At 21.1% G+C, this 144179-nt stretch overlaps 25 protein-coding genes across 25 annotated transcripts; 4 read left to right on the forward strand and 21 right to left on the reverse strand. All coding sequences in view use genetic code 6, as the record gives it.

Moving 5' to 3' along the window:
- Positions 1-5754: 5754 nt before the first annotated feature.
- On the reverse strand, positions 5755-7602 carry TTHERM_00246910 (hypothetical protein; the record flags this gene model as incomplete). Its single annotated transcript, XM_001023820.2, has 4 exons — positions 5755-5862; positions 5976-6039; positions 6328-7146; positions 7427-7602. 4 exons carry the CDS (start codon positions 7600-7602, stop codon positions 5755-5757), a joined length of 1167 nt encoding a protein of 388 aa, XP_001023820.2.
- A 1699-nt stretch (positions 7603-9301) lies between these two features.
- On the reverse strand, positions 9302-12749 carry TTHERM_00246920 (hypothetical protein; the record flags this gene model as incomplete). The annotated part of the gene is made up of 2 exons (XM_001023821.2): positions 9302-12196; positions 12264-12749. The coding sequence occupies 2 exons, from the start codon at positions 12747-12749 to the stop codon at positions 9302-9304; spliced, it is 3381 nt and encodes a 1126-aa protein (XP_001023821.2).
- Positions 12750-14955: 2206 nt separating this feature from the next.
- Positions 14956-16975, reverse strand: TTHERM_00246930 (hypothetical protein; the record flags this gene model as incomplete). Its single annotated transcript, XM_001023822.2, has 4 exons — positions 14956-15734; positions 15796-16696; positions 16799-16866; positions 16927-16975. The coding sequence occupies 4 exons, from the start codon at positions 16973-16975 to the stop codon at positions 14956-14958; spliced, it is 1797 nt and encodes a 598-aa protein (XP_001023822.2).
- Positions 16976-20608: 3633 nt separating this feature from the next.
- On the reverse strand, positions 20609-21307 carry TTHERM_000246949 (transmembrane protein, putative; the record flags this gene model as incomplete). The annotated part of the gene is made up of 1 exon (XM_012799940.1): positions 20609-21307. One exon carries the CDS (start codon positions 21305-21307, stop codon positions 20609-20611), a length of 699 nt encoding a protein of 232 aa, XP_012655394.1.
- Positions 21308-25270: 3963 nt separating this feature from the next.
- TTHERM_00246950 (transmembrane protein, putative) lies at positions 25271-29220 on the reverse strand (the record flags this gene model as incomplete). The annotated part of the gene is made up of 5 exons (XM_001023824.2): positions 25271-25298; positions 25634-25897; positions 26079-26138; positions 26405-27184; positions 27230-29220. The coding sequence occupies 5 exons, from the start codon at positions 29218-29220 to the stop codon at positions 25271-25273; spliced, it is 3123 nt and encodes a 1040-aa protein (XP_001023824.2).
- Positions 29221-30555: 1335 nt separating this feature from the next.
- TTHERM_00246960 (hypothetical protein) lies at positions 30556-31573 on the reverse strand (the record flags this gene model as incomplete). The annotated part of the gene is made up of 2 exons (XM_001023825.2): positions 30556-30557; positions 30604-31573. Coding segments are annotated over 2 exons (972 nt in total).
- Positions 31574-31806: 233 nt separating this feature from the next.
- Positions 31807-32719, reverse strand: TTHERM_000246969 (tetratricopeptide repeat protein; the record flags this gene model as incomplete). The annotated part of the gene is made up of 2 exons (XM_012799941.1): positions 31807-31836; positions 31886-32719. 2 exons carry the CDS (start codon positions 32717-32719, stop codon positions 31807-31809), a joined length of 864 nt encoding a protein of 287 aa, XP_012655395.1.
- Positions 32720-34898: 2179 nt separating this feature from the next.
- TTHERM_00246970 (kinase domain protein, putative) lies at positions 34899-35684 on the reverse strand (the record flags this gene model as incomplete). Its single annotated transcript, XM_001023826.3, has 1 exon — positions 34899-35684. The coding sequence occupies one exon, from the start codon at positions 35682-35684 to the stop codon at positions 34899-34901; it is 786 nt and encodes a 261-aa protein (XP_001023826.1).
- Positions 35685-36050: 366 nt separating this feature from the next.
- On the reverse strand, positions 36051-48069 carry TTHERM_00246990 (tetratricopeptide repeat protein; the record flags this gene model as incomplete). Its single annotated transcript, XM_001023828.2, has 8 exons — positions 36051-36211; positions 36332-37852; positions 37928-39156; positions 39517-40446; positions 41796-41877; positions 43385-45258; positions 45751-47586; positions 47885-48069. The coding sequence occupies 8 exons, from the start codon at positions 48067-48069 to the stop codon at positions 36051-36053; spliced, it is 7818 nt and encodes a 2605-aa protein (XP_001023828.2).
- A 2903-nt stretch (positions 48070-50972) lies between these two features.
- Positions 50973-54266, reverse strand: TTHERM_00247020 (transmembrane protein, putative; the record flags this gene model as incomplete). The annotated part of the gene is made up of 4 exons (XM_001023831.2): positions 50973-51018; positions 51105-53592; positions 53681-53771; positions 54153-54266. The coding sequence occupies 4 exons, from the start codon at positions 54264-54266 to the stop codon at positions 50973-50975; spliced, it is 2739 nt and encodes a 912-aa protein (XP_001023831.2).
- Positions 54267-56889: 2623 nt separating this feature from the next.
- On the reverse strand, positions 56890-58336 carry TTHERM_00247030 (tetratricopeptide repeat protein; the record flags this gene model as incomplete). The annotated part of the gene is made up of 2 exons (XM_001023832.2): positions 56890-56921; positions 57013-58336. 2 exons carry the CDS (start codon positions 58334-58336, stop codon positions 56890-56892), a joined length of 1356 nt encoding a protein of 451 aa, XP_001023832.2.
- A 448-nt stretch (positions 58337-58784) lies between these two features.
- On the reverse strand, positions 58785-59748 carry TTHERM_000247039 (hypothetical protein; the record flags this gene model as incomplete). Its single annotated transcript, XM_012799942.1, has 3 exons — positions 58785-58813; positions 59056-59429; positions 59717-59748. The coding sequence occupies 3 exons, from the start codon at positions 59746-59748 to the stop codon at positions 58785-58787; spliced, it is 435 nt and encodes a 144-aa protein (XP_012655396.1).
- A 1805-nt stretch (positions 59749-61553) lies between these two features.
- Positions 61554-62327, forward strand: TTHERM_00247040 (DDE family endonuclease; the record flags this gene model as incomplete). Its single annotated transcript, XM_001023833.2, has 1 exon — positions 61554-62327. One exon carries the CDS (start codon positions 61554-61556, stop codon positions 62325-62327), a length of 774 nt encoding a protein of 257 aa, XP_001023833.2.
- A 2268-nt stretch (positions 62328-64595) lies between these two features.
- Positions 64596-67839, reverse strand: TTHERM_00247050 (tetratricopeptide repeat protein; the record flags this gene model as incomplete). The annotated part of the gene is made up of 3 exons (XM_001023834.2): positions 64596-64641; positions 64728-67397; positions 67763-67839. 3 exons carry the CDS (start codon positions 67837-67839, stop codon positions 64596-64598), a joined length of 2793 nt encoding a protein of 930 aa, XP_001023834.2.
- Positions 67840-69187: 1348 nt separating this feature from the next.
- TTHERM_000247059 (hypothetical protein) lies at positions 69188-69602 on the reverse strand (the record flags this gene model as incomplete). The annotated part of the gene is made up of 2 exons (XM_012799943.1): positions 69188-69368; positions 69430-69602. The coding sequence occupies 2 exons, from the start codon at positions 69600-69602 to the stop codon at positions 69188-69190; spliced, it is 354 nt and encodes a 117-aa protein (XP_012655397.1).
- A 3472-nt stretch (positions 69603-73074) lies between these two features.
- TTHERM_00247060 (tetratricopeptide repeat protein) lies at positions 73075-74967 on the reverse strand (the record flags this gene model as incomplete). Its single annotated transcript, XM_001023835.2, has 3 exons — positions 73075-73154; positions 73205-74172; positions 74642-74967. The coding sequence occupies 3 exons, from the start codon at positions 74965-74967 to the stop codon at positions 73075-73077; spliced, it is 1374 nt and encodes a 457-aa protein (XP_001023835.2).
- A 625-nt stretch (positions 74968-75592) lies between these two features.
- TTHERM_00247080 (transmembrane protein, putative) lies at positions 75593-95040 on the reverse strand (the record flags this gene model as incomplete). Its single annotated transcript, XM_001023837.3, has 8 exons — positions 75593-80309; positions 82801-83290; positions 83714-87178; positions 89091-89234; positions 89478-91636; positions 91686-91726; positions 91831-94270; positions 94892-95040. 8 exons carry the CDS (start codon positions 95038-95040, stop codon positions 75593-75595), a joined length of 13605 nt encoding a protein of 4534 aa, XP_001023837.3.
- Positions 95041-97228: 2188 nt separating this feature from the next.
- TTHERM_00247100 (nin one-binding Zn-ribbon-like protein) lies at positions 97229-99359 on the reverse strand (the record flags this gene model as incomplete). The annotated part of the gene is made up of 5 exons (XM_001023839.3): positions 97229-97498; positions 97598-97837; positions 98154-98628; positions 98790-99214; positions 99303-99359. The coding sequence occupies 5 exons, from the start codon at positions 99357-99359 to the stop codon at positions 97229-97231; spliced, it is 1467 nt and encodes a 488-aa protein (XP_001023839.1).
- A 1409-nt stretch (positions 99360-100768) lies between these two features.
- TTHERM_00247110 (hypothetical protein) lies at positions 100769-102789 on the forward strand (the record flags this gene model as incomplete). The annotated part of the gene is made up of 3 exons (XM_001023840.3): positions 100769-100991; positions 101049-101629; positions 101809-102789. 3 exons carry the CDS (start codon positions 100769-100771, stop codon positions 102787-102789), a joined length of 1785 nt encoding a protein of 594 aa, XP_001023840.1.
- A 652-nt stretch (positions 102790-103441) lies between these two features.
- TTHERM_00247120 (transmembrane protein, putative) lies at positions 103442-109209 on the reverse strand (the record flags this gene model as incomplete). The annotated part of the gene is made up of 7 exons (XM_001023841.2): positions 103442-103813; positions 103997-104451; positions 104559-105048; positions 105139-105226; positions 105454-107840; positions 108466-108822; positions 108871-109209. 7 exons carry the CDS (start codon positions 109207-109209, stop codon positions 103442-103444), a joined length of 4488 nt encoding a protein of 1495 aa, XP_001023841.2.
- Positions 109210-110718: 1509 nt separating this feature from the next.
- On the forward strand, positions 110719-111216 carry TTHERM_00247130 (hypothetical protein; the record flags this gene model as incomplete). The annotated part of the gene is made up of 1 exon (XM_001023842.2): positions 110719-111216. The coding sequence occupies one exon, from the start codon at positions 110719-110721 to the stop codon at positions 111214-111216; it is 498 nt and encodes a 165-aa protein (XP_001023842.2).
- Positions 111217-114740: 3524 nt separating this feature from the next.
- TTHERM_00247140 (transmembrane protein, putative) lies at positions 114741-123917 on the forward strand (the record flags this gene model as incomplete). Its single annotated transcript, XM_001023843.2, has 4 exons — positions 114741-117996; positions 118061-123445; positions 123506-123613; positions 123664-123917. The coding sequence occupies 4 exons, from the start codon at positions 114741-114743 to the stop codon at positions 123915-123917; spliced, it is 9003 nt and encodes a 3000-aa protein (XP_001023843.2).
- Positions 123918-124760: 843 nt separating this feature from the next.
- Positions 124761-130049, reverse strand: TTHERM_00247160 (transmembrane protein, putative; the record flags this gene model as incomplete). The annotated part of the gene is made up of 9 exons (XM_001023845.2): positions 129630-130049; positions 128731-129187; positions 128382-128681; positions 127850-128255; positions 126615-127797; positions 126268-126358; positions 125704-126202; positions 125189-125640; positions 124761-125129 (listed from the first exon to the last, which is right to left on the reverse strand). Exons 1-9 carry the CDS (start codon positions 130004-130006, stop codon positions 124761-124763), a joined length of 4134 nt encoding a protein of 1377 aa, XP_001023845.2. The 5' UTR covers positions 130007-130049.
- Positions 130050-130578: 529 nt separating this feature from the next.
- Positions 130579-131528, reverse strand: TTHERM_000247169 (hypothetical protein; the record flags this gene model as incomplete). The annotated part of the gene is made up of 2 exons (XM_012799944.1): positions 130579-130608; positions 131217-131528. The coding sequence occupies 2 exons, from the start codon at positions 131526-131528 to the stop codon at positions 130579-130581; spliced, it is 342 nt and encodes a 113-aa protein (XP_012655398.1).
- Positions 131529-133787: 2259 nt separating this feature from the next.
- Positions 133788-141565, reverse strand: TTHERM_00247170 (hypothetical protein; the record flags this gene model as incomplete). Its single annotated transcript, XM_001023846.2, has 16 exons — positions 133788-133981; positions 134327-137170; positions 137354-137484; positions 137809-137865; positions 137938-138228; positions 139605-139694; positions 139749-139838; positions 139996-140085; positions 140129-140215; positions 140270-140362; positions 140408-140494; positions 140550-140633; positions 140776-140865; positions 140921-141034; positions 141079-141128; positions 141179-141565. 16 exons carry the CDS (start codon positions 141563-141565, stop codon positions 133788-133790), a joined length of 4779 nt encoding a protein of 1592 aa, XP_001023846.2.
- Between the last annotated feature and the right edge of the window lie 2614 nt (positions 141566-144179).

Raw genomic sequence — 144179 nt, forward strand, 5'->3', positions numbered from 1 at the left:
ATGTGTCATTTTAGCTCTTAAGCAATTTAATAAGATTAATATAGCTGCTAAGATGGTTAGGATTTATTTTAACTTTTCCTTGAATTGCTTTTGAATAAAAATTATTTATTATGTATAAATAGGAAGACATTCTTTATATTTAGTTAGATATCTAGTAAGAAATAGTACCAGTAAATTATTTGCTAAAATAAATCTATTGCTGAAACATTTTATCACTTAAATTTTAAACGATGCCCTTAATAAAGTAGAGCGCTAGAAATTGACTTATATATGCGAAAAAAAAGATTGTTAATATTGGTAAGCATATCATCAAGATAATTTTTAATTTCAAACTCATAATTTTGTAATCTTTTTTAATTTAATAGTGTCTATTTTTAGAATTAATTTGGCTAATTTCTTTATAATTTTCTTACTATTTTTCTTTTTTACTAAAAATATTCATTTTAATTTAGGAATTAGATTGGTAATCTTATTTTAAAATAAATTTTGTTTGAATCAAATCTTTTAATAAAATGAATAAAAAGTAATGGATTCAATGTAATCTTAGATTAATTAAATCTGATAAAAATTTATTTTTTCAGGCATGATTATTGATTAAATTATCTAAATTAATAACTTAAAAATATAAATTAGAAAATATCACCAAAAACTTCAGACAACAAATAATTCTTATATAAAATTTCCATAAAAATGAGTAACAAATTTCATTAATTTTAAAAATGCAAATTAAAAGATTACTTACATTACAGATAATTATTATATTGTATTTATATTAGGTTAATCATACAAAAATCATGGTTTTATAAATTTTTAGGACGAACAATTATGAAGACATATTTCTATTATTTGCTTAAGCTTTTTGTTTCAAATAAATAATGAAAATAAAACTAGAACTAAAATAAACATAAAAATAGTCAGATCATTAAATTAATTTAAATATACCTGTATCCCTCTAAGTTAAACCTAATTAAGTTAAGCCAAAATCTAAATAAGCCTAAATATTAAGACATTTTCTAATATAAGCCGAATTTTTTGAAAAAAATTATTTTAACTTAGAAGGATAAAGGTACTTATCCATACAAAAAATCCCTTTTAATATTATATATATTAATGTATTAATACTAATAAGTAATATTATAATTTGTACCATTAATAATCTAATATTTATTACATTTGTAATAACTGTATATTTATGATAATAAAAACTACTATTAATCTGGTTTATTTTATAAGCATTTTAACTAAAAAAAGTAATAATATCTATCTTATTAATCAACATTTACTCAAGAAATTTATTAGCGCAAAAAAAAAATAAATGCTTTACCAATTAAATAAATATAAGCAAGAATGAAATTGAGATTAATAATTAATTAAGCAAATTATAAACTATTAAAAAATATTTAAATCTAACTAAATTAGCACCATAAAAATATTAATTTATGTGTAAATTAAATATATAAAAAATAAAGTCTTTCAAAGCTTGAATACAAAATCTTTAAAATTCAAAGTAGCAATTGCTAAAACACTTTAAGCAGTATGTAGCCCAATTGAAAAAACTTCTTTGAACTTTTAATTTCTAGGAAAAAAAAAAATGATAATGTTTTAAAAAATAAAACAAATATTTTTTCTAAAATTCAAAAATTGAATTATTTCGTAAATGTATTTAGCAAAAATTTCTATGTATTTTTACAAATTTATAATTTAATTTTTAAACTTTGCTAATGGTGAAAAATTAAGTAATCATAACTTATTATTAATTCGCTAAGGCAGTAAAGGTAAGCAAATATCAATAATTAAACCAAAATCTAATCAAATAAACCAAGGTTTGATTTTTTATTAAGGTATTTTTATTGTATTACTTACTTATAGTTTTTAAGAAATGTTTGTAACAAATGAATAAATTAAATTAATTTTAATTTTATAGACTCAAAAGTGCTAAATAACTATGGGATAATATACTTATGGTAAGTATCTCTTGAATTCTTCAAATATTCATAAACATCTTAATTAGAATAAAAGACTTTGATTATTTCAATGCCTTTATAAGCCAAAGCTTAACCATCCATACATTCTATAAAATTATTACTTTTCTTATTTGAATAGATAATTAACTAAATGTAATACTCTCTCAATACTTCACACAAATTCAAAAATTGTGCATCTTCGATTATGCTTATTTCATCTGTTGAAAAAATAATAAATTATTAAGTGTATAGACAAGTTTATAATTTTTAGCTAAAGCTTTTATTTTTTTAAGATTAGCATGTAAATTTATTTTAAAGAAGTAAATCATTTATTGCTTTTTAGTTTGATGTATGGAAATATTGGTTTTTTATATTATTTAATTACACGTCATCATTTAATAATTTATTATAAAAGAAATCTTATTAGTATGATATATTGCTAATCGAATTTTTGAAGGTGTCATCACCTTTATTGTTTAAATTTTTTCCACATAAATTTAATCTAGTAACAAACACATCATTAGTTATTCTTTTTCATATTTTATAGATTAATATTTTTACTAAAGCCATTTTAACTTTCATAATAAAATATATCTTCTTTACATTAGTTATAGTTATTATTATTTTTTAAGCTGAAAGTAGTAATATGACTTAAATCTAGATCATTTTAAATAAAACTATAAATATTTTACTGAAATATATTGATTTTATTGAGATTATTAGAAAAATTTTGCTTTTCTTTTTATTTTATATAATAGATAAGGGGATTAAAAAGCCAATCCAATATTTTTCAACTCATAAAATCAGGATTTTTGGATTAATAATAAGACAATTTATAAATTTAAAATTAAGACAAACAAAAAATTATAATCAATAATGTTAAATATAAATAGGATATTTATACTGATTAATATTATCTCTTTATGATTTTAGAAAGACTGAAATATTTTTTGGTTAATATATAACTTTAATAATGTCTTTATGCAAGTGCTAAAAAGTTTAATTTGCTTAGGTTTCAAGAAAATTATTACCTTTTTCTGATGCTTAAATGATAATTACTATATCAAAGTAAAATAAAAATTAAGCTAATTCATCAAAAAGAGAGTCTCTTAAAATACTTATTTTATCAGTGCAATAGATTATATACTTTTAACTTACCTACTTTTTTTATCTAATGCATTCAGTAAAAAACCTAGCATCATTTTACTGAAATTTCAATTTTTAGAGTTTTAAATAACTTAACCTATAGTTTATTTCTTAGCAAAAGAAAAAATTTAAAGCTTTTCTTATAGCCAAATGGAAATTTTAATTTTTATTTTGTATTTAAGTTAATCTTTTATCTTTTTATTATTGTTTTATTTCTTAACAATCAAAGTGCCTTAAATTCTATCTCAAATACTTTGATTATTAATGGGCTTTTTATAAGGTTTAATTTTTTGTATTAAACTTATTTTGAAAGATAAATTTCATATTATTAAGTTATTTATTAGGGTAGCGGCTCTTTAAAGGTTTAATTTAAAATTAAGGAATTTAATCTAAAAATTCATTAGATTGTTGTTTATTTTCGGTTACTTGATTTTAACATAAGCTTTAATTTACAGAACAGCTTTCTAATTTAATATTTTTAAATGATTCAATATAAACAGATTCAGGTAGGTTATTTCCAATTTTTTTAAAGCTAATATTTTATCTTTCTTATAAACTCTATCCATTTTTTTCTAAATCTAAATAGTTTTCATTTTTTTGAAATGTTTTAGATAAATCAATTTCACTAGAGTTACTGCTACTAGTACTAGAATAGTTTGATAAAGATTTTATTTAAAATTTTGATAAGTTATTTCTATTTTCTTGTGTATCTTAATCTGAAAACTCTGAGCTAATATCTAATAAAGAAAATTAATATTGTGTTTTTTAAGTCATATTTATATTTAATTCTTAAATTAAATTCTAGTCTAATTTTTGGATCTATTTTATTTCAGTTAAATTCATATAGGGAGTGAAATAATTGTGCTATGTTTTATCTTAAAATATCACTCCGATTTTATCATTTTGCATATTGGAGTCAGTATCTAAAAGAGATTTAATAATATTAAATTATTCATATTGATTATTTTTATCTTTTTGAATTCCAAAAATTATTCCTACCTTTTGCTAAATTTAAGGATTAAATTTATTACTAATTTTTATTAAATCTTGCGAAAAGATTTTATGTTTTTGAAATATTTGTAATAATTTATTAATTATCTAGAATGGTTGATGACACATAAATGTTTCTTATCCCTCTAAAATTTATGTGAGTATTGTTGCACCAGTGTAATAATCTTATTATTAGATGGCTTATTCAGCTTTAGCAAAATTAATACAAAACTCAAGTTATGAAAAGGAAAGTGACAAATTAGCAAATTCATTTTCTTCATAGTAGTTGTAAAAATTTTAATTAAACTATGTTAAAGTTAATTAATTTTCTTCATTATTTATTATTTTTTTTTCATCTATCTAATTATTACTATATATAGTCTTTAAGCTTGAAGGTACATTTTGAAAAGATTAAAGTTTATTTGTAGAAAAGTTATTTTGATTTTAAATTTAATGCTATCTAATATTTTGTATTGAAGAATTTTTAAGGAAATTATCATAGCTTTAGTCATTTTTAATAATATTTTCTGTAAACCTTTTAGGTTATTTCCTGTCAGGAGAATAGGTAATATATTTTGGTAAAAATGTTAAAGAATTATTAAATTGTTCATTCTCAGGTTCTTTTTATTATTAATTTGTAATTTTAATTTTACTATGAAAAGTTTTACTTCTCTTTTAAAATAAATTTATCTATTCTTAACAAATAATAAAATTTTTATTTTATCTTATATTCTCACTAATTTTACGTTATTGGTTTTACTCAGATTACTAAGTATAGTGACTATTTTTCTTATTTATTTTTCTTTTAAAGCTATTTTAAAATTAAGCATCGCAAAGTTCTTTTTCACAACTATTTAAAATTTCATTTGATTTCTTAAAATTATTTTGTTTAAAGTAGCACTTTGCAATTAATGACTTTAATTCAATTTAATTTTATATTTAATTAGGTAAATACTAAGAGATTTGAATTAATTCATTTAATAACAATTTGATTTCATCCCAAAAATAAAATGATTATGAACTTTCTCTCTTCGTCAATTTATTATCATCAAAATCTTCTTAAAATGCAAGTAAAGCTATCACATAATTTTTTTTTCTATAAAACAAATTTTATAAAAGTTGAATTGATTACTGAGTGAGTTAATAATATTATATTTTTAATTTGTTATTTTAAATTTTACATTTAGTTTTATTTGATAAAATTTATTATTAAAAGCTAAACTAAGTATTCTAATTATTTATATTACTAAGGCGATTTAATTAATTTTATTAAGAATCTATTTCTTTTTAAATATTATTATTTTTAGAAAAGCTTTAATAATGAATTTTATTAAATCCATATCTGAAACTAGAATCTTAGCTGTTTAATTAGTTATTACTTTTTCTTACACTTTCTACTTCTCCTTTTGTTTATTCAGCAAATTCCAATGCAAAAGCAGTAGATTATTAAAATCTTATCAATAATCCTGATTCATTCATAATTTTAGTTGGGCTTTCAATAAGTTTATTACTAAAATTTTTTGATTGTAACGATTCCTTTTTTTCATTTCCATTATTATGATTGATTATTTTCACTTCACATTTTTGGAAGCAGAAATTCTGTAAAACACTCACATCAAATGAATCTTATATGCTTTAACAAAAATTTTATATTTCATATCTAGCAAATAAAATTGATTAAGAAAAGTGTTCCATCGCCTAAAAATAGTGCTACTATGAAATCAAAATACTGCCTATATGATTATGAGTTATTCCTACTGCACTAATATTTTAAAACTTTTTAAAGAATTCTAACTCTCTACTTAATCTAAGAAGAATCAATGTCTCATTCTCACAAAAAAAATTATCAGAAGTATAAACAAGAATTTAAAAAACATGAATAAAGCTTTCATAAAGCTCTTTTGTTTCTTTAGATGAGAAGAAGTCATATGGAGTCAAACTTTTGTCATTAAAAATATTTAAAATATCAATAGATTTATCTTAGTCTATTAAAATTCTTTTTAAAATATTAGTTAAATGGTTGATTGGAAAAGCCAACATTCCATAAATATTTAGCCCATAATACATAGAAATAATAATAAATAATTTAGCTAGGATCAAGTAGATTATAAAAAGATAGATTGTAACTTTTTTTAGAAAGATTTAAATGTTATTTGAATACTAAGTCATTTCTAGATTGCTTATCATATTTATCTATACAAAAGATAAACAAACTTAGAATATTTACTATGATTTATCATCAATTATATTTGAAGAAGGTACTTTAGCAATTACATTTATAGGGTTTAGTATAACTGTATAATCGCTGCCATTTCTTTGGTAAGGTATTATAGTAATATTTTTATAGTATTTAGAAAAATCTATTTATCCTATATAATTAACCTCATCAATCACAAATTTTGAATATAGCTTATGTAATGTATTATTTAAATTTTAAGCATATGATTGATCTTAAAGATACTAGAGTTCTATTTCTTCAAAATTAAGGGCTTATTAATTTACCATTTGATGGCTAGAATCGTAAACAATTGTTTAACTTAATGGCTCTATCATATATAATTATTTTGTTGAATTTACGAAATTTTTAAAATAATAAGATGTATTATTTAAAGGAAATGTAAAGCACATAACATGATTTAAAAGGTTTTCCTAAGATTTTTAATCGTAATAAAGTAATTTTTAACAAAGATTTTGAGATAATCCTCCAAGATAAAGAAAATCAGGTTTATTTTAGCTTAATGATTTATATTTTAAAGCATTTTAATACCAAAATCTACATCTTGGATCATAACCAAATAAACCAGGACCACAATTTTCATTAGAGGTATTACCTTCAATAGAATATTTATTTTATTGAGATATAAAAATACCTTATTCTTACATCCCGAATATTGTATCTTAAAATTAAAGTTTCCTAATACCCTCAGATACAAATTAATTCTCATAATCAATAGCCCTTATTAAAGGATTTATTTATTAAAAGGTATATAAAACAGCTTTTCCTTACTCATCCAATTTACTTAATTTTGTAAAATTTTTATGGTACCTAAATTTTAAATATTAAATTTATATTAAAAATTATTTACTATATTAAAAAGATTATTGATATAGTCCTTTATTTTTAATTTAAAAATATTTTATAAATTATTGATTTTAATAGTAAAATAATAATTCATTAGTTTGTAAAAATATTTTTTTAATTTATAAAGTTTTATTTATTTAGATAATAAATAATTCTTATTTTATTTTTGAATGAGAGTTGTACTATAAAATTAATATTATATTTTTTGTAAAAAAATAAAAAAAATTAATAAATGAATTATTACCAAGAAGTTATTGAGAATGGATTGTTTTACAATGTGTTTGAAACAGATGTGTTATTTTAGCTATAAAGCAATGTAATAAGATTAATATAGCTGCTATGATGATTAGGATTTATTTTAACTTTTCCTTCAATCACTTTTGAATAAAAATTATTTATTATGTATAAATAGGAAGACATTCTTTATATCTAGTTGGATATCTAGTAAGAAATAGTACTAGTAAATTATTTGCTAAAATCAATCTATTGCTGAAACATTTTATCACTTAAATTTTAAACGATGACCTTAATAAAGTAGAGTGCTAGAAATTAACTTAAGTATGCGCAAAAAAAGATTGTTAATATTGGTAAACATATCATCAAGATAATTTTCAATTTCAAACTCATAATTTTGTAATCTTTTTTAATTTAATAGTGTTTATTTTTAGATTTAATTTGGTTAATTTCTTTATAATTTTCTTGCTATTTTCCTTTTTACTAAAAATATTAATTTTAATTTAGGATTTTGATAGGTAATCATATTTTTAAATTTTGCTTGAATCAAATAATTTCTTTGAATAAATAGAATAAAAATTAATGGATTGATTGTCATTATAGATTAATTAAAATGTAATTTAAGTAAATCAGAAAAAATGTATTTTTTCAGGCAGAATTATTGATTAGCCGATATTAATTAAATTTAACTTAAAAATACAAATTAGAAAATATCACCAAAAACTTCATAAAATAAATAATTCTTATATAAAAATTTCCATAAAAATGAGTAACAAATTTCATTAATTTTAAAAAGGCAAATTAAAAGATTACTTACATTACAGATAATTACTTTTTTGTATTTATATTAGATTAATCATATAAAAATCATGGTTTAATCAATTTTTAGGACAACTAATTATGTAGCAAAATTTCGATTATTTGCTTAAGCTTTTTGTTTCAAATAAAACTAGAACAAAAAAAAAAAAAAATAATCAGATCATTAAATTAATTTAAATATACTTATCCATACAAAAAGTCCCTTTTAATATTGTATATATATTAATGTATTAATAATAATAAGTAATGTTATAATTTGTATGATTAACAATCTAATATTTATTTACATTTGTTAAAACAGTATATTCATGATAGCAAAAACTACTTTTAATTTGGTATATATTCTTTATTTTATAAGCTTTTTAACTAAAAATAGTTTTTATTTCTTATTAATCAACATTTACTCAAAAAATTTATGAGCATAAAAAAACAAATAAGTGTTTTACTAATTAACTAAATATTAGCAAGAACTAAAATTGGATTATAAAAATTAATTAAGCAAATTGTGAGCTATTAAAAAATATTTAAATCTAACTAAATTAGCACATTAAAAATATTAATTTAAGTGTAAATTAAAAATATAAAAAATTAAAGTCTTTCAAAGCTCGAAAGCAAAATCTTTAAAATTTAAAGGTGTAATCTCTAGAAACACTTTAAGCAGTATGTAGTATTTTAAAAAATTTTTAAATGCCAACACTTTGTAGAACTTTTAATTTAAAGTAAAAAAAAAAATGATAATGTGTTAAAAAATGAAACAAATATTTTTTCTAAAATTCAAAAGTTGCTAATTTCATAAACAAATTTAAGTATAATTTCTTGTATTTATAAAAATTTATTATTTAATTTTTTAACCTTACTAATGGCGAGAAAAATTAAGAAATTATAACTTATTATTAATTCGCTAAGGCAGTAAAAGAAAGATAATCAAATATCAATAATTAAAATAAAATCTATTCAAATAAACCAAGGTTTGATTTTTTATTAAAGTATTTGTATTGTAGTACTGATAGTTTTTAAGAAATTATTTTACAAAAGAATAAATTAAATTAATTTTTATTTTACAGCCTCAAAAGTGTTAAATAACTATAGGATATATATACTTATGGTAAGTATCTCTTGAATTCTTCAAATAGTCATAAACATCTTAATTAGAATAAAAGACTTTGATTATTTCAATGCCTTTATAAGCCAAAGCTTAACCATCCATACATTCTATAAAATTATTACTTTTCTTATTTGAATAGATAATTAACTAAATGTAATACTCTCTCAATACTTCACACAAATTCAAAAATTGTGCATCTTCGATTATGCTTATTTCATCTGTTGAAAAAATAATAAATTATTATGTGTATAGACAAGTTTATAATTTTTAGCTAAAGCTTTTATTTTTTTAAGATTAGCATGTAAATTTATTTTAAAGAAGTAAATCACTGATTGCTTTTTTGATTGATGTATGGAAATATTGGTTTTTTATATTATTTAATTACACATCATCGTTTACAGATTTTTTTGAAAAGCAATCTTATGAGTTTGATATATTGCTAATCGAATTTTCAAAAGTGTCATCACCTTTATTGTTTAAAATTTTTCCACTTAAATTTAATCTAGTAACACATTTTTAGTTATTCTTTTTCATATTTGATAAATTAATATTTTTACTAAAGCCATTTTAATTTTCTTAATAAAATTTATCTTCTTTGCATTAATTATAGTTATTATTATTTTTTAAGTTGAAAGTATTAATATGACTTAATTCTAAATCGTTTTAAATAAAATTATTAATATATTACTGAAATATATTGATTTTATTGAGATTATTAGAAAAATTTTACTTTTCTTTTTATTGCTAATATACACCTTCTAAATTAGTACTGCTATTGTTTTATTTTTAACTTGTATCTTATCCTTACTACTTTTATTATTTTTATTTATAGTTTTACTGATTACTTATTTAAAACGATTATTTTTATTACTAATTAAGAACAGTTTCGTTATTTGTTGACTTTTAAATTGTGTTAATGGAATATTTTTTTTATGTATTTTGAACTACTTGCTCAATAGCTTAAAATATTAATTCTTTTGATGAATGCTATCTTGTCAATATTTCTATAATATCTTAAACAATATATTTTATTAAACTTTTTATTTTACTGATTTTTATCAATGATAAATAAGTAGTGATTGTTTTCATTTCTCTATCTGAAAATAATATTTAAATTTAATCTTTCTCATTTGTAAGAGTGGTATTTATTAAATTGCTTAAAAGCTAAGTGGTTTCTAAAATTTATTTAATTTCAAGAGGCTAGCAATATATCATGACTATTTGAGTTGTGATGTTAGGATTGAATTTACAATAAAATTAATTAAACTCTTCGTTGTTGATTTTTAATTTATCCAAAACCTACTTCATTAAGAAGGTGATCTTGTAGCGTATTTAAGACATAAAATTCTACTTTGTTTCAAAAAGATCTACCAAAATTAACCCTGATTCTAAAAATCTTTTTTCAGAAAAGAGAAACTCAGCTTTACAGTAATTAAACATGCAATCTATATTTTCGAGAGAGGTAAATTTTTCAATTTAAGTATTATCTTAATAATCTTTTTCATATTTTCTTAAAATTGTAAACAGCTATTCAATATTATTCTCATTTATGACTATACTGCTTTATTTAATTTATTATTTAAATAGTATAGATTATTTTGACTCTTTTTTCTTATTGTTAGATATATTTTATGCATCTACTTGCTTTGAATTATAACTTTGAGGATATTGTGTTGTGCTATTAAATGAAAATCTTTATTGCAGATACATATTAAATTTATTTTAAATTAAATTTTAATTACTGAATTTATTTAACTTTTTTACATTTACAAAATATTTAAATCTATTTTGGTTTTAATCTATATCCTTTTCTAATTCATCAGAATTCCAAAGCGATAAATCACTAGTATCACCTTCTAATAAATCAAGCTTTTTTGATTTCCTTCTTTATTATTTTAGTTTTGAAGGCGAGTTGCTGCAATCAAATTGATTTAAATTACTTGTTGAATGATTCAAGCTAAAAATTTGATTTTTAGAATAAGGAATCTAAACTTTACTTGAAAGTGAAATTAGGCTATTTTAATCATCAGAAAATATTAGCTACAAAGGAGTGTTTGAAATATTTTTTGATTTTATATTAGATAATTCTATTATTGTAGATTTCTTTCTTGTATTTAAATAGTCATAATCTATAGTTTACCTACTTTAATTTTTTTAAGCAAAAGATGGCAGATTTATTTCTGGTTTGTAATAAGTTGATTCTTGATAATTTGATAATCTTTTTTGTTTTTTTTAATATATACTTCTTTCTTGCATTCTATACTTCAAAATATCGTTTTCGCATCCTATAAGAATTGAATTTGCTTTTTTGTAGTTTTAAAGATAATATTAGCATTTTGCTGTAAGAGCATTCATCACTATTTTATTTTTTGCAAAAAGCTAAGAAATTTATGGCAGATTAATTAATTCTTTCATTAAAATCTTTATTTCTTTCCAAAAGTTATACTTTAGACAATATTTTTCAGTTTATTATTAATTCTCTTAAAACTAAAGAAGAGCATAAATATAATTCTTTTTTCTTTGATAGAGAGACTATAACATCTTATCAACATACTCAAAATGTTCATCAGCTTTATTGTTATTTATATTATTATTACTTGTATAATATTTTGAATCAATTTCATCATTCTAATTCATTTTGCTTTTCAAATGTGGCTATTTATCTAATCTTTAAAAAGGTGAAGTTGATGGAGATTTGGTAACTATTTAGCTGTAATTTCCTTCATTTTCATACTTTCCACAACTTATTAAATTTAATTTGTTTTGGTTTGTGGTGATTTTAATATCATCTTATATTTATCTCTTTTCCTTTAAAGATGATGTAATCAGGATTCCTTATTAATTTTAACTTGTTTCCTATTTATTTAAATCAAAAATTTAGTAAGCAAAATGTGCAAATCAAATCATATCAAATTAAATTTACTTTTTATTTATCTTGAAAGTTGCTCTTTTGAATTTGAGTTGAAACTTAAGAATTGAAAGAAACCTGTTCTAGGATTTAAGCATATTAAGAAGATGGATTTTGCCTTAAAAATTATTAAATTTCATATTTTGCATATATTATAGACTATTAAAACGACTCTAAAGATTGCATATAGAGTTCTTATGAAAGCAATATATATCCAATATTATTATAAGCTATTCCAACAGCGTTTAGATTTTCAAATTTTTTAAAAAACTCAATATTTCGTGTTAGTTTTAAAAGAATTTCACTTGAATTTTGCTCAAAAAAATTTTCTGAAGTTTAAAGTAGAAACAGATGTATTTATTTTAGACTATCATATAATTCACTGATTTCCTTTGAAAGAAATACATTTGTACTTTCAAAGTTGAATATATCCCATTTTTGATCAACTTAACTCATATTTATCAACAAAGTAATAAGTTGTTCAATAGAAAAATGTATCATATTTTAAATTTTAGTTAAATAAATCACAGTTATAAAGAATGAAATAACGCAAAATATTCCAATCGATATATTAAGGTAAAGAAAATATCTATTGAAAAAATCCTAGAATTTGTTCGCTTACTCTTAATAAATTTAATCACTCAAAAAATTTATTTGTAGATAAGGAACCTATATTTAAAATTGTTTTCCATTAAATTTACTATCTTGCATATATTTGGGTGCTTTGTCATAGATTATTATTGGATTAATTACTACTTTTATTTTTTCACCATTTCTATTAATTTCAAAAAGAGCTTAGTTGTTTTTGATGTGTTGTTGTTTATCATTAGCAATAAAATCTAATTATGTAAATTGATACTTTTAGTATATGCTGTGAATTTATTTGATTAAAAATTCTAAGTCTTCTTTTGATTAGTGTTTTTATTCTACCTCTGGCAAATATTAAACCTCTTTATTATTTGTTGTCGCATTCTACGAATTAAAAATAATAGACTAAGTTTTAGAGTCAATATAATAAACATTTGATGTAATGTTGTTTATATTGTTAAAATATGTATTTAGATCAGAAAGCAAAGTGTTCATGCAAAGAATACTAAATAAATCAATTTAATTTGTAGTTTGATTGAATGTTTTTATCCTTTAGCATTAAGAAGATTCCATTTAAGGATTATTAGAAGAATAAATTATACTTGGTTTGTTAAATTAAACTGATTACTGATTTTAAGTATCTATATACCAAAATCTACACCTAGGATCATATGGATAAACACCTTATTCACAATTTTAATCTTTGGGATATTGAGAAAGCGTTGAATTAACTCCACCTTACAATAAAATACCTTAATAATTAAACCCTTAAAAATAATCTGTAATTTTTATTTTTCTGTTGTAATTAGAATTCTTTAACTAAGATTCAAGTTTAATAGGTCTTAAAAGTATTTCTTAAAATGACGAGTTATATAATAAAATTTGTCCATAATTGCTTAACTCCTAAATATCTGTAAAATTTTTGTGATACCTATTAAATTATAAATTTATACTAATTAATATTTAAAATATTGAAGATTTCCTTTGTTTTTGAGCAGATAGTTTTTTATTTATTTAGATTACATTAAGTTTTAGTGTGAATTTATATAATCTATGGGAATTTAGTAAATTATGATTTGTAATGATTTAGAATCTTCATTATATTAAATTTATCTATCATCAAAGAAATCCAAAAATTAATTCAATTTTTATTAAATGTTAATATTTACCAAGTGTTGATCCACAAAGGATTCTTCTTAAATAGAGAGATTATATCTTAATTGCTAGAATCATTTTTAAAGAGTTTTTCTGTGTTAATAAGAGTTTTTATTGATTTATTTTCAAGTGTTATTTAACCATTTATCAGTCGAAAAAAATAGTTGTTTACTAAATTTAAGTAATATGGAAATTTTTACATTTCTTGTTGAATTTAAAAAGTTATGATCTGCATGATTGACATATTATTATTCACTTCTTACTCAAACATTTACTTTTTTTGACTATTAATAAATTGCCTTGCATATATTAATGCTACATATTAACTTAGAATTGCTACTATCAAGATTGATATGATTGGAAAGCCTATAACAATTATTATTCTATTTTTGCTAGTCATATTAATCTTTTTCTTTTTCTTTTAAATTCCAAACAAATTTTTACACAATTTTTAGACTATAATTCTTATCATAAAATTTTAATTGAGAAACAAATTAATTTATTTACTTGAGAGTAAATATCTTCTTTCCTTTTTTTCTAATAATAGAAAGAAAATCAAAACGCAAATTAGTTTTATATCATCAAAAATGAAAAAATAATTTTAAATTAAATAATATTGATATACCTTATTCCATAAATAATTTTTATATTTTATTTAATTTTAATTTTTTTTCACCAAAAAAAAATTTTCATATACTTTAAAAAAATATAAATATTGTTTTAAGATAAATAAAAAATAAATTACACTAATTTAGAAATGTTTAACATTAAATATTGATAAAAAAATTTACAAAATACTTAATTATCATAAGATAAGAATTAAAATGCAATTAAGATAAACAAATTTTTTTTTTTAAATAAAAAATTGTTACTTTTTTAAAATCTGTAACATAATTTATTTTTCAGTTAAGTTAATAAAATGGAAGAATAATAATGCAAAATAAATTATAAATTTAAATTGCATTCAAAAGTGCTAAATAATTGTTGGGTATATAAATGGATTTATTTTATCTCTAAAATTTTTTAAGTATTAAATAACTTATTCTTGTTTGTAGAATACTTTTATTAATTATTTATTACTTTTTAAATAGGATTATTGAGGCTAAAGTTCTAAAAAATTTTATCCTTTTTAAGAAGAATAAATGATTATTGTTATTTTGTACTTCAGTAAAAATAGGCATAATTATTCAAATAAATAATTTTTCCTAATTTAAACTTCATCAGTACAATAAATTATAAATTTTTGTTAGGTAAAATTTTAATTTTCTTCTAAATCATGTAATAATTTAGAGCTGCTAAATTGTTTATTTAGGTTCTAAGAAGATATATTTTTTTAATACTTTTAGACGATATCTTTTTCATAAAATTCCTTAAGAGCCATCCTTATTGACATGTAAAACTAATGATTTCTATCCAAATTATTTAAATAATGAGCTTCTACCTCAAAGCTATCTTAACTCACTTAGTTATTTTCTGCTTTAACAGATTAATTTAACATTGATAAGTTTTAAACAGTAATAGTATCGAAATTTGAACAGGGCAATTAGTTATTTGATGTATTTTAAATTTTTGATAAGAACTCATTGGTAATTTTCTTGTGGATTTAAATAGTGTGTCTCCTTTGACTCTTATTAGAAAGTTAGCTGTCAGCCCTATTTAAATTTGTTTAAGAAACTTATAAATGAGGACTTAAATAAGTACTTTCTAGATCAGAACATTTTTTTTGTTAAGTATTATAATAATCTATTTTTATATTTAATTTATTAAAATTAAATAAAAATGATAAATTTTGTTAAAAATTTACTTATGTTAATATCAGAAAATGAATTTATGTTTAAGTTACTTTTTTCATAATATATTTTTGTAATATTATTAGATTCATTATCCACCTGATTCTTAAGTTATTCATCAAAATTTTCACTCAATTTATTCATATACTCTTCTTAGTCAAAAGCAAAAGAATATGGAGTCTAAACTTAATCATCAATACTATGAGATTTATTACTTTCTGTAGCAATATTATATTACTTATTACGGTTATTTAGTACATTTAATTCGTTACAAATCTATATGAGTTTTGTGTAGTCTTTTTTTTAAGTAGTAAATCTAAATATGTCTCCTATAATTTTATTTATCATTTGTTTTACAGTTTTTAATCTTGTATATGCCATATATTAGTTAAACTGAATATCTTGAATTTCAATTAAAAATATACCTAACTAGTCATTATCACTATTTAAGATTTTACCTATAATGTCACTAGTAAGTTTGGCAGAATTAAATACATGCTCTGAATTAAGTCCACAAGCAAAGACAACTCCTATCTGAAAGTATATTTATGGATTGAACTTTTAGAACATCAAATCAAATTCTTTAGATTTTATATTTGCTTGATTAAATATGTGGTTTAATTTATTTAGAATCAAATATGGATAGTTTGAAATAATAAAATTGCTCTCTTCAAGAATTTACACTAAAATTTAAGCAGCCTTCTTGGTTTCATAAAAATTTAAATGATATTCTGCTTAAACAAACTGAGTAACAATTGATAAATTCTTAGCCGAATAGTAGTTGAAAATTTAATATTGATTTTCTAATTTTTTGAGTTTTTTTCTAATTTTTTAAAACTTTTCTTCAAAATTTTCAAGAGCATTTTCATTTTTATTTTAAGAAAAATCAAATTCTTATTTATCCCTTAATTTTGACTTTTTTTTTAGTTTATTTAAAGTTAAAATTATTTTACTCTTTTATATAAATTTAGATTTGATTTTGTTTTAAGATTATTTAACATTTATATAACTGTTTACTGTTTAATTTAGGCTATTAATAAAATTGTTTTGGGATATTTGATTGCTATTTTAATCCTTCATAAACTCTATCGGTTAAAAATTGTTAAATTTTGTTTAATCATTTTAGTTGAAAGACCCTTAATTACAGTCAAAATATTTGTGCTTTGGGCTATTATTTTCATCTTGTTTAGTCATTTAAATACTTTATACCAAATTAATCGCTGAAAAATCCATTTCGATATCTTAAATTTTCTATACGTTTCGATTAGGGATTTATATTTATTTCGCTTAAGTATCATAATTTTTAAGTATTTATTAGGATTAATCTAAAGAAAAATTTTATTCACCTGTTAAATTTTTTTCATTTTATACAATGCCATTTAACAAAAAAGAATATTTTCTAGATTTTCTTTTCCCAATATTAGTTTTATCATCATTAAGAGAAATATTAATATTTTGATTTTAGCTTAATCTTTTACTTTTTAATAGTAAATCTGGATTATTATTAGAGGAAATTTAAGGTAAAATTGATTGACTAATTGATAATTACTTATATTTCTAGTACTATCCCTTCAGTAATTATAGATACTCTTCGCATAACTGAATAATATACTTTGATTTTTCTTTTTTGTTTAATTGCATTTGACACTTTGATATTAGTAAAAATATTTCAAGTTGTTAATAACTTTTTAATGGTAAATTTTTTGATATAAACAAAAGCTCTTTAAGTAATTTCTTAATTTCTAACCAGAAATTGTGTAAATAAGGCTAATTTTAAGATTTTTCTTTATCTATAAATTCTTAATAGCATATCATCGCTATTGCAAAATTTCTTTTTCTATAAAATAAATTTTAAACTAATTCAATTGCTTATTAAGAAAAGCTAACTAGTTCAGGTTTTTTATAATTATTTTAATTAGATTTTTTTTGTAAATTTTAAATATTTTCAAGTAAAAAATGTATAGTAGAAGTTTTAGTCATACTTTAGTTTTTTGAAAATTCTTCTATCTTAATGCTCATGCTTTGAATTTCTTGGTTCGTACTTTTCATATGTACTGTAGATTTTAGCTTATCCTTAGTGCTTGCATTCTATATGGTATTAAAAAAAATTTATTTAAAGCCAACTTTTACAACAAAAAATAAAAAATTTAAAACCTTTAGTTTCTTAAATTAATTCTAAAGTTAATCAAATTAATATGTGAATTCTAAGAGTAATTCATTAGTTTTTGAGTAAGGATCTTCATTGCAAAATTCTTAAATACAATACTTTGCAATTACAATAGCTTCAGAGTACTATTTTAAGGCTTTTAAGTAAAAACCTTAATTCAATAAAATAGAAGCCATATTATTACAAATAATTCCAAGAGCATGATAATTTTTAAAGAATTTGAAAAATTATTAGCTTTATGATAGATTCAATAATACTTCTGTCTAATCTTTGACATAATATTCGTTTGACATGCTAATCAGAGAAAAATAAATTTCTTTTACACTCTGATACAATTCTTGTGTTTCTTTCGACAAAAAGTAATCTTCAATATCAATTTCAAATATCTTTTTAGTAAATTTTGAGCAATTCATTTCCTCTAGTATATCAATTATTTGCTATAAAGATGTGTTAAATAAAAGTATTATTTTATTTGAGTAAAAAATAATGAGTGCTATAATAAAAATTCCACTCATAATTAGTATTATATTCACTATAGTAAAATAAGTGTTGAATGATTTATTTAGTATATCAAAAATTTCGATATTATTTTAATTTGATATTATATTAATTTAGAGTAAAGGAATTTGAATTTTATATTCTGTATTGTTTATTTTATTTATTTCATTCACATATGAAGGCATCTTATCAATAAAGTATATAGGGCTAATAATAAGTTAAGATTATGATCCGTTTCTTTAATATGGAAATGTAATTAATAAAGATTAAATTCTATCAATAGCTTCTTTGGAAGTGTTATTGATTATTTCATAACTGTATTAATGAAAATTGCTAAAAATTTATTCTTGAATTTTTATTGAATCTTATTCAGACTATAAGTATTTGAGTTCACAACTTGATAGAGTTTATTAATGTGTTGAAGAATTGCACTGTTATTTGTTATAGTCATAGTAAATTATTTAACTTTGAGGATCTATAAAATAGATTTACTGTGTAGCATTTCCAAAATTCTAAAAATAATTTTATATATATTCAAGAGAGAATTGATATCCCAACAAACTAATTAAATTTTCTTTATTGAGTGTATTTTTTGAAAATAATGGCTAGTTCATAGTAAATTCATTTGTAGTATTTTAATCTAATAGCTTTTAGTTTGTAATTTATATGAAGTTTTACAAAATTCCTTCTTTAAACCATGCTGTGCATCTTGCATCAAACTAATATAATCCTTGATAGCAATTTTTTAAAGGAGGAATATTTCTAAATGTTGTGTTTTTTCCATTTAAAAATAATAATCCTTACTCTTAAAATGTTAAATAATAATAGTTAGGAAATAAAACCCTTTTGCTAGAATAATATGATTTTTCTTCTGTATAATCAAAGACTCTTTAAAGAATGCTTAAACATGAAAATGAGTCTACAATTTGCTAAGCTTTATAATCTAACTTATGTAAATCTGTAATATTTTAATGATACCTTTAATTAAAAATAATAAGGTAAAAAACAAAAGGATATATAATAAAAAAATTGATATATATTAGTCTATTAAAAATTATTAATAAAATTAGCTAAAGTAGAGGTTTTTATTTTTATATTACCATGCATTAATCATGTTTTTTTTAAACTATTTTTCTATTTCTGGTTATTCTTTATTTTCATAGAGTAATTCTAAATGCGCCATACTTTTAGAATTGTTTTTTTAGACTATAACCTTGCCATTAATTGTATTTGCTAAAAATTCATTTTAAATTCTAATTATTATTGCAAATTTTTGCAGCTAATTGCTTAATTGCAGCGATATTAATGATGTAAATTATTAGCTAAACTATATTTGAGTTTAAAACATATTATCTTATATGTATTAATTAATTTATTTTGCTTAGATTAAAGCATAATATTAACTTAAGATAGCTATATTTATTATGAATACTATAGGAATAATTATTAATATCTTTTTTTTGCTAAAAAAAGCGAGTAGTTGTTTCGCATTCATTTAATTCTATTAAGACCTATTAATATTAAGAATATTATTTAATCATAATTTAATTATATATTTGTTTAGATTTTAATAAGGGAACTATATATTATAATATCAATAATTATATTGATTTTATTTCTAATTTTGTATGATCATCATACTTGTAAATATATGCTAATAGCTTAATATTTTTTTTAAACAATAATTATTATTTTAATAATTCTTAATAAAAAAGTTTTAAATTTATAGTTACTTTCTAAATAAATAAAAAACAAATAATAAAATACACTGCAGTATAACATAACATAATATATTTTATTTGAAATTGATTATTTTCAGTAAAATGAAAAGTTATTTTAAATAAAATTTTTAATTTATATTTCAAATCAAAAATGCTATATTATGGTAGGATATTAACAACAAGGGAAATAATTTCTATTATTTTTCAAATAATTAATAATCTATTCAGAATGATAAAAGACACGTATTATTTATTTTTATTTATATTCATAAATTTATTCAGGAAGCTATTCAATAAAGTTATTTCCTTACTAAATAGAAAAGATTATCAGCTGAATATTCATGTTGTAAAGAAGATTGCATAATTAATAAAATAATTTATTATCAGCTACTTCTACTTTATCAGTTGAATATAATATAAATTTTTTGTGGTTTTCAATTTTCATTGTCTTAGTACTTGAAATTTTATTTATTGAAATTCGATAAGCTATTTAATCTAAAAATACATTTATAATTGCTTTTCTTATGCTTAAATGAAATGCTTCGTTTCTAATGCATTTTTTATTAAATATTCTCTTTTCTTTCGTTTTTATTATGCTGTTAAACATTTTATCCCTCTATTCAATACTTTCAGTCTTAGAAGATTAATTTTAGTTTTCTTAAAAATATTACTCATAACTACTTTTGTAATTATTAGAATTTATGAATTTATACTAGCCTTTTATTTAGATACTTTCTAACAAATAATCTAAGCTTTTGCATTAATCTTCAGACTATTCTTTTGCGAGACTAGTATTTTACGATTCCTAAATATAATTGACTATTTGATTGTTAAACTAATAAAATGATTCTTATTCTTTTTAATAAGTGTGTATTTATGTTTAAGTAAATCCTTCTTTAAAATAGTTTTGGGATTGAACTGTGGGATAAATTTTATTTTCAAAATGAATTTAATCATCGCTGCCAATTGAAAAGTCTAAAAAATTGCAAAAACTTTCTTATTTTTAGTTTATTATGGCCTCTTAAAGATTATTAACTATATTTACCATATTTTATTTTATAACAGAAGCATTTGTTAGTGTAAAATTTAAGTCAATTAAGTTATCAAATTAGTTTTAGTGTAGTAATCCTATTTTATCATGTTTATTAATTAGAACACTACTCACTAGATTACTCAATAATTCGATAGATTTTACTACTGAGAGAGGATTCTAATTGCATGCAAATATAATCCCAATATGGTAAGTTTTTTAATTGTTGAACTATGAATAAATTTAATCTAATTATTCTGATACAATTTTACATTTATCAAACATATTTTTGATATAGTTTACTATTTTCTAAGGAAAGTGAGACATAAATTTTTGTTTTTGCTCAAGCAAAGAGCTTAAAATTGAAGCAGATTCATAATAATTGCTTTGCATCATTAATATTTCTGCTTCTGTGATTTTGATGATTGTATCTAAAGTTTCAGAAGAAAGATAATTCATAAAGAGGTATTCATCTTAGATTTCATTTTAAATTCTTCTTTTATTTATAAAAAATGACTCTAAGCCTTTCTCCCCTTGATTATTTTATTGAATAAATTAAGATAATCTATTTTTTCTTAAACTAGTTTCTTGAATAGAACTTATCCTTTATCTATAGCAATTAGATAAATCAAGAATTTAATCAATTTAAATTCTAGTTTGTTCTTAGCTAATGCAAAGAGAATTATCAACTATTTTTTATTCACATCTTTTCTCTTGCTTTGAATTATTTTGTTTTTTTAGAAATAGAGGTTAGCTAGTTCTACTTAAAACTTCATTTGACTATTTCTTTTTATCTTGATAAATTAAGTTGTTTGATTGATTATTTTAACTTTAAATATTTGTAAAGTTACATAAGAAATCTTCACCTGCTTCATTCAAATAAATTTTTTTTCTTTAATTGCTGACTTATAACTTAAAATTTTTTTGATTATTAAATGAGCAATCAAACTTTTATTATTGAATTTAGGAAATATTTGATTAATATGAATAGCTAGATAATCTATTCTACTATATTGATATTGATTCAAGCTATAGCAATAAGGATTTTGAAAATGAAAGTATCTGCTATGATTTTTTAAAATTTTTAAGTTTATAATAACACTTACAAAGATGTGTTAGAAGCTTAATTTCTTAATATTCTCCATAAGGCAATTATCTTGCAACTTTAATTAGCTCTTTAAATAACATTTTTATTTCATACCAAAAGTTATGATTAAAATTTTCTTCTTTATGATTTTTTTATTCTTAATTTTTATCACAATATTCTTAAAATGACTAAAGAGCTATTATGTAATTTCTTTAACGATAAAATAAAGTAGTCAATAATTCCATTCTTTCATAATAAAATTCTTCCTTTTAAATAATTTTTTATTGCTATTTTATTTCATGAAAATTTTGAGGCTATTAAGATAATTAGGCAGATTGGTTAATTTAATAAAACTAAGACATATTATTTCTAAAAGAATAATCTTCTAAAAGCTTTGAGCTAATTGAATTAGGATACTTTTCTATGAAATTTTAAATTGAATATTTGGCATATATAATTGATTTTTAAAAATTTTCAAGTGCTTCAAAATAATGTCCCTATTTAAGTAATATATTGCCAATGTTATTGCAAGTTATGCCAGCAGCATAATTATTTCCCAATTAGCTAAAATAGTCAATTTAATTACTTAGTCTAATTAAGTTTTCAGCTTCATTTTCTTTAAAGTAGTTTTCTGAAATATAAATGAGGATTGAGCAAATCTAAAGCACACTTTAGTAAAGATCTTTTGTTTCTAAAGAAAAAAAAGCTTCACTCTCTTTCAGATCTGTCATTTATTTAAAATCAAATTCTTAGTCATTAATTAATTTGAGTAGCTATATTAGCAGATTAATAGAAAAAAGAAACATCTTCTTAATAGAATTCTAGTAAAAAACAAACAAAATAATAGAAACCATAAGTGCTAAGCATGAAAATATAAGAGAATATTATTAATTTTTAAAAATTAAATTGCTCAATTAATCTTGCAAGTTTAGCAAATTTTAATTTCTAAAAATATAAATTTCTAAAAATTAAGATTGTCCATTATTGTTTTAATTAATTACTAATTTATTTTAAGAAAAAATTGGCTAAATAATTAGCATTTAACCATTAATTTATTTAATAAATTTGTAATTAAAATATTTAAAACTATTGTCTTAATTTATTAACTTTTAAATATCTAAGGAATAGTTTGAAGTAAAACTAAAATAATCAAAATTCGTCCTATTATTTGGAGTTTATGAGTTATAAACAATTTCTTAATTTTGAGGATCTAAAATAAGTAATTAATAATTAGCTGACCAAAATTAATTGAAATAATTTATAATGAATGTTTATTCAATAAAAGAGCATGTTATTATTTAATCATTATAGTTTATATTTTGACAAAAGTAGAATCCTTAAAATTGAGTATTATTTGTTTCTATAATCAAATTTTAAGGAATAATAATAGTTTCATTTAGAAATGTTATATTTTAATTTTGTAAGATTTTTAAAGTATTTTAAAAAGTTTTTTATGTGAAGGGAGTGATACTTATTATTGTTGAATTATTACAATTAGCATACACTAATCTTTCTTTAAAATAAATTACTAAAATATTGCTAGGATTTACATAAGAATTATTATTACCTGAGCTACTTATTGATTTAATTAGTGGCGCTAAAGTATATAATTCCTAAAAAATCTGATCATGAAGCTATATCTCTTGTTAATCATTCTCATTAAATGTTTAATATCTATTATATTAAATTTAAAATATATAATTAAAATTAAAATATTTTACTATAATTTAAAATTTTTTATAGATTCTTTCTTTCTATACTTTATAAAAAAATTAAGTAGAACTAAATTATTACAAACAATTCAAAAGAAAAGGTTTAAGTTAAAGACAATTTTAATACTCATAGCCTTCATTTACAGTGCATAAATAATTTGTTTTGTTTTGCTTTAGGAATTTAACTTAGTTTGTTTTAATATAGCCATTTAAGATATTCCTTTAAAATTTTGTTATCAGCTAAGTATTAACTATAATGTTCTCAACTAAATATACAACCTATTAATTGAATATATCAATCTTAAATTTTTTCGACTGAAATTCTTAAATTTAGAGCTGATCTTACAGAATTTATATCTGCTCATTTACATTTACTATCATTAAATACTAACAAGTGCTAATCCAAAAAAATATGCTCAGTATTTGAACCAATCCTACAATTAATAATCTATATTAAATGACCATCTATATATCTATACACTATTAATTTATGTTACTTTTTTATTCGTTTAAATGTTTAATAAATTATTAAATTAAATCAAATCACTTTTTAAAAAAATATAAAGTAAAATATTCATAGATGAGGTAGTAAATTATAAAGAAAATTTAATTAAATAAATTTTTTTAAGCAATAAGTAAATAATATATATGATTGTATGTAGTTCATAATTAATTATTTATCTTAATAATGTTATAAAAAACCCTTAATTTTTTATTTATTAAATTCACTATAAAAATATTAATCTTTTTAAAGATGGTATCTTATTTAACACAATTATAAAAATCAAAGCTAAGCTATTTCAATTTTTTATTTTTAAAAAAATTTTTGTCCTTTAAGTTTTTAATTTTTTATTTATTTATTTATTTATTTATTTATTTATTTATTTATTTATTTATTTATTTATTGAAGATTCTCAATTACATAAAAAATATTTGAAACTAAAAACAGTTAAGAAAATGATATGATAATTGTTTTAATAAAGGTAAATCAGAAATTATTTTAATTAGATAAAAACATTTAATAAATATAGGTATACTATTTAATAATATTAACTATGTTTTGATAATAATTACTATAAATACTCTTCAGCTAAATATTAAGAAATAAATGATGATAAAAATAATAATTACAATAAAAATTTCAAAAATGCTAAATGATTGATGGATATGAACATTCGACATACGTGTTTCTTAAATTCTTTAAATAATTAAGTACTTTTTCAGCTTGGTAAAATATTTTAATAATGTATTTTCCTTAAAATTCATAAGTTTTTTCAGGTAATAACTCTAGAAAATTATTTCCTATTTAACTTGAAAAAATAATTAGCTATATATTTAAGCAAAAAAGTGTTAGGGAAAGCTCATCAAATTATTGATCTTATTAAATTTCTATTTTATCAGTACAAAATAAGATGTACTTTTTATTTAAGTCATCACTTTCTTAAAAGAATTTCTATTTTATTATTTTACTATTTAAGCTATTTTTTATTTTATAAAACCAAATTTATTATTAAAAAAAATGTATTAAGACTTTTTTCATGCTAGCATGAAATACTTAATTTAATTAATTAAAACTTATTGATTTTTTTTATTCTTAATTTTTTTCTATTGAATTAATTCCTAGCTAAAAATTTTACTTTACTGCTGATAACTAAAAATCTTCTTTCTTGGAAGGATCAGTTTCAGTTAAATTGCCATTTGAAGTTTATAAAATTTATTATTAATATTAATTTTGTAATTTATTTTCAAATTTATCTGAGTAACATTTAAATTTTTAGCTATATAATTAATGATTAGTTTCATATTAAAACGAATACTCTTGTATTTCTTCCTCATCTAAATTACTAGATTAATTTGATGAATAATCGTCATAAAGGATGCCAAAAATAGTATTGAAACTTCTTAATTTTTATTTATTTTTTAGAATTTAAAAAATATCTTAAATGATATTTGAAATACCATTTTTTATTATTTTAATATAGGTTAATTGCATATATAACTAAATAGTCTGATTTTCTAAGTTTTGAATAATTATTCCTAGCTTGTCATTTTTTTATGTTAGAATTTGGCTTATTACATTACTTGCTAATTAGATTGACTTAAAAATAGACGACTCCTCCTAATTGCAAGCAAAAACAATACCTATGCTTATATTTATTTAACCGTTTAATTGCTAATAAATCTAATTCAAGTGCTATGATTTTAATTTATGTTTTTCAAAAATTAACTAAATTAAACTAATTATTTTTTTAGGAAAATGAGACATTAATTCTTTTTTCTCTTCTAGTAAACTGGTTAAAATTAAAGCTGATTACTTGTAATTTTTTTTTAGGTAAAGAATTTCTGCTTTAGTCATTTTAATGATTGAATCAAGATTTTCTAGGGACAAATAATTTATAAATGTATACTTTTCCTCCAAGCTTTAATCAATATTTCTTTTCTTTTCAAAATGGCTTTCTATATTATTATCTAAATGTTCACGCTAAAAAACAAAATACTAACTTTATCGCTTCAATCTATTGAATGAGTCAATTTGTTTCTCAAGTGATAATATTTATTATTAATTCGGTATATTTTGAAGAGCAATCTGTTATTAATTTTCAGTCAAATAATCTAAATTGTCTTATTTTTTTGACAATTTACTTTTTTTTGTTTTATTAAAGCAATTATCTGAATCAAAATCTGTCATATTAACCTATTCAAATTTTTAATGAGGTGACTTTCTCATATTTGGAGAAAAACTATTCATTTTTTTAAAAGTAGAACTATTTCTACTTTTTTGATATTTAAAATTTGATATTTTTCTTTTATGAGCCTTCAAAAAATTATTATCAAATACAGAGCTTAATTTTTTAAACATAATATCGCTATTAAAAGCAATTTATAAGTTTTAATTTAAGGATTTTTTTCTGGATGTAATATTTAAATTTTTTATTGATATTTAATTCTCTTCATTTTATTTACTTTATTCTGTGTTTATTTGTTGATCGTTATAATTGTCAATCAACTCAGTTGCTATGCAATTAGAATCAGTTTTTTATTAATTTTAAAGTTTCTTCAGCTACTTTAGTAAACTATCTGATAGGGTTAGATAATATTAAGATTTTTATTCTTTTCCTAACTTAAAATAGCATTTTGATAGATTGGACTATAGTTTTATCTCTTGAAGCTATCCATATGGTAGAGTCCTAGAAAACTTAATTAGTTCTTTTACTAAATTTTTAATTTCTTACCAAAAAATATATTATTAATTTTCTTACTAATTTTTTAATTGCAAATTATTTTAATCACAATTTTCTTAAAATGATTGTAATGCAAACAAAAAGTTTCTCTTTCTATAAAATAAAGCAAAAAGTAATTTGACTATTTCATCATTTGTATTTCTGCTTTTAGAATCTAGATTATCACTTTCAGTTATTTCTGGCTTATTATCTAAAAATATATCTTAATTAATACAATACTATTCAAGTAAACTACAGTCAAGTGTCTAGCAATTCTCTGAGCAGAAGTCTTAAATTTAATATTTAATATATAAAATTGATTTGGAAAACATTTATAGAGCTTCGAAATAATATCCTCTTTTTAAAAAAATACTTCCAACATTGTTATAAATAGTACCAACTGCAAAATTATTTTTAAATTTCTAAAAATATTCTATTTACGAGGCTAATCTTAAAAAAACTTAAGCTTCTTCGTCTTTAAAAAAATTATCCGAAGTATTTAATATTGTAGCAATAATTTGAATGATACTTTAATTTAGATCTTCAGCTTCTTTAAAAAGAATTGTTTCTTTTTAAATTTTTTAAATAAAATCCAGTATTTCATAGTTTTCTTTATTTGCTTATTACAATATTTAAATTAACATATCAATCTATTGTATTATATCAGATCTTATCAACCTCATTTTATAAATGAGAAATAATAAGGAGATTAAGCTTGTAATTGATAGAATTAAATCAAAAATCAAAATAAATTGCCTTATTTTCTATATTGCAATTAAATAATTTTCCTACGATTATGATTAATTAAGCATAACAACTTAATATAAAATATTACTCGTTTGGATATTAAGATCTTATCCACTGTTTAATTCAACCAAAATCGGCTTTATAATTACAAATTTTGAATTTATTTCTTATATAAAAGATTAATTTTATTTAATGCTTTGATAATTACTAACTTAGTCCAATACACTATCTATATTATCTTAAAATTTAGTATTATCATCAAAATCACTTTAGTTTTAAGAAGGCGAGTAAATTACTTCTTTTTATTTATTTGTAAAAATGTACAACTAACGGTTAGGTTAATTAAATCTGTTGAAATAGGAACTTCTATTTTCTTTATTAATGTAAAGGCATAATAAATTTTAACTTTCATTCAAATCAATTATTTGTGGAAAATTAAATATATTTAAGCAGAAGTAAATATCTTAGGATTAGCTAAATTGCTCATCAAAATATTAATTGTTTAAAATAACATTTAATTTAGTTTCATTTAACATATTGCGAAACCAAATACTATCTTAAATCGTTTTTTATTGAATATTGTTTTCAGTAAAAATACTTGAGTATGTTTAACTATTGCAAATGGAGTATATGCTTTGTCCTCCAAAGTTAAAAAATATGTTTGAGTAGTTTAAGTTTTGTGAGTTAAATTAATTTTATATGAAAATTGATTTAACTAAAAAACTAAGAGAAAACATGTTTATTAGCCATTATTGCTATTTTTAACTTAGCTAATATAAATTGTTAAAAGAAGAATCAAACCTATTTGTAAAAAAAAATTTAAATATTGAGTTATTTAAATTAAAAAGAGAGATTATTTTTTTATTAAAAATAAAGCAGAATAATTACCAGCAATTATGCAAAGAATAGCTTTAATGAAAGCATTCCTAAAAAGAAGTATTATTTTAAATATAGCAAAATAATTCTAAATTTTTTTTGTCTATTTGTCTAGCATATTACATATTTATCTTTTAACTAAAATTGCGTAAAAGCTAAATACTTTATATTACCTATTAGATTTAGATGCTAATTTGCAGATTATTAGCATTCATCTAAATATCACAAAATTCCTGCTCTTTCTAATTCATGTAACTAATAATAGTATCAACCTACTCATTATAAAATTTATAATTTATTATTTAACAAATTATGGCTCCTATAATAGTGCTAGTGAAAGGCAAAGTAGCTATAATTATTATTTTATAATGTAGAACCATGATCTAATTTTTTAAAACTACTTTCTTCTTTTTATAAAATAGAATGATCAATTTTATATTAATTAAATATACACAGAAGTAGAAATAATAAATTTTGCAAAATAAATAATAAAGAAGGCAATAATTTATTTTTAAATTCTGGAATTTCTTAAAGCTAATATTGATAAAAGTTAATGGATTTCAAATTAATATAGAAATAATTTTAGTTTATTAGAAAATCATTTATGAAAAATATTTAATCTTAATGAACAAATAAAATATTTTTAAGACATATATTAATTTTTTAAATATTTTTTTAATAAGTTTTAATTTTGAAACGTTAAAAAAAGATTATTCAATAGTGTTAGATGAAGTTAAGGCGAGTATTTTACTCATTGTGTTATCTTTTTGAAGTCATGAAGTTAATTAGCTGCTCTTTTTCATAAAATATTCTGATTACTTCCTAATCATTATGAATAAATTTTAAATCTTAATTGGCCTCCAGAAAGTTATTCCCTTTTTTCATGGAAAAGACGAGCAGCTGTATATTGTAATTTGACAATATCTTAATTAATTCATCAAATAACTAGTTTTTTATTATGCATATTGAGTAAGTTGAAAATATTATGTGTTGCTTCGAAATTTACAAATGCTGATTATTAGTAAATTGATATTTAATTTTTTAATCAAGCTTTTTTATTTAATCCAAATTTATGTTTGCTTATTCATATTTTTAGCTTGCATATTTAAAGGCGACTTTATTTAAATCTAAATATTATTTCAAAGCCTTTCTAATAGAGAAATGAAAAAGTGTATTTTATTTAATAATTTCTGCATTATTATTCTCTAAGTCTTCAATATTTTCATCTAGTGAATTATAACTTGATATATTTGATTCTTAATTGTCTCCTAAATGCTTTTCTAATTTATAGAAAGAAAATTCATTTAGCTGTATTTTATATTTATTTTAATCTTCCTGATCATTTTCTTTAACGTAGAGATTTTTAGAACTATTATTAAAATTTAAATTGTTTAGAAAGTTATTATCGCTGCTTATAAATGTGTCTTATGACATATTAATATCTTATCTCTAATTATCTAAGTTAACATGTTATTTATTTTTAATTATTTTCTATTAAAAATTATATTTTGATTAATTCAATAGCCTATTTTGACTTTATAAACTAGTTCTTTATTATTAAACAATATTTTTGCTATAATTTAAAAATGTTTCTTGATTTTTATCTTAAAATTCTATATTTTTCTCAAAAATATTTTGGTTTTTAATAAAAAAATTTTCTTTGAATTATGTAAATAATTTATTTATAACAGGTTTTATTAATTTCATAGGTTAAATCCTGTAATTTTCAAGAATTTAAAATTCATCTTCTCTAATCTCCATACATCCAAACCTATCTTATTATTAATTTAAAACTTTTTCTAAGAGCTGACCAACAATGAAAAAAGTATGCATCCAATTATTGTGATTCTTAGATAAATTAAAGATAACTATTACTTAAAGATTGATTTTTTTGTTTAGAGATTAAAGCATCTAATCTAGTTACTCCGAATAAATATGATAATGCTCAAATATTTATTTTAATCTACTATAAATCATGTAAATAGTATGTGATAAAAAAAATTATGTATTTTCCATTGTATCAGTAAGAAGTAATGCAGCACTTAAATATTTATTTTATCTTATAAGTATATCAGAAGATATTATATTCGATGTCATTTTCATAGTTTCTAAAGGCATTAAAGGTTTCTCAAATGAAGTTAAATTCTTTTTTTACTACTTAAAAAATAAATCATACTTTTTTTTTGTCTTTTCTTTTAAAAGTATATTGCTACTTTAAAAATCATTTATTTATTTTTCAAACACTTATTATTTACTTTTTTATTATATCTACCTTTATTATAGCTTTTATTAAGTATTTTATGCGCTCGTAGTATTTATTTTTAATAAATTAGGCGAGGTTTCTTTTAAATAAATTAAATTTTAAGAAAAAATACCTCCTTCTGTTTAATCCTCAATGTTATTATTATGATTAGTTTTAATTTTTATACTAATGTTATTTTTATTGCTATTTTAATTTGATGTTTAATATTTGTATATTTTTTCTAAATTAGATACTATTTTTTATTAATTTGAGCTAATAAAACTTTTATTTTTTTATCTTTGTTAATTTAAAAATTTTGGAGTATCTAAAAATTAATCAAAAACATATTGTTTGCTTGCCAAATTTAAATTTATTTATTTAGCTTATTGATCTAGTATAGTGGGGTTTTTTTCATTGAATATTGACTTTAGTTGTTGCTTATTTTCATTTTCTTATTAATTGTTTCTTATTTTTTTAAGGGTTCTTTCCATCTATTAGGTATTTTCCTGAGATTTTGAAGCTAAGTTTTAATTAAAAATCCATGAAGTAGAGTCATTAGAATCTATATGACTTATTACCTAATTTTCTGTTATTTTATTTTATTATTTCGTCTTTTATATAAGAGAATTTATTTATTCATTTATTTACTCTATTTTATGATATTTATTAAGTTTACTATAGCATAATCTTAGTAAATTAAAGTTCATTATTTTTTATTAATCTTTCAAACCAATTTAGCTTATTAAAACATTGACTTCTTTACAACTTTTTTTAATTTCTTACCAAAAATTTAATAAAATTACTGAATTATTTTACAATTTATTATTTTTATTAATATCGCTATAATATTTATCGATGCTAGTTTAAAACCAAATAAGAGAAAGATTATAATTTACTTTTCTGTAATACAAATTCAACAGTAATTATATCCTTTGAAGATAATGTTCATCTTTTTATTCATCTTATTAATCATTTCCATCATTATCAATTAAGTTATTTCCAAAAGCATCTAAAAACTTATTAATACTTTCTTCCTCATCAGAATTTAATTTTTTTAAAGTGTTATCTTCATTTTATTTTTTTTAAATTAAATTTTTAAATTAACTCAAAATTTTAGTTAAATAATCAGCTATCCTGAATTTTTTTTAGGCTTTATTTTTATTTTCATAAATCTTAGATTCGGCTTTTTTGGTTAAGGTATTATTATTATCATAACAATAATTTGAAAGATACTTATAATTTTACGAAGAAGGATGCTATCTACAAAAATCTTATATCTCGTATCGAGCATATATTATAGATTATTAATAATGTTCTAAAGCATGTTAGTAGTGTCCTTAATTCGCTAAGATAGCTCCTATGTTATTATGTGTTATCCCAAGAGCATAATAGTTTTACAAAGATTTAAAAAAGTGAATATTTCTATAGAGCTTTATTAAAGTTTCAGCTTGATCGTTCTCAAAAAAAGTTTCAGAGATGGAGAGTAAAATTTACAAAATTTGCTAAAGACTTATCGTTAAATCATATATTTCTTTTGAAAAAATACTCTCCTCATGATTAAATACTATCTATGATAATATAAAAAGATAGTTTTATGAGTTTTTCTAGCTATGCAATCTTCTAAGAGCTTAAGTCATTTTTTCTATTGGAGACTATATTAAATTGTTAAAAACTAAAGAGTAATATATTGCTATAAAGATGAAAAATATTATTAAGACAAATTGTATAATGGAAGCAGCAAGAAATAAATTTTTTGTAAATTGCTGAAAGTCGTTAGCTTTCTATTATAAATTATTATCAGATAAAATTTATATAAAAATACTATGTAGGAGAAATTTATATTTTCCCAAGTTCTCAGTTTCAGAAGAAATACTTGTTTTTTTGTCTAAAATAAAAATAGGGTTATAAATGAAGCTGTAACTAGACCCATTAATTGATTTTTAATAATATATTGGAGAAGTAATATTTTCTTTGTTATCTATATTTAAATAATCAAAAGTTTATTATGCGATTAACAAAGAATTAATGGTAAAATTTTAAAGAAATTCTAGATCTTTTGAGTTAAAATTATACAAATTTTGTAGAACTTCAAAAATATTAGATAGCTCATTTTAGCCAGTACTGTCAAACAAAATTAAATTTTTAGATGTCTCAAAACTAAATAGTTATATTTAACTTATACTTTTTTATAAAAGAAAATTAAATATATCATTATTTTTTATTTAATAGCAAAACGTATGATAAATCTCTTTTTATTAAGAAGTACTGTTATACCAATTGAGTTTTTAACATCCAAATTATACTAAAAAAGGAGGTTAATCATCCCCTATTTGCAAATTGTAAGGTTAGCTAAAGTATGAAGATTCTTGTTTGTCTGCTTATGCAAACCAAGAATAGCAATTGTATTATGATTTTAAGTTAATTTCATTTTCATCACAACCATCATCAAATAATTAATTTGTAGTTACATTCAAAGCAGTAGAATAAAGTAAGCTTGATGTGTAATAAAAGAAAGAAACATTAAAATTTATTAAATTTAAACTATCTTAGTTATTCTAGCTGTTAGTTTTCATAATACTATTAAGCAAAGGACTTAAATAGGTAGCATTAAAGAGCTAACTTACTATTTAATTATTTGTTAATTGGTTTATCTTTAAACTTTAGTAAAACCTTTTAATAAAAAAATATTAATAAAAATTTAGGATTCATTTTAGTTTATATGGAATTGAACATTTAAGTATGAAATAAATATGATATTAAAAACTAAAATATAAAAAAGGCAAATTTATTTTGATAAAACATCAAATTAGCTTTTTTATAAGAGTAAATTAATCAAATATTTAAGTATTTGCTTTTCATTTATTAATTTTTACCAGCAATTTATAAGATTTTAGTTATTTTAGTACATTTCTAGTAAATGCGGATCCCCATTTTATTGCTACAATTCTAAAATGTTTATAATCGCAGGAATATATTTCTGATTTTTATTTACCAATCCATTAAGTAGCTTTTAGTAAAAGTTATTTACTATTGATAAATAGTAAGGTATATGGAAAGCTTATTCTGCAATTTTAATGGAGGCAGATTGGCTTCTATATTTAGTAAAAATTACTTAATCCTACATTATACCATTAACATAATCTTTAATAAAATAAAGCAAATAATTATATGCCGCTAATTAGCTTCCTATCCCTATTATAAATATTATAAGAATAGGTGTTCCAACTAAAAATGTTATTTTAAAATTAATGCTCATGATATTATGCTTTATGGTTCCTATTTAAGGCTAAAAGTAACTTTATGATATTTATGCTATTTAAATGAATTAAATTTCTTGGTTTTTTGTTCAAGTCTTATTAATAATCTGAAAGTTATTCCAAAAACTTAGCAATACTGATTATAGTTAATATTTAAATTAATATTACCTTGCTTATTAAAAGTATCAAGCTATAACAAATACCATCAAAAAAATATATTTTCCTAAAATCAAATTAACTAAAGTAAAATGATCTAATGATGTGATAAAAATGAAAACTTTAATAATAATTAATTGCATAATATTATACATATGAATCCATCTTTACATATCTATAAATATATCTAAGAAACTCATAATAATAAACCATTTTTTAAATCAAATTTATTAAAAATTATAAATTATTGAAATTAAGTTTTAATTAAATTTTCATAATTCTTTACCATAAAATTATATTTTAATTTTTTTCAAGAAATAAATTTAGATTACATATATTATTTACTCAAATTTTTTAAGAAAAATTAATTTAACATACGCATAAATATTTATAAGAACATAAATCAGATAGCAGTAGCAGAAAGTATTAAGTTCTTCATTGACCAAGGATAACAATCACAATTTGCTGAATATAGAGTTAAAAGAGTACCTGCTTAAAAATCTTTAATCGTTCTTATTATTAGAGGACGGTATTATTATTCTAAGTTTTAATCATAAATCATTTATTCAGGAATACTTAACAGATTATCTAATGAATATTAACTTGTTAGATGCAGACAAATATAACCACTTTATTAAGTGTAGTAAAGTGAAAGATTTATTTCATATTTACCTTCTTTTAGAATTTCAAGTTTAGCTAACTAGTGTTGATAGTCATAATAGTTTCCTGTCTTGACAAATTGCACATACTTTTCTCCAGAATTTGTCCTATTTTTTTTGTCAAATTCCTCTTTAAGATGATAAATTTTATGATTTATTAATTTCTATTAGATTTGAAGCATTCCAAATTTATCCATATCATTTTTCTAATTCAAGACTATTGTTTCTTAAATTAATGGAAGGAAGTTGTATTAAACCTTGATGATTAGCTTTAAGCATAGTTTTTTTTCAGTGTTTTAAAAGTTTTCAATAATTATTGATAAGCTTTCTTCATTTTTTTTATTAAGTATTGCTATCAATGTGGATGGACTGATCATATTTCCAAATTAATGTCTCTCTACTTAATAAATAAGGAGGGCTTCTTTATCTACAACTTGTAATCCTATCTCTTTCTCATTTATAATTGTAATTTAGAAAAGGTATTTTTAATACTCTATTTCTAAAACTCCTGAATCTTGTGTTTTATCCATCAAATTGATACTATTAATTTAAATGCTTAACTATATATAATATTTAATTTATTATAGAAAGATTCTACTTTGCTATATAAAATAAATTATTCTATTTATTCCTATAGACACACACACACCTTTTCATTTAATAATCTATTCTTTAATTTTTGATAGACTCTTTATTTTGTTGATCTTAAAAACCATACATTTATTTAGTGTTGGCTAGAAACTTTTCGTTTAAAAGTTATAAATTTCTCTAAAAATGAAACGTACTTAAGAATATTTATGATACAATTTAAATTATTTTTTAATGTTAAATTTAATAATTATTTATTTAGTAAGAGTAATTAATTATTACAAAGAATATAAAGTAATAAAGTAAAGTCAAAAATGTTGTATGTAAGTTGGATAAATGTATTATGTGATATTATATCTTTGACTATTAATATAATTCTCAATACTTTGAATAGAGTAGAAAATTTTAATAACTTCTCTTTCCTTATGAACATAAGTTCCTTAGTCTTATTTCTCTATAAAATTATTTCCTTTTTTCAAAGAAAATATTATTAGAGTGATTTGTAGCTAGAATAAACAGTCACACAATTTATTGAAGAGAACATTTTGTTTGATTAGTATTTCTTATGTGACATAAATAATAAATTTACTTTTTGTTTCAATATTTAACTCTTTTATTTCTTGCATATACTCAAAGAAATCAAAATCTTATTTTTATTCATCTAGCTTACTTTTTAATTTCTATTGGATATTTGGTATTAGTTAGAATATTGCTTTTCTAATTAAAAAGTGAAAATTGCATTCAGAATTAGTTTTTTACTCTTCACAATCAATAGAGAAATCAATAATCGATTGGCTATTATCATCACCATCGTTTTAAGGACTTTTATAAGGAAGAGATTAGTTGCTAAAAAAATTAATTCCTTTTAATTTAGGATTATCAGATTATCTTGAGTTATTCAGCTTTGGTAATTCAAGCTCTTCATCAGATAAAATATTTGATTTAATTTAAGTAGAATTTTGAATATCTCTTTGCTTAATCAATTATAAAAATTAATTGTTATTATTAAATTTATAATTATGCTTCTATACAGAAGGATCAAGTAGTTAAGTCGTGTTTAATAATAGTAAAGAACTTGGCTTATTTCTTTGAACTTGTTAATTCTTTTAAAATTTTGTAAATTTTTCGATACTTTGATCACTTTCTTCTATACGATTTTACAATATAAGTGTTTCTTCATTCTCTATTCTGTCCCTTAAAGGAGACTATAGAAAGCTATACATAGAAATTGGGAAGTCTTCCCTTTCTTAAATATTCACAAAGCATTTTTGATAAAGTGTTCCCTTTTTTCTTTTAAGATTTTCAATATCTTCTAGTTCATTTGGTTATTCAACTATTTAACTAAATGAATTTATTTAGCTTTTTATGTAGATGTCATTAAGAAAGGAAACTGATTAATTTTTTTATATTAAATTTACTAAATTTGATGTTGATTAATTTTTTATGCTTAAATAAGGACTATGCTAATACTTTTTCAAGCTTGGATATTAATAATTTTAACATGAGTTGTGTTTTATTTACTATTTGTTCATCAAATTAAAAAAAATATTTTCAATCATATTCTATATTTAATTTCTTGAAAACTCAGTTTCAACCATTTCCACAATGTTTTGGATCGATTATTCGCTTTTGTTGTAAAATAGTAATCCTATTTCATCTTTTTAGTTAATAAGAGTTTAGCTAATTAGATTACTAAATAAATTTAATGCCTCAAAGCAATAATTATAATTTTTACTGAGATCTTCAACAGCGAAGCATACTTTGAATTGTATATTTTTATTAAATTTCTATTTAAAATTATCAAAATCTGTGTTTCTAATTTTAGAATTTTTAAAAATTTGATTCGCTTTGATGATAATTTATACAGGAATATGTGAATAGAGGAAATGATTGTTTTCAAATTATTCTGCTAAAATATATGCAGATTTTTAAAACTGTTTAGTAAATACTAAATAATCTGCTACTGCAAGATTAAATATTTAAAAAATCAATTCTTCTCCTTCAGTATTTTATTAGTTTTTAGATTTATTTCTTAAGCTCTCAAATATTAATTCTAAATTATTTTTTTCATCAAGTTTAAAATTATGAGTTTCATTTTATAAAAACTGCTCTATTTATAAGTTTTTATTTTATTTTAAACTCTTTTTCTTAAAAATTAATTCATAAATCTTCTAACAAAAATTACTCTTTGATTTTTTTATGTTATTTTTTTGTTTGTCATTAAAATTATTTAATTTATGTTATGGTATTCTAAAGGAAAGAAAATTGTTTTCTTTACTGCATTTATAGTTTGAATTATCTTTATCTGCATTAGTAGCCAGTCTTTAATTGTTTGATCTAAATATCTTTTCGTTATCATTTTAAGTATCCATCTTGAATAACGATATTACTTTAGATTTATCATGAATAAACACTTTTTCTTTTAATTCTTTTTAATCAGTGTTATGAGTATTTTAATAGAGATTGTTGAAAATTAATTGGCATTAGTTTAAGCAAATTAATGAATTTTAGAATTTTCCTTAGTTTAAATTGCATTTAGAAATAAAAGTGAGTAATTCTATCTTTTCACAATCACTAATCTCGAGATATTAAACCATGACAAATAGCTGCTTAAAAATTTTTTTGATTTCAGACCAAAAATTGAAAGAATTTATATACATTGCTTTTTTTTAATTTAACAATTTATCATGGTTTTCTTAAAAAGACACAAGGGCGAGAGCATAATTCTTTTTTCTAAAATAAACATTTGTGAGTAAGGTATTTAGCTATTCCTGTAACGAAGTGCTTATAGTTAAGTTTTATTTATCATTTAAAGAGCTAAGATAAATAATATTCTATTTCGATAATCGTTTTCTTTTATCAACACTAATCATTTAGGATTCTTTTTAATTAATTGTCAATCTTTCTTTATTTTAAATATTCTCATTATCTTATTAACATACACTCGAATTATCCCATAATTGAGTTGGTTTTTAATTATTTAAATTATTAATCAATAAATCGTTTTATTAATAAATTACATTTAGATTATCCTAAACTATTTATCTTTAGTATAAAGAGTTAGATTTATCATTTTTATTAAGATAGACACTCAGTTTTGCTAAACTTTAATATCTCTTTTTTTTGTCACTTGTTAGAATATTATGATAAGATATTTTCTAAGTAATGGATAGGGAGGACATACTTTTATTTAATTCTTTAGCTTATTACTCTAAATTTATTAACTAACTATCATTAAAGTAAAATAATTTTATATTAGGATTAATACTTATGTCATTATTATTTTAGAGGAATTCTTATATTTCATATTAAGCATATAAAGTTGCCATAGAAAAATGTTCTAATGCTTGAAAAAAATGATCCTGAGATAAAAGTATACTGCCAATATTGTTATGTATGATCCCTAAGGCATAGCTATTTTTAAATTATTTAAAAAACTCTATCTTTTTATATAATCTTAAAAGTGTATCACTTTTATTTTTACTGAAAAAATTTTCAGAAGTTTATATCAGCACTTAAAATATTTGTTCAAAACTCTTAAAAAGAAGAAATGTTTCCTTTGATAGAAACTTATCTTCTGAATTCAGTTGAAAATTATTATAAATGTTAAACAAATCCTATGATTTTATTTCCTCGAGCATTTATTTTAATATTTTAGTTAGATGATCAATCGGTATTTCTAGTAATTAGTTTAGCCTGTAAGTGTAAAAGATTGTAGCTAGAATAGCAAAGACAAAAAATACTAGAAGAGACACAGTTAGGCAAGTAATATACAAATTGAATTTCTATAAGAGCTCATTAGCCTATGCTCTTAAGTCTTCATCAGAGAGAAAATTTATCTAAAGATATAACATTTCTAATCTGAATTCTTAAGTTTAAGGAAATTTAACACCTTTAAATCTAGGTATCTTATCTATTAAGAGAATTGGATTTAAAATTACAGTATAGTTTTTATCATTTTTTACATATTGTTATTATGTTATTAAGTTTAACTAAGTATCTATTAGCTATTATAGATTTGTTTGATTAAATTTTAAATAAACCCATTAAGTATAATTTTAGATTATAGTATCATTTAAAATCTAAGCCTGTTAGATATTTGAGTTTTTTGAAAGTTCTATATCGCTAAAATATTAAATAGTATTTTGCTTTCCAACCTACTAAGAATTATATACTATTGACTAAGTTCTAGGCTCAATTAAATAAGACTGCTTAGTTTAATTAATAAAGTTTTGAAAGTAGATTTAAAACTTGTCTAAATAAAGAGGCACACATGAAACCATGTATATGCTATCTTATTATAAAGTGGCATTATAGTTTCTTAATGGTTAGCATATACCAGAAGAAAGTGCATGGTTATTGTTAATAGAACTATAGAATGGAGATAAAGCATAGAGGGAAGATTGTTGCAACCCTAATTTATACCAAGACAAACACCTAACGTCTACATTATATTTTCCTTTTGTACAATTAGCTGGTGAAGAATATCTAAAAGTTGTGTTTTAACCACTAGAATAATATAAGCCATCAGCTGAGAACCCTGAAACAATTTTATCAATTTTTAAATACAAAAAATTATCTTAATCCTAATTATCGAATACATACTAATATGCTCTAGAAAGAAAATTTCCATGTGATATATTTTATATTACGTTCTAACCAACAGGAGACAATTATTTTACATTCGTGATATTTTATTAAAACCTTTTTTTTTAAAAAAAAAAATTAAAATATTTAAAAATAAATATTAAAAAAAGATAAAATATTTTTTTAATATTAAGATTGATTTTTTAAATTAACAATTTAATTTTAAAATTGTAACAAAATTATTATGTGGGCAATCTTTTATTTGAAATTAAATTTTATAAATAGTAAATTCAATTTAGTAAGTAAGAAAAATAATCTTAATTAATTTAGTTAAAATTCTTTGACAAATGTCTAATGTAATTAAATAGGAGATGACTGTAATAATTTAGATGTAAAAACTTAATTATCAATTTCATTAATAAATCCTATTTATTTTCATATTTTAAACAATTTTATTAAATGAGTTTTAAAAGTATTCTAAACCTAAACAAGCAAGTCTGCATTTTAATATTTTAAAACTTCTTTTTTTATCCATCCAATTCTGATAAGTGTAAAAAATAACTCTTGTAAGTATTTATCAATAATAAAAATTAATTCGTATAATAAATAATTCTAGTTTATCGAAAAAATAAAAAAAATCAATAAAAAATGATGATAAACTTCTATATTCAATATATTCAAAAGAAATAATGTTTTAAAATAAAAAAAACTAATGTATAAATAATAATTTTAGTATTTTGATGTATTTACCATATATTTGTAGAATGCTAATTTTTCAAAAATACTTATGTGATACTTGGATCTTCTTTATTGTCATATAATAATTCCATATTTAGGTTACTAAATTTAGATAAGGAGTTTGCAATTGTCAGCCCATTGATAACTCTTGATTGAAAATTATTGATAGTATACATCATAATAGCATATTTTTATATTTCTTATTATATTTAATAATTGACGCTTACTGTAAACAGTCGAACATAGCTTAATTGTATTTCATATAATTTGTTTGCATAATCATCAATTATTTCTTTACAATAGTAGAGAGCTACATATTAACTTAAAATAGTAGCAATAAAAGATATTGTAATAGGTATAGTGGCATAAATAATAATCGCTGTCCTGAATTTCATGTTTATGCTTAAAGAATTTTAAGTATTTAGCAATTTATGAGGATTATTTCTTTTAGACTAAATATTAATGCACAAACAAACTATTTGTTATAAAGATTACAGCAAAATTTTTTAATAATTAAATAACAATACAGATTAAAAAGAGTGAATTACATTCATTACTAAATAAATAATTCAATTTAAAAAAACATAAAAATACAATCAATCTTCCTTTACTGTTTGTATGCCTTATGGAGGTATGAATGTTATTAAAAGGTTGATGAATAAAAAAAACTTTTTATTTTGATTTATATTTATCTGATTTCCCAAAAAATACATTTGCTGAAACTTTACCAAGTATAATTCAAGTACTCACTTTTTTAAAGCCATTCGAATCCACAAATTTTAGCTAAGTAAATTGTTTGGCTGTAATCAACTAATTAAAAAATTAATTGCTTAAATATTATTTAGCTAAATATCAAACAATTATTCCATTATAAATTACAATTTTTGCTAAAATTATTATTTCAGCTGATAAATTAGCTAATAAATGTTTATATGTTAAAAAAGAAATTTTTTTAAGTTGATATTAATTAATAAAAATTTTTTTAGAAATGTGATTGACTTTAACAGATTATAACTTTTTACAAATTAAAATTTGTGATTATAAAGATTTATAGAAAGGATAATTAATTTCTTTATAGTAGTAGTATTTATTTAGTTCAATATTTATAAATGACGTAAATTTAACATATGTCTTATGTATTGAAAAAATAATTTTTTACAGAGGTAAATTCTCAAAATAATCAATATTTATTTATATATTACAAAAATTTGCTAAAATAAAGACTGTAACTTCTATTTTAAATAAGTAAGTAAGGTTCGATATTTTTATTAAAATAAAAAAGAAAATTATACTTTTTAAAAGAATAAGAAGTGAAAGAAATCTTAATTTATTAATTAAATACAAATTAAAATTAAAATTTCTGTAAATATTCATAGGATATTTTAATAGAAATGTTTTGGATGTTATTATAAATCTATAAAGATCCCTATGTTTAAATAGCTCTTACTTAATTTGTTTTCTACCTCTTCTTTTTTGTTTTCAATATTTTTATTAATTGTATTAAGCTCATTATTAAGATTTATGAATTATTTTTGATATTTTACTGATAGATAATACATAAATATTTTCATATATTTTTTTCTATTTAATTCAATTTATACACAACTATTTAAGTTTTTATACAATTTTCTATTATAAATTTAAAAAATAAATAAAATCTTAAAATTTTTCTATTAGATTTTCATCGTCTATTTATTTTTTAGTGTATTTATTCAAATTATTCTTTTTGTTCATAACACTTTTATAGTCTCCAAATTATTATCTTATCCTTTGATTATTTTATTTTTAACAAGTTACTCTATTTAAACAACTATTTCATCTATATTAGCCAGTAATTTCAATTATTATATAGCTAAATGAATAATTAAAACTAAGTGACTTTGATAACAACTCTTTAAAATATTCTTCATTAATAATAGTACCTACAGTATTAATTTTAATAGAAGATAATTATTTCAAAAGTGCTCAACTATAATTGTATCTGTACTTTTACAAAAGCTATCTCTATTTGACTACAGATATTTTCTAATTTTAGAAATTGAGTAAAATATTTTAATTACTTCCTGATTTTAACAATTAAGTGTCTTATTTTATAATTTTTCTAAAAAGTTATCACCACTTTTTTAAGAGAAAATAATTATTTGGAGCTTATTATTTGCCAATAATTTACAAAGTTGCTTGAAAATGTTATTATTTTTGATATCTATAAAATCTGTACAATAAATTAAAAATTTTTTGAACTTATAGCTTTTTTAGTTTTGGTTTTATAAATATTCTGATTAAATAAGTTAATTAAATTAATTTTGTTTGAAGATACTCTGTTCAAATTAGTTTGAGTAGGCCTAAAATGTTAGGTTAAAAAATTGTAAAATTGATTTCCTAATAGAAAGATGGAATGCAGTGTTTCTGTCTATAACTTCTTCAGCATGAGTTTATTCTTAATTATGTTAAAGACTTTAAGGGGTTAGCAGGAATTCTTTGCTCTAAAAGCTATCTAAAGATTATATTTTTTATTGCTTTTCTTCACAAAATATATATTTAGTTTCTTCTTTTTACTTGATTGGAATAAATCTATTGGTATGTTTTTATTCATTAAACTAATTTTATTAATCATTTGCTTATTCAGTTGATTTTTTATCTTTTAAAACTTTTAAATTTAATAAATCTTTTTCACATATTTGATGATCTATTAATTCCATTTCTGATTTTGGAGAACTTAAAATATTTTAAGTTGATAAAAGATAATTCACATGTAAAAATTAATTTTATTTTTTTTACTCAGTCTATTTCACTTCGAAGGAATCACTAAGCCAATTTTCATAAAATTCTTAGCTATTTAATTCTGAAACTCCTGAAACATCTCCATTAAGTTGATTTATTTTTAATTCAGTATTTTGCTAGTTAGGTAATTTTGAATTAAATTTACTACTTTCTTTAATAAATTTATAATCTTAAATAAATATTTTGCCTATACTTTCATTATCAAGTTGGTCAAAATTGTATAAATTTTAATTAATCGATACTTTATCTTCATTTTCTTAGCTTTATTCTAAGCATGGAGGTACCTACGAAAGTTACTAAAAACCATATTTTGATCTTTTGTTGTTTTCATGCTTATAAATTTAATCTGTGTATGATTTATTACTTATAATGCTTAATGTTTTTAAATCTAGACTTAAAAATGTAGATACAGAAAAATAATTTTGTATATCATAAATAATATAGCTCATAATTGGTTTAATAAATATGGCTTTGTTTAAATCAATATATTAGTAGATATGTTTTTGATAGCTATCAAATAAAACAATGCCTAATTGATCTTCACTTTTATTCAAAACATCGTTTACTAAATTGCTTATTAATTAAAGCTCTCTAATGTTTTACTAATCTTCTCTGATGTTATTAAAAATTACTCCTACTTTAAAAAAAAGGTCTTTGTTAAATTTGTTGTAAATCAGATCTAAATCAGGTGAACTGATGTTGCATCTGTCAAATATACTTTTTAATTTATATATAATTTTATAAGGAAAGTGGGACATTACTATGAAGTTATCTTCTAAAATAAAAGTTAAAATCTCTGCAGCCTTCTTAAAATCTTAAATTTTAATATAATATTCAGCTCTGGTGAAATTTATTTAAAGTTTCAGCTGCTCACATTAGATAAATTAGTAATTTTTAAACTCATTAAATTGTTTCTATTCACTATTTTTTTTTCTTTTACTTTCAAAAATATATTCTAAGCTATTATTTTCTTCGTTTTAGTCCTATTTATTTCTCTAAACACTGATGCTGATACTATTTTCTTAATTTTTCGAAGTATTATTAATCATACTTAATTGATTTGTCTCAGCTTTTAAAACTATATTTTAAGCATTATAATTGTAATTAATCGAAGCATTAGGAGATCGAATTTCATTAATGTTTAACTTATGGTTGGAATTAATGTTAAAATTTTAATCTGAATTAAAATTAAGAATTTGCTGAGAGTTTTACCTTGGAGAAAATAATTTTTTTTCATAAATCTTACTGTCATTCTGTTAGTTATTGTTAGGGATGATATGTAATTATTATTTCCCTTTGTATTGGTATTCTTTTTAGTATTAATTTTATACTTTTTTTGATGTTGTATATGATTTAATTTATCTGTTTTCGACTTCTGAAAATTTTGATGGTAAACTACGATTTTAGTCTCTTATTTTTTAAATTTATGGAGATCGTTATTAATTGTTTTAAAATTTATAATAAGATATTCTACGTGGTTAATTTTTTTGGTTTTAATCTTTAAATTTTTTCATAAATTTTTTGAATATTTGTTGACTTTCTTTTATTATCTGCTAAGATTTATTTAACTAATTTAAATTGAAATATGTTTTTGCTAAATAGGAGTAAACACTAATTTTTTGAAAATCAGGTGAGATCATCAAATTGGATATTTTATGCAAATCTTTTAACAATTTCTTTATCTCATACCAAAAGTTATAACTTTATACGCTTTAATTATATATGGATGAGTTGTTTATATTTTTAATGGATTAGACTGCATTTTTTTTTGCTAAAGATTTTTATTTCCTTTATTAAAAATCAATTTATTCCTAAAATTAAATTATTGTGATGATATAATTCTATTTTCTATAAAATATCCTCTATAATAATTATATAACTTCATTTCGTTCTTATTCTTACTCATCTAACAATTATTAATTTGATTAATTGTTAATTTCTTCAATATTATTATTACCAGAAGGGCATTTATGGGTAGATTAATTGCATATCGAACTGTCTTAGTTATTGTTTTTATCTGATAACCTTTTTTCTTAATAATTAGGGCAATCTCTTGTGGAACGCTACTATGAAGGATTTCTATTTGCCTACATTTTTTTTAAAAATGTCTAATCTTATTTTTCACTATTTTAGTTATTGGTTTGATCTAGACTAGCTTAATTTTAGAGACTCTGAAAATGCAATTTTTAATTCTTCTAGAAAAATGAAGTCATGAGTTCAATTGATTCTATATTCAATTTGTTCTGTTTAGAACCAATTACTTTGTCACTATAACAAAATTATCTAAGGATATTGCAATATATTGAGTCTGGTTTACTCAAACAAAATTATTCTATCTAATATCTTGCATATATTATAGACTGAGAAAAGTGCTCAAGTGCTTAAAAATAGTGTTGCTTATTTAAAAGCAAACATCCAATATTGTTATGCGTTATACCAATTGCATGGTAATTCTAGAATTGTTAAAGAAAGTCTATTTCTTTACACAATCTGATCAACGTTTTACTTTCATTTTCAGAGAAAAAGCTTTCAGAAGTGTAGAGTAAAATCTAAAATACTTAATAAAATGACTCATAGAGTTCCTTCGTTTCTTGTGATAGAAAAATCTCCGTCGCCCTATTTTCATACTACTGCAAAATTTATTGCATGTCACAATGTTTATTTTGTCTCTGAATTTTCTTTAAAATTGAGCAAAGATGTGAAATAGGCTATTAAACCAGGTTAAAAATTTGTAGTGCATAATAAATAGAAATAAATATTGAAATTAAGCTTAACACTAATAAAATTATGCTAACAGTCAACTATATAAGATTTTAAAGCTTTAAGAGATCTTGTGATTATTATTACAAATCTTCATTTGAAATCATATTTATTTATAAGTATGCTAAACTCATTTATGTTCCATAAACTTTTTCTACTTCACTTATGTAATAAGGAATTCTATCTTAAATAATAATTGGATTCAAAATAACCTAATGCAAAGTACCATTTCTATTGTAGGGAATTAATTTATATTAATTAGTATAATTAAATAAATTTTAACTATCTGCATAAGGCAGCTAGTCAAGTGACCATGTGTTGTAGTTATTATTAATAGTATCATTAAGTAGTTTTGCATCATCTTATGATTATAGAAATGTAAGCTCTAAATCAGAAAAATTATCAATTTATAATTGATCGAACGAAAAATCCTTTTTTGAATTATAGATTATTGATTATGATCTAGGATCTATGATATAATATTATTTAGTAGATTTAACTACATTGCTAAATAAATCATCAAGTGTGGATAGAATGACATCTAAGCACACTATATGTTTAAGCTCGTTTTTTTTAGTAGTTGAGTTGTAATGTCTAACTCTTTAACACTCTTACTGAGAAATATGGGCTTGAGGAGGAGTTATTGTTATTCTTGGTTGTAATATAGAAAACGAAAGAAATTTAGAAGCATCAAGATACCAAAGTTTACATCTAGGATCATAAATAAACTTTCCTTAGTAACACCCTGGTACGTCCACTTTACTCATAGAACTATTAAGAAAATTCATAAACATCAATCCTTCGAACTCGAATCCAAAACCCACTTAATTAAGAGGAAGATAATCTGTACTTTAACCTGGATTAAATTTATTTTCGTTTTATATAGCTCTCATCAAGGGAGTTAGTTTATACATATTTAGAATTAATTATTAAGCCTCACTATCTAAACCATCTATAGTAGTAGAATTCTATTGATACCTATTGAAATTTATTAAAAAAATGAAAAAAATAAATATTTATTTTTGTAAATTTTTTTATTTTAATTTTATTTATTTATTATTCTATTTCTATCCTAAACATTTTATTTAAGTAAAATAAATGTAATTCTAAAGCTATTTTATAAAATTAATAATATCTAATAATCTATCTTAATTTTTAATTCATAGTAATATGTAAATAGAAAATTATTATAATTAAAAAAAATAGAAGAAATTAATTAATTGGGAAATTACAAAAATAATAAATCAGTAATATTTTCTATTAATTAAACATTTACCAAGCTGTTGTATACAAATAATTTTCTCTGTATAATTTCATTAGAATAGGGTCATCATTTTATTGGTATAAAAGGACTGGATGAACTAGAGCTCTAACATGATTCTTGTTGTAAATAACTTTCCCTTGAAAAATTTTTGTAACAAACGAGTTGACAGCGAATAAGCAAAATGGAGCAACTTACATTTTTCTATTTAACTAAAAAGACATGATTGATGTAAATTGCTAGCTAAAGATAACTTATTAGTTAAATAATTCCTACGTATACGATTGAATTTAGTCACGCATATAGAGCAATGCGATGTATTAGCTGATGAAAGCGCCAATAAATACAGAAATTATAGGTATACAAACTAGTAGAACTATTTATATCTTTAAAGTCATTTCGATAAAAAAACCTACACACTTCCTTTTCACTTTTTCTTATTTGAATATTTCAAATAAGTTATTATACAATACTATCAAAAAAAAAGATTTTTCTTTGTTTCAATAAAATTATCATAAACATATGAAAAGAATTTTGAACCAAAAATTAAATTGATGCAAAGTCTTTCTTATATTATTTTATTTTCCCTCATTGTATTCTCAAGTAAGAAGCGACGTATAAAAAGAAAATCTAATTATAAATAAGATAGTCGAGTCTTTTTGTGGAAATCCTTACATTCGATCTGAAAAATAAAAAGCCTATTGAATTTTTTAAAATTTGAGTTATCTTATTTTTATTAATATGTATAAAAGTAAGGTAAAAGAACAAATCTAAAACTTTACAATTAAAGAGATAGATTAGTCATTTTTATTTTTTATTTCTAATTAGTATTTTAAAACAATTTGAATTTCTAAACTAATAAATATTTTGAAAATGAATCATTTTATCTCTTTTATATTATTTTTATCATTTTGTTATTAAGGCTAATTGATAATATGAATGAGCTGTAATGGTGCTTTTTATCTTATTGCATTATTCAATAAGAAGAATCTAAAGATGAGTTTCAGAAAAATACAAATTAAAATAAGATAGATTGAAGATAGAATTTTATAAAAAAAATTTATTAATCACTTTTGAAAGCAAAACAAAAACTTACATTTTTAATTAAAAAGTAATGTATTATTTTAACTTTGAATTTATTTTCAATTATTTACAATATTTAGTTCTTATTAATGCTTATATTTTATATCTAACAAATCAAACCTAACTTAATTATGTAAAATTTAAGTTGCTTAATAAACTAATTATTAAAAACTAAATTAGATTCTTTAAAAAGTTTTTTTAAATGAAAATTATGTATTATTTTAACTTTGAATTTATTTTCAATTATTTACAATATTTAGTTCTTATTAATGCTTATATTTTATATCTAACAAATCAAACCTAACTTAATTATGTAAAATTTAAGTTGCTTAATAAACTAATTATTAAAAACTAAATTAGATTCTTTAAAAAGTTTTTTTAAATGAAAATTAATTTAAAATAAATACTCAATCTATCAAATTATTTGTAAAATATTTAAAAATTTTCTACAATTTATCTAGAAAAGCAATAATTTAATTCAAACCAAAATAAAAAAATGAATACATTTTAATTAAATGCTGATAAAAAGCAAAGAAAGAAATACAAAATATTAATAAGTAAGCCAGAAAAAATTTAAATGATTTATTAAAATAAAGTATTTCAAATTAAATTTCAAAAATTTTATATGTAAGTTAAGTAGGCACAGTGAAAAAACTAATCTCTTTTGAAAGATAAATACTCAGAAATCTTTTCATGTGAATAAAAAATTTTAATTATTTCTTATCCTTTATAATAATATGTAAAATCTTAGCTTTTTTCAAGAAAGCTGCTTCCTTTTTAACCTGCAAATATCAAAATTTATACATTAAAGCTTCTCAAAATCTTACATAAACTTTAAAATAGGTAATTATCTAATATTTCTATTTTCTCAGTTTGATAAAGTATAAATTTGAGGTCATTCCTATTATTATCCATTTTTTTAAAATAAAACTTTTTAGATGAAGCAAAATTATTATTTTATTATTAATTTTTTTAGTTTTTGACTAAATAATAATAATTTTTTTCTGCAAGTCTAAATGTATAGGTGTTAAAAAACAGCTGATTTAAAGAAGTTCTTATAAAATAATGGAAATATTGATTTCTATTCGTTTCAATTATTTAAACTTCTTTTTTAGGAATCTGATATGTAACCTAATCTTAGCACTCATCATCATTTTTTAATGTTCTTAAATTCTAAAAACTTATTTAATTTTATTAAATAGAAATGGCTTTTGATAAATTATTTTATTTACTTTAAATAAATATATTTTTTTGGCAAATTGGTTGTTAAAAAGATTAAATAAAACTAAAATCCACAGAAGAATTTTAATTTTCTTTTATGTACTTTTAAAAAGTATTTTTTTTAAAGCCAAATGAAGCATTATAATTACTTTGATTTTCCATATCTGTAAAAATCGTTTATTTATTTAAATCTGTAATTAAGTGAAACAAAGATTATTCTTTTACAAAATTTCCTTGAGTACTATCACTTTAATTTATAAATTCATCACAAATAATGTTAAATTAATTAGATTTTTAAGATTATTAAGATGATAGATTGTTTTCTGTTGAAAATTGTTGTATTTCTTCAACTTTTTAAGAAAAATTTACATTGATTGTCTAATCTTAGAAGTTTTTTTAGTTATTTAAGATTTAAAGTAATAATTCAATTAATAATTTATTTTTTATTAATACGAACTAATTTGCTTTTATGAGTTTGCTTAATTAGTATATTTAATTGCTTTTTAAATCAATAAATGAGAGGGAAATTTTATCATTAGATTTTATTAAAACTGTTTTAATTAAAGTTTAAAATAACTTTAACTAACTCATTAAAAACTCATTTAAATTCAAATTTTAATTATTTTAATCAATAATTTCATGTGTCCTGTTATTCATTTCAAAATTTTCAAGAGTTATTGATTAATTTGTTTCAATGCAAAAAGCTATTTACATCGAAATATTTTAATTAAATCTGGAATTATATTCTAAGAGTGATTTGTTTTCAATTTTATGGTAATTAAAAATATAGATTAGTCTATCAACTATCCGAAAAGGCATATGAGACATAAACAACTTACTATTCTCTAATAAATTTGTAAGAATTATAGCAGCTGTTTTATACTCTTTCCTAAATATAAGATACTCTGCATAACAAAATTTTATGAACTACCTTACTAAATCTAAAGAAGGTACTTTCAATTAATATGAATAATGTCTACTATAGCTTTAATTTTCAAATTCTTTTTGTAATATTTTATTAACTATTTAATTTCTTTAGCTCTGTACAGAAACTTTTTTAGTGCAACTTAAGCTTAAATCATATTTATTGTAGTTTTTATTCGAAGGTAATATTAAGTTTTTATTGTTCTTATTATTATTTTGATCCTAGTTTTTAGGTGAAAAAAAACTCAATAATTTAGAGTTATTACTTACAAAATGAGAACTATTTGCTAATTGAAAGGTAGAATTAGTTTAACTTTAAATTGCTCTCTCAAACACACTTGTGCCAGGTGAAAATATTTTAAACTAACTATATCCTATAAATTTTTGATGTTAAGATTATTGTTTAGCTTAATCTTCAAGATAAGTTTTAGTGATATTTAAAGACTTATTTTAAATTTTTTAATTTTGTAGATAAATCATTTCTTTATATTTTTTAGTATTCACTTATTTAGAATCTAATAAAAAATTAAATTTATCTTCAATATTTAGCTGATTAATTTATTTTCCTTCATTATTTGTAATTTGCATGGCTTCTTAAAATTTTTATTCAGCTTCGTTACATTAAAATAATCTATAACTACTTTATGAAACTAAACATAAATGCAAAGCTTAAGCACTTTCGCTTGTAGGAAGGAAAGACTAAACTTGAATTAAATCATTTAATAGTTATCTTATTTCTGGCCAAAAATTATAACTCCATTAATCTATTTAATTCTTTTCTAAATTCTCTTAAAAAGCTATCAAACTTATTATATAGTTGTAAATACGTGATTTTAAGCTCTCTATTAACTCAAAAAACTATTTTTATTTTTCCTAATTTTCGTAATATCTATTTAATTATTGAAATTAAAAATTTTAATCATTAATTTCACTATTTAATAAAAATTTGTTTTTTTATTTTTTCTTATTTTAAAATATTTCTTTTGGAATTAGTTGTTATATAGGACTCATAGAAGTGGCTTCAGAATTTCCTTAAATATTTTCATTATTTGCTTACTATTCTAAATTGAAAGCATTGGTTTTTAAATTATTCTATGTTTCAGAAAAAGAAGGATTTTTTTTCTTGAAAGATAAATTAGAAATTTAGGATTCTTAATTATTCATTTTTTTTAATTTTTCAGAGTTGCTTTCATTAAATTAATATAGTGAAAAGATATTCTCAAATAAATAGTTAATGTTGTTATCATTATAGAATTGCTAAATTTCATACTTAGCATACATGATAGCTAGTGAAAAATGCTCTAAAGCTTAGAAATAATGCTATTAATTCAGTAAAATATTTCCTATGTTATTATGAATGATTCCAACAGCTGATTTGTTTTCAAACTTTCTAAAAAAATTTACTTTTTTACTTAATTCTAATAAAGTTTATCCTTAATTATTCACAAAAAAATTTTCAGATGTGTATAAAACGCATTCAAAAAGCTCAAAAAAACTTCTATAGAGAAGTTATGTTTCTTAAGAAAAAAACAATTCATCTGCATTTCTATCAAAATCTTTTATAATTTCAGATATTTCCATCATTTTATTTAACTCATTTATATGAATTAAATCTTTAGTCAAATAAATGAGAGGCTAAGTAATTAAATTTGCTATTTAAAGACCATAATAACTAGATATAAATAGGAATATTAAAGTTAAGACTCCTAAACCGATCTAAATTATCAAAAAAAATTGAGAAGAAAACTGAGTTAATGAATTTGTTTAAGCTTTTAATTCCTCATTAGAAATCATGTTAATTTATAGATAAACGTATTGCAACTACTAGCCCTCTATTTTAGAGTACTTCGAGATATGTTTTGGAATATCATCGTAGCTTATAATTGGATTTATTATCACTTTGTAAAATGAAGAATTCCTATGATAATCAATAATGATATTTTTTTAGCTTAAATCCATCATTTATTAGATGCTTGTATAGTTATTTTGAGTGAGAAAAGTCCATTTATTAAAATTTGAGTTTATTATATCAATGAATTCTTGTGATTAAGTTTTGTTCTACAAATATTTAAGTTCTTCGTTATAAAAATTATCTGTTTATTAGAGAGAAGAATAATTATATTGTTTATTAGAATTATATAAGATTGATAAAGTCCTAGGGTCAATTATATAGTATTATTTGGAAGATTGAATTACATTTTAAAAATAATTTGATATATTTGTAAGCGTAGCTTCTAAACACAATACTTTATAAGTTTGTATATTTTTTGTTGTAGAATTATAATACAGCATTTTTTAGCATCCATATTGTGATAAATAAGGTGTTACTTTCCCTAAAGATACTAGGGGAGGATTCATGAAAAATGAAGTCTAATTTAAATTATTCATATACCAAAATCTGCATCTTGGATCATATCTAAATTTACCTTTGTAGCAGTTAGGATCATCTACGGTAGAAAGAGATGAGTTCATAAAGTTAGAGAAAAGTATGCCATCTTAAGTTGTTGATGAGATAATTTATTAAAATGGAATTCTTGAATAATTACTAAAAGGTAAATTTAATTGGTTTTGATATCCAATTACTCTTAATAATGGACTTAAGTAGCTATAATTTTTTAATATCTCCTGGGCTGAATTCTCTAATTGGTTTACTTCTGTTGCATTCTATTAAAACCTATTTAAATATAAATATATTCAAATAAAAATATGTTTTTTTTACAATTTACAAATGATAATTTCATTAGTAAAAGAAATTCTTCATTTTAAAATTATGTTTAAGCTTTATTGGCTTATATTCTACTCTGAATTATGTAAATTCAATTAATTTATTTAAATAGCAACATAAATTTTTATCAAAAAAAAAGAAATTGATAAGTAGAAGTAAAAATAATAATTATTTATTTATTTATTTTTACTCCCTTATTGTTTGTTAAAAATTATTTTAAATAAGTTTATATTATTAAAAATCAACTAGCTAGAATTTTTATTATTTAAAGAAACAAAATCCATATTAAATATTTTAAATTTAGATTTTATTTGTATATAATAATTTTACCAAGAATTCACCAAGAATTAGTTTTTATTAATCATTTAGACTATTTTTGGATTCTCCGTTTAGTAATAGGTCTTCATAACATTATTAAAGGCATAAATATGGTAAGGATTCCATTGTACTTATCCCTCAATGATTTTCTAGTGAAATGAGTTAATTTGATTTAAATAGATAGGGAATTAATAAATTTCTCTACTCAATCGAAATGAAACAGTATTTATTCTATCAACACTGAAAAATGCTTAAATTTAAAATAGATTATCACAAAATTCATTGATATATTATTTTGAATAGTATAAAGCATAATACAAGCTAGCTATAGAAATTGTAAATATAAGTAATATAGGAGAGATCGATAATAATATTGTCCTTTTATACATTTTATGATAGAAATTTAGTTACAAATTTCTAAAAAACTATGTTCTTTATAAGCACTAATATTAATTATAAAAAATATGTTAATATATTGATTGATTAAAGTGGAATTATACAATTTTTAAAATTACTTAATTAAAATAAATTAAAATGTCAGATTATAAGCTAAATTCATAAATTAACAAATCATAAAATTAAAGTGAATAAAAATAAAAAAAACATTTTTAGGTTAGAAAGATCACTATTTATTTCTTGATTTCTTTTAAAATTTATAATAAATATAAAACATATTAATAATGCAATATAACTTTCACAACAAACAAAATTATAAATTTACTAAACAAATATTTTATAAAATTAAATTTTAAATACATCAATACATATAATAATAACATAATAATAATATCAATATATCTTTTTAAAGCTAGATTTTATTACTAATTGCCAAAAAATAATTAAAATCTTAGAAAATTTTTTTGAAATGAAAAAAATTTAAAAATACCAAATTTATGAAATTATTTGTAAAAAATTAAAATAAATATGGCAAAACATAAATTTAATATAAACTAAAATAAAAACTGAATATTCTTAACTAAAAGTTGATAAGAAGCAAAGAAAGAAATTCTTAAAAAATTATTTTCTAAATTCTAACTTACAACATATAAAAATATAAATAAGTAAACCAAAAAACACTTATATGAAGTAATAATAATTTATAAAAATTAAGTATTTCAAATTAAATTTCAAAAATTTTATATGTAAGTTAAATAGGCACAGTGACAAAACTAATCTCTCTTGAAAGATAAATACTCGGAAATCTTTTCATGTGAATAAAAAATTTTAATTATATCTTGTTCTTTATAACAATATGTAAAATCTTAGCTTTTTTCTAGAAAGCTGCTTCCTTTTTAACCTGCAAGTATCAAAATTTATACATTGAAGCTTCTCAAAATCTTACATAAACTTTAAAATAGGTAATTGTCTAATATTTCTATTTTCTCAGTTTGATAAAGTATAAATTAGAGAGTATTCCTATTATTACAAGTTTTTGAAAAATAAAACTTATTTGATGAAGCAAAATTATTATTTTATTATTAATTTTTTTAGTTTTTTACAAAATAATAATAATTTTTTTCTGCCAGTCTAAATGTATAGGTGCTAAAAAACAGCTAATTTAAAGAATTTCTTATAAAATAATGGAAATATTGATTTCTATTAGTAATAGTTTAAAATTCTTTTTTATGAATCTCTTACGTAACCTAATCTTAGCACTCATCATCACTTTGTAAAGTCCTTAAGTTCTAAAAGCTTATTTAATTTTATGAAATAGAATTTGCTTTTGACAAATTATTTTATTTATTTTAAACAAATATATTTTTTTGGAAAATTGGTTGTTAAGAAGATTAAGTAAAACTAAAATTCACAGAAGAGTTTTAATTTTCTAATATATAATTATGAGGAGTGTTTTTTATTAAGTCAAATGAAGCATTAGAATTGTTTTCCATATCTGTTAAAATTGTTTATTTATTTAATTCTGTTATTAAATGAAATTAAGATTATTCTTTTACAAAATTTCCTTTAGCACAATCAGTTTAATATATATACTCATCACACATAATGTTAAATTAATTTGATTTTGAAGATTATTGAGATTATAGGTGGTTTTCTGATGATTGTATTTCTTCAACTTTTTAAGAATTATTTATGTTAGATGTCTAATCTTAGAAATTTTTTTATTTATTTAAGAATTAAATTAATAATTTATTTTTTATTAATAGAAGCTAATTGGCTTTTATGAGTTTGCTTATTTAGTATATTTAATTGCTTTATAAATCAAAAAAAGAGAGGGATATTTTATCATTAGATTTTACTAAAACTGTTTTAATAATAGTTTAAAATAAATTTAACGAACTCATAAAAAATTCATCTAATTTCAAATTTTAAAAATTTTAATCGAGAATTTCTTGCGTTCTGCTATTCATTTCTAAATCTTCAAAAGTTATTGATTAATTTATTTCTATGCAAAAAGCTATTTATATTGAAATGCTTTAATTAAATCTGGAACTGTATTCAATGAGTGATTTGTTTTCAATTTTATGGTAATTAAATATATACATTAGCCTATCAACTATTCTATAAGGCATATGAGACATAAACAGTTTATTATTCTCTAATAGACTTGTTAAAATTATAGCAGCTGTTTTGTACTATTTCTTAAATATAAGATATTCTGCATAAAAAAATTTTATGAACTACCTTACTAAATCTAAAGATGGTGGTACTTTCAATTAACATGTATAATTTACAATATTTTAATTTTCAAATTCTTTTTGTAATATTTTATTAACTATTTAATATCTTTAACTCATTATGGAAACTCTTTTTTAGTAGTTTTAGCTATTAGAAGAAATTATTTAATTTTTATTGTTCTTATTATTAATTTGATGCTAATTTTTGGATGAAAAAAAATTCTTTTTTGAGTTATTACTGATAATATCTGAACTATTAGCTAATTGAAAAATAGAAATAATTTAACTTTAATTTGTTTTCTCAAATATATTTGTTCCATGTGAATCTACTTTAAACTAACTATATCCTATATACTTTCGATGTAACGATTATTGTTTAGTTTCCTCATCAAGATTAGTTTGAGTGATATTTTAAGATTTATTTTAAATTTTTTAGCTTTATAGATTAATCTTGTTTTTATGCTTTTTAGTATTTATTTATTTAGAATCTATTAAAAAATTAGGTTCATTTTCAAAGTTTAGCTGTTTACTTTATATTCCTTCATTATTTGTAATTTGAATGGCTTCTTAAAAATTTAACACAGCTTCATTACATTAAAATAATCTATAACTGCTTTTTGAAACTAAACATAAATGCAAAGCTTAAGCACTTTCGCTTGTAGGAAGGAAAGACTAAACTTGAATTAAATCATTTAATAGTTATCTTATTTCTGGCCAAAAATTATAACTCCATTAATCTATTTAATTCTTTTCTAAATTCTCTTAAAAAGCTATCAAACTTGCTGTATAATTAAAAATACGTGACTTTAAGCTTTCTAAAAGCTCAAAAAACTATTTTTATTTTTCCTAACTCTCATATTATCTAGGTAATTATTGCAATTTGAATTATTAATCATTATCTTCATTGGTTAAAATAAATTTATTTTTTTATTTTTGGTTATTTTAAAATATTTGTTTTGGCATTTATTATTATGGAGCATAAATAGAAGAAGTTTCAGAAGTTCCTTAAATATTTTCATTACTTGCTTATTTTTCTAAATTGAAGGAATTCATTTTTAAATTATTTTATGTTTCAGAAAAAGAAAGATTTTTTTTCTTGAATGAAAAATTAGAAATTTTTGAAATTTATGATTCCTAATTCTTTATTTTTTAGGATTTTTCAAAGTTAGTTTCATAAAATTAATATAGTGAAAAGATATTATCAAATAAATAGTTAATGTTGTTATCATTATAGAATTGCTAAATTTCATACTTGGCATACATAATAGCTAGTGAGAAATGTTCTAAAGCTTAGAAATAATGCTATTAATTCAGTAAAATATTTCCTATGTTATTATGAATGATTCCAACAGCTGATTTGTTTTCAAATTTTTTAAAAAAATTAACTCTTTTACTTAATTCTAATAAAGTTTGCCCTTAATTATTCACAAAAAAATTTTCAGATGTGTATTAAACACATTCAAAAAGCTCAAAAAAACTTCTATAGAGAAGTTATGTTTCTTAAGAAAAAAACAATTCATCTGCATTTCTATCAAAATCTTTTATAACTTCAGATATTTCCATTATTTTATTTAACTCATTTATCTGAATTAAATCTTTAGTTAAATAAATGATAGGCTATGTAATTAAATTAGCTATTTAAAGGCCATAATAAGTAGATATAAAAAGGAATATTAAGGCCAAGATACCTAAACCGATCTAAATTATCAAAAAAAATTGAGAAGAAAACTCAATTAATGAATTTGTTTAAGCTTTTAATTCTTCATCAGAGATTATGTTAATTTATAAATAAATGTATTGCAGCTATTAGCCCTCTATTTTTGAGTATTTCCTGATATGTTTTGGAATATCATCGTAGCTAATAACTGGATTTATTATCACTTTTTAAAATGAAGAATTTCTATGATAGTCAATAATGATATTTTTTTTGCTTAAATCCATCATTTATTAGATGCTTGTATAGTTATTTTGTGTGAGAAAGGTCCACTTATTAAATTTTGAGTTTATTATATCAAGAAGTTATTGTGATTAAGTTTTGTTCTATAAATATTTAAGTTCTTCATTATAAAAATTATCTGTTTGTTAGAGAGAAGAATAATTATATTGTTTATTAGAATTATATAAGATTGATAAAGTCCTAGGGTCAATTATATAGTATTATTTGGAAGATTGAATAACATTTTAAAAATAATTTGATATATTTGTAAGCATAGCTTCTAAACACTATACTTTATAAGTTTGTATTTGTTTTGTTGTAAAATTATAATACAGCATTTTTTAACATCCGAATTATGATAAATAAGGTGTTACTCTCCCTACAGACACTAGAGGAGGATTCATCAAGAAAGAAGTCTAATTTAAATTATTCATATACCAAAATCTGCATCTTGGATCGTATTTGAATATACCTTTATAACAATTAGGATCATCTACTGTAGAAAGAGATGAGTTCAAAAAGTTAGAGAAAAGTATGCCATCTTAAGTTGTAGATTAGATAATTTATTAATATGGAATTCTTGAATAATTACTAAAAGGTAAATTTAATTGGTTTTGATTTCCAATTGCTCTTAATAAAGGACTTAAGTAGCTACAATTTTTTAATATCTCCTGAGCTGATATCTCCAATTGGTTTATTTCTGTTGCATTCTATTAAAACCTATTTTAATATAAATATATATTGAATAAAAATATGTATTTTTTGCAATTTACTAATTATAATTTCCTTATTCAAAAAAATTCTTTATTTATTATAAGTTAAAGCTTTTTTGGCTTATATTCTATGCTTAGTTATATAAATTCAATTAATTTATTAAGATAACAACATTAATTTTTATCAAAAAGAAATTGATTAGTAGAAGTATAAATAATATTTATTTGTTTTTACACCTTTTATTGTTTGTTAAAAATTATTTTAAATAAATTTATAAAAATCAGTATACTTACTATGATTTTTTACTTTAAGAAGCAAAATTCATTTTAAATATTTTAAATTTAGATATTATTTGCAAATAATAATTTTACCAAGAATTCACTAAGAATTAGTTTTTATTAAATATTTAGACTATTTTTGGATTCTCTGTTTGGTAATAGGTCTTCATAACATTATTAAAGGCATAAATATGGTAAGGATTCGATTTTACTTATCCCTCAATGATTTTCTAGTGAAATGAGTTTATTTGATTTAAATAGATAGGGAATTAATAAATTTCTCTACTCAATCTAAAAGAAACAGCATTTATTCTCTCAGCGCTAAAATTAACTTAAATTTAAAATAGATTATCACAAAATTAATTGATATAATATTTTGAATAGTATACAGCAGTATACTAGCTAGCTATAGAAATCGTAAATATAAGTATAATAGGAGAGATCGATAATAATATGATCGTTTTATACATTCTATGATAGAAATTTAGCTATGAAATTGTAAGAAACCTATGTTATTAATAGAAAAGCACTAAATATTAAATTTATAAGGTATATTAATATATTGATTAATTAAGGAGAATTATCTAATTTTTAAAAATTGATTATAATGCCAAGTAAAAAACCAAATTCTTAAAAAAATATAAAACTAAAGTCAATAAAAATTAAAAAAACATTTTAAGGTTATAAAAAGTATTATTCATTCATTTTTTGATTACTTAGAAAATTTGTAATGGATATAAAAAATCTTAATCATGTTAATTTAACTTTCACAACAAATAAAATTTTAAGTTTACTAAACAACTTTTTTATAAAGTTAAATTTTAGCTACATCATATATATGATTATAGAATCAACATGAAAATATCAATACATTTTAAAGGTAAATTTTATTTATTACTAATTACCAAAAAATTTAAATGATTCTTATTTCAAAAATAAATTTGCCTTCAATGAATGATATTTTTCAAATGAAAAATTTAGTTTTTGTTTGAAGCTATCTTAAAATTTTAAATCAAGTAATATCACTACATACTCTAGAAAGTAGGTAGGCATTCAATTGGTAATATTTGACTTCATCACTTTATCATATTTATATTAATTAAAGATAAATTAAATTTTTAAAAAAATGAAAATTTAAAGCAATTTACAAAAAATTTTAAACATTTCAAATACTAAATAATAAAAATTGAAAGAAAATCATAACTTAAGAGTAAAATAATTATTTAGCGATTTTGAAATATACACTTAGAGAGCAATAAATCTTTTTTTATTAATTAAAAGAAATTTTAAATTAGTTAAAAAAAAGGTATCGAAATAGGTTTTGAACCTTGCAAAGCATAAAAATAAAAAAGTCTTAATCAAAGATTTTATTTTTTGATAAAGAAATCTAAATTTTTAAAACAATTATTTAATATTAAGCTTTAAATTTTTTCATTTATTTAAAAAAAAATTAAAATTATTTATTAAATGCTAAAAAACTAATTATTAAATCTTTGATTAAACATTTTTTTATTATTTTCTTTTATCGTTTGATTCCTACTTTCAATATCTTTTTTTATTTCTTTTATATTTACTTTTATTTTATAAAATAATATTATTTATTATTTAAGTTTTTATTTTCTCCTCATAAAATAATTTTTTTAGGATAGCTAAATGCCAAAATCAAAATGTGAAAGATAAATAAGTATTATTAAATTAAAGATATGATATGATTAATTATAAATAACTAAGTTTGTTGAGTATGTTTTATCAAAAAATTTAAAGAATATGGGAGTTAATTCATTGATCACAGAAAAGGCATTTATAATTTGATTCTCATTAATTGATATTGAAACAATAAAGTAAAACATAAATGTTTTCTTAGCTAGTCATAGGTTAGATAATTGTCTATAAAACATAAGGGTATAGTGCGTCTGTGATTTAGAAGACACTAAAAAGGAAGGAACAAAAATCATCATCAATTCAGTCAACAGTATTTTTAATAAGTACTTAAGCTTTAGTAACAACGAAATAAAAGTAAATTAACTGCAAAAACCTAAACGATTGTTTGGAAATGAAGAGAGGACGAAGATTTTTCAAGCGATAAGAAGGAATAAGTATCTCATAGCATAAAACATTTAAACAAATTCTAATCTCAACCCAATTAATGCTTCTGTTAGAACTGTGTAGAGATTTCTAAACTCTATTGGATTGCATTCAAAGACTGTTCCTTCAAAAACAAGGTTAAGTGATCCAAACATAACAAAAAAATATGATTTTGCTCTCGATTTAGATGAATGGGCAAATGAAGAAATAAGGAAAACTATCTTTTCAGATAAAAGTAAACTTTTTTCAAAGAATTAAGGAAAATTTCTAAGAGCAAAGAGAGAGCAAGTTATAAAAAGTAAATATTTAACTTGACAGAAAAATTTAATGGGGTAGAGAGATCATGGTTTGGGGTATGATCAATTACTATGGTGGAGTTTCATTAGTAAGAATTGATTCACCACTAAATGCTGATGGTTATATTCAAATCTTAGAAAATAACCAACTTTCAAACTTCAATACTGATAAGAATATCTTCTAGAATGACAACTGCCCTTGCCATAAATCAAAGAAGGTTAGAAAATTCTTAGAAAAGCATTGAGACATTATCATGGTCAAATCTCCTGATTTAAATATAATAGAGAACCTCAAGGGTGATTTATTTTATACTAGCTTGTGCTCCTTCTTCTTATTTGTATTCATCTTTATGTTTTTTTAAATATTCAAGCATAAAAGAGAGTCCATTCGTAAAATTATACTATTTTTTAACATTAAGTATGCTACATAATAGGCAACTTGCAATTTATCCAGGTGTTATATATTCAAAAGAATTCTATTTTATTGAATTTTTTTTATTAGTGGAAGAATTATCAAATTTTTATTAATTTTATTACTTTTAATCTTCATTTTGGCCATTGTTTTGTGTAACTTGATTTTAATTAATCTAATATACATCTTGATTTTATTAAATTTAATTCATTTTATTCAAATTAATTATTTTTCCTTTTAATTTTTTTTTATCAAACTTATTAATTTATGTGAATTTTAAATAAATAAAAATATGAACTCTGTTAAATAGATGAATTAAATACAATCATATCAACAATTTAAATATTAAAAATATTTATTAATTAATGTAGACAATTTAATAATAACCATATCAGAAAATATAAATCATAAAAAAATCCAAAATTAAGAATTTTGCCCAATATAAACAGGTGCCCTCGTTAGAGAGGTGCCCAAAGAGGACAGGTTGCACTGTATATCTATAGCAAAACAAAAATTTAATACAAACTAAAATAAAAAAAATGAATACACATTAATTAAAATAAAAGTTGATAAAAAGCAAAGAAAGAAATTCTCAATTAATTGCTTTCTAATTTCAAAATATAAAGATATTAATAAGTAAACCAAAAAATATTTATATGAAGCAATAATAATTGATAAAAATTAAGTATTTCAAATTAATTTTCAAAAATTTTATATGTAAGTTAAATAGGCACATTAAAAAAACTAATCTCTTTTAAAAGATAGATATTAAGAAATCTTTTCATGTGAATAAAAAATTTTAATTATTTCTTGCTCTTTATAACAAAATGTAAAATCTTAGCTTTTTTCTAGAAAGTTGCTTCCTTTTTAACCTGCAAGTATCAAAATTTATACATTGAAGCTTCTCAAAATCTTACATAAACTTTAAAATAGGTAATTGTCTAATATTTCTATTTTCTCAGTTTGATAAAGTATAAATTTAAGAGTATTCCTATTGTTACCCATTTTTGAAAAGTAAAACTTTTTAGATGAAGCAAAATTATTATTTTATTATTAATTTTTTTAGCTTTTTTAAAAATAATAATAATTTTGTTCTGCAAGTCTAAATGTAAAGGTGTTAAAAAACAGCTAATTTAAAGAATCTCTTATAAAATAATGAAAATATTCATTTCTATTAGTTTCAATAGTTTAAACTTCTTTTTTATCAATCTGATATGTAACTTTATCTTAGCACTTATCATCATTTTGAAACGTTCTTAAATTCTAAATAATTATTTAATTTTATGATATAGAATTTGCTTTTGACAAATTATTTTATTTGTTTTAAATAAAAATATTTTTTTGGCAAATTGGTTGTTAGAAAGATTAAGTAATAATAAAATTCACAGAAGAATTTTAATTTTCTTATATTTAATTTTGAGGAGTATTTTTTTTTAAGTCAAATGAAGTATTAGAATTGTTTAGATTTTCCATATCTTATAAGATTACTTATTTATTTAAATCTGTAATTAAGTGATAAAAAGATTATTCTTTCAAAAGATTTCCTCTATTAAAATCTTTTTAGTTTATAAATTCATCACAAATAATGTCAAATTAATTGGATTCTGAAGATGATAGGTTGTTGCTGGTTGATAATTCTTTTATTTCATCAATTATTTAAGAAAAATTTATGTTGAATGTTTAATCTTTAAAATTTTTTTTGTTTTTAAAGATCTAAAGTAATAATTGAGTAAATAATTTATTTTTTATTAATAGAAGCTAACTTGCTTTTATTAGTTTACTTAATTAGTATATTTAATTGCTTTATAAATTAATAAAAGAGAGGGAAATTTTATCATTAGATTTTATTAAAACTGTTTTAATTAATGTTTAAAATAACTTTAACTAACTCATAAAAAATTCATTTTAATTTAAATTTTAAATATTTTAATCGAGATTTTCTTGCGTTCTGTTATTCATTTCGAAATCTTCAAGAGTTATTGATTAATTATTTTCAATACTAAAAGCTATTTACATGGAAATATTTTAATTAAATCTGGAACTATATTCAAGGAGTGATTTGTTTTCAATTTTATGGTAATTAAATATATATATTAGCCTATCAACTATTCTATAAGGCATATGAGACATAAACCATTTACTATCCTCTAATAAATTAGTAAGAATTATAGCAGCTGTTTTATACTATTACCTAAACATAAGATACTCTGCATAACAAAATTTTATGAATTACATTACTAAATCTAGAGAAGGTACTTTCAATTGATATGTATAATTATTAAAACTTTAATTTTCAATTTCTTTTTGTAATATTCTGTTAACTATTTAATATCTTTCACTCTGTACAGAAATTCTTTTACTGCAGCTTAAGCTTTAATCCAAATTATTATAGTTGTTTTTATTTGAAAATAATTTTAAGTTTTTATTGTTCATACTATTGGTTTAATGTTAGTTTTTAGATGAAAAAAAATTAAATTTTGAGTTATTACTTACAAAATCAGGACTATTAGCTGATAGAAAGTTAGAAATATTTTAATTTTAATTTATTTTCTCAAACTTATTAGTTCCAGGTGATTATTCTATTTTAGAATAATTCTATCCTATAAAATTTAATTGCTTAAATTACTGTTTAGCTAACTCTTCAAGTTCCATTTGTGTGAAATTTTCTTCCTTATTTTAAATTTTTTAGTTTTATAGATAAATCTTGTCTTTATGCTTTTTAGTATTTACTTATTTAGAATCTAATAAAGAATTAGGTTCATTTTCTAAATTTAGCTGTTTACTTTATTTTCTTTCCTTATTTATAATCTGCATGGCTTCTTAATATTTTTACTCAGCTTCGTTATATTAAAATAATCTATAACTACTTTTTGAAACTAAACATAAATGCAAAGCTTAAGCACTTTCGCTTGTAGGAAGGAAAGACTAAACTTGAATTAAATCATTTAATAGTTATCTTATTTCTGGCCAAAAATTATAACTCCTTAAATCTATTTAATTCTTTTCTAAATTCTCTTAGAAAGCTATCAAGCTTATTATATAATTGTAAATACGTGACTTTAAGCTTTCTATTAAATCAAAAAACTATTTTTATTTTTCCTAATTTTCGTAATATCTATTTAATTATTGAAATTAAAAATTTTAATCATTAATTTCATTAGTTAAAAAAAGTTTATTTTTTTATCTATTTTAAAATTTTTCTTTTGGTATCAATTATTATGGAGTACTCACAGAAAAGGCTTCAGAATTTCTTTAAAAATATTAATTACTTGGTGACTATTCATAATTGAAAGCATTGATTTTTGAATGATTCTTTGTTTGAGAAATAGAAGAATTTCTTTTCTTGATAGAAAAATTAGAAATTTTTGAAATTTAGCATTCTTAATGATTCATTTTTTTGTATTTTTCAGAGTTGGTTTCATTAAATTAATATAGTGAAAAGATATTCTCAAATAAATAGTTAATGTTGTTATCATTATAAAATTGCTAAATTTCATACTTGGCATACATGACAGCTAGTGAGAAATGTTCTAAAGCTTAGAAATAATGCTATTAATTCAGTAAAATATTTCCTATGTTATTATGAATGATTCCAACAGCTGATTTGTTTTCAAACTTTCTAAAAAAATTTACTTTTTTACTTAATTCTAATAAAGTTTGTCCTTAATTATTCACAAAAAAATTTTCAGATGTGTATTAAACGCATTCAAAAAGCTCAAAAAAACTTCTATAAAGTAGTTATGTTTCTAAAGAAAGAAATAATTCATCTGAATTTCTATCCAAGTCTTTTATAACTTCAGATATTTCCATCATTTTATTTAACTCATTGATATCAATTAAAACTTTAGTCAAGTAAATAAGAGGCTAAGTAATTAAATTGGCTATTTAAAGAGCATAATAGGCTGATATAAATAAAAATATTATGGCCAAGACACCTAAACCAATCTAAATTATCAAAAAAAATTGAGAAGAAAATTAAATCAATTAATTTGTTTAAGCTTTTAAATCCTCATCAGAAATCATATTAATTTATAGATAAGCATATTGCAATTATTAACCCTCTATTTTAGAGTACTTACTGATATGTTTTGGAATATCATCGTAGCTTATAACTGGATTTATAATCACTTTGTAAATTGAAGAGTTCCTATTATAATCAATAATGATATTTTTTTTGCATAAATCTATCATTTATTAGATGCTTGTATAGTTATTTTGAGTGAGAAATGTCCATTTGTTAAAATTTTAGTTTATTATATTAAAAAGTTATTATGATTAAGTTTTGTTCTACAAATATTAAAGTTCTTCATTATAAAAATTATCTGTTTGTTAGAGAGAAGAATAATTATATTCTTTTTTAGAATTATATAAGATTGACAAAGTCCTAGGATCAATTATATAGTATTATTTGGAAGATTGAATAACATTTTCAAAATAATTTGATATATTTGTAAGCATAGCTTCTAAGCACTATACTTTATAAGTTTGTATTTTTTTTGTTGTAGAATTATAATACAGCATTTTTTAACATCCGAATTGTGATAAATAAGGTGTTACTCTCCCTACGGATACCAGAGGAGGATTCATCAAGAAAGAAGTCTAATTTAAATTATTCATATACCAAAATCTGCATCTTGGATCGTATTTGAATATACCTTTATAACAATTAGGATCATCTACTGTAGAAAGAGATGAGTTCAAAAAGTTAGAGAAAAGTATGCCATCTTAAGTTGTAGATTAGATAATTTATTAATATGGAATTCTTGAATAATTACTAAAAGGTAAATTTAATTGGTTTTGATATCCAATTGCTCTTAATAAAGGACTTAAGTAGCTACAATTTTTTAATATTTCATCAGCTAATGTCTCTAATTGATTTACTTCCGTTGCATTCTATTGAAACCTATTTAAATAAAGAATATTATCAAAAAAATATGTTTCTTTTACAATTTATTAATGATAATTTCATTATTCAAAGAAATTCTTCATTTAAATTAAGTTAAAAGTTTTATTAGCTTATTCTCTACTGTTTATTATGTAAATTCAATTAATTTATTTAGATAATAACACTAATTTATCAAAAAAGAAATTGATAAGTAGAAGTAATAATAATATTTATTTATTTTTACCCTTTTTTGTTTGCTAAAAATAATTTTAAAAAAGTTTATAAAAATAACCAAACTATGATTTTTTTATTTTAAGAAACAAAATTTATTTTAAATATTTTAAATTTATATTTTGTTAGTATAAATAAGTTAATGATTTTACCAAGAATTCACTAAGAATTAGTTTTCGTTAATCATTTAGATTATTTTTGGATTCTCTGTTTAGTAATAGGTCTTCATAACATTATTAATAGCATAAATATGGTAAGGATTCCATTTTACTTATCCCTCAATGATTTTCTAGTGAAATGAGTTTATTTAATTTAAATAGATAGGGAATTAATAAATTTCTCTACTCAATCGAAAAGAAACAGCATTTATTGTTATAGCGCTAAAATTAACTTAAATTTAAAATAGATTATCACAAAATTAATTGATAATTTATTTTGAATAGTATAAAGCAGTATATTAGCTAGCTATAGAAAACGTAAATATAAGTATTATAGGAAAGATCGATAATAATATTATCCTTAAATACATTGTATGATAGAAATTTAGCTTCAAATTTGTAAAAATTTATGCTCTTAATAGAATAGGACAATATATTAATTTTAGAAAATATGTTAATATATTAATTAAAGCCAAATTAACCAATTATAAAAAATTTATTAATAAAAATACATTAATTATAATATCATATCATATCTAAAGCTAAATTCTTTAATAAACAAAAATACAAAAGTAAATTATAAATATAAATTGAAAAAAAATTAAAAAATAACATTTTTAGGTTTAATGGCAATTATTTATTTCTTGATTAATTGGAAAATTTATAATTAGTATAAAAATTTTAATAATGTGTAAATCAAATATTTTTAACAATAAATTTTAGAAACAAATGCTGGATACATTACAATATATAAAAATAAGTAAATTAAGCAATCAGAGTGAAAAAAATAATCTCTCTTGAAAGATAAATCCTTAAAAACATTTTAATGTAAGTTAAAAAATTTTAATAATTTCATGTACTTTATAATAAATGATTTGCAAATTCTTACTTTTTTCGAGAAACCTATTTCCTTTTTAATCTGAATATTTAGAATTTAAATACCAAAATTTAAAAAAATCTCATATAAACTTCAAAATAAAAGATAAATAATTATCCTACATTTTTATTTTCTCAGTTTAATAAAGTATAAATTTGAGTGCATTTCTATTATTATTATTTATTATTATTAATTAATTAATTAATTATGGGCTTATTAAATGTCGTTGATGAAGCAAAACTTTTTAATTTTTTTATTCTTATTAAATTCCCTTTCAGAATCAGATATGTAACTATATCTTTGCATTCATAGTCAACTTGAAACTTTCTTTTATTTTAAAAATGATTAAATTTTTGAAAGGAGATCTTGTTTTTTTCTTTTTTTTTGACACCACATTATTCATTTAAAATAGAATAGTAGAAGTAAAAATTTTAGATAGTTATTTATTTATTTTTATGTCCTTTTATTATTGTTAAAAATTACAAATTTCATATGATCCTAAAAAATCACAATAATTTATATTTGTTTTTCATAAATAAAATTCATTTTAGCTACATTTAAATAAATATTTTATTAATAAGTTCATGAATTTTATCAAGTTTTGTGTAAGAATAAGTTTTATTAATTATTTAGACTGTTTTTTAATCCTTCTTTTAATATTAGGTCTTCATAGTATTGTTAAAAAAGTATAAATATGGTAAGGATTCAAATTTATGTGTCCCTCTATGATTTTATAGTGAATTGAGTTAATTAAATTTAAATAGATATGGAATTTATAAACTACTCTACTTAATCGAAATGAAATAATGTTTTTACTCTTTAACACTAAAAGAAACTCAAATTTAAAATAAGTTAAAAGAAAATGTTTTCATATATTATTTAGTTTTGTATAAAGCAACATTCTAGCTAACTATAGATGTATTAAATATGATCAATATATGAGAGATCGATAATCATCTTATCTTTTTATGTTTTTTATAAAAGTCATTTATCTATCAATTTGTAAAATATATATATAATTTACTTTATTTCACTCAATATTTTCTTTATTTAAATAAGTTATTGTAAATCAGCATAAATTTAAAAAATCTGCTTATTAAATTATGCCTTATTTTGCTTTTCTTTTCTTATTTTATACTTTAACTTTAAATAAAAAAATATATATAAGAAATTTAATAAAAATTAATTAAGGAAAAAACAATCAATATTGATAGATTAAAAAGATTAACCAAAAAATTATTTATTTCTTGATTTTTTTGCAGTTGTTAATTTATATAAAAAATTTTAAGATGATAATTTAATAAGAAAGAAAGATAAAAATTTAATAATAAAAATATTTTAAGAAATAAATAAAATTTTTATAAAATTGAATTTTAACTACAATATTTATGCATTCATAAAAAAATCAATTCAAATATTTATTCAAAAGTTTTAGATAAATGAGAGATAAGCATAATGCGAATATTAATCTCTTTTGAAAGATAGATATTATAATGTTTTTTCATAGCAGTAAAATATTTTGATAATTTCTTAATTTTCGAAGTTAAAAGTTTAGTCTTCATACTATTCAAGAAAATTATTTCTTTTTTATTGTGCAATTACCAGAATTTGTACATTGAATACACGTAAAGTTTAGCATAGGCTATAAAATAGATAATTATTTCTTACTTCTATTTATTATGTTTAATAAATTATAAATTTGAGAGAATTTCTCATAATATTTATAAATTCCTATTTAAGTTTATTATTTGAGCATAATTATTTATTTGAAACTTCATAATTATTTTAATTTAATTTGGTAAAATAATAATTATTTTCAGCATACCTAAATGTATATAAATTTTTAAATAGTTAATTTAGTGAAATTCTAACGAAATTATGAAATAATTCATTCCTGCTCAACTTAACTTCTAATAAATTTTCATTCTTATCAGTAAAACCAATTTGATTTTTTTTATTTAAATTATCAGTTGTATCAAATTTTTCAAATTTATTTTTATCTAAATTAAATATTTTTTATTTTAAATTATTATCAGAATTAATTGAAGAATGTTTTTAACTATTTATTATGTTTTAATCTTCTATTATTTAATCATTAAAATTGTGTTAATTTTATTTTAAATTAAGCTTTTAAAATGATAAAAAATTCTTTTATTTGTTTAAATTTGTCATTAAATGAAACAAAGTTTCCTATTTACAATCATTTTCAATAGCCGTTTTGCTTTAATCTAAATAATATTCATCACAAATTTAATCTTACTGATTAGATTCTGAAAATTAATCTAATGGTAAGCTATCTTCAGTTTTATTTTGCTAAGTTACTTTAGAATTTTAAGAAAAATCTAAGTTATTAAATTAGATTTAAATATTTTTTTATGAACATTCATAAACTAGATTCAATATTTCAATCAAGACATTTTTTTTAAGTTAAGAAAGCTAATTTGCTTTGATTAGCTGAGTTAATTAAAATATTTAGCTATTTTACATATCAATCAGTGACAAAGACATTTAGTCATTCTGTTTAATTAATATTTATTTTAACAAAGATTAAAATAATTATAATTGTTTATTTAGAAATTTGCTTAAATTTAAATTTTTAATTTCTAAGCAATTATCTTTATCTGTATTTTTTTAATTCTCATCAATTTTTTCTATTTAAGTCTTTTCTATACAAAAAGCAATTTAAATAGAAGTATTCCTATTGAATCTTTAGTAATACTAAAGAAGATAGTTGCAATTAATTTTATGGAAGTTAAAAATTTAAACCAATTTATCCACAATTTTGAAAGGCAAATGGGACACAAACATTTTACTGCTTTCTAAAAGGTGTGTAAGTAATTCAGCAGCGTCTCTATATTATTTCCTAAAAATTAGGTATTCGGCATAGTAAAATTTAAAGAATAGACAAATGAAATCTAGATTAACATTTTATTGGTAATTTGGGTAATTCTTTTTCCTTAAACTTTCAAGATCTTTTTATAATATTTAGTTAATTATTTTATTCCTTGATGCTAAATTTAAAGCTTTATTACTGTTCATGTTTAAGTCTTTTATAAGTTTTTACTCACTTGGGTTTGAATCAAATGTTTAATTTTTACTACGGGTATTACTACATATTTGATTTTATGTCTTATTTGAACAAAAGTTAAACCTCGAATTTAATGCTGAGTAACTAGAGCTTTTAGTTAGAGGGTCATTAGCTTAATTTTAAATATTAATAGGTTTCTCAATTATCTAATTTACTAATGATTCTGGCTTAGTAATATTTTGCTAACTTGGGTAATTTTGATCTTGTTGTTAAATATTTTGGAATTCTAAATTTATTTATGATAGATTTCTTATCTTGTTTTTGAATAATACTTTGAATAATGTTTATTGTTCTGAAGACTTTTTTCGCACATTTAATTATAAAATATTTCTTTCCTAATATTCTTTTTATTTTTTTAAATCAATTATAATTGCTTTTGCTTCTTTAAATTTTTACTCAGCTTCATCGAATTCAAAAGATCTAAATTGACTTTTAGATATTAAGCATAAACTGAGAACTTGAGAGCTTTCACTTTAGGGTAGAAAATTTTATATTTTTATTAAATCATTAACAAGAAATTGAATTTCAGGCCAAAAGTTAAAATGGCTCGAATTAATATTTTATTTTTCTAAATTCTCTTAAAAAGCAATCAATGTAATTATGTAATTATGCATACGTGACTTTAAGCTTTCAATTAAATCTAAGAGAGCATTTTACTTTTCTAAAATATGAAGCTAATTATCATACAATTAGCCTTGAATAACTTAAATACTGCATCTCTTTTTTTGTTCAACTATATTCTGTTTGTCTTCTTTATTTTAATACTTGGATTTAGTTCTGGTTTGTTAGATTCTTTATGTAAATTAATTACTAATTTATCTATCTTGTACTAATTGATTGCTATTTAAAGTATAGTTTGGAGATATAAAACTATTTTGTTTGTCTTATAAGATAGAAACATTTGAAAATTTATGCTCTTAAAGGTTAGTTTAATTTTAAATTTCTGTATTACCTTCTTCAAAAGAATAAAGCTAAAAGATATTTTCAAATTTATATTAAATATTATTCTCAATATAAAATTGCTGGATTTCATACTTAGCATGCATAATAGCAAGTGAAAAATGTTCTAAAGCTTAGAAATAATGCTCTTAATTCAATAAAATAATTCCTATATTGTTGTGAATAATCCCTACAGCAGAGTTATTTTGAAACTTTGAAAAAAAACTTACTCTTTTACTCAAATCAACCAGAGTTTGTCCTTCATTACTAATAAAAAAATTATCAGACGTATATAGAACACATTCAAAAAGTTCAAAAAAACTTCTATAAAGAAGCTGTGTTTCTAAAGAGAGAAATAGTTTATCTGCATTTTTATCAAAATCTTTTATAATTTCAGATATTTCAACAATTTTATTTAACTAACTAATGCGATTTAAATCTTAAGTTAAACAAATGAGAGGTTAAGTTATTAAATTTGTTATCTAACGAGCATAGTAAGCAGATATAAATAGAAATATAATACCTAGAATACCAAGAAGTATTTGAATTATCAAAAATAATTTAGAAGAAAATTCAATTAATTAGTTAGTTTAAGCCTTTAATTCTTCATCAGATATCAAATTAATTTGTAGATAGACATATTACAACTACTAACCTTGACTATTTGTATATTTGCTGATATGCTTTGGAATATCATCATAGCCAATAACTGGGTTAATAATTACTTTGTATATCGATGAGTTTCTGTTATAGTCTAAAATGATATTATTTTTACTTAAATCTATCATTTGCAGAATGCTTGTATAGTTATTTTATATCAAAAAAGTCCATTTACTAAAGTGTGAGTTTATCACATCAAGTAGATTTTAGGATGAAACTTTGTCTTACGAATATTAAATTTCAATATTGTAAAAATTATCTGTCCAATTTAAAGTGGAATGGTTATATTATTTTCTAGAATTATATAAGATTTATAAAGTCCTTGGATCTATTATATAGTACTGTTTCGAAGATTGAATAACATTTTCAAAATAGCTGTATAAATTGCTAAGCATAGCTTCAATGCATTATACTTTATATATTTCAATAGTATTTGTTGTCGTATTATAAAATAACATTTTCTGACATCCATGCTGTGACAAATAAGGTGTTGTCATTCCCTAAGAAATTTATGGTGGATTCATAAAAAAAGAAGTCTAGTTTACATCAGTCATATACCAAAATCTACACCTTGGATCATATATAAATCTACCAAAATGACAATTTTAATCATCAACAGATGAAAGAGATGAATTGAAAAAGTTAGAGAAGAGTATTCCATCTTAAGATGATGATTATAATATCTATTTAAATGGAATTCTTTAATAATTAGCAATAGTTTGATTTATTTGGTTATAATATCCTATAGAGTTGAGTAATGGGCTTAAATAACTAGAATTTTTTAATATTTCCTAAGCTAATAGTTCTAATTAGCTTATTTCTGTTGCATTCTGTTGAAACCTATTTAAATATAAAAACTATTTTAAACTATTGCTTTCACTATGTCTTATCAATTGATATCTAATTTGATTTATTTATTTTCTTTGAATAGGTAATTGAAAACTCTATGAAGAAAATAAGTAAAAATTCTTTACATAAATGAATATTAAATATTATATTCAGTTTTTTATGATTTAGTTAGTTTCTGACAGACTTAAAAACAAACTGTAAGATTTGTTAATTTTTTTCTAATCAAGTATTTCCTTAAAATATGCTTACAATAAATATAAAAAGATATTAAAATTTAGTAAATATCAGAAATCATTTAGTTCTCCTACTTATTATTTGTTAAAAACATAAATAAACAAATGTAATGATTCCAAAAAAATACTATTTAAACTTCATTTATTTTTCGTATCATCTTTAGATACTTTGAAATGTAAAAAATAGTTTTAATTTTACAAAATTTCTTTAAAAAATAATAATTTACCAACTATTTACTAAGTATGGATTTTTTTATATCATTTAAACAATAGTTGGATCTTCTTGTCGATAAAATGTACGCATAATATTACTAAGAGCTTATTAATGCTTTTTATTTATCATGACTTTACCCTCAATAATCTTTTGATGAAATGAATTTATCAATTAAAGATTTACAGGGAAATTGTATACTTCTCTACTTAATCTAAGAGAGACAACATTAGTAGACATAGAGCTAAAATATATTTTATCTTAAAATAGATTATTGCAAAACTCATTGATGAATAATTTTGTATAATGCAGGGCTATATATTAAGTAACTATAGAAATCATAAATGTTAGTAAAATAGGTGTTATAGATAATAAAATTATCCTTTTCTTCATTAGCTTTCACCAATTGAATTATCTTCTCCTTTTATATATATTGTTTCCTCAAGTTTTAATTTTGCTAACAATTATACATCAATAATTATCTATTTTTTAGCAATATTACTAATTATTTGCAAATCCTACATAAATCTTTAGAAATTATTAATTCATTTTATATAATATAACTTCACTCACGATTAAATATTTTTACTCATACAATTTTATTAACAAAATTAAAATGCCTTAATATCAGTTTACATTTATATAGATTTTATTTTGAGGTGAGAGTGCATTAATTAAAATTTAAATATTTAAGGATTTTTATTTTTTGGAGGGTTTTATTTATGATAAATTTTTTTCGGACCATTTCTTGTTTCACTCAAAATTTTTTTAGTATAAAAACAAAAATTGGAATATAATATTTATTTTTAATGAGTAAATAAGGTAACTAGAAACTTTAAAATCAAATAAAATTTTAAAATAATATATAAATAAATATATATTTTAATCAGTTTTTATAAATTTCTTTTTTAAATTTTAAGTTAGTATATAATTTAAATACAGAAATTTCATTTTATTGATGTAAATTTCAAAAATGTTGTAGATAGCTGGTATAAGTTTTCTTTGTAAACTGATTTCTTTAAGATTAAAGAAAGTTGATCAATAAGTTAGTAGAATAAAATATTCTTATTATTACTTTTTCTTGAAAAATGTAACATTAGTCTTACTCCTACTCAAGAAAATTTTATCCTTTTTCTGATGAAAAAATAACCAATAGCATATCATGAGAAAATAGAGTAAAGCATAGTTAGTTAAACATATTGTTTTTCAATACTTGAATTTTGTTTGTAGAATACAAAATGACTCTATTATTACTTTATTGAGTGCAATTTTTTATCTAGAAAATGTGATAAAAATCAAAAATATCGTTTTATTATTTATTTAGCAGTTTGTATTTGCAATATTAATATTTAAAATTATTTTTAAAGACATTAAACTTTTTTTCCTCAAATTATATTTATTTGGAATATAGTTAGGCTATTGTTTATCTTATTAAAAAATGAAATTTTTAATTTATTTTATTAATAGTTTCTTAATCTTTCTAAGATATTATTTCATCTATAATTTATAATGATTTGCACTAGTATGAACTATCCAAATTACAAGGAAGTTCTTCTAATTTTATATTTGAATCTGAAAATTCGTCTTTGGATGAATCCATTTTAGATTAATCTACAATATCTCCTTAGATATAATTTAATTTTACTATTTACACGTCACTCAGATATGAATCTTAATTGCGAGTTTCTTCTTTGGGTGCTTAAATCATTAATTATGAATCTTATTAATTTCCTTTAGCTTGAATTTGTTATCTAAAATTAGTTAAAATTTTATCTTTGTTATCACCTAAATAATCTAAAAGATTCATTTACTTTTTTTTTAAATAGTTTTGGTATTTTTTACTTTAGCTTTGTTGTAAATTTTGTGAATCTTGTTAATTTAAAGTTAAATTTGATTAACAGGATTAATCAAAAATGTCATATTTTTAATTTTCTTTTTGAAAATATTATTAATGATTAGAACAACTTTGTAAAACATTATTGTCAGATTAATTATTAAATATTCCTGTTTAATTTTATTGGTTTAACTTTTCTTAAAAATTACTAAATAATGGCTAATCTTGATTTGGTTTTTCATTAGTGTTCTATTATTATTGCTTCAAAGTATTACTATTACCTTAAAATAGTTAATTTTTATCATCGTTATCTTTTTCTAATATTTCTGATGCCATCTAAATTACATCTTGGCTTTCAAATTTTGAAATAATAGAATTTATATCAGATAATATTAGATTTAATAAACTTTTTATTTAACTTACTTTCATAAATTCCATGTATTTTTCTAAAATACCTTCTTATTGATTGAAAATATTAATTGCTAATTGATCTTAGTTTTTATACAAAACATCATTGGATACACCACTTATAATTTTAAGTGATTAAATAGCTGTTTAATTATTACCATTTGTATCTAATATTATTGATAAATGCATTGGCTAATTTTGATGTAGCCTAGTTAAAATTTGGTTTAGGGAAGGAGATAAAATATTGTAGTGATTAAATATATCCTTTAGGTAGCTAACTATTCTGTAAGGAAAATGAGCAAGTATTCTTTAATTATTTTCGAAAACTTTAGAAAGTTAATCAGCAGAATTTAAATAATCTTTCTTTTATAAATAAAATTCAGATTAATAAAATCCAATAGTCATCTCAATAGTTTATATGAACAACTAAAATTAAGATGTCTTTTTATCTAAATTTTCTTAATATTCCTTTGATTTCGATACAAAATATGACTCTAAATTAAAATTAATTGAGTTCTATTTTTCAATATCTTACTCTTTTAATTTTGATAACGCATCGCTAAAAGTTTAATTATTATTCTCTTTATTTATTTAGAATGATACATTTCTTGTTTTATTTTAATTATCATCAATTTAAGCTAATGATCCAGCAAATTATTAATTCTATTTAGATTATAGGTTACTCTTCATTGATTTATACCTTTACAAAAACTATCTATTAGTCACTTAATTATAATTTAAAGGAGTGGTAAACTTTTAGAGTTAGTATAGCCTTCTTTGGGTTAAAGGAGAAGATTAGCTATCCAAAAAACTTTCTTACTATGCAGGATTAGTCTCTCTAATTGGAACTTTATAAATTTAAGAATAGTCGATCAAGCAATCTTTCTAAAAAGTAATATTAGAATGTTATGTTTGAGGGCTCAAATCATTTTGTTCATGTTTGAGATAACTACTTTCTAAGTTTTTATTTGTTATCTATCTTTAAAAATTTGAATATTTTTTTTAAGTTTAATAATCTTATTCGCTTTAATTATTGGTTATGAAATTGCTAAGTTAATTTGAAGATTATTTTAAGTTAAGATTTTAATTTACTAAGGTTTGATTCTACCTAATTTAAGTTATCCTCTTCTGGGGAATACTTAATGGACTTTTTATTGTTTAATTCATTTCTCTACTAAGAAAAAGATTTTCCTAATTTCTTACATCTTTCGGAGAATTATTTTTATCTTTAGAAGAATTTTATAGATTTGTCATTAAATTTTTTTTTAATTAATCCATTTGAGTATAGCATTCATTTAATTTTTCTTATGCTATTGAAAATTCATTTAATCTAAAGTGACATTTAGACGTTAAAATATTAATAGGTGATTCTAAAAACATTTTTATTGGTAGATTCTATGAAATTATTTTTAATTCTTAAATTAAATCTTTTATTTCATGCCATAGATTAAGTTAAGGAGTTTGATTTTATTCTGATGTTTTTTATTTTTATTTTGCTAATTCAAAACTTTCTTGATAGGCAATTAAAGTGAATATATAATTTTATTTTCTATAAAAATAGGTAGTATATAATTAAAATATTTACTAATAATTTTCATCTATTTACCCTTTTTAATCATCCTTATTTTATATTTCTTCTTATTTGTTTTCATTTTCGATTGGTTTTTTGCATTTAAATATTTTGTAAAATATCACTTTTATTGATTTCCATATTTTATGCTTAAATGAGCTCTCTTACTTCAGTTTATTTGATTACTAATCTACTGACAAATTTAAAGCACAGTTTTTTTGAGAGTTGATCTTATTTTGATCTGAAGATTGTTAGTCAGCTCTTTAAAAAATAGAATTACTTTTCTTTTTATCATATTCTGTTTATTTTCTTTGCAAATTATTCATATTAGTTTATTCCTATTAGGTTTATTGAATGTCTTTCACCAAATCTTGTTGGTTTGAATTGTTATCATTTAACTAAAAGTTAAAGCAGTATTTATATAACCCTGATGATTAAGCTAAGCTTGGATTTTAATTACAAAATTTTTAGATCTCGTACTTTGCAAATTGCACTGAACTTTAAAAGCATTCAAGTGCATGAAAAAATTAGCATTGGTGAAGCAAAAATACTCCTATATTATTATATGTAATGCCCACAGCGTAGTAATTTTAAAATTTAAGAAGAAAATCTAAATTTTTACACAATGTAATCAATGTTTTGGCTTAGTTATCTTTATATACGTTTTCAGATTGTAAGAGGAGGATATTAAAAATCGATTAAAAACTCATATAGAGTTCATATGTTTCTTGAGAAAGGAACATTTCTTCTTCGTTAAGCAAATTGCTAGAAATAATTGAACCTAACTCAGGATCATTCGTATTGATTTTGACTCTTTTGAGTATTTTTAGCAAATGGTTTATAGGGGCCTCAATAAGGTTTATTATTTATATTGTGTAGAAAAGTGAAATAAAAACTGAAATGAGTGTAAAAATTAACACTAAAACTCCTCCATATAAAAAGTAATTATTCAATATGAATATTATATCCTATTAATATTGTAAAAGTTCTTCATCTGATATTATATTTATTGATAAATATGCTACTTCTACTAAGGTCTAACCTTTTTGCTAAAAATTGCCACTATAATAAGGAATTTAATCAAAAATAAAAATAGGATCTATGATAGCTTGATATTTAGTACCGTTTCGCGTACAAGGAATCGAAATAGTTTAATTCCCTAAAGTACTAACAATTTTATTATCTAAATAATCTAAGGAGCTAAATATCCAATTTTTGTAATTACTATTTAGTGTTTGTTGCAATTATTAAAAGTCTGAATTTTATGGATCTAAATTATTAAATTCTGCTTATTAAAGAGTTTAGAAACTTAAATTTTAATTTAAGTTCGTTTAAGAAGAATCGAAAATTACAATCTAAGAAGATGGCGATATTATGTACAGTTACTTAGTAGATTATGCTAAATTTTTAAAGTAATTTTTAATTTGGGATATCTTAGATTCAATGCATAAAACATGAGATATCTCTTCTTATTATGTATTTTAGTTAAAGTACATCACCTTTTAGCAAGATTGCTATGATGGAAAAGGTATTTGATCACCAAATGAAATTATTGGAGAATTCAGACTTAAAGATGTCTAGTTCATAGCATCTATAAACCATTAGCGGCAAGTAGGATCATAAACAAAAAGCCCTTTATGACATTTTTCATTTGGCTCTATACTTAAAGTAGAATTGAGACTTGTAGAGTAAAATAATCCTTCCAAAGAAAAACCAAAAAATATATTTTAAATTGGAATATACTCTTCATATCCATCATTTTAGTTTAATGATAATATTGCTTTCATTAAGGGATCCACTCTATTAATTTAAGATAAGAGTTACTAACCCTAACTATTTAGTTAATTTATTTCAGTAGAATTCTACTAATACCTTTATTTTTAATTAAATTTAATTTTCATTTCATGTAAAAAAGTAAATATATATATATTTAGTTAAATTTAAAAGTGCTTTTAACACTTTTTTTGTGCTTCTTCTCAACCAAAAATAAGCAAATAAATAAATAATTAATTAAAAAATAGTAATTATTTAGCTCTATTAACATCAAAAAAATTTTTTTAATTTAATTGAATATTATTTTTGAAAGGAAAACTAATAAGTATTTTTTAGTTTAATTAATTAATTACCAAGTAGAGATTAATAATTTATTTCTTAAATACAATTCTATCAACTAAGGGTCTCCTTTTTGGTAATAAAGATTCAAAACTTAAATGATTGGGGAGCGGTAGTTAGGAGTAAGCTTGATTCTCCCTGTAATAAGCTTATAAGAATAAGAATTTATCAAATTTAGCTGAAATGGAATACTCTGCATTTCTATTTAAAGCTTTAAAGATAATAACTATGATGCTTTTTGACTAAAATCAATTTAATTTTGATATAATTAGTTTGAAAATTGTTAGATAAGCTGTTTAGAATGGTATATTGAAATAGCTTGACTAATAATAGCTTATATAAAGGTGAGCATTATTGTAATATTCACTATAAATATGAGTGCTAGTTTAAATTTCATTGCTTAACACTAATTCTATCTCAGTCAGCTTAAGTTCTTTTTTACAGATTAAATTATTTAATAATAACAAACAATATTTTAATAACATAAATAAATATATTAACTACTCTCCTACTGATTTGTTTCTCTCAATATTATTAAAAATTTATACAAATATATATAAATTGCTGGTTTCTAATTAAAACCTTAAAGAGAGGATAGCTAATAAGTTAAATTTGTTTTGCTTGTTTAAGTAATTCTTAAATGAATAAAAGTTAGTAAATATAGGTTTCTTAGGTTAATTATAAATAAAAATATGTGCAAATCAAATAATTTTATTTTTTAATCACTTTTTCTACTTAAAATTATTTCTATAAATCTAATACAAATATTCAAAATATTTTCTAGATAATCTATTTATTATTTTTAAATTCAATAGATAGTTTTTTTAATTAAAGACTATAAATATCAGTGCTAGTTTAAATTTCATTGCTTAACAATAATTCTATCCCAGTCAGCTTAAGTTCTTTTTTACAGATTAAATTATTTAATAATAACAAACAATATTTTAATAACATAAATAAATATATTAATTACACTCCTACTGATTTGTTTCTCTCTATATTATTAAAAGTTAATAAAAATATACATAAATTGCTGGTTTCTAATTAAAACCTTTAAGAGAGGATAGCTAATATGTTAAATTTGTTTTGCTTGTTTATGTTAATTCTTAAATGAATAAAAGTTAGTAAATATAGGTTTCTTAGGTTAATTATAAATAAAAATATGTGCAAATCAAATAATTTTATTTTTTAATCACTTTTTCTACTTAAAATGATTTCTATAAATCTAATACAAATATTCAAAAGATTTTCTAGATAATCTATTTATTATTTTTAAATTCAATAGATAGTTTTTTTAATTAAAAATTATAATTGAATAAAAAACTATTTTAAAGTATGAAAAATATCTATGATTATTTCCTAAATATATACTGTTATTTTTGTTTATTAAAACAATCTTCATTTTTGTATTAAAATTAGCCTCATTTTTAATAATAAATTTATGTATTAGTTAATGTATATTTGCAGTTTTTAATATAACTATCTATAATTAATTAATTTACAATATTTATATTAAAGTTAGAAAAATTATTACTATTGAAAATTTCAAAATATTAACAAAAAAATTTTTTAAAAATTAAACATATTATTTTAAGGCTATAAAGACAACATATTCTTTTATATTATTAATTAAATTATGAAAAGTATTTTATAAGAATTAATGTGGATGGATATATAAATTTTCAGAAATTCGAATTTTTTTTTCAAACAAAATGCTTTTTCTTTTACAGTAATCAATCAGAAATGCTGGATGATTGTTGGATAAATATTTTAAGATATATGTTCTCTTTGATTTTGAAGATATTTTAGGAGGCTTGAATAAGTGTAAAATAATTTGATTATCACTTTACTTTCGTATCTATAACTTAAATCTGGTTCTACTTCTAAAAAATTATTCCCTTTTTATGACAGCAAAATTATTAACTTTATATTTAGATATGATAAAAGAATACAAAGCTTATCAAACAAATCATTTTTTATAATCTCTATTTTGTCAGTAGAATAAATAATGATTTTATTTAAATTTTATGAAGATTAGAAAGAATCAAGTTATTATTTTTGAGAAAATGTATATTAAATGCTTAAGTTTTAATTAAAAAACATTGAACTTAAAGTTTTTCTCATGCATTAATGAAATTGGAAATTTCTATTTTAAAACATTTAAAAAGTATTAAGGTAATGGTATTTCAGATTTTCTAAGCAAGATATAATTGAAGAATCATGATAGTTAATGTCTTTACACTATTTTTACAAGTTATCTAAATTAGGATCTCTATTTATTTATAAAGAATGTTCTATTGATAATTTGTTTCTTTTTTACTCTTTCTTTACATTTTCAAATTGATTTTATTTTTAAATATTACTTCTTTAACTATTTTAATAAATTAGATCACATTTTTCATTTTTTATTTATTCTTTATAAATACATTTTCTTATTTATTATTATTCCTTATGAAGTATATTACGAAATGGAGTAGTACTAATAGGTTTTTGTATGAAATCACTTTTTTCTTCTGGTAAAATGTAAGATTCTTAATGATTTTTTTCGGTATTAGGAGAATCGTTTGGTATGCTGTATAAAGATTTTAAAGTAGATATTCTATCAAATGTAAAGTCCTTTTTTTATTAATTATATATATTTGATTTAACTTCTTATTATCTTTTTGAAATGTCTATAAAGTATTCTGATTGCTTTTAATTTTCTAAATTTTATAAATCCAAAGTTGATCTTTATGAATTTTCTAAATTTTTTTCAGAAATTTTACATAATGTAACACATTATAGCAAGTTTTAGAAGTCTTAATAAGATATTTATTAATATATATCTTCAATAATATTCTAAAAAATTGGTTTTATCATACTAACAAATGTCAGACACTAGTATTATTATATATAAGAATGCTAAAAGCTTGAAATAATTATACCCAGTTAATCTTTCTGCGAAATTAATATTTAGCTAACAAGATTTGATAGTAAAGATATTGACTAATAAATACTTTCGTTTTCATTTTGACAAGCAAATATAAAAACTATTTACATTGAGATCTTAGGGTTTAACTTTTTGCATATATTATTAAAATCTTTAGAGATGATGCAACTATTATCAAAAATTAATTTTAGCTGCTTGATTATTTTATAAGGAAAATGTGACATAAATTTCTTACAATTTTCAAACAAGTTCGTTAAAATAATAGCTGATTAATAATATTTTTTTTATTTTGATAATAATTCTACATTTGCTATATCTATCTCAAAATTTAAAACATCTTCGTCTAATTCAAATATAATATCTTCTTGATCTGCTCCTATTTATTCTATTTTCCTTATATTTTACAAAATTAGCTCTATATTTTATTTAGTTTATAGAAGATTTAAATTTGAATGATTAACGCACTATTTATGAGGTTATATACTTTTTTAATCACTTGGTGTGTTACTTTTCTCAAGGATATTTGTTAGAGATTTTCTTAAATTTTAAAAATTTTAATCTTTTTCTTAAATGATATTTAGAAATTATCTAACTTAATTCTATTTCAGGTATGAAGATTGAGATAATCGTTATTTTTTGAATTAATTTCTCTGAATTTATAAGTTTTAAGATTCGCTTGGGGAATCGCATGATAAATTATTAGATAATAAATTGAATTATTTATCAAAAGTTGTTTAGTTTTTTTTTCTTAAAACTTAATAGGTACTTGCAATTTACAAGCTTTTTTGCATTTTTTAGGTACTATCATATTGGTCAATCAAACCTGCTTAAAAATTAATATTTTTTTAATTTAAATCTTATTCAGAATCCTTGTACTAGAGCTATGAAAAATTAAGATAATTTTCATTTAAATCTCTGCATTAAGAACTTTATTTTTCACCATTCTCGATCATATTATCCTTTAGGTTTTAGTTTTAATTTTAACTTTAAATGAAGCTTGATGCTTCGATTTTTTATTACATTAAAGTATTAAAAGACTTATTTGATTATTTGTGTTATTTGCTTTAATATTTATAATTAAAAATATTTTTATTTTCATTATCAGGATTAGCATTTAGCAATTAAAAGTGAGTTTCATTTAAAGTTATATTTTTGATTTCTCCTTCATTTTTATTTTTTAAATAATTATTAAGTCTTTACGTTGAAGATATTGCTTAGCTGTGTTCGAATATTTAAGAGTTAGCAGATACAGATTTCATATTATTACTAAAACAATTATTATTTTATGATTTATTTTGTTAAGTGGAGGCTTAGAAAAGTTCTTATTACATTTTTTCTATTCTAGAGCTAAAATAGATTTTAGATTAATTATTAGTTTATTTATTTTATGCACTCACGAAATCCAAATTATTTGTATTAGCATTTAACTAATTTTAGTTTTTATAATAACAACTTTTTCTATTTTTAAGTAAAAAATTATCATTTCCATTATTTATTATTTTATTATCTTTTTTGAGAGACTATTTTAAATTATCACAGTACATAAGAATTATTTCACATTTTTAGAGATTATTAAGTTTAACATGGCATTTGCAGATAAGAGTTAAGATTTCAATTTCATGCTGTTTCTCAAAAGGCAAATAAGGGAGAATATACAAAATATTTTTTAAGAGACTTTTAATTTCCTACCAAAAATTATATTTATAAAGCTCTTAATTTTGTGATTAATATTTTTTATCTTCATCTTGGCTTTCCTAAAAAGCAATTAAAGTAGTAATGTAGTTTCTTTTTCTGAAATAAATGTTTAAAAGAAGTTGATATCTTTATTATAAATGCCCATCATCAATAAAACAATAGCATTCTTAAGTTAATCTTTTGTAATGTTAATCACTGTTTTCATTTTTTAATGAGATTCTATGCTTCTAGGTTAATAAATCTTCTCTTTATGAATTATAAGGATACCTATAGCTATTTTTGATAAAGTCCTCAACATCATTTTAGCTAATATTTTTTTTCTTAAAAAACTAACTTTTAAGCTTTTCATATATGCTTTCTTTATTGATTTCATTTAAAATATGCAAAAATTAATTTTCTTCTTAATTACTTTATATTTATGATAAACAGAAATCATCTGTTTCATTCTTATCTGAAAGATTAGGTTTGATAATATTTTTTTCAATTTTGAAATTTTACCTTTTAGTGATGTATGGAGTATTTTTTTAATAAATACTTGACAGATTATAGCTCTGCATACTATTTAAAGGATTGCTTTTATCAAATTAAATATACTTTTAATTCATCGTTTACTTTTTTTTTTGACTATGATCAAACCCAAATTGTGTCAATATTTAAGAACTTAAAGATTATTTATATTAGAGACAAAAATCCTTTATTTCGCATTATGCAAACAATATAGATAAAGAAAAGTGCTCTAAAGCTTGGAAGTAATGCCCCTGACTCATAAGTATTGACCCTATATTATTGTGAGCTATTCCCACAATATTGTAATTTTCAAATTACTCAAAAAACTATACTTTTCTGCAAAGACCCATCAAAGTTTAGTTTTAGTCGCTAATGAAAAAGTTGCAAGAAGTGTATGTCAGATTATGAAATACTAATTCGAAGCTTTTAAAAAGATCATAAGCTTCTTTAGAAAGAAAGATATCCTCTGAATTAAGTGAAAAGTCAACAAACAATGAAAATAGCTAATCAGTTTTTATGTCAATCTAAATCCTTTTGAGGATCTTGATTAGATGATCTATAGGACTGTTAAGAAGAATAAGAATTTTAATAGTGTAGTAAATCTAAAAAATAATAACAACAACTCCAAAAATAATTTGGGCAATACAGTTGTAGAAGTAAAATTAATCAAAAAACTCAACCATGTCTTCAGATTACTATTTTAGCACAGTATCTGCTATAATATTTACTTATAAAAAAGCTATATCTATGTCAATTCTAGATTTCTGCTCTTATTTTACATTTAAAAATTAAGGTTTTTTATCAATAATAAAAATAGGACTTAATATCACACTTGAGTTAGTTTAATTCCTTTGATATTCAAATACTGTTACCTATTCCGTTAATTTAGTTAACAATTCGTTGCTGCTGTAATTTAAAGATTCTAATATCCAATAATTATATTTGCTAAGCATTTAATCAAAAACTTAGGCACTTTCCTGAGATTACAAATAATTCAATTCTATTTGTTAAATAGTTTATTAAGGATACTCATATGGCTGACTAGAATCATAAATAACTTAATTGCTTCTTGGATCCAAAATATAACTTTATATTGTTGATTTTGCAAAATTTTAGAAATATTTGATTAAATTTTAAATTAGCAAGTTAAAACATTAAACATGATGAATTCTGTCTAATCCATCTTAATTGCTAAATTAGTTCATCTTTTAACAAAGTAAATTGGAAAACTACCCTTTAGCGTTAGCATAATTTGGTGAAAATAAAATTTAGGAATCATAATTTTAAGACTAAATGAACCACTATGAGCATCTAGGATCAAAATTAAATACTCCCTTATTGCATTAATAAGCATTTGAAATATTTGAAAAACTGCTATTTCTTGTTGTTAGAAATAAAATGCCCTCACTTTCTAAACCAAACATAATTCTTTAAAGAGTAATTGAAGAGTTATTATTCTACTAACTGTATTGGTAATTGACTGAGTGGATTAAAGGATCTAATAATGTTATATTTTTCAGTAAATTTAAGCTTCGAGAATCTAGCTAATCAAATTAACTAATATTTTATTAGTACCTAATAAAATAAAATCTTTATGTATAAAATATTTAGAAAATAAAAACTTTTGAAATAATAGTTTCTATTTTATTTAAGAAAATAAGCCATATTGAATAATAAATAGAAAACAAGCTTTCTTTCAAATTAAATAAAAATCGTATTAATAAATACTAAGCAATAAGGATGTCTTTCAAAATTTAAACTATATAGAACTAATAAAAACTAAGTTATTTTTAAGGTGCGATGAAGATTAATTACTTTAATTTACAAGCTAATAAATAACTAGTCAAAATTGAATCAAAATGAATTTTTAAAGATAGTTATTTTTATTTTAAATTCTTTATTAAATAAAATGTATTAATAGAGAAACTTTTTTAGTGAGTAGTTGAAGTTGTATCCATCGATTTAAATAATAAAATTTATTTACCATTGAGAAGTTTATGCAAAATTCTGTTTAAAACCCTCTGTTAGGTATTTTTCTTCTTTATTTTGGTAAAATAATTCTGTGTTTAACAAAGGTCTTATGTAAAAAGGATTTGCTTAGATATTCCCTGCAAGAATCTTAGAATAGAGTTAGTTTACAGTTGTAATCATTATAGGATATATTTGCAGCTGTTTGCTTAGTTGATAAGATGTGCATTATGTTAATTGTTTACTAAACATAATTTATTATTAATATAGTTTCTCTTATAAAGCTTAAACCTAGCTTTTTACAAATTTCAAAGCAAAATACTAACTCAGAAGAGCAAAACCAAAAGCCGCCATCAAAAAAAAACTAGTAGCTATGATATAAAATAATATTTTCATTTTTAAATATTTATTGAGTGGAATATAGATATTTTTTTTTCTTGTTCTTCCTAATTAGTTCTACTATTAATTTTTTTTCTTTAGTTTTAAATTTGTTATTAATTAAATCAACTAAGAAAATTTTGATATCCTTTTATTGTTATTGTTTGTTTTGTAAGATTATCAATTTTTCAGTACTAACTAATACTATAATTAGAAAGTTATAGTAAGTTTTTCTATTAAATGAAAAGAATGATATATTTTTAATGAAAAGAATGAAACAAATTTTAATGAAAAGAGTGATATATAAAAATTTTCACTATTTTTATTATACTAAAACCATAAATCATGTAAACAGTTTAGTGTTTTATAAAATATAAACCAGCTTTGCCATAAAATCCATAAAATTGTAAGAAAATTGTTTCTAGTTTTAAAAAGAGAAAAAAATAAAGGTTTGTTATTATTAAGCATTACAATTAAATTAGAAGTAATAATAAAAAAATGACATTTATCTTTTTTATATATGTTAGCAAAATATTATTTCTACCCTATTAATAATTAATTAGTAATAAATTTAAAAACATATTTTGTATTAAGATTAATTTAATTGTAATAATTTTTTAAATATTACTAATTGTATAAACTAATTATAAATTTTTAAATATTTACATGAAGATAATAAATTCAATTTCTTTTTATATTAAAAAAATTATAAAATATTTTTTTTAATAAAGTAAGTTGATTTCAAAGATGATAAGAAGCTAGTTTTATAATATTTAATTAACTTTTTAAAAAATAAAATAAAATAAATCTTAAATTTTTAGAAAATCAATATTAACTGGTTTCTCATTTTATATTTATTTGTTAAAATTAAAAAATAAATTTTTGGTTTTATTAAATAATTATAGAAGATAATTAATTTAGATCTAAAAAAATAAAAAAATATAAAAGAAGAGATTTAAAACAATTTTGACAGGACTTTGCTTATTATTGTCCTTATCAAAACTTGAAAATAATGATGAAGAACACTGTTTAAAAATGCTCATATATAAGTGGTTATGTATTACAAATAGGTTTATCTCGTTTATTATAGAGATATTATAATAGGCGATCTTCGCTGTAAAAGAACATTATAACTTAAGTATTGTTAAAATACTCATCTTCACAAAATTCTTTCTCTTTTTATGACTCTTTTTCATTTAATTACAAGACTATCAATAAAATTTTGAAAGAATATAATAATTTTATTAAGGATCTATACTTTTAATCTTTAAGTAACTTTTTTTATTCATCACACACAAAAACAATTATTTTCTATTGATTAATTAAATAGCTTTGTTGATAAATGCTGCTTTTTTTAATGTTGTTTAGTGCACGATTTTTCTATTATTTTTCTTAATTTTTTGCTTCTAAAATATTTTGTGAAATCAAATAATTTTTATTTTACATTTTACCACTTAAAATAATATCTATGATTGATTTTCTTACACAAAAATGGAAAATTCTATTGTAGTTATCTTATTTATTTCTAAAGAGTTTATAGCGATTTTGCAAAAGCTTTGGAGAAACTGTTTGATTAAAGATTAGACCATGATTTTATGTTTTACTTTCAATCGGAGTTGGCTATAGCTATATTAGAGGCTACGAAGCATAGTGTAACATATTTTATGTAATAAATTCAGGTGATTTAAAATTAAAACTTAAAAGTGGTATATGAGGAGGGCTAGAAATAGAGTTTATTTAATTCATAGATTAGTTTTAGAAGCTTTTCGGAGAATAATTTTCATCTTCAATCTAAATTTATTCTATTGATTATTTTGTTTCGATTAAGTTATCTCCAGCTTTTGAAGTAGAATTTTTTCTAAAAGGATTTCTGTTATATGGTTGAATTAAATAATTTTTATTTATTGGTGAATAAAGAAGACTTTTATTTTTAAGTGTCAAATCATCACTCGCTTCTAATCTCTAATTTTCATAAATGCTTAACTAACGCTGAGGCTTTTGCAAATTTAATATTTGAGGAGTGTATAAATTTGAGTTTACATAAGAAATATTTGTATTTTCTTGGTTAAATTTGGATTATTTCACTTACAAATGGAATAAACTTCCATTTTATGAATGGTTTATTTATACAATTTAGCTTTTTTATGGATTATCAATAGCATCATTATAAATAGATTCACAAAATTCACTATTTTAACTACTTTTTGATTAAATTTCAGTTATAAAATTTATATCCATGCTCTCATTTTCTATTTAATTTTTGTTCAACTAATTTTAAATGATAGTACTTTTTTTAATTTAATTTGATCTAAATATGTTTTCTTTTTTTGATTTTTTGGAACCTAATTTTTTAAAACAATTGAAAACTTTCCATATTATTGAATTATTTTCATTTTAAAGATATGTTTGCATTTTTTATGTTATTAAACTACTTCCTTTTCTGCAACTTCTTCTTTGGAAAATTTTTTTAACAGGATTTTCAAGTTTGTATATTTCTCTATATATTTGTTTTAAATGGAACTTTACTTAGTGGAAGTTGGATTTTATTTAATTTATCTTCATCAACGGCACTTATAGTGATACAGGAAGAAATGAATTATTTACAATTAGTCCAAATTTATCATTTTAATTATTCATGAGCTCATCAAGGATGTCTTTGCAAAACAAATAAGTTCGTTTTTGGTTTGAAGACTTTGAAGAAGCAGATATAAGAGCAATTTTGAAGGACATATTAATATTAAATGATTAATGGAATTATTTTAAATCCTCGCTCTCAATATTTAATATTTCAAATATATAAGTGAGTTTTTCTATAAGTCGAGATCTTAAGTGAGAAGTGTAAAATTATGAGCACTCTATATTTTTAGTCAGTAATTCAGCAGCTTTAATAAACATTTGTTTAGAAATAAGTAAATCTGCTTCTATAAGGACTAGTTAAGTCCTTAAAATATCAGGGAAAAACTCAAATCTAATCATTTTTTCATCATCAATGTATCTTTTTACTTTAGATATCTTTTCAGGAGCAGCATGATTATTTTAAACAGCTTATTAATTGTTAGCATAATTATTCTAATTCTATTTATCCTCTTGCTAGATTAAATTAAAATTAATATTGTTATTTCTATAATTATTACTTGGACTAATGTTTAATTAGGTATTTTATTCAGGATACTTCTACCTTGGTAAATGTATAGGGACATCTAAATTTCTTATAATAGGTTTATTATTAATATCTAAAGAAGAACTTTATGAATTACAAATTTGTAAGCTGTTTATTTAATTAATTTCATATTAACTATTTAAATTAAATTTTGCATTATTTGTGTTTTAACCAATTTATGTTTGTGTTACTGATTCCTCTTTATTATTGTTATTATTATTTGTTGAAAAATACCCACTAGGCTACTCAATTATGGTACGAAATGAGCTTTATTTATTTTGTTATTCATTATTGATCGAGTTTTATATTGTTAAACCAGTGTTTAAATTTAAAGGATTAAGAAGAGCTTAAGAGTCTTGCTGTTGAATTTATATCTAGTTCATCTACAATTGAGTAAAGCTATTATATTTAGGAGTAGTATCAAGACCTGTTTTCATAAATGATGGATTCCTATTTAATAAATAATAAATTAGCGATGAATATTTGGGAGATAAAATACTTATCTATTTGTGTTTTAGGTTCTTTATCTTCAATCTCAATCTTTATTTAAAAAAATAAGAAATAAGTTTTTTAAATTTGTCATCAAAATAATTAATTTTAATAAAAATTAAAATAGAATTCAATAAAAATTTATAATTAAATACTTCAGATATCTTTAAAAAAGATTTAGAATTGTTGATTTAGGCTTGTGTATTTTCTTGCTAGCCAATATTTGATAGCAATCTGCTAAATCTACGAGGTTCATTCATTGAAGAAAATATGCTTTAAGTAGACTCTTTTCCTTGAAGCTATTTTTTGGATTTATTTATCATCCAATCTATTTCTCTTCTATCAATAGAACCTTATCTTTGTAGAGTAAATTTTTTTTTGAGGTTTCCCTTTTTCATTATAGTTGGGTTGATTTTTTATCCTGTATTTAATTTTATTTCATTAACTTCTTCTGTGAATGAAGTTCCTTTGTTTGAAGATGATGTTTTTTTAGGTGTATTTAATTTTATGCTTGTTTGCTGCTGAAAAATTAGCTGTCCTTTTAGATTTAATTTATTTTTTTTTTAAGGAGTAAAAAGAGTTGGGGAAGGACAATTGTCTATCGCAGCGGATTCTAAACCAACAGCTGCCATCAAACTTTGCTAGGTCTCTAAAAATAGCTACTTACATTAATTTATAATTTTTTTTGCTTCGACATACTAATTCAAATCTAGCTTAACTTAAGCTCGTGTTAGTAGTATTTACAGAGTTCTTGAATCAGACTTTTATAGATGCTGTTCGATTATAAGAAGCTCTAAAAGAAGCTCATCCACCTCGTTTAGAAAACAAGAATTAATACAATAGGTTTAGTTTTAGTGAGTTAGATGCAACGATGACAGAGTGTATTTAGTCACTGATTAACTTCGTATAAGCAATATTAATGTGTTAATATAGTTATACTTTCTATTAAATAATTTTTAATACAAATATTATAGTTCTTACTTTTCACTTTCATTATTTGTTTCTGTTTCTTAATTAATATTGTTTTTATTTTCTTTTATTATAAAGCTGTGCTGCTTTCTTCTAATCAATCTTTTCTTTTTACTCAAATTATCAAAATAAGATATTTATCTTTAAAATGTTCTTCTAGGAGATAAAGATGAAGGAGGAGATTAGCCTATGAGACTTTCTTATTCAGTTTTTGCTTTGTCTTTGTAAAAATCTAGTTCATATTAGGCATAAATAATTGAAATGGAAAAATGTTATAAAGCCTCTAAAAATCTGCCTTAATTCATATGAATGCAAGCTATATTGTTATGGCAAACTCCTAGAGCACTATTATTACCAAATTTTTCAAAATATCGTGATTAATTTATTAATTTCATGAGAGATTTGCACTAATTTTCATCAGTCAGTTCAAGTAATTTATTGTTAGTTGTATTTAAAGTTTTAAAAAGACCTCTAAAACTAATATATAGCAATTCTGTATCTTTGCTCATAAAATACAAGTTTTATGCATTTTCACCGTCTATTAGCTAAATAATTTCTTCATCACTTGTATTTGCATTATTTGCACAGCTAAGAAATTTATAGAGTTTTTTAAGTACTTTAGTTAAGTGAATTATTGGTAAATAAAACTAGTTTTTTAATTTAAAAGAAAAAATGACTGATATGATCATAGCTATAGCTAATATAATAGACAAAACTATTTCATACCATAGCATATATGATCGTACCTATTTAAATTAATCTTAGATAGCTGTTTCCATAATACCTTGGTTGAATACTTATATGAACAATAAGCTCTAGCATTTATAAAATGAATTTCTTTCTGAAGGTTTTTTACTTACCAAATACAAGGAGTTAATTATAACAGTTAAGGGATTACTATTTTAATCTTGAAATTAATAAATAAATTATGTAGAGCTATCGTTCAATGCACGGATGCTAGTAGAATTTAATTTCTAGTAGTTGTGATTTTGCTTAGCCTAATTTTGGATAACATTTAATAAATTTGTTGATATTTGTTAATCATATTTTGATTATAAATAGGTGTCTAATTATATATTTTATGAATTCATACTAGAATCTGAATGATAAATTATTCTCATTTCATCTGGGTCAATCATATAATAGTATTACATAGATTTCCCCATATTTTAACCTAAAAGCTCATAATCTTAAGCTTAGTAAACATTGCACAAAACAATATTATTCTTTTTTAAACCTGATTGTTAACAAATCAGACCAATATTTAAATTATTTATCATTTAGCTAGATGGGGACATGTATTAAACAGAAATGGGTAGCTCGCTTTTCATGGCTTCTTAATAGAAATTTTACTACCTAATATCAAATTAATAGTAACTTAAATTAGATTATTCTTAAAGCTCTTTTATTTCTAAATCAGTTAAATTATAGCCCGTGGAATATAGCATGCCATCATAATCAAATCCCAAGAAAATTCTTTAAATTTATAGTTTGCTTTTTTATTATTAATCTAGATTATTTGAGTACTTAAAAGCTTTTATTAAAGGATCTAAAATGCTAGAGAGATGTATTTATTCTTATTAAATTTTATCCAATTTTGTTAGCATTGAGTAGTCTTTTTAAATCCTAAAATAATTTAAATTTAAAAATTTAACAAAAAATAAATGGCGTTGTTTATACTCAAATAATATTAATGATAATAAAAATGTATTATTTAAATGAAAAAATAACTTATTTCAATATAGCTATAATTTTATTTTTTTAAAGAATAAATGGAAGAGGTTATATATTTTTTCTTTTAAATACTTTATCTGATTAGGAAATTTGATATTTAATAAAAGAACATTGGTTAAAGCTTTAAATGTAAGAAAAACTGAAAACTTACTCAAAAGAAAATATTTTATTTTGAAATTAAAAATCTATGAAAATATTATCTTATAAATAATTAGATATTTTATTTTAATTTTTGCTTTGAAATAATTAATTTGTATTTATGCATTCAAAATATAGTAACTAATGTTGTCATTTAGAATTATTTAGATGATAAAATTGCGTTTTTTGTATATTTGGAAATTTAAATATTAATTTTAAAAATATGTGGATAAATATAATCGTCTTAAATATTTGTTTACTTGAAAAAAGATAAAAATCTTAAATATTCAATTATTTTTTTTTGCAAACACATAATTTTGGGATAAATTTTGTCTTTATTCAATTTAGAAGATTAAAAGTTAATTAATATTTTACCAAGCTGTTGTGAGTAAATTGTTCTTTAAAAATAAACCTAAGAGTTATTCTTAGCTTTTATCATTGTTAAATGCTAGCTAAAGATTCATTACTGCTGGAACATACTTCGGGTTAATTAAAACCTATCCAGTTCTTATTTTATTATTCATTATATTAGCTATATTTACGCTCCAAGAAATATCCTAAAGCGCTTGTCTTACTTATAATGAAACACCGTTATGAATAGATGATTGTTATTATAATTGATAAATTAACATGTTTGTTTTTATTTATTCTAGAGTTGAAGAAGCCTAAGAAATAATTATCTAAAAACCTATGTATGTGTAAATTATAAGCATGACATTAGGAATTATTATGCCTAATTACACCCAATAATCACATTTTTTTATATTTGCTTTCATTTTAATACCTTTTTGATTAACTCAAATTCTATTTACACCAATCTTTATTTAATATATATACTTTTTGAATACCTTTAAGTCTTAATCAAAATTATATAAATATTTTTTTTAATAATTATTGATTTCTAATTTTTTTTGAGTGAATATAATTGAGTTGAATTATATTTTTGTTATTTTATCAAAGATAAGCGAATACTTGTATTTTTAAATAATTTGTTTATAGTCATTAGATTTATCAATACTCTAAAGGTCACACATTATTTTATTAGCCAAATTTTTGCTTAATTTACATTTTTTTATTAATTTAAGAAATAACCTCTTTTTAGGAAATATATAATCAATACCTCATTAAGATTAATAATCTATCTTCTTATGTTTTTGCTTGTTTGTATTATAAAAATTAAAGTATTAAATTCTATAAATAAAATTCTACTTAGCTTTTAAAATATAAAATAATAGATTTATATTAATCATAATATATTTAATTTATTAAAATATTTTCTTACACACACATTCTCTCTCTCTCTCTCTTATTTTTTAAATGAAATATATTTCCTGAAGGAATTGTCAAACATTTTAAATTTATTATCAGTTTTGATGTATGCCACTTAAATATTAATAAAGAAAAAACCTTAAAGTAATTAACTAAATGACCAAATTCAGTAACATTTTTCAAAAATATTTGATTGATAAAATGTATAATTATTAAATATTTGAAAAAATAAATTTACCATCTCTAAATTTAATTTGAATAAAAAATAATTATTGTAAATTAAAAAATTTATGATTTAATACTTAAGTATCCTCAAATAAATTCATATTTATAATATTGAATTTTTGAGTTAAATATAAAATAAATAAAAATATATACATTATATAAAATCAGCTTAACTAATTTTGATTATAATGAACAAACTTTTTAAATATTATTTAAATTTGATAATAAAACTCAAATAGAAAATAAAAGTACCTCTTGCTATTGTAATATATTTTTATTAATTGATATTCTTTGATTGAAATATTTTTTTAATCATAACCTCTACTAAAAATAAAATTTATGCTGGTCTGGTTGTTTAATTTTTATTCTTTACAATTTAAATAATTTTTGTTCGAATTGAAATCTAGAAGCAATACTATTAATAATTAAATGTCATAAAAGAAACACATATTTCAAATATCTAATTTAATGTTTTAGAATATAATAATTATATTTATTTTATAGAAGCATCTTTAATAATTTTATAAATATATAATAAAGTTTTTAATCTTATTATATTTTGGTAACAAAATTAAAAAAATAAAAATGTTACTCTTGTAAAACCATATTTATTTATTAAATTCTCTAGAATAATATCCTTGATCTAAAGTACAAGAAAAATACTGGCTTGATTGTATAATTTATATTTCATCATTATTTTTATTTTTATAAAAGAAATTTTGGGTTCAGAGGAGAAAAATAAATATTAACTTACAAGATAAATTATTATTAAAAATAATCGAGTTTTTAAAAGATTAAATTTTTTTATATTATTCATATTACTGCTTAAAAAAATAAAAAAATGAATACAAAATGTTAATTTAAAAGAATCAGCAAAATTAATAAATTTATTCATAAATAAGCAAAGTTAAAATTCATAGAAATATTGAACGCATAATTATAAATAAATATCTGTTTTTGTATTTTTAATTCCTATATTAATTTACTTTAGCAGCAACTTTTAATTAAAAATATCAAATTAAATAGTAAAATAAATGATAAAAATATTAAAGATGGATTTTTAATAGTATAAAATTTGTATAAAGACATAAAATTGTGCAAGAATTAATTGATCTAAATCTGAAATTAAATTATTTTTTATTTTTGTTGAAATTTATTAATAATGTTAATTAATTAAATTATTAGTTAGTTTATAAGGATTGAGAGATTTTTTGTTTATCACTTTCTCTTATGTCTTTTCATTTGAGATACATTATTGGGGTTTAATCTACCATATCCGAATTCTAAATTATGGTTATGGTGTTGCTTGTGCTTGATATCATCTAAAGTGAAACCATTTTCAAACTCTAACATATTTCTACTAAATTCTTTTTCTTATTATTTTTAGGCTATCTTACATTATGTTAATTTATTACCCTTTAATAAATCATCTTCTCTTAAAACAATATTGTTAGCTTGTTTACCAATTTAAGGCTTTGGAATGGAATACTAAATTATTTTAATAAGATTATATTAACCAGTGAAAAAAAAATTTATTTCAATAAATCTGTAAATTAATTTGAAAAAAATTTAATTTAAAATATTTACAATGAAACCAGCAGTATTTAATTTGAATCCCTTCTTTCTGTATAATTTTATTGAGCCATCAGCTTCAAAGCTGCAAGAGACCTTAAGTAAAGTAGGGTTTTTGCACTTTGGACAGAATTTTTTTGTCATTTCTTTGCATAAATGTTAGCAACCAAAGCACTCTAAAATAAAACGCTTGGCTCTAGTGATTAACATACCATCTATAGAAACTAAAGGAATACCCATTTATAATGCAACATTCTTTATATTAATAAAAAAACAAATTAAAATTATATTCTATAAAACACAATTCAAACAAAGGTTTCATTTGAAATAAACATAAAAATCAATCTAGCTGAATATTTATCATTATTTATGAATGTAAATAATTAATTAAATTTGTATTTTTGATTATTTTAGCCAAAACTAAAATAATAAAAACTAACTTGATTGATCAATAAATTGTTTACTTATCATTATTGTAAAAATATTAAAGCCATTTTTGAAAGTATCCTTTCAATACTTTGCTTTAAGATGATATATATAATAAATAGTAAATAAAGAATATGATATTTACCTGCATGGCAAAATCAGCAGTCAAGATAGAAACACCAATTTAGCTGCCAGTGTTTTCGAGCTTCTAGTTACCTTATTCTTTGTATAAGTGAATGTTTTCAGTGTTAATCCAACCTTCGCCATCATCTTCATCATCACTTTCTTCATCTTTTTGCTTCTTTGGCTTTTAATTTTTTTATTCTTAAACTGCTTCCTTGTTTTATTCACCTTCAACATTTTCTTTTTCTTAAGTTTATTATTATTTTTCTTCATTAGTTTTAGGTCCTACAAAATTCCAACCAGTTCCAAATTCATTCTTAGGTTTGCTTATTACTTTCTTTTTTTCTTTAACTGGGACAACATTCCATCCATCATCATCGTCTTTATCATCTTTTTTTTCTTAATCATCATCTTCATAATCTTCATCATTATCTTAATTTTCATTACTATCTTCCTTTAATTCTTTTTATTCACCTTGTTCTTACTTCTATTCTTAGCTAGTTCAAAATAAAATAGAATTAGTTGAATTAAATGGAATATTCAATTAAAAAATTGAATAAAATGTTAATTATTTTTTTTAAGAAGTATTTTTCATTCATTTTATAAAGAAAAAATTAATTTTTTTATATTTTAAAGGCAAAATTATAATTTCTTCTACTTTTGATTTTGCTACTGTTCTTCTAAAGTGAGAGATTCTAAACCGTCTTGAACATTTTTTTAAGCAAAGGCTTCCTTGATCTCAGGAGGTTCTTTTCTCAATAAATCGGCAGTTTTATTTTCTTCAGCGAAGGTGTAACAGAGAGCGATTACATTAATATCAACAGAACTCAAACTAGCTATATCACCAGTGGTAGTGGCAAATTTTCTTACAGCAGCTACAGCTGTTTTTGATGGGTCTTTAACCAAAATATCAAAAGGTAGAGTCAAGAATTTTTCTCTAGCCTTCTTATCACGGATTTCAAACTTAACTTCTTAAGTTGTGTATAAATCATATTTATTGTAAAGAGATTATAAATCTAAGCATTTGATAAATGCATTAGTATCAAGTACTAATACAGGCTTTTTGGTTTAGTCTTTGTTATTCTATTTTAAAAGTAAAGGAAATTGTAAACTAAAGGAACTAATAGTATTTTATAAGTTCTAATTTAATAAAAGTATTTATAATTTATACCTAATCGGAATTAGAATTATCATTTCTGTTATCAGCTATAATATCTTGGTCCCACATCTTTGCTATTATTAGTTATTCTAATTTATTAATTTGTACCTAACTTTTTGATAGATTGATTTTACTAATTATTTTTTAATAAATTAATTAATTAACTTTTTGATAGGAATTATAATATTTAAACACTTTACAAATAAATGATTATACAAACTAAATAATTAAGATGTCTTAAAATCAAATGATTGAATTTAATTTTAGGAAAGATTTTTAACTCCAATTAAATCTGTTATCAAAGCAATATCAAAGACAATATTGTATTAATAATATTTCTTTTAAATTATTAAAATTTGTAAATACATCTATCTAAATTAATTATTAAAATTGCTTTGGATGCTTTTCTTTTCAAAAATTTTAATCTCCCATTCTATATAAATATCATTAATTAAATCTAAAACAAAAAATATATTCAAATTTAATTTCTTTTAAAATCTATTTTTATTTTTTAAGTTAAAGAAAATTTGAAATAATTTTATTAAAAAATTTAATATATTTAAAATTAATAATAAATTGAATTAAAATTTTCAATTATTCTCTTAAAATATAATCATTAAATAAATTCAATATTTCATGTTATTATTAATTTTAAATATGAAAAATATCTAATTATTTTGGAAATTAAAGCAAGAGGTAAAAAACTAATTATAAACTAATAGTTAAATAATAAATTATTTAAACCTGATAAGCTAAATGATATTTTCTTAGTTCAGTTTTTATTCAACCTAATCAATATCAAATATATATATTTTTAAATAAGATTATTTTATAAATAATATTATTTATTTAATCGTCTTTTATAAATAAATGTATGAATTATAAAAGATTGGTTGTCTATTTTTAATTATAAATTGATGAAAAAAAATGTTATATATTTGATTGTGAAACTTAAACAATTAATAATACGCTATCATATTTTTTTGAATATTAGCTAAAATATTATATATTACTTAATTTTGGATTATTGTTTAAATTAGTTTATTTTGGTATTGAAGAATTTAAAATAATATCTTTTATTTAATTTTTTGAATCATAATTAAAATCTAATCATTGGTTGGCTATAAAAAAATGTTACTCTGAATTTTCGTATTTTATAAAATGTAAAAAATTAAAAAAATATTTTTCTATTAAATTAAACTTTTAGATTAAATTAGTTTTTTTATTGTTTTATTTTTATTGAATTGTAGATTAAATTAAATATATTTATTATATACTTTTTTTATTATATCCTATTCTATGAAGATCAAAGTTTTTATCGTTTAAAACGTAAAATGCGCCAAATTATTAAAAATTTATTTAATATTCTGAAAATTTGAATTTAGCTAAATCTTAAGCTATTGTTTTAGCTTCAATTAAGCTTATTAATTAATATTATTCACAAATATTATCAAAAAAGATATTAAAAATAATTTAAAATGGAAAAGCAAATTATACCAGTTTAATTAGTTGAAAAGGTTCATTAAGTTATGAACTACTTAAATTGTTTTGCATCTGACCTTTAAATGAATGACTACGTTACTGCAGAAGAATTTTATTTAGCACTGGAAAACATGAATAAACATGAAAAATTCGATTAGTTAATAAACTACATAGCTGGTACTTTTGTAATGTCGATGTTTCGAGAAATAAAAAGCAAAAGTAAGTAATATTTTGTTGTTGTGTGATTTATGTAAATATTTATTTTTCAAAAACTAGACAAGCATTAAGATTATTTAAGCTACGAATATGATTTCAGAATTTTAAAATCGATGAGATAATGCTTTAAAAGGATAGATGATAATGTTAAGACGTTTATGGAGATGTGGAGATAATTTTTAGTGTTCTTTTTACTAGTAAAACCCTTCCGTAAGACCTTCTTAATACCAAACTATAGCTCTACCTCTTCAATTAGAAGGGCTATAGATGAAGAAGAAGATAATGAAGATGATGATGAAGATAATTAGTTATAAGAAAATAATGATTAATTTAATATTGACGACGACGATGATGATAATAGCAGAGATTCCTCAAAATAAAATATTAGAAATGAAGATGGAGAATAATTGGAAAATTAAAGTAATTAAAGTAGTGGTGAAAAATAAAAATTGAATTTTAAAAAGAAAGACATTTCTAAGGAAGATCAACTCTATGAACACTATTATTGCAGATCTATTTCTGATACTGATACTTTGTTTGCTGATTTTTCTACTACTGAAAAGTTAGAAGCTTTTTTAATCCTTGTTAAAATAGCATATAAATTTTCATTTTGTTTGACATATTACTCAAACAGATATAAGGTAATTTTAAAATTAAGAAAAATCATTTTATAAAAAAAAAATAAAGTCAATTCTAATTTAAACATAGAGCCAAAATATCTTATAAAAGCAAAAATAATTAATAATATAATTTATCAATTAAATATATTTTTAAGCAGTTTATTTTTTTTCTATTTCATATTGCTATTTATAAAAATAAGAATTTAGTCAAAGATGAAGTCATTAAAAACTTGAAGAGCTAAATTACTGAAAAAGAAGATCAAAGAGATTAAGCTAAATAGTAATTATAAGAATTAGAAAATTTATTAGCTGATTATACTAAAGATATAGATGGAGATATTAATTAACTACCAAATGATAAGCTATAACAATATAAAAAGGAGAAGATCAAGTTAAACCCTCTCAAATAAAAATTAGAAAAGTTAGAGAAGAATGTTAGTAAATTAAATGCTGATATGATACTGAAAAGAAGAATGCAGTTTTTTTAATTTTAAAATTGGGTTTAATTAGGAAGAGATAGAAATAAGAATTTATTTTTTGCTTGTGTTTATGAAACAAGTTATGTATTTAAGAAAATATTCAAATTAAATGATTAAGATGGTTAAGCAGAATGCTTTATGCACTAATATGATAACCTAGCTACTTTAAGATCGGAATTTAATCTTAATAATATTGCAGATGATTAATTATGGGATAAGATAAACCAATTAAATAGAGATGGAATTTTGACTATTCCTGATTAAAAATAGCCTATAGAAATAGAGCAAGATCAATTGTAGGATAGTGATAGCAGTAACATGTCTAAAAAAGATCAAATTTCTAACTATTACAAAGCTAAATCAAAACTTATTAAGCAAAATATTACTACTAGAGACTTCTCTTTCATTTAAAGGCCTGCTAAAAAATCATCTAACTTTAATAGCACAAAAAAGAGCATAAATACTAATGTTGATCTTACAGTTGACGATTTACAAGATTTTAGCTACAGCAGAAGAGTTACAAGAAGCTAATTAAGCGGAAATAAAAGAAAAAAAATTATTATTGATGACGATGATGATGAAGAAGAAAATGAAGATAATTAATAGCAAAATAAAAAGAGTTTAAGTAATAGAAAGAAAGTTTCTTATAAAAATGAAAGTAGTAATAGCGAGAGCTCCTAATCAGAAGAAGAAGAATTTTGAAATTACTTGCAAAAATTAATAAATAAATAAATTTATTTTTAAATAATAGATTTATTATTCAATTTGAAAGATATTTTATTTGGTTACGTCCTGTTAATATGTTTGATAATTTTTAATTTAAAAAATAAAAGTTTTTCTTTAATTATTTTTTTAATTTAGAAACAAGTCAGATTAAATTGACTAGCTAATAAATATGATTATTTATAAAATATTTTGAATTTATAATTTTTTAATAATTAAATGATTTTGTTTATTATTTTTAATTAAGTTTAAATAATTAGTTTTATTGTTTTATAACTTAAATTTTATTTAATCTAATCTCAATAAAAAACATTTATTTTTGAATAAAATAAATTTAAGTGATTTAGATAAATATTTGAAAATTTAAAAAAAGTAAAAATATTAATTTCTTAAATATAAAAATATTTTTTAAAATAAATAATTTGATTTTAGCTAAAATACAATATGGAATGACATATTAACACTTAAAATTTTAAATTTTAGTTATTTCATACAAAAAACAGAAATATCAAGCTGTTAGGAATATTTATTTATTTTGATAATTTATTATGTTATTTTTATATATACCAATAATTTTTAAATTATTTTGAAAGAGTAATAAAATGATTTTTTGCTTCTCTTGTTTATTCATTCACTGCTCATCCATTAAACCGTTTTATAGATAGAGAATTCTTAAATTTGAATTAAATGCATTTTCTAAAATAAGAGTATTCAAAGGAAGTAAGAGTAAACATCTTTTAGTGTATTTGTAATCTTAGACAAAATAGTAGTATCCATATAAGACTAGAGACAAATTTAAAATTAGCATAAACATTAAAAATAGAATTGTCATCAAAAGCATAATTTTCCAGGCACTATCAATCATTTACTATATATCCCTGTTTAAAATATCACTTGCATATTTCAGGATTCTAGTACACATTATACCTGCTTCTAAATGATCACCATCAGGATATCTTGGATTTCTTAGAGTGATGTTAAAATTTGTTATTTTATGTTCATTCTGTTTATTAAAATTGTTAATTATGAAACAAATTTAAATAAATATATTAGCCTAAAATCAAATAGAAAATAAAATTTATTTTAAAATAATATTTTATTGTTTTTGTACAAAAATTTTATTATTTAAAGATATTATTTGATCAAAAAAATTCTTCAAATTGTATTTAATTTAAAGAAAAATTACATTTAAATCATTCAATAATTATGTAAAAGTGGTAATTATTCCTGTCTGCATTGAACCAGATTAAATTTATTGACAGAGTTATAAATTGTAATCTTGCATATTTAAGATCTATGTACAGAGATTTGTATTTTACAAGCTGACTATGAAATTTTAAAAGTCATCTAAAAATTAATTTGAACCTAAATTTTGTGTATTTTAAAGCTCACTTGAAACAAAATTTTGAGCTTAAATAAGAAGGTTGTTATATTCAGGTATAGAAGTAGTTATATTACTATAATTCATATATTTAAACCAGTTTGCGGTTATACTATAATAAAATTCTTATAATCCTGTAAGCCTTGAAACAAGAGAGTGAGAATCTGCAAATTTTTAATAAGTTTTGCAAGCACTAACATAACTATTTATGTATTAAGTATTATAAATATACACACCTATCAAGCAGCTCGTAGTACCAGCTATTTTTATTTAATTAAATTATTTTTACTTTATAGAAAATTATTTGAATTTAATTTTTTAGTAAAAATGGTATATGAATTTCAATATTTTGAGAAATAATTTTTACCTACAAAGATGAAATACATGATAAGGATTAGGATTTTATTAACAAATCTCTTTTAAACAATTTTAAAAGATTTGCTGTTATTTCCTTATCTATAAGATTTGATAGAGGAGTTTTTCTTGTCTTCCATAGAGCCAAGGTGACTGTCTTTTTCTTCTAGAGAGAAATTATACCCGTTTAAAAAATTTAAATTATTATAATTTTCAATTTATTGCAATGATTTTTTAGATCTTTCTATTTCATTATCAGCCCAAGCTTTATCAATATATCTGAATAATTCTATTAAAGCTTCTTTTAGTCTGAGATATTTTACATAGAAATTTGTAGAAATTGCACTTAAAATACAAAACACGAGCATCATTATAATCAAAATAATTAATATAAGTTGATTCTAGTAGCTTACATCGTTTTATAATGAATCCATAGTTTATTAAGATATTTTGCTGAACAAATCTGTAATAGCCATAATATTTGCATTTAGAAATCCAACATCCTAATTTATTTTATATATATTAAATTCACTTATAGCAAGCATTTTAAATATAATTAATACATTAACATAAAAATTAAAAAATAAAATTACAAATTCATAAACAGAAATATCTTATAGCTTGTCCCAGTTCCAATTAGATATGTATTTGAAAGCTTTCACTAATTGGTATATGATTAATCTAAGTATATTTTTTTATAAACATTTTTAAAAAGATTTAATATATTAATAATTTATTTATTTTAAATTATTAAGTGGAAATATATTTTTTCAAACTCAATTAAATAATTGAAACGAAATTAAAAATTTTATTATTATCATAAAGTTCAAGTGCTCATATTATTAAAGAAAGAAAAATATATTTATTTATTTAAGTTTAGAAAAAAAGATAGATTATAAAAAATTTACCTATTGTACTGCAAAACTGTATTCACATTTTTGTAACCATCTGGCTAAAATAAATAGGTTTAGCTATCTAAAAAATCAAGGATAACAGGATTTGATTGATCAACTTCAGAAAAAGACTTTAGATTTGTATAAGTATAGTTTATGTTAGCTGATATAAAATTAATATGTTGCTTATAAGTTGTATAATTTCTAACTTTTGTTGCCATTTAGAAATAATAATTAACTCCTTACCAAATACATCCAAATCCTTAGTCGATGGGACCTAAGAACTCACTTTAGTATTTTAATATTTGAATGTTGCTTTGATGATTGTTTATCAATGTTTTAATAAAAATAGTAAATGAAGAAATCAGAATAATAGAAGCAACTAGCTCTGTGATTCTTAAATACAAGAAATACATAAGAGATTTAGGATTTGACTTAGATTCCATAAAATAATGCAACTTTTAATATTTCTACAAATATTGGTATCTTCCAAATTTATTAGTATTGGCAACTGAACTTTAATAGTTGTTTTTAATTTAATTTGCTTCTTCTTCTTTTTAGTCCATGTTAGGTTGGTTAGTTGAAGTAATTTCCATGCTTTCCATGAATTTTTATCTCCTAGATTGATGCTTCTTTTTTTTTTAGGATTTGTCGTAGTACTATGACTTTATTCTACTTTGAAAAAATAATTTTTAATTCAAGTCTTATTTTTTTTGTTGTGTTTTTCTTTTATGTTAAGTATCATTTTCATCATCTTCTTCTGTTACACATTCTTCTATTTTTTCCACTTTTTAAAGTTGCTAAAAAGAAGAGTTTTTAGGGCTGATGAGTTAATTCTATGAGAAGGGGAGATAAGATTAATTATTTAGAGAAACTCCTGATGTCTCTTCTGAGGTTGAATTTAATAAATTTTTTGCACTTAGCTGTAAAATTTGCTAATTGACATCTCGAGGAGAAACAAATTACATTGTGGGAGAAGTTAATCCATAATATTATGGAGACAAATTTTAATTTTTATCTTACTATGCCTGATTGCTATCGCTGCTAGATTCCTCAGATTTATTGTCGTAAAATATTTACTAATTTCCTTTTGAAATTGCATTCATTTACTATTGTTTTTGAATATCATTTTGAATGTTAATTTTATTTGAAGGTTTTATTTAATTTTCATAAAAAGAGTGATTTTAAAGTATTTAATTGTTATTGGCATCTTTAACTCCATAATTTCTGTCTATGCTGATAACCTCTAATTCTTTGTAATCAGTTTCTTAGTATAAATTTTTTTAACCATTTATAGAATAATCATAATTGCTTAAATCATAATTTAATTTGATCTCTTGTTTACTTAAGTCTTAAAATTGCTTTAAATCATTAAGCTCTTAATTAGTTTTAATTAAATATTAATTAGATTAAGAATTATTTTTATTGCTAAGTAAATTGCTTATGTCTTGGTTATATTTAAAATCTAACTTAGTCGCTTCATCATTCTGATCTATATCTATTTTTTTATTGATTAATTTTCCATCTAGTTAATTATTATTATTATTGCTATTTTCTTATTATTTTTTCTGGAGAGTATATTTATCTGTTGGATTTAGTTAAACCGGAGATAAATCTAAATCCTATTAAAAGTATTTGTTTGCTTTCTCTTGGTGGTCTGAAATAAATTCTTTTTACAAAGAAATATATTAATACTAAAAAGACTCTTCTACACTTTCTTTTCTATCAGATTCCCTAGGTGATTTAGAATCAATATGTTCTTGGATAACTTCAAGATCTTTATTATTTTCTTAATGAATTGAAGAAGATTTCTTTACTCTTATCTAATTTCCATTTATTTATTATTAAGAAGTAGACCTTTAATCTCTTATAGGAATAACTTCTTCTGAACTCATGAAATTATTAAATGTCCAATAAGTGGAAGTATTATTGAGTCTCGATGGAGAAAACTAATCTCTATTTTAGCCCTAATATATTGTTTTACCTAAATCACTGCTTGATTAGTTTTTAAATGTTGGGCTTTTTTCTAAAATTTACTATTTATTGTCTGAACCATTAGATGCTACTACTTTAGATTAATTCTATAACTATATTTAATTTTAATTATTTGTTTATTGCTCCAAAACATCTTATTTTACTACTTTATCTAGTTAAATATTATTTACTTGCTATGCATTTTTGCTAATTTAATTTGTGCTATCCTAACTTTTTTTTTTATTTTTCAATAAATTTTATTATCTTATATGATCTGCTTCATCTTCATTAGTATTTTATTCTGTCTCTAAGCCATTCGTTATCTTAATAGCACTATTAACAGAAATATTATCAGCAGTATTAGTTTTAAAAGAGGAGTCTAACTTTGTAAAACTTGTACTGTTTCCTGATGTAGAATCATCTCTAATCTAATGATATTTAAATCAAATAATATTTTATTTTTTTCTTTTCATTTGATAATTGCTAAAAATTAGTTTGATAGCTCAATTATTTACATAAAAGATATCAAATTAGCAATAATTAATTTTATCATGAAAGTAAGTTTAATGTTTTTAAAATATTTTATAAAGTAATTCTTAAAATTTTCTTTAAGGTGAAAATCTTTAAAAATTTAAAGTAATTGGTGGACATTTTCTTTATAAATTATTTATTTAATATAATTCATTTAAAAATTGTGGATATTTAAAAGCAAATTTTTAAGTTTTTAAATTTTTAAATTTAAATTTTTGATATTTTAAATTTTAAATTATTAAATTAATTTTTTAAGAAATACAAGATAGATTAGATTAATAAAAAAGCTAAAAATTATATTTATTTGAAATAATTATTAGATATTTTAAAGGGGATGATGTAATTTGTTTTAATTAAAAAAAATGTAGATAGTGAGAAGCATTAGTATATATAAAAAATAGTTGTATTTGGATTATGAAAAATAGCAAAAATTGTATTAAAAAAAAAATAATAATAATGAAATTTTAGACAATAATTCTAAAAGTTTAATTAAATTAATTTTTTATTTAAAGAATGATGTACCTTTTTAATGTCGTCTAACTCAAAAATGTAATACCTTTCATATCTGCCTTATTATCTATTTTGATAAGGCTGCTATATCACATTTAAGGCTACTTCAAATTCAATAAATCCTCGTTATTTGTAAGAGCTTTGAACTTTTTGGGATTCGTAAAATACCTTAGGAATATTAAAAGATGAGGCAGATTAACTTTTTGAGTTTACGGAATTTTCTTTTGGTAAAAACATCTTAACCTTGAAGAATTTATTAAAATTTCTCTCTTAAGTTTAATTTGATGTTATGTATTCTTAAATTTTTGGGAATAAAGAATACCAGCTTAAATTATGCAAATGAGTTTTCTCGAACTCTATCATTTCTTCCTATTTATAAAGTTAAAATTTATTTATGTAATCTATAATTTTTTTTACTTTTTAGAATAAATTTTGCCATATGTTAGGAGTAGAGCATTAAAGATTTCCATCAAAATCAAAAAAAAGGCTAACAGTACTAGAATAACTTCTTATAGGCTTAATAAAAGTGATCAAACTTAGATCATTAAGCTATAAACTATCAATGTCAAAAAATATTATGCATTCTTGAGCATAGTTTAATTTATCTCTAATGTATATCTTTGACAGTTTTCTAAAAGATTTTGATTTTCCTGTTTTAAGAAAATTTTAAACGATCTAATTGTGATGTTATCTTATTGGATTTGGAATTAAATCATTTATATGATTGCAATACTTGAGTGTTTCTTCAGAAATCATCAATATATTAGAAGCATTCTTTGAATACCAATTCAATTTCCCTTTTTCACTTCCATAGCCTACCTTAAAAATGCATACTTTCTCAGAAAAGAAGTTGATTTTGGAGTTCCTCAAAACTCTTTATTTTTTTAAAAAGGCATTTTATTATATAAATAGTTTTTTTCTTAATCATATTAATAAATATGTCAAGGTAATTAGAATTTTATAATAAAAATTTTAGGTATTTGATTGAGTTTTTTCTCTATTATATGAGAAAAAAATAAGATCATAAAACTTCCTTATATTACTTTTGATCAGTATTTTTGGTATTACCGAATTAAAAGATCCAATTTATTTATAATTAAAAATTTATTTACCTGATAAAAAACTCATCTTCCATGCATACTTGCTTATTTATTATTTGTGCGCCATAAAGATCGTTTCTAATCTCACTCAAAAAGAAGGTTAAAATTAATTTTTAATCATAAGATGGAAATTCATTATAAAATCTATATATTTCTTTTTAGATTTTATCTAACTGGTAAGTTAATGCCTTAGCGTCATCAAAAAAATTTTCATTACTTGAGTAGGAGTTTTTCACAATTTTTTCTAATATCAAAAGTTTATTTTAGATTGCTTTTGTTAAAGAAAGCTTAATTTAATCTTTTTTTTGCGAAACTTTTTGAAATTTTTCAGTGCAAATTTTAACATCTTCTTCTTCTTTATTAACTTACTATTGAAAAGTTAGAATAAATTAGTTTCTTACTTAATTCATCAAAATTGGTAGACTTGATTTGACCAAGTAATTTACATTAGCTGCATTGTTTTCATACAAATTTTTAGCAATTTAATTGTTCAAGTAAAAAAGTTATTAGAGTGACTTAGAATATCTGTCCATTCTACATAAAGCCATAGCATAATGGAGGAAAAATAATTAATCTTCTGATTTATTTAATTACAACGCTTTTTTGAATTTCTCAAGCATATCATACATGTAGGCAAAATAAAATGACTAAGAATAAATAATATTAATTTATTTATGCCTTTCAGTCTCATTTGATTGTTCGTATGAAGAAGCAAAATTTTAACAATAGCAATATTGATTTTAACATGACTTAATATGATTTTGCAGCAATCCACAAACAATAAAATTTTAATTCTATTCTTTACATAAAATATCTATTTCGCTTAAGAGTAAAGATATTTTATAATATATTTTATATTTTACATTTTTATCTTATTTAATATCATTTAAATCCGTAGATAAAATCTTCTCAAAAAATTAGCATTTTCTAACTAAAATAAATTTTACAATTAAAAAAATTGTGAGAATTATAAGTAAACTATGCATTTTATCACCTATTTATTTTCATAAATTTAATAATTAAATAATTATACAAATGTATGTTTTATTGGTAATTAATATGATGATTTTGATTAGTTTAACTAAAGAAACGAAACGATGCGTTTATATTAATGAGATAAAAGAAAGAATAATAAAAATAAATAAACTTTGAAATTTTACTTAAAATGTTCAATGGATTCCAGAATATGTAAAGAACCAAAGAAGATAAAGAAATGCATATGCAAATCAAAAAAGCTCCAATTACAGTAAAGCTAGAGAATGGAAAGTAAAAGATGACGTCAAACGCAGAAATAATTAAATAAAAGGCTATAAATATCAGCTACAAATATTTAGCAGTATTTTAGAAACCATAATCATTTGATTAAATTAGAGAGAAATAAAAAGTGCAAACAATTTTGATGATATTAGAGAAGGCATAAATATTAGTCCTGTTTAACCTAATTAGTCCTTTACTCTCCATTAATAAAGATTATTCTGAAAATTAAGTAATATTCAGGCTGAATAAAATTGTAAGAACCAAGTTAAGGATAGAAAATATTTAGATAAATACTTTTTTAATACTTTCTTATGTTTCATCTACATTTGCTTCTTAAGAAGAAAATTAGCTGCAAAGAAGTATAGTTTGCAGCAAAGGTATTAAAATAACATAATTAAAACAGTGAAAAAAGTGATATAATATATTGTCCAAATAAGATTTATTATATCTAGCATTAAGGATTTTATGTTTTTTTTTAGTATTTTCTTCTAATAGTCTTTAAATAATGATAGATGTAATTATTATAAACACAAATAGTATAATCAACTAGACAGAGAGTTAGATAGAAAGAACTTGTTGATAGACATCAAAAGTATTGCTATTAGTATTAGTGGGATTAGTTGATCCATCTGTGCTATTTGTATAATTTAAATTGTAAAATCCAAAATCTCTCTAACTATATTTAGTTTCTAATAATCTTTAGGTTTTTAATGTATTTCGCTAATTAAACTCTTAGCTATTTGCTAAATCACTATTGAGTATTCTACTTGAAGTTTAAGAATTAGCAACTTAATCATGTTAACTATACTATAAAATGAGTAAGTATTAAAAAAATTTCAAATTTATATAAAATAAAATAATTTTATGAAAATCGAGGATAGTTTATAGCGTATTAATCAATTTAGAAATAGCTTTTTATACTATTTCCATTTTTTGTAGTCATTATTTAATTATAAGCTGAATTACATATTTTGGATCAAACAACTCAGGTGCAATGTACTCAAACAAATAAAGTTAAGGATTTCCAGCATAGATTAGAGCCTCATGGAACCTATTGTAAGTGAACATTTATTTTTCGAAGGAATTTACTTTCTTTATCGTAGGAAAGTAAAGATACATATTAAGCTAAAGATAGCTAATCACAATAAAAAATGAACATAAGTAATCAAAGCCTACATTGCGCTCAAATTATTAATGAGAAATGTTAATAAATACTTTGCTGATTCTATTAAAAATTCCCCCTTATTTATCTTATTTAGTAATTATCTTAGATTTTATTTGACTGCCTTTCATTTGCTTCAAGAAATATTCCAAAACTTCTAAAAAATACTTATTTTATTTTGCTTTGCTTTTTATTAAAAAAGTTTTTTTTTGAAATTTAACTAAATTTACTCTATTAATTAATATTATCACAAATAGTGTAATTAACCGAATTAGTTTATTTTTTTGTTTGCTTTACTTACCAATAAAAAAACTTTTTAATCCTCACCTCATATGATATTCTTAAAGAATTCTTATTGTTTTTACAATTGATTAAGATACCTGCATTGATCAGCAAATAATACGCAACTCTACCAATTTATGACTAAAAGCCAGAAATAATATCTTATTTAGTTTAAATAAGGAGCAACACATTAATTAACAGTTTTTACCATAAAAAAATTATTGAATAATTTAACTTTTGGTTATACATTTTAATAAATCGAGGAAAAGATCATATCTAGATAAGATATTTACTCTTTTAAATTTGAAATTTTCATCTTCAATAAATAATACACTGTAATATTTTTTTCTTTTTATATTTACATTTTTTGAACAAGTAGGTAAAATAATAAAAATCAAATAAATTTAGAAAAGTAAATTTGTTTAGCAATTATTTTTAGTAAGAATTGGTAAATCTATTTAAGAAAATATGTTGGAAATTTGTTTTTAAAAAAAGAAATTTAAATGCGAAAAAGGTAAAATTCAAATTTTACATAGAAAATATTAAGATCTTAATAATTTATTAATATAGATTACACTTAGTAAATATATTCATTTTAATACTATTTGATAGTTAATTTAAGATTTCATTTAAATAAAATTACATGGTAATTTATTGACTAAATATTTAGATTGCATAGAACATTATTAAACGCGTAGATTACAATTTATATTTGTAAACATATAAAAATTATCTTTGCTATTTAAAAAAATATAATCAAATACTAAAATCATCCCTTTACACTTTGATTTTTAAATTATTGTAAACAAATACAAGTAGTAACTTAATTTTCTTTTATTCTAATAGTTATGCATCCAATATATAATTCTATTATTTTTTTAGTATTTTAACTCTAAAATTAATATTTTTTTCCTTAAAAATGCAAAATATGTTCTTTTTACTTGATTTGTTAAATATTTATTACCTATCTCATTTATCATAAACCTTTAGTTTCAAAAATCTATTTTTTAGCAACAATTATATAAATCTATATTACTCATTCATTTTTGATTGAATGAAGAAAAACTATTTGGTTACAAAAATTCAAAAGTTAATTTCTTTTTTGAAATTACAATAAATTGAATAATAGAAATTTATTTGAAGAAAGGAAAAACCTGATTTTGTTTGCATTTTAAGAATCTACAGATTTGAATGAAAATTATATTTTACAAAAGTATTCCTAATTTTATTTAAAGTAGATTTCTTATCATACGTGTACTAAAAAATTACTTTTCTAACTAGTGAATATACTCTTATTGAATTAACACTTAAATAAAAAATGTTATTATAATATTTATAAATATTATTGATATATTTTATATTAGATTCAAAATATAAATTGCTAATCTGATTTTGAAAAACTAATTCCTTATATAATTTCTTTTTTAAAAATTGATATTGCTTGTTTTGTTTTTGAATCAATGTAACTTGTTAAAAATATTATCAATATCTATTGAATTAAATCAATAATATTTATTTTAAATTCCTTTTAGCTTGAAAAGTTTAAATATTTTATAGGTAAGTAATGATACTTCGTATTATAAAATATATTATGATAAAATATTAAGCTTCTAAAAATAGTAATAAATTTCTTTTTTCATTCAATTTTTTATCAATTTAGTAAAAGCTACACAAATATAATTTGTTTTAATGGACTAAAAAATTTCAATAAATTGAATTAATTCATTTATTCAAAAGAAAAGAGTAGTATATTACCAAAATGAATAAAAATATAAATTTATCCTTAAACATTATAAAAGTTTTGTAAATTAAATATAAATAAAATTAATGATTTAAATAAAATAGAAAAAAATAATTAATTTCTTTTTTTTTAAATTATTTATAATTTTTTATAATTTATCTTAATGATATTTTTCAATTCTTCAAAAACTTTAAATTAAATAAACTGGTTAACCTAAATTTACTATATTCCCTCTATTTTATAGGATGTTATTATAAAAATTCAAATTCTATTCTAAATTTTAGAAATTTGTTAATTTTTATAAAAAATATTGTAAAAAATATAAGATACTAATTGAGCTAATACGGTAATATTGTTATTTATTACATAATTATTTAATAATTAATTTAATCTTTATTTTAATTCAGAAATGCTTTATATAAATTATCATGTGACAAGTAAAATTTAAATATCTAAAAAAAAATGTTATTTTTTAAGTATAAAAATTATTGAAAGAGTTAGAGATGAAAAGAATTTTCATGAAACATTGTTACTACTTAAATAATATATGCCAATGTAAATTTTAAATTGATCATTTCACTACATAATATATTACTTATTAAGACTATTCTTTTTCTTCTCCTTCATACTTTTACTTTATTGATTGATTATTATTAAATAAATTTGAGATAAAAATTTATTAAGAAAATTAAAAAGTACATTAAAATATAAAAATAAAGAAAACATCTTCTACTAGAACTTTTAAATGAAAGTGTGTATTTATTTAAAAATAGTAACACTTTTATAGCTATCCTTTTCGTTATTAGCATGCCCAACTGGTTGTAATGTATGCAACAGTTAAAATATCTGCCAGTAGTGTGAGCAAAATTTTTAATTAGACTAAAATTCAGGCGTTTGTATATTCTAAGGTTGCCAACCATAATTATACTTTTAAGATAAAAGTAATAATTAGCAAGGTGTTTGCTAAGCTATTTGCGATTAAGGATACCAAGGTGATAATTAAACAAATCTATGCGTCAGTCTGAATCAATGCTCTCTAACGTATAGCGCATAAACAGGAATTAGTAAAGTGAATGAAGCAATTAAGTAGATATTACCCTACTAAGATGATTATTTTATCATAGTATACTCATCATATATCAGCATGCAGCTTAAATCAACAGGGGTTTTTATGCAAAGTATTCCTTTCTAGCAGAATATTGAATATGTAGAATATTTTCAAGGTAACTTTTACATATTTTAAAATGATAACAAAGTTGCAAAATGGAATTTATAGAATAACAGCACTCAATTATTTAGCTATGCCTTATAAGGAAATTTAGATTAGAGCACACAAATAATTTAACTTAACAAATAATATGCTATTGTTATTACTTTTGAAAGAAAAAAGTCAAAAATCTATGGCAGTTTATTACTTGATTTAATAGAGTAAAAATTTGTTTAATACTCTTCAGTTATTTAATTAACTCAATAAAGTTTTGAATAATATTATTTTTTTAACGATTTAATTTATATTTCTTCACCTTCTGGAATTCAAATGCTATAATTTTTTATAGATAAGGATAATAATTTGAATACACAGAGTTATTCAAACTAAAATTTGTGCCAAAATTTAAATTCAGTCAGCATTTAACAAGCATTATCCCTAAATAATTTGTAAAACATTTTAATATTGAGCAAGCAAGCGCTTTATCTGGTTTTAGATTAAAATTCTTGCTAAGTATTTTCTATTCCTTAGCCATGTGCTTAAATTAAAATGGTGCCTTCTTCAACATCATAACCATAAAATTTCTACTTTTTATAGCTTTAGACAATGATTCTCGTTTTGGATAGTAAGTAAACCGAAATTGCATAAATAATAATCTAAAAAAATATTATTGATTTTCTTTTAATAACTACTTCTAGTTAAAATGTGATTTTATCCATCCTTGATAATTCATCTGATCTGAGTTTTTTTAATTTCAATCTGATTAAATTTGAAAATCAGTTAGTATATTAAAAATAATTGAATAATTTCAATCCCACTAGTCTAAATCTTATAAATTAACTTATTGATAGTAATAATTAGCCAATTCAAATTTAATTAATTGCTTATTCAAAGTAATTATAGTCCATAACATTGAACATAACTAATCAAAACTCTTTAACTATAACAAATCAGTACTACTTAAAGCCATTTTAAAGAAAATTTATTGATATGTAATCAGGCATCTAGTCAATGGATACAAATGATTCTAATAATCTTATAACTTCATGCTCAAGTAATGGGTAAATCATGACATGGAGCTACTCAACAATAACAAAACCTTAGCTCATCGATTAAACTTTCATAAAGAATCAAGGCTTATGCTAAACAGTATCATATCTAGTAAACAATTATGTTTTGATACTATTCTAAAATAGCATTATAGCTTTTGATGTTGTTTTTTCTAAAATTTTGTATACTTGGAGTTTCACTAATACACAATCAAAAATGAAAAACAAATTTATATTGCCATTAAATGGCAATTCATATCTCTTATATGATTCTTGCTTTAAAGCTTTTGATCAAAATTTTTCGCTGATATTTTAAGACTGTAGTTCATTCTTTGATGATGTTATAATGAAAGCAGTTTTAGATCTTAGTATGAATTTAGTTGTTTAAAAAGCGAACTCTTTTACAGTTTACTAATTATAAAATAACTAATTAAATCTTCTGGCCTCATATCCCAGCATACCTCAAATCTAAATTTGGAAGATAAGAAATTTCCCATAAAAATATCAATAAGCAAACAATATCATTTTCGAGATAGTTGCATTTTTTTCTGATTAATCATTTACAATATTTACAGAAAAATTAATTCCAATAATAACATACCAAAACGTCTTTCTCTCAGCAGCTGTTGATATAAGTTTTATGAATAATGACCCGGACGACAATTTATATGTTGTTGGAGGAAAAAATAGCTAAAAAGGTTCTTCATTTCCATACCAATCCTTCGGCTTATTCAAGAACTACACAAATATGTTTTCAGTTGCTTAACAAAGTGGTTTAAGTAAAATATTTCCTCTCTATAAAAGTGTAAACTAAAATAACAATAACATTGGCTATAGTATCTAATCAGTTGTCCTTTTGAGCTATTGTACTGTTGTAGCTACCTTTCATTACAACATGCAGACTTAAAATAATTTTTATTATGCAAATTAAATAGACTATAATATATTTATGAACTCTTTCTCGTTAGTCAAATAAGATTAATTTTTCATATTTGGCGATACAGCGGGTTTAATGACAGTTGACGCAACAAGAAGATAAAAATATACTAATGTTTATAATATAAGCCCAAATGAAATATAATCAAAGGATTTTATTAAAGGAGTGTATTAAAGTTAAGTGCTACAAAAATACTTTATTATAAAATCCAATATTTAAGTGTACAGACTGTTAACCAATGAGTTTATTGAAGTATTAGAAGTTAAGAAGGATCCTAACTAATCTATTTAATATTTCATGATAGTAGAATAGTAAAATTCTATCATTTCCTTAAAATAAAATGTATTATTTGTTAAGAATTACTAGACAAATTAAATCTACTATTTCAACAGTTTCTCTACAATTACTAATTATTTGGTAGCTAATGATATTATTTATGTATATGGATCAACTATTTCTATCTTACTTTTTGATTTGACATAAAAATGTACTTTAAAAGATCTAACTGATAACACTATCGTTCAGTAGTGTTCATTAAGCTCGATAGGATTAGTTTGCAAAAAAGCTTCAGGAAATCTCAATGTTTTTGATGGGTAGAATCTTAGCCCTATAATTAATTTATCATAGCGCTTCTTAGATAATAACTATAAGTTTGTAATAGATAACACATATTAAAGAATAATAATGTATTCTTCTAATATTGAGGTATACAGCTTAACTGGAAATTTTCAAATGTACGTTTCCTCTGTCAATTTAGTAATTTAAGATATCCAGATATATACCAATGATATCGCTATCATGTCTGCAAGTAAATTATTATCAATATGTTATTATATTTTTTATATTAATTTAAAATTGAAATAATAAATTAGGTATATTTATCTATGATAGAAAAACTTTATAATACAGAGGAGTGATTCTTAGTCCAGGAGGGGCAGCTATTTTAAATATGGGATATATCCCTGAATTAAATTAGATAATATTTTATACATCTTCTACAAGATATGCTTAGCTCTTTACTATTAGCTTAGACAATTTGCTTACAGTTATGTAATACAAAAATTCTTTAACATAAAATAATCCATCATTAGTTTCAGGTTATGCCTATGATAAAGATTAAAATCTAATCCTTTTTTTAGATACATAAGGAAGTTTCTAAGCTTTAGATTACCTGGGTTAGGTTATTTAAAGAGCGGCTTTTAAGTTTGCTGAATATGACTAATACTCAGCGTATTCCTTTGTTGGGTTTTCATTAGATTTTTAAAATAATAACATGTTGATATATTCTTAAACTTAAGTTTTTTATCTTTGCCTTGCTGATTTTTTGAATTAAGCAATTTAATTTAGAACTAACAAGAAATAACTATTTGCTTAAATTGCAGATAAAAGTTATTATGGTTAAGGTTCAAATAGCATTGCCTTTTTAACAGCAGGAGATTTAGGTATCCTTTACAAGTACTAAAATTCTTTATTTGAATACTTTTACTAAGTTAATGAAGAAATTCAAAGCATAATATATAATTCAAACATCAAAACATTGATAATTGCTCTTTCTCAGTCATTTATTATTTTTAATTAATTTGATTAAGCATCTATGAGCAATTTTAATCAATTTTAAAATCAATAAAAGATAATTTCTTTAAATAGTCTTTTTTCTTAATTCATTTGTGAAGATATATATATGACTAAAGATAGATTGATAAACCACTATGATTTTGTTAATTAAGTTACTCTTGGTAACATACAATTTAAAGACCCTTAATCCTTAATAATCTAAAAAATATGCTCTAATGTTACCCCAAATGTATATTTGGGTTTAAATAATGGAGATGTTATCATATACAACAGAAATACCTATTAGTAATCTACTATCAGCATAGTAACCAAATAATAAGGATAGTAGTATTCTAGCTTAGAAATAGGATTTTTAAAAGAAACATCCACATATTTATGGGTTTGCTTTAGTAATTCACAAGGAATTTTTAGAATCAATCTTTAGAATTAAAATTTCGAATAAATCATTTAATTTGACTCTCTGAATTCTTATAGGCCATTCAAATAGTTAAACGTTATGCTTTTTGATGTTGATGAATAAAACACTAGGATATTTTTAAATTTCTTGGGAGAAAAACTTCTTAGAGTGTTTGATTTTTCTGGTAAGTTTATCTAATAGCTTTCTTTACCAGACATAATGTATAACACTCTACAAATTAATTAGTCTCATTTGCTAGTTTATAATATCTTTCATGTCATGATATATGAAAGAAATACTCTTAAATACATCTAAAGAGTAAGAAGAAACAATCGTGTTGACATTTTAGTTGATGTAATAGAAATAAATAGTTAATACTTAGTCCTTTTAAGTTAAGATAAATATGAAATATTTTAAATAATGCAAAATTCGATTGAAGCTATTTTAATGGATCAAGTGGTTTTGTAAGATCCGATATTTATGGCTTATGCAATAAGCAGTGGAGATAATAGTATTACAGATTAAATCATGTAAATTTTGTTATTCTCATCGGATCAAATAACCGAAAAGAAATATAACCTAAATTATGAGAGCAATTAAAATTTCAATAAAATTTGTAGTATGCAAGTTTCTGTTAGTCAATTTTATGATATTTCATTTTCGATGAGCAAAATCAAGCCTGTGTCATATCCTGACTCAACTTAGGCTTCTATGATTCCAGTAGCAGACTCAAGTTTAAACAATTATTGGAATATTCAATTAAGTGGAAATGATTTAAGGAGTATTAATTTCCAAAGCACTCTTAATAGTTTTACTCAAGTCTGTCCTGTAAAAGATTCTTAAATGTCAAATAGTTAAACATTTTATCCTCTTCAAATATATTAAGATTCATTTATGGCATATACAAAACAAGTTGTACAAATAAGAGATTTCAGTTTCAACTTCTCAGACAATTTATCATCTATTAGTTTTTTCAATAGTTCTACAAATATAATTTTTGAAAATATTTAAATTAAAAATTAAGCTATTGGCAATATTACATTTTAATTTTCTAACATGAATCGCGTTACTCTTAACTAAATTAATTTGAGTAATCTACAAAGGAAATACAATTAAAATAGTACTCGAGCTTAATGGTTCTTCGCCTTTTAAAATGTGAACGAAGTCAATATCTATAATTTAATCTTAGATAATAGCAACTTGGAGAGCTTGAGCTTTAATGGTTTGATATCAGCGTTTAATGTTAAAAACATTACAATTTCGAACTTGACTGTTTAAAACTCAAATATTTATGCTTTAATTGATATCTATAAAGTTTAAAATTTTGAAATTCATAATTTATAGATAATCAATTGTAAATAAGCTTCAAACGATTAGAACAGATATGTCCTAAGTATCACAGGAGTAACAAGCTCAATTCTTTCAAAAGTATTAATTACTTAGAATTCTAATTTACAATTTATTTATGCAACGAACAAATTTAGAGATAATGGAATCTCATATTTTCTTGAGACTGATAACTTAAATGTCAATAACTTAAATATTACATCAAATTTAATATCTTCCTCCAATAGTTTATCTTTAGTTTCTGTTTAAAGCTCATTTTGCACATTTAATAGTGTCACTTACTAAAATAACTAAGGAAATTTTTTGATAACATTATCTTAAAGCTTATTAATTTAAAACAGCTTGTTTTAATATAATTAATGCTTAAACGGGGGAGCACTTTCTATAAGTGAAAGCTCTAACTAAATATAAATACACAATAGTACTTTTTAATTTAATTAAGCTTTTGCTAGTGGCGGGGCTATTTATTTCGAAAATGTTGGAGCATAAATATAAATGGATAGATTAGTTAAAATAACTTAAAATTAAGCTTTAATAGGTGGAGGAGTTAGACTTTACAATAATTAGCCAAATCTGCCTTAATAACTTAATTTTAATTACAAAGCCATTATATTTGATAATAATGCATAACTCTATGGAAAAAACGTAGGAATTTTCTTACAAAATACAATCGTCGGAGTTATTCAAAGTAATTTAACTTAGGCTACTGATAGCAGCTCTACTGAATCAACTATAGTAGACTATCTTATCATTTAAAACTAAGATATGAGTATATCTGATTAACAGAAATATTAATAAATACTTAAAGTATTTAATTTTAAAAGCGGTGGTATGCTAAATCTTCTTGTGAAATTAGTTGATTCTGAAGGTACATTTATGAAATTTTCTGCCTAAAAATATTAATCTCAACAATACCCTGATACAATCTAAACTGAATTGAGCTAGATAAATTTCAAAATACAAACAATTACAAATAATTAAGAAGTATTGATTAATGGAAGAAATATTATTACCTCCTCAGATTTTGATGATATTTAAAATCAATTTATATTTTCTTAAATTTAAATTTCAAGCATGCCAAATTAGACAACAAGTTTATAAATTGTGCCTACTTATACACCTGATAATATAAATGTACTCCCTACTTAAATGGAGTTAAATATGAGAATTTGCTATCCCGGTGAAGTAGTTAAACAGATATAAAATAATCTATACACATGTTATTCTTGCCCTATAGGATAATATTCGTTGTCAGATCCTACAAAGGATCAATTTTGGTAGGATAATATATAGAAGACTAGCGATAGTCATTCAAATGACCAATCATAAGCTTATTAATCTGAATGCTAAAAGTGCCCAGAGTCAGCTCTTGAATGCTAAAACAACACAATAATTTTAAAAACAGGTTACTGGAGAACTAATAAAATATCTACTGATATTGTAGAGTGCTCTACCTAATTTAATGCTTGTGACGAATAAGATAGTACAAATAAATAAGGTTGTCTGAGAGGTTATATGGGTCCTATCTGTAAAGTATGTGATATAGGTGGTTAGATATGGGAAGGTGAAAGATTTTCCACATCTTACACAAACTAAATGAAATGTGATGTATGCAGCGATGAAAGCTATCAAATTTTTTTTACCATATTAGCAATAGTTATCTTAATAATTTATTTCATTTTCAGCACTTTAATGTTTTTTAATTCTTTTGTTCACTCTTGCCTCTGCTATTACATTAGAATATTAAAAATTATACCTATCTCAAGATATTCTATCTTAGATTAGTCAAGTTTTTACATGAAGATATTAGTTAATTATATTTAAATATCTTCTGTTTTGAATTCTTAGCAGGTGAGCTTTTTCCCAAGTTTCCTCTTTTCTGTTACAAACTATGCTGCTGATCCAAATTCATAAGTGATAGTAAGTGTTAATTGCTTATTTAGCAAACACTTAATCTAATTATATGGTTAAGCTCACATTATATAAGTGTTGCAAGCATTTTTACCTTTAGGATTATTTTTTGTTTCACTATTAATCATAGCTTTCTGTGAAAAATTAAAGCTCTTTGGTGTGAAAAGGTTCCACAAATTCACTCTCATTAATTTTATTTTTATATTTTTTTAGCCTGATTAAATAAATTTCTTTTCCAAGCAGCTAAATTGTACTCAAATAGGGTCTGAATTATATGTTACTTCTGATTTGACTATAAAATGTAATGATCCTAACTATACATCATTCACATTTCCCCTATCTATTCCTTTAATAATAATTTGGAGTTTGTTCCCATTTATAATATTTAAGTGTTTATAGAAACGATCTTCTAAACTTTTTTCCTGCTTTACCCTTTATTATTTTGGATATTACTATTAAGAATACTATGAAAAGCGCTATTATTGGGAATTTATAAGAATTTACTTAAGGGTTATAATTGTTGTTGCTTTTACACTCACCTCACAATATCAATTTATTAGCTACTAAGTTGTAGTTTTCATACTGTTCATTTATATTAAAATTACTATATACTTTAATCCTATAAGAAATCGTATTTTGTAAAGGTTTGACTTTTACTGCTACTTTATTATCATGGTGAATTCTTTGTTATCGACAATAAATATCCAAATGAACTCATATGCAATCAAAGGACTGATATATTGTCTGCACTTTATGTTCATATTTAAAATTATTCTAGCAATTGCTTTTTTCAAATTAAGTAATCCTTTAACTTATGTTGGTAGGACGTTTAGTAAGATTCTTTTTTATATCCTACCTAGTTCTATCTGTAAAAAATATTTAAAAACACAAAATACAAAATGGAAAACTTTCATTCATTGGAGGAAATTGCAAAAAAATTTAAATATTTTAGTGAAGATGAAAGCTTTTTAAAAAGTTACAAACGAAAATCCCTAACTACTTTTAAGCTCTGTTAACTTATTAAATTGTATGAATTTTTAATATTTAATAATTTAATAAATTTATTTATTTTTTTTAACATAAAAAGCTACCCAATAACAAAACCGAAAGAAAAGTGATTTAATGAAGGTAAATCTTTTGAGTAATTATGTTTCTTCACTATTAGAAACACCAAAATCTAGAGATTCAAATATTGGTAATTTTATTTATTTAGTTTATTTCATTAATAAAAAATTTTTTATATAGAAATAAATTCTGCTAGGCTGTAATAAGCACAGAGTGAAGAATAGAAAATTAACGAAGCTAAAAATAATGCTAAAAGTATTTTTGGACTTTAATACTAAGAAGAATGTAATTCTCCAATAGATGAATAAGATTAATCATCACCTTTTAGTCAAAACAAAAACTTAAGAAAGACTTTAGAAATAAATTATGAAACCTAATTCAAGCTTTTAGATAGTATCAAAATGAAATAAAAGAAAGTTAAAGAATCATAATGATTTCTTCTATATGTTGAGTTAGAGATTTTATAAAAATCCTATATTTATAATTTAATATGATTTAATATAAATCTTAATATTATATAAAACAAAAAATAAGATTGTAATACTTAGCTTTAAAATTTATTTTTTATTTGTTATTTTAAAAGTAAGTCAAATAATAATTTTATACTTATCATTTTTACTTCAGTTATTACTCAGTCTAATATTTATTATAAAAATAAAAATTTTAATTTTCTTTAAAGAAATATTTGTTAAGAGAAATTCATGATAAAGAACTAAAATTATAAGAACCATAGCATTTCTCAAATATATTTTGAATTAATTAAAATCAATATAAATTTTATTAGTACTAATTTTTGTTAATTTTAAAATAAAAGCATTATTATTTTTACTAGAAAGTATTTTAACTTATATTTTATTTGATCATATAAAAAATATTTTTTGCAATAACGTAATCTCTCCATATCTTTATTGCTATTGATTGATCGCAAGGTAACCAAATAATTAAATTTAAACCAAAACTCAAATTTTAAAATTTCCATTTAGTATTATTTCATGTAACATCTCGTTTACAGTAAATTTGTATACACTTTTAATACATTTAAAACCTCTAAATTATTTTTGGAATTGTGAATTACTAATTAACATTTTTGAAAAAATTCAGTAATTAATTTTATAATAAAGGCTCCAATTAATGATATATACTATTTTTTTAAATAAATGGATATTTTGTATTAAATTTTTCAAAATAACTATAAGATCACAAAATATAAAATGAATATATAAAATAGCTTAATCTACAATAAAATTTAATAATTTAGATAATAATTATAAGGTATTTCATACCTATGAGTAATTGCTATATAGATCATACTTTAAATATATTAGTCTCAAACTTGTGCTGAATGTTCTTTCAAATGATATGGTTTAAATAGGAAGCAAAAACAATGACTGCTTCAAGAGAAAGAATTAATTTTTTATTTTAACTTTAATATAAATCATAATTATTAAATTAGCTCCTATAGAGAATATACCAAAAATTAAAATAATTGATAGTAAATATTGCCATGAAGAGTCACATAAGTCTTCAATACCTTTAAAAAGCAAATCACTAGCATAATTTAATACCCTGGAGCAAAAAAGACTTATTTCAAACACCTCCAGTTTTTATTTTGACCGCTTCTCAAAATTAGTTTAATCTCTGTCACTCTAAAAAATATTAATTTAAAAATTATTTTCAAAGATGCTTTTAAAAATAAATAAATTACTTTTATATCATTGATGAATTAGATCAGAGATGCTGATAGTCCTTGTTTTAATATGCCTCCGCTTGCAATATTGCAAACCTCCAGCTCTATACCATCAAGATGCATAATTTAGCTACATAGGTCATATGAGTTTGCAGCATTTAAAAATTTAATAAACTCTTTATTTTTAAATGGGCCTAAATCATTTATTTAAATCACCTAGTTAGTAATAAAAGATCTGAAAAGAATAACTTTTTCATCAAACTCATTTCTCATCAAAATAGTATCATTTTAGTTAAAGTAGCTAAACCAGTGAATATTAATTGCATTTGCCAAATCTATATAACCTGACAATCTTGAAGCTAAATTAGAAGAGTCTTAAAAGTATGAAAATTTTTCTGCACTACTAATATAGCTATCAATAAATGATTTTTTGATAAAAGATATTGATAGAGCATTACTAATTATAACACCTAAATTTATTTATTAAATAATATTTATTAATACTAGGAAAAAATCAAATTTAATTTTTTTACCTAAAAACATGATGAAAAATAAAACTAATAGTTTGCGTGAGTAAAACTATGGAATAGGAATTTCGATTTTATTCGACTAATTTATCCCCTTTCTAGATTTGAACTTGCTCTTCATCTTTTCTTTTGTTTATTCTTAAATATAAAGCATTTCATCATATTAATAGAGATTAAAATGATAATCTGAAAAAGGGTCTATATTCTAATCTAAGTTAACTTGATTTAATTTTTCTTTAGTGGATTACAGTTCTAAGTTAATCCAAATAGCATCATTAAAATGGAATAAATTAAAAATGCTTTTTTTGATAGCCTGAAATTATATGAAATAAACAAAACATACTATTATTAAAAGTGATAGTATAATTGAAGAAATAATTAAATAAACATTCACACTTATCAAACTTGATTATGAAATCTTTTAAAGAACTTAAATTAGATTTTAGCTTAGCTAGCTAAAGATGTTTGTTATCTTAAGCATATTCATTTACAAAAATGAGTAATCCTATTTTAAAAAAGTAATTAAGTTAATTATTTGTTTGTTTATTTATTTATTAATTATTAAATTACATAATAATATCCTTTGTTATCTAGGTAGTTATTTTCCCAGTCATATGTCTTTAAAAAGCTAAATGTTTTTAACATTTAAACTACAATAAATCTTTTATTTAAAAAATTAATTTAATGAAATGAATCAAAACATTTATAGTGAAATTATTTTCTAAAACTCTAAAACTAAAGGATAGTTTTTATACAATTACCCTAAACCCTTAACACAAAATCATTAATATTATTTAAATTTTTAAATATTTCAGATTTTTTAATAATGTATTTCAATCAAAAAATAAATTTTATTTTTATTTTTAATATTGAGAGAATATGGTAGTTTAATTGAAATATTGTTATTAAAAATTTACCTATTTGTAGAATTAAAATTGTTATATCCATAATTTCCATCATTTTCTCTAAATTCTGATACCTAACCTAGAAAATCAATGAAATCTTATTGGGAGTTGTCCATAGAATATTCAAATTATTACAATCTATCGTATGTGTAGTTGATATTAGATCTTATCAATTTAAAGTAATTTTAGTAAAAATCCAGTTCAGATTAAGGTATCCCATCTAATTATCCCAAAAAGTAATCTTCCATATTTATAAATCCTTTCCATAAAGTTCCGAAACCTTCATCAATCGGACTTAGGAATTAGCTTTGGAGTTAGATCAAATTAAGTTTATGCTACAGCCCAAAAATAGAATCTCTTAAATAAAAAGTAAGGCCGATTACTTAAATAACAGAGAGTATGATTTGCATAAGATTTGTAGCTGAGAGTATTTTCAATGAATTTGGAAGTTTCTTACTTTAAGTAAATTCATGCATACTTTTGTAATTGTTAAAGTACATATATTTACCCTTGACGTTAGAGCTTGTGTTGTTGTGATTAATTCTTTTCATATATTCTCTCTCAAATTACTATTAAGAGACTAAGCTTGTTTATATCGTTTTTACTTTTTTCTTAAAACTTTTCATTTTTTAAAAGTCATTTTGAACTTCATTTTCTTCCTAATCACTTTCACTACTTTTTTATTCTTTCAGCATTCTGTTAGTTTGCAATTAATTATTTAAATCGTTGTTCAAATTAATAAAATAATTGCCATGTTGCTATTCATAGTTTTTAATTAGGTTGTAAAAATTCTGTTCCTAAGTAATAGAGAACGAATCGCCAGGAATCTGTATATTCATTCTCGAAGATTACTGCTGATCATCGTTATTATAAATTTGGCTAATTGAATTATTATTATTAATTTAATTATTATATGGATTTTAATAACTTGAAGGGCTAAAAACTTATATCTAATTGCTTAGCTACTTTGCACTGTTCTCTTACCTAGCATTGTAATGATTAGTGGACTAGTCATCTAAACCTCTCAATTCATTAAAAAAAGTTAAGGAATAGCTACTTTAATTATTCTAATCAAACATAAATCCAGAACGAGAAGAGTTTATATATGAATTATGTCTATTAGCCATTTTTCTTAATTCTTTATTCTTGTTTTCTGGACTCATAAAGCTATCTTTATTCTGTAATCCTCTTTCACCTTATTATAAAAAAAATTATTAGAAAATTTAAACTAATTATCTATTAATTACTAAAATCAAACAACTGCAATTAAGAGCTCTGTCTTTAAGATAATTTATCTTTTTTAATCTCAGGTGACAAAGACATTTCAGTGTTAGAACGATAATCACTCATTTTTCTTTACAATTTTAATTTATTAATTCCATGCAAAACCTTCTACTTGTAAATATTTTAAGCATTTTCTGTATTCATTGTATTTTCTTATTCTTAAATTTCTATAAGAGATTGGTTTTTTTTAACCATTTTACTATCCTGTATTTCAGCACCCTCCTCTTCTTCTTGAATGTTTTCAAGATTGTCTTTACTGAAAAAGTTATCTTGAGTGTAAGAAAACATAGTTTCTAAACCATATAGACCTATTTATTAATTTCCTTTTAAGAGTTCCTTTGCTTACTTAGCTGTGTATTCACTATTTTTCTTTTAAATAATATAATTTTATCTTACATCTCTTTTTTTAGTAAATACAACAAATATAGGTCAATTAAATTAAGAAAAGTTAAAAATATTTTAAATATAATTTATTAATTTATTATTATTTTTTACTTAGTTTTTTATATTTTCTATCTCAACTACATAGTAAAATTGCTGTTGCATTTAATTTGATGAGCAGTATACCTACTATCTAATTGTTATATTTGCACAATAAGAGTATATCTAATCTTATTTTTTATGTCTCTGCTTTGAAATTTCTATAGGTTATTAAATCCATTTGTACTCTTAAGTTTTCTTCTTTGTATTTTCAAAACTTTCAAAAGTCTTTTTGTACATTTCAAGGTTTGGAAATAAATCATTCCAACTCATATTATGCAAGAAAGAATTTTCGAAATTTTTATCTTCTTAATCCTATTCAAAATTAAGTTAAACAAAAATTTTCAAGAATTATAAATTTTACTTCACTTATAAAAAATTTATTAAAAATATTAGATGAAGCTGATTCAAGAATGCCTTCGCTATTGAAAATTAAATATACTGAAGAATAATTTCTAACTATTTTAACAAAAGCAACAAGCCTCAAATCCTATGTGTAAGTCATATCAATATCAAAAAATATCTAAACAGGATCTGAATAATTATCTAAATTTTTCATTTGGAGCATATTAAGCTACCTAAAATTTTTTGATTTTCCTGTTAAAAAGAATTCTTTTATTAAAGAATCATGTATCTCAGAAACTGGAGATGGAATTAGCTTAGAAAGCAATTTCACATTTTATAGTTTTATCTAATCAATACTAAGTATTTGAGAGGCATTTTATGAAAAAGAATTAATCATAGCTTTGTTTTATCCAAAATCTACATAAATTCGACATACCTTATCATTCTTGATATCAATATTATATTACTTGTTTACCCTAATAATTTAAATTAATGATAACAAATATGTTTTATTAGCTTTTAAAAAATTAAAAAAATTAATGGCAATAAATAATTGTTTTAAATTATTTTATTTGATTAACACTGACTAAAAAAAAAATTTATTATGAGCATTAATCTTAAAAATTATTTATTTTTAAAAATATTTAAATTAATATTAGCTGAAATGAATACTCGCTTATTCAATATTGGTTTTAATTTTTTGATAATTTTAAAATAGTACTAAATTAATTTGGTATTACTATTAAGAGTAATCATTTTATAAAAAAGCAAAAAAATATTATAAATATTTCTCCTTTAAACTCATAAAAATTAGTAAAAATAAGGGAGTTTAAAAGTTTATTGCACAATTTTAATAAGTAGAAATTTCATTTAAAAAATCAAAATGCAAATAAATTTGTTATTTTATTTAAAAAATACCTTATTTCTAATGGATCTTCTGCAAAAACTTATTTACTCCAGATGTAGGCACCGTATAAATCATTTTTAACTTCTGCTAAAAAGAAACAAACTAATCTAATAGTAGATATACCCTTATCTTCTTTCCATAGATTTCTTATTCTGTTTTCTAATTAAGATATTTGATTAGTTATTGAATAAAGAGCTATCAAATAGCTTTCTTTTTATTATTATAATTTATTATTAATTACTGCCTCATACAAAATTATTTTTTTTTATAATAATTATTTAATATTTTTTTTGATGTTTTCTTTTTCTTCTGTCATTTTGAATACTTTTTAAACATACAACTTTGTATCTTATTACTAAGAGCTTAAAGAATCTTGTAAGTGCTTCATATAATTAAATGTTATATTGTTCTTAATAGTTAATGCATATGCTTTACAATAGCTATTTAATTTATCAACTTTTCTATTTTATTTTACTTCTAAAAATTCAAAAATCATTTATAAAGCCTTCGCTTCTTGGCCTAACTAACTGATTAAATCTATAAACTTCAATACAATTATTTATTGTTTGCCATTTTTATTATACTTGAGTTACTCAATAACATCGTTAGCTTCTTAAACTAAAAAGTTAATAAAAAAATTGTAAACAACTGAAATACTATATTTATCATTTATTTATTCTTCCTCCTTTTAAAACGAGATTACATTATCTTATTACTAACAAAAGCATTCAAATAATTTACAATTATTCTTGTGATAAGATAGAAAACTTATTATCATCATTTTGTATTCTTAATTTTAAAGTAAATTTTTATACTCAGCTCCAAAAAACTAAATAAATTTAATTTTGTTGCTGATAGTATTTTCTATTTTCCCTTTTTTTTTGAATGCATCTAACATCCTTTTTACAATTAGCTGCTATGGAATAGAGTAACAATATCTTATTACAAGTAAACATATTATCAAAAGAATTAAATTACTGCTTTTACTTCCTAATTTAATTAAACATGAAAATATGTAAAAAAAAATTAAAATACATAATTGCATTTGAACTTATATATTAAATAAAGTGTAAATAAATAAAATCTTTTTAAATTATTTAATTAAGTCTAAAAAATTTCTTTTTTAAAAAAATTGGGCTTTTTTATCATATATTTCTTAAGAAAGTCTATGGGGATTATTTATTTTAAAAACATTTCCTTAATATCATGAAAACATAAAAAAAGCAACACAAAAAAAAAATATTTTTTTTCTTTGTTTATTTCAGAAATTAAAGTTTTTGAATTATTTTTAGATGCTATAAAACAAAATTTAATAATATTTCCAAATTATAATAAATTTCTTATAAAAATTATTATAGAATATTGTGCATAAGGTATATTAAATAATTTGAACCTATGTAAATAGGTAAATAAATTATTATTGCTTGTATAGCCTTCCAATTTTATAAAAATATAACCTTCATTTTTTTTGAAGTAACCAAATAAAATTCAAAAGATTAAATCAGAAAATTTAATGTAAAAAGTAAGAATGTTTTTGGTTCTAGTTTAATTAATGATTTAATAATAAGAAAGAAAAAAAAAACTAGTAATAATTATACCTAAAATAGTAGTTTTGACTGTTAGTAAATGTACTACTACAGATAGAAGAGAATATGCTAAAAAGACTACATTCGCTATATAGATACTTATGGTAGAATAAGTAAATTTATAAAATCCATTTATTGATAATAAAACCAAATAAACTATTACAATCCCAAATTATATATCTTATACTGTTTAGAAATTTTAACTTTTAGGCGAATAGCTAAATATAAGAGTAGATGTTTATTTGAGTATTAAACAAAGCGATTCTATAAATAAGGAACTACTATTTTTAATGATTCCTGTGTTTCCTACTACTGTTGACTCATTCAAAATGAAATTAAATATCCAACTAACTATCATAACCATAATTAAATTAATTACTCCAATAATCTAAGCAGATATATACTGGTTCTTTAAAAAATCATTCTTTTGTGATATAAAAAATGATTAGATAAAGATAAGATTTTTAGATATTACTTTATATTGAATTGTAATAATTAAAAAAAATTATTTTTTGATTTTATTTGAAAAATCTAAAGTAAAAAGTGCTTATTTTATTTTGTTTTATTATTTTGTTAAAATCAAAAAAAATATGAATAAATTATGATCCTTACCTATGTATTAGATATATCTAAGCCTTCTTCATCTATAAAACTATCGAAAGAAGAAATACAGATTATTTACATTAATGGGATAAGCAAAATATTATTAAAAATCTAGTAAATTAAGCTAAGATATACTTATGTTGTTCTAATAAACTTATTTTCTTAGTCTATTAACTGTTTGCATTTAAATATTTCTACTGTAACACACACTAAGATACTTAGCATAAAGATCAATATAAATATTTAAAGAGTCAATTGCTTTTTATAAAATTAGAGGCTCTAACTTTTTTGTTCATTTCCATTATCATTTGTTAAAATTACGTTTTATTTTTTCATTTACTATTAAGATGTATCTTTTTCAGAAAACCCAAATTAGCCTTTATTAAACTGCTGAAGATACATTTAATCGCTGCTTGAGACTTCTTTAATAATTCTAATATTTTTGTGCTAAGATTTATGATCTTGTATCAGTTATTTCTATGATAAAATAAAATATTTACAATATGTGATTATCAACTTATTAATAATTTTAATGGAAAGTATTGATTCAAATTTTAAAACACTTCATTTATGTGATATAATTTGTTTTGAATTATAAATATTATAAGTAAAATTTTATACATATTCTTAGCCAACATAGAAGGTGGAAATCTAGTCAAATAAGTAGAATTAAGGATTTAGCATGTAATAAGGCAACTGGTAAAGTTTGTCAAAGGACAATTTTTTATCTTATACTAAAATGAAAGATGTGTGAGAATTCATGAAAGAATAAGTAGACATCTAATTTATTGATATTATTGCAATAAAAATGCAGAAATAGTTAAATTTAGCTTAATTTATAATATATTTAAAGTAGTAAGATGGCTATATAAGAGCATAAGATATCAAAGTTAGGAAATTTATTTTATTTTATTTTTTGTTTTCTTTGTGTTCCTTCTGGTTGTTTTTATCTTACCTATTCATTTTTGATTACTATTTAGTTATTTCTAACAATTATTTTTTTTAATATCTAACTAATTAATGATTTATGTTTAAAGATAGTAATTGTCTTAATAAAAATCATTCATGAATTTTACCAATAAATAAATAAATAATAATACTTACAATATATTAGATATATTTTGGTAACACTTCAAATTAGAAGGACAAAATAAAATAAAAATCTCCATAAATATATAAGGAGTTATATCTATATTTATATCATTTAGGATTAAAATAAATAAATAATATAGATATAAATTTATAAATAACTTAAAAAAATAATTAAAATGACATTCTTTAATCAATTTATCTATCTTTAATATATTTATATTATTTTTAAAAAATTGTTTAATAATTTTTAAATTTATTGTTGTTTTGAAAGAATAGTTACAATTTTGATTTTGAGAAATTAAAAATAATTTTAAATTAGAGTTTTAGAAATCAATTTTATTCAATAATAATTACGTGTTTAGAAATTATGATCTAAGTTATAAAGAAATCATTCATTAAAAATTATGATGTTTAAAAAAGCTAAATAAAAATAAATTCAATAATTTTTTTAAATTTATTACATATTACTGTTAATAAATTATTATAAACTTTTATTCTGATTTTACTTCGTCTATTTATTTATATCATATGGTTCATTCAACACAATTGTTTTTTTAATGAATAAAAATGCCAAAGTTTAAAAAATTTTAGTTTTTTAATTTTAATTTTTTTGAGTTTTAACAATTTAATTTTAAAAAGGAATTATGAAAATAATTTAAATTATTTTTTTTATTTTAGATTATTTAAATGTAAATGTTGATATTATTTAGTTGTTAATTATTAAAAGTATTTATTTTTTTGAGTTTATTTATAAAATAATCTATTTGGAATACTCAATAATTAAAATAGTAGAATAAAAATATTTAAATTTTTTTAACAGTATTTAAACTTTAAAAAGCAAATCTGTTTTTATGAATTAGGTAAAGTTTAAATTAATAAATAAATAACTCAAAAATATTCATAAATCATAGGATATTAATAGTTTTTAACATGCTCTCTTTGATTATATATATATTATAACAATTTTTCCTCACTATTAAAAAAGCTAATTACAATCTTTGAGTTTATGTAGATATTACTATGGTCTGAAAATTCTTCTAATGATTAAGTTTCATTTTAAATTAATACAAGCAACTCTAATTCTAGATTTATTAATAATTAGCTAAGATCTTACATCAAATTTCTATTTGAAAATGTCAATTGTTAATCAGTAATAAAGATTAAAAAATTAAAATGTTATTTAATTTATTTTTGCTATTATTGAGGAGTGGTTATTTTATTATACTTTTTTTATGATACATATAATGTTATTTTTTTATTTGTATCAAGTATAAATTATTTTAAAGCAGCTTAAATACCTAAGTGAAAGATTAACTCTGGATTTTCAACTTGCTTAAAATCATTTTAATTTTAAAAAAGACTTTTTCTTAAATAATCATTTTATATATTTGAATACTTACAAAAATATTTATTTTATGGTATTTTACATAAACCAGAAGTATTTTGGTTTTTTTCTTAGTTTTTCTTATCTAAGGCCTCATCCACATATTAGCTTTGACTAAGAATTTAAAATTTTTAGCTCAGAGATTAATAATTGTTCAAATTATTTGAGTTTAATATTGTTTTATCAATTTCATATTTTGTTTCTTCATTTTTATTCAAATGACTGGCAATATTTCTATTAATTTAAGTATGAAATAATGGAAAAAATTCATCATGTTCTTGATCAAAATTTTCTGAATAAATATCTTCACACTCTTATGACTTTAGCTAAGTGGAATTAAACTGCTCTTGTTCTTAGTTAATTAGTCCTACTTCTTAATTTTTTTATTCACTTGGATTAGTTACATTTGTTGTAGTAAAATTATCTATCTATTTATTCTAAAGAATTGACTTTTTCTAAACGGTCTATTCGTTTTACATAGGGATCAATATATTTTATTTTTTTTCAGTTATCTCAATATCTGATTTAAAAATAGAATTTTACCCATCTAACATCAAGTTTTTTTAAGAAAAAATATGTGATAGACTGGGTTATTATAATGAAAAATTTTATTTTTAAGCATTCGGCTATTATATTAAGTCGCGTAAACTGTTATTAATCAACTTATTATTAGAATCTTATTAAGTAATATAGAGTGATTTTTAAAAATAATTTTAAGAATAAATAGATTTGCTAATTTCTTATTTTTCTAATTATCTTAATTTAGATTATTTTTATTAATTATGATTTAAATTTGAAATATCAAAAGACTATTCTCTTTGAAGCTAAAATGATTTCTTGTAAGGAGTATTTTAAACTTTAACTACATCAATAATTTAAATTTAATTAATTTAAGAATTCTCTTGATTTACTTACTATTTCTTGAATTTAGATGTCTAATATATACTAGCTGTTCTTTTTATGCTGTTTCTATCATATTAAATAGATAAGCTCTTCAGAATTGGTTATTATTTTTATATTACACTTTGAACTAAAATGTTTTTGTAAATGACATCAAAAAGCCTAGGATTGCTTTTATAAATCTTAACATTTGTAGCAGAAATAAGTTATTTAAAAGTTTTCTCTTGAAAACAATACTAAACTACACCAAATCTATCATCTTGTTTATAAAGAATGTCATTAGTCAAGTCACTTAATAGTCCAAAAGCTTTTTTATTAAAATATTAATCTTTACACGCTACTACAATATAGGCACCAATATTGCTGTGAATAACAGTATCGTATTTATTTTTGAAGTATTCAAATTCAATACTAAATAGTTTGTTCTTCAAAAATATATTATGCAAAGATTATATTACCTGCTTTTTTAAATGAGGTAAGTAGTATTTACAGTTTTCTAGTGAATTATTGAGGATTAAGGCAGCATTATAGTAATCCTTATGCTTAATTAAATACTGTGCCATATAAATGGAATAATATTAAAAGTATATATCTGAACTAAATTCATACCTAGCTATCTTCTAAGAGTCATTTTATTTTCTCACTTAATAAAAGGTGAAACATTTTAATTATTCACTCATTTGTTATTATTTATTGCTTTGACCAATTAAATGTTTAATGTAATCTTTGTAATCATCCAAATTTTACATTTTAGAAATTTTTATAATATTTTTATTTTGTTCTGAAAATGATTTCCATCTATATGAATTGAATTACTTCAAGTCTTATTCACTTTAATAGCAATTTTTCGATTCTTGTGATAAAATACTGTTTAAAAAATTCCCATCTTACAATTCAGAAGTCAAATAAAATTATGTTTTTTTTATTCTACTTTTTCTTCTCTTTAAAGGATTAAATAAATTTTAATCATCTTAAATAGAAGTTCCATCACCTTTTTCTCTATTACTAAAATCCATAAGATTATTTATAAACTAGTTAGTTTAGCTGTCTATGTTTTAAGTTTTATTTTTTATGTTTTTTATGTAAAGATATTTTAATTTTTCTAGAATTATTTTGGCTTCACCAAATTAACTTTAATTAAAATAACCTGTTATTATACTGCAGTAATTATACATTTGTCTTTTGTTAGAATGAGGTAGATAAATTTAACTTATGCTTGTATTTTAAAGAGACACTTCAGAAAATATTTCTAATAAACCATTTTGCTAGCTTTTTACAATGAAAGAATTAAAAGCCTTTAAAAAATTTAGATTCCTGTTAAAAAGATTCCAATAAAGTTGATCCTTATCAGAATTATTTTGATTTTATATTAAATCTCCTTAAAAAATATTATTTTAAAAAATGGTTGTCCTTATTTTTTGAAATTATTTGTTAATCTATTAGCTATCTTTTAAACTGTTTTATGCCATAGATCTCCTTAAAATAGAAGCACCTAATTCAATTCTTTTCATGAATTACTTTCCTATAGAATCAGAAGAGTATAAGCCTAATTCATATTTAGCATAAACAATTGAATTTTAAAAATTTTCTAATGCTTCTTAATATCTAGAGCAATTATAGTGAATAACTCCAATGTTGTTATAGCAAACGCCTAATGCTCTGTAATTCTTAATTCTTAGGAAATTTTATATTTATTAATTTAAATTAAGTAATGAGGTGCTTTCATTTTAACTAAATATATTCTGAGTTGTAAATTTTAATACGATAAATAAGTTTTAAAAACTCTCTAATAAAACTAGGCTATCACTTGAGAAGCAAATTTGTTTGAAATTTTCTATGAAATTCTCATCTATTTTTATTTCATTCACATATTCTGCAAAGTTCTCTTGAAAGGAAATATTTTAGTTATTAGAATCATTTTGCAAAAATCTCTAGCTTAAATTAGCTTATGTTTAATTTTCAGAAGTTTAGCTCTATTCATAGATCTCTTTGATTAAATTAGTTAAATATACTATAGGTTGTAAAATATTTCTACCAAAGATTAAAGAAAAATACATTTAAAATGATAGTAAAGCAAGAAATAGTACAAATCCACAACTAAAAAATAATATATTGTAACGTTTTATTTCATTTTTTAAGTTTGAAGAGTATTAAACCATTTTTTCATTACTCACAACATTTAAAATTGTAAAAGTATTTATATTCTAATATTTTTTCAAAGGATTTAAAGATTTTAATACTTCAAAGCTAGGAACTTTGTCTATTACTGTTACTACGTTTTTTATAAAAGAGTACTTTGTTCTATTTTTACAAATATATTCAAAACTTTCAATATATTATGTATCAAAACCTATTAAATCAACTGAATTACTATTATTTAATAAAATTGAAGATGTATAGGTTGTGTTGCTTATCTATGTTTGGTTTTATAATTTGTCTTAAATATTTTAGACCCAAAAATTTTAAATTGACTCTAAAGTAAAATTTTATTAAGTTTTGATTTAGTCATATAAAATATTATAATTTCTTGAATCTAATATTATTGAAAACTTTGCTGTTTTATTAAAATTTGTAAAGGTTGATTGAATTTATGTTAAATTAACCATATAGCAAAGCATTGAATACCTTTTTGAATTAGAATTTGGATCTTTTGACTCATATTTTAATCTTCTTTAGCAAATCCTATTATATATAAATGATTTTCCATTATATTTAAAAATTTGAGGGGGAAAAATGACACTGCTAGAACTTTACATTGTGGACTCATAATAATCGCTTTATTTAATATCAAATTAAGAACTTAAATTACTTTAAATATCAAATAGACTTAAAAAGGTAGAATTATCTATAATCCTATTAGTTAAATAAAGCATTCCATCATAATCATGCATGATATACATGCTACTAACTTGTAAATAATTATTAACATTTTATATATTTTCCAACATCATAGGTCTCCAAATCGAATCTACTCTTCTTGCACTTAATAATTATTAAATCTCTTAATCTTATAATTAAAATAACTATTCAGCATTTTTTTAAGACCTTATATATATATAATAGAAAATATTAATTTATTTTCATTTTAATAAATATTTGTAATATTTATGCCCAAATTAAATAAATATATATATTATGAATGAATCTGCTTTTAATCTGGTTATATTTTTAAATGATAATTCAAAGAATTATGTTCAAATGATCAAAAATTAATTCTGTTTAATTAAATTATGAAAGTATTAAATTGCTTTTTATAAAGTAGAATTATTTAAAATAGAAACCATTTGTATTTTACCAATAACTTTCTAAAATTGGAGTTTTTGCCATATTCTACATGATAGAATTATAATTGAGTGAAGCTATTTCATAATTTTATATAGATAAAATATGATTTTAGTTTAATTCTATTTCATTTAGAAGTAATTTTCCTAAAAACTCATTGTCTACATAAATATTCAAAATTATACTTTGAAGTTATCTATTTATCTAGAAAACAACAGCAACATTCTACTACTTTATATTCCTGATTTGATCAAGGTACAATTTATCACTAAAGTCATATACTAAATTAATAAAAATAATTTGTTGATACCAAATGATTAAACATGATAGTAGACTTATGGTAATGGATGGTATAATTAAAGTCAAAACTATAAGCACCAGAGTCTTATTTCTGAGATAGTAATTAAATATGAAAAAACTGTGGCTGGTTTTCTTTTAATCAACATTTTTATTAAGTTATACCTCCATTTTATAATTTATGACTGCTATTCAATTTATTATTTATATATATAAATATATTATTATCTACTTTGTTTATATTTACTTATCAATTTTAATTGACTTAAATTTATTGAATTTCAAACCAATCAAATCATTTAGTTTCTTTTAAAAATTTTTATTTATGTTTTGTATGTTATATGAAGAAGAATAATCTTTAACTTAATTAAATATAATAAAATTTATTTAATATTTATTACTAAAAATTTTTTGTAGATAAATTTTTATAATTATTCAAATTTATGCTAATTAATAATAATTAATTTAATAAAAAAAATTAGCAGGATACTCTATTTATTTTATTGATAATTAAATATTTAAAATACATCTAAATGAAGCATCAAATAAAATACTTTAAAATATATATTTATTACTGATCCCTCTCTCTGGAAAGAAAAAATTTTACTCATTTTATATATTAATATCATACTTCACATAAGCTATTAATTTTAATTTATTTGTTTTAAATATAAGACAATTGTGAAGTTCTTATTATCAGAAGCATTGAATAGCTCTTACAAGCCTTAGTGTCTTAAAAATTATGTTTTTGATTCTTATTGAAGGGCTTTTATTAGTATTCTAAAATCTTTTATTAATTTAGTAAATTTATTAATTTCTAAAAATCAATTAATGTTTCTTACCTTATGTCAACACAAAGATTGACCAATCTTTTGCACTAGATGATTTCTTTACAAATAAGTACTTTATCTTCGAAATTAAGTTAATTAAAGCTTTTAAATTTATGATAATATAAGTATAATATAATTATGATATGAATTGATTACAAAAGTAAAAGAGTAAGATCTTTCAAATGTTCGATTTGACTCAAGGTATCTTTGAGTTGATTTGAAAAATTAGAATTTAATCCATTTTCCCTATTTTTAAAAATTTTTAAATTAATTTTTCATAAAAAAATAAAATTTTCTCTTAAATTTATTTTCTAATAAGAAACAAGATGAATTATTAAAATGTATTAGTTGTTTCTTAATTTATTTAATTTAACTCTAGACAGAATAAATAAAAAATTTTTACTGCAGATAGAGGTTTAGTTTGGTCAAGTTTACACACTTTGAGATATTTAGTAAGAGATAACTAAACATTATAGGATCTAATCTAGTGTTTCTTTATAATAAGTTATATAAATTTTGAATTTAATATATTTTACCCAAGTTGCAAGTTGAGCACAGTTAATTTTTGCATAGATTGAATTATATTTGGTATTTAATTTATGTAGTTATTTAAGTTAATCTGTCTAATAAAAAAAAAATTGAAAATATCTTCAAAAAATTAAATCTAATCTATCTACATTAAGCCTAAACAGAATTATGTCAGCTGCTTACAATCCTTAAGACTATTAAATATACTTAAGATGGTTTGATTTGTTACTCTATTTAACTAACTATATATAATACATTAGTGTGTGTTTAAACAATTAAATTATTACTTGAACGTTAATGTTAAACTTTTTAAATATACGAGCTTAGAAAATAAAATGTTCTCATTGTTACCAATCTTTTCATAACTATTTTAACTATTAACATATTGTCATAAAATATAATAATTTAATACTTATTAACTTTATTTACCCTAGATTTAGATTTAAAATCTCTAATTAATATAACTCTGTTACCGTCTAAAGTAATTAATCAAATTAATTAATTTTGTTTGAGCTATTCAATAAAAATTAATTAAATAAAATTTTTTTTGTTTGCAAAATAAATTCAAAAAACTAATTAATTAAATTTATTAAAAACATATTCTTTATTTAATAAATAGTATTTTTAAAAATAATCTTGGCTTAAAAATATTTACCTAACATTTATACTTAGCTCTTTAATACTCTTAAGTTCTTTTAAATGTTGTGATATGATGATTAATTTTTGATTTGTAATAGAGCAATAACTATTTAAATAAAATATAAATAAATAAGTTAAAATTTAATTAATTTCAATTTAACCTGAAATCCAATATTAAAGTGCTTAAATTTGTGTAGTTGTTTAATTTATTTAATAAGACATCAAGCTAATCGTTATTCAAAATTAAATACTTAATTTCTTGTGATCCTAATTATCTAAAAATATTTGAAAGATTTTTTTATACATTTAAATAAATTACTTATTGCCTTAATTTATTTTTTTAACAAATTTATAATATTCTTAATCTATCTATTTTAAATAAAAAATTTCTAATCTTTATATTTTCTTTTATAAATTACAGTATCAACTAAATCAAACTCAAGATTAGTGAAAATCTTTAAAAGCTATTCTTCACAGTGTTCTTACTCTTGCATAATTATGATATCATAGTTAGCTTTATTTGAGTTATATTATGAAATCAAAACTTATAAAGTTTATTTAAATTAGTTTGAATATTATTCATATGTTTTTTAACAGATTTTCTGGATATTCAAAATAATTCTTTATTAAGTTATTTAATTTAAAGCTGAAAGCGAAAACGATTGATATCCATATCCTATCAACTTAACATCCATGTAATTCTAACAATTATTTTACATAACCTAAAACATTTACACAATAATGGCATCATCTTAGAATACTTTTTAGTCTATTAACTTTTTTTATATTTAATTTATAGATGTCATTTTTTATTTTTAATAGTTAATTTATGATTTGAGATAATTTAATTATTTTCTTTAAATATATAAAATTATGATTGTACTTAATATAGAAAAATATATGGAATTTTATTTAATTACTAGTATTTTGATGATAGTTGTTTGCTTTCTTTTGATTTTAATAATAAAAAATTATCAGATTCATTTTTAAATATCATTAATTTATAAAAATAAATTTTATTCCAATTATATGTTTATAAAGCAAATTATATTTTAAAAAACTGTAATCACTTAAAGCCATAATAAGAAATAAGCATTCTTAATATACAAAGCAATTAAATATATAATAAAATTTAGCTCAACATTACTATCTATTTAATATGTTTATATCTTTAAAATTATTTAAATTTATCAAAAAATATTAAAACCTTTTATTCATTTAAATTAAAATTTATATATAGAATTATTGGGTAATAATGCTTTTTTTAATCTTCACTTGTTCTCATATAAAATCATAATTATAATTTTTTTTAAATAATGAATAAAATGTAATCAAAAACATAGAATAATAATTTTATATTTTAGTACTAAATACATCATATCAAAATTTTATTAATAAATATTATTTTTGACAGAGTATAAATTGAATTTTTTTTTATCAAAACTGCTCTAAAATCATAGGGAAAAGAAAATTTTTGACATGCTCTCTAGAGTTATAAATGTACTAAAGTAACTTTTATTCTGAGTTAAAAAAAGAAATAACAGATTTTTGATTCTAGAAAACATTTCTGAAATCAGTGTATTCTTCCAAAGATTATTGCTAATTTAAAGTTAATATTAAGAGTTCAATATTTAAGTTAAGCAGAAGATCGCATAGATTGTTAAATAAGAATTTGTTTTTAATTTATAGTTGCTAATCTGTAACATAAAGTAAATATGTCTGATATTATTTTATTTCGTTTTTTCTGAATTTTTTTTAAGAAAGATAATAATCAAGCTTTTCATTCGTATTTAAAATAAACTATTTGAGAGCAGCTTTGATACCATGATGGAATATTTATTCTCCTGTTTTAGGCGATTAGCTTAGTTTACTATTTGTTGAATTTAGTTTATTAGTTGAGATTTATTTAGGTGTCTAAATAATAGAATTTTTAGCAGTATCAATCAAAGCTTACTGTTGTTCTGATAATTCGCAAACTTTTTACATTTAAAATAACTTTGCTTAATTGGGAATAACTAGATTAAGCTATTTAAATTTATTTTGTGGAGAAGTTTGAGTGTATAAAGAATTTCTATAATTTGTATTCCATGTTTATTCAATTTAATTTATATTTTGAATACTTTTTTCTTCTTATTAAATATTTAATTGATTTTTATTTATTATTTTTTATGAAAAGCTGCCTGAAAAAATTTCATGATTATCATTTTCATTACCTCTAAAATTATTGACAAATTATTAATAATTATCAATCAAATTATTTGAAACTTCTTAGTTAAAAAAGGATAAACTTTCATTCATGAAACTATGTTTTCTGTTGTTTTTCGAGGTTGAATTTAGATAGTTTTATTATTCTAAAAATTAATTATTTTATTGAAAAAAATTAATTTCTGTTGAATTTAACATTTTATTTTAATCATTTCTGCTATCTAAGTTTGTTTGATCAACTTTTTAATCGATATTACAATTTAGTTAGTTATTTTCAAACGAAAAAGTTTTTTCTTAAAAATAGTTTTATGGACTATAGATCTCAGTTTCAGTTTTATCTTAAAAATAATTTTATGGGTTATCTATTTTATTTTCATCCTTATTTTTTTAAAAACTGCTGCTATTAGGTCTAAACACATATCTCTTTATAAATGAATCAAGGTTTTAAAACAATAAAAAGCCCTTTTTTTTCTAACAGTCTTTACTTTCTTTATTTTTGCATTCTCCATATTATTTGTCTTCAAATTTGTTTGCAAATGAATTACAGAAAGAAGAAGGTGTGCATGTTTAATCTTAATATTAATCATTGAAGGTTTTCTTTTAAATAGAATCCATAAAAATGCTATTAATTTTAGCTGATTTATTAGGAGAAATAATACTATTAGTTCTTGAGTTCTGCTAATTATTATTTAAGTCAGATACTTACACATATTTTGTGAGAGATTACAGTTTTTCTGAAAATAGTTTAATAAATTATGTTTCGAAAACGCTAAGTCTAGATTTTAAAGTTTTTAAATTTAAAAATTAAATTTATTAAAAATAAAGCTATTCTTCAAAAGAATAGTTTATTAAGCCAAATTAATCTCTATCTTTAAATAAAATATCTTTAATCAAATCACTCTAGACTGCAAACGATTTAAACAAAGAGAATTTACTTTTACATGCTTAAATAACGCAGACTTTAAAGTTAGCATGAGGCAAATAGGTATATTTTTGACTCATTTCTAGCAATTCTGGGTTTTTGATATTAGTTTTCTTAAATAACTAATCGAGTGTAGTTAATGCTTATTTTTTTAGATGAGGTAGATAAAAAAAGCATTTTTCAAAAAAATTAGTTAATATTAAGCCTGCATTTTAATAATTTTTCAATTCAATTTGGCAATAAGCCTACTCAAGTGCATAATACTAGAAAAAAATATCTGAGCTAAATTCATA

Source organism: Tetrahymena thermophila, assembly GCF_000189635.1.
Source record: "Tetrahymena thermophila SB210 genomic scaffold scf_8254406, whole genome shotgun sequence".
In the NCBI taxonomy this organism is placed as follows: domain Eukaryota; phylum Ciliophora; class Oligohymenophorea; order Hymenostomatida; family Tetrahymenidae; genus Tetrahymena; species Tetrahymena thermophila.